A 141985-nucleotide genomic window follows, 5' to 3' on the forward strand; every position below is an offset into this window, starting at 1 on the left:
GGGGAAACAGAGGATGAGGAAAAGGCTTAATGCCTTCTTTGCCTTGGTCTTTAATAGTCAAATCAGTTGTTCTCGGGTTCCCTGAGCTGGAAGACAGGGACAGGGAGCAGAATGAAGCCCCTGTAATCCAAGGGGAAATGGTTAGCGACCTGCTACACCACGTAGACACACACAAGTCTATGGGGCCAGATGGGATCCACCCAAGGGTACTGAGGGAGCTGTCGGAGGTGCTCACCAAGCCACTTTCCGTCATCTATCAGCAGTCCTGGCTGACTGGGGAGGTCCCAGTTGACTGGAGGTTAGCAAATGTGATGCCCATCTGCAAGAAGGGCCAGAAGGAGGATCTGAGAAACTACAGGCCTGTAAGTCTGACCTCGGTGCTGGGGAAGGTTATGGAGCAGATCATCTTGAGTGCCATCACACGGCTTGTACGGGGCAACCAGGGGATCAGGCCCAGTCAGCATGGGTTTATGAAAGGCAGGTCCTGCTTGACCAACCTGATCTCCTTCTATGACAAGGTGACCCGCTTAGTGGATGAGGGGAAGGCTGTGGATGGTGTCTACCTGGGCTTTAGTAAGGCCTTTGACACCATTTCCTGCAGCATTCTCCTGGAGAAACTGGCTGCTCATGGCTTGGACGGGTGTATTCTTTGCTGGGTAAAAAACTGGCTGGCCGGCCGGGCCCAAAGAGTGGTGGTGAATGGAGTTAAATCCAGTTGGCGGCCGGTCACAAGTGGTGTTCCCCAGGGCTCAGTATTGGGGCCAGTCCCGTTTAATATCTTTATCAATGATCTGGATGAGGGGATCGAGTGCACCCTCAGTGAGTTTGCAGATGACACCAAATTGGGCAGGAGTGTTGATCTGCTGGAGGGTAGGAAGGCCCTACAGAGGGATCTGGACAGGCTGGATCATTGGGCTGAGGCCAACTGTATCAGGTTCAACAAGGCTCAGTGCTGGGTCCTGCACTTGGGTCACAACAACCCCAGGCAACGCTACAGGCTGGGGGAAGAGTGGCTGGAGAGCTGCTTGATGGAAAAGGACCTGGGGGTGTTGGTTGACAGCCGGCTGAATATGAGCCAGCCGTGTGCCCAGGTGGCCAAGAAGGCCAATGGCATCCTGGCTTGTATCAGGAATAGTGTGGCCAGCAGGACCAGGGAAGTGATCGTCCCCATCTACTTGGCACTGGTGATGCTGCACCTTGAATCCTGTGTTCGGTTTTGGGCCCCTCACTACAGGAAGGACATTGAGGTGCTGGAGCATGCCCAAAGAAGGGCAATGAAGCTGATGAAGGGTCTAGAGTCTTGTGAGGAGCGGCTGAGGGAGCTGGGGTTGTTTAGCCTGGAGAAGAGGAGGCTGAGGGGAGACCTTATTGCTCTCTACAACTGCCTGAAAGGAGGCTGTAGCGAGGTGGGGGTCGGTCTCTTCTCCCCAGTAACAAGCGATAGGACGAGAGGAAACGGCCTCAAGCTGCACCAGGGGAAGTTTAGGTTGGATATTAGGAAAAATTTCTTCACCGAAAGGGTAGTCAGGCCCTGGCACAGGCTGCCCAGGGCAGTGGTTGAGTCTCCATCCCTGGAGGTATTTAAAAGATGGGTAGATGTGGTGCTTAGGGACATGGTTTAGTGGTGGACTTGGCAGTGCTAGGTTAATGGTTGGACTCGATGATCTTAAAGGTCTTTTCCAACCTAAATGATTCTAAGAGAAGAACAGACTTAATCAGGGCTTTTAGAAAGCTGAGCACTGATGCGTCACAGGTGAAATAGTGACTTTGTAGCACTGTTTACCTCTCACCACACAAAATGGTGCGAAATGTCCCAAGGATGCACACAACTATAGGAAGAAAAATGTAAATGTGTTAGGAAACTTCCTTCATCTGTTTATTTCCACCTGAGATCTTCCTGAGTTAGGGAATTGCAAAACTACTTCTTTGTTGCCATACAGTGAAGGTCATTTTGCCCCATTAGAGGATAACAATATAGACTGCCTTCAAGAAAAAGCTCTTTGCAGTAATGTAATGTTTTCAAGCATTCAGCATAAGTTAGAAACTCCAATACTTGAAGCAGAGAACTGATCTGCTGATTTTGAGCAAGGGGGACATTTTTCTGTAGATGGTATAATTTCTTTTATTGCGTCTCATGACTGCTACTACATACAGCAATAAAGTACTGAAATGCAAAACAGTAGAATCATGATCTCTGGAAATGCCACTTTAAAAAAAAAAAAAAAAAAAAACAAACTTCCTTCTCTTTAAACCTCCCTATTCAAATATAAAAAAAGCCTAACGTGGCCTCAAATCCTGTGAGATCCATGCCTTACCACACAGGTAGAGCCATCATATATATTGTGTAATTAGGACCTAAGTAAAGCAGTCCTGATAATGTCGCTGGGGCAATTTACATACTTAAGGTTAAGTGGAAGTACTAGTGTTTACAGACCTCAGGCCACAAAGTCCTCCCATGCATGCCCCAACAGCAGCTCAGCTATTGTCCACTGAGATCTGGGACAGGCTTCAGTAAAAGGCTTAGGCACCTAAAAGTCAGGGGGGGATGCAACCAAGCACACTGGCACTGGATGCCAGATCTGAATACATGCCTGAAGCAAAAAACATTAATGGAGACAACTGTATGAGTCAAATGCAGTGTTTTGGTAATGCCCTTCAACTCCTAGAAAGGAATCTAAAGCCTGGAGAGAAGAGGTGCCCCTATACACTGGCAGTCATATGCTGTTCTACCCACATCTGGAGCAGGACCCTTTTCACCACCTGACCCAGGATGCTGTTGGGAGGACCTGCCAGCACCGAACAGCTGTACACCAACATGTCTGAACAGCTACAAACCACTCCTGCTGGCTCAGAGCACAGGTGGAGCCAGTGCTTGACTTTCTACCCCTTGCTGAGTACACGCACCATTACATGTTTAGATTGCACACAGAGCCAGAGCAGGGACAAAGAAGGGCACCTCAGAGTAGATACAAAGCCAAGAAAACCTCCATGTTAAGCTGCCTGAGGGGTGCATTAAGCACAGGTGGGCTACCGCAGCACCCCCTTGCAGCCTTGAAACAGCCACCTCTAAATACACAAGATGAAGGGTCAAGACCCTTCCCTGAGGTCTCTTACAACTGTTCCTTGCAAAGGCTGAGAAAGACATGCTATTTCCTATTTTATCACAGCCAACATTGGTGCTGCTTTCCACTACTTACCTTTTATACGGGGGCCTCATGGTTAAAGCATTTCCCTGCAAAGTGGGAGATCCAGGAGTCCTGCATCCTAAACAGGCATTGTAATGCCTCAACCCCTGCTGGGTTGTTACCTCCCCATGTAACGTTGACACTTGGACACTGGTTGTCGGGTGTGTGGTTATGTTTTGGAGCATGGATTGCTATGATCTGATCTCTTTCCCAGTGGATTTGTGAAAGCAGTTGTGAGCAGTCTGTCTCTATTTATTATAATGGAAATACAACCTTGTGTGCTACTGATTGCCTTCTCATTTGTCCCTAACTTCTGCCTTCACCTTTTTTGCTTTGACTGCAAATACTACTGCTATATTTCTTGCTTTTTATGTGTCATCTCTTTGCTACTTGTTTTTTGTTCTATGATTTTAGTATTTTCTCATTGAAAAATCTTGAATATGAGCATTAAAAACCAGTGCAAATCCCTCAGTACTTTTCTCCACATCCTGGTTTGTTTCGGTCTTGATTCTCACTGAAGAATTTTTCCTTGTTATCATAATCACTTCTAAATCTAGACCATGTGTATTTACTGAAATGTAAACATAATTGACAAACATTCATTATCTTGAAATTATGATCTACTTGCTAATTTGCACTGTACTGAATGCTAGTAAAATGCCCCCTTGGTTACACAGGTATATTTGCTTTGCAATAAAGCTTACTTGGAAGTGTTTCGTTTAAACAAAGTGATTTGGTTAGATTATGGGGCAGTTTTCAAAAGTATCTGACACCCCTAAGATTCATTTGATTCACTAACTCTTTCCATATGTTGCTTAAGACTTGGAAGAAGCAGCATCCTGTGAAACAGAAAACCTTATTTGTTGATCTGGAAGAAGAACATATAGACAATTCCACAGATGTCGATAGAGTTCCGCATGTTTACAACCAAGGCTCCTTCTGTAATAGCAGATGGGTGAGGACTTAGGCCAACAAGCAGACAAAATGCAGGACTAAAACCCATTTCTAGTTCTCTCTAGATGGATCCCCTATTTGGCAGCAAAAATTCAGGTCTGATATCTGTTTGCTGGCTCTATTTTATTGAAGTCAGTCAGACCAATGTGTTTGCTTGCTTGTTGGGTTGTGTGTGTGTGTGTGCGCGCGTATGCAGAAGGGAAGGAAGGTCTACACAAACATTCAAACTGGCTGAGGTACATCTCCATTTTCCAGTTCCTTTCAGCTTTGTGCACTAAGGTGAGTTCTGTCACTCATGTATTTGGTTACTTTCATTCCTGAAAACATTATGTTGGCTGCTCTGATATTGTTTGACACCTTCCTGGGAGATACATCACCAGTGCAATAGTTATGATCTTGTTTTGCTGTCACAACTGTACTACCATGACCAGTAGAAGTTACACACAATATATGAGATTCCCCCATCTTCTACAAGACATGCTCCAGGAAAGTTGCATAGAATGTCCTTACCTATGTCTGCAATAGCAAGTAGTGAGGAGTGGCTTGAGTGGACCTGGGAAGTGAAACAGCTGATGCTCAGATCCAGGGTCTACTCTGTACACGCTTGAAGGGAGAGTAACTAAGAACTGGCTCTAGCCCAGCCATCTGGACTAAATGCCCATTAGCAGTTGAGGCAAATTAGATGAGCTCCTGGAGGACATCTTTGGTTTCATTTCATCTGAAAGGAATCCAGTTGACAAGCTTCAAGACTATTGTGCAATACGAAACCAAGGTAGGGAAGATGGGATCAAGCATGAGACTCACTTCAAACATGCATTCTTCAGTTGGACTAAAGTGATAATGTTGCTGCAGCCCTTATACAGCTGAATACTATCAGTGAAGAGCTTTTGAAGTGCTATCTTCTGCACAGCTGCCCATCTTCCCCAGATAGGTACCCTGCAGAGTGAAACAGGGAAGACAGCAGAGGAGGCAGAGTCCAGCTTTCTCTATTCCTGATTTTCTACTGGTGCAAATTAGACCTTCATGCAGAAAAGCTACTGAGTATCAGTGAATAAGGACCTACCGCTCCCTCTGTATGCTTCAATAGACTGGAGCCAAAGTGAACAGAGAATCTCTCCCATCAAGATTTTATTCCCCAAGTGATTTTGATACAGTCACTCCCAGAAAAAAAAAATTGGAGAAAATAAGATCAAAATGCAGAGTAACAAATGCCCACCCATAGCTGTCTCAAACAACTCATGGAAAGTTGTTTAATCAGTATAACCAAGGAAAACAGCCTGGTGTACTTGAGAAGTTCACGCCTTCCTGTCCTGCATAGCCTGATTCAAAGCCCACAGAAGGGAGTGACAGCCCCATTTATTGTTTTGAAGGGGCTGTGGCAAATATGAACAATCCAGGAAGAATATTAGAGAACTTCTGAAGAGATTCAACTGGACCATGGGGATTTCCAAGATAATATCTTAGTAACTAATGAGGAAACAAACAACTGAGACATTAATTATTTCATAATCTTCAGGCTTCACCTCAGATGCTGAACTTAATATATGCACTGACCAGCAGTAATACTGTTTCATGTATTTTGCGACTGGGGACTGAATAAACCAAATTAAAGCTTAGCTCCTAGGACTGTGTTCATCTAATTCAATGTAAGTACATAAAGCTGCATCTCTCTGTCTGAACTACTGTAGAGGTACCCATCACCATCATAATCTAGGAGCTCTCAAAAAATTACAGTTACCCTCCTATCCCCTCCCTTCTTGTTGAAAAGAGACAAGTTTATGGCCACTATCCTTGTCAGAGCACAGCTGGGAGCAAATCTGAACAGAGATGGGTTCCATACTTAGTTCTTAAAGTCACACAGGGAATATTTGTGCTTTTTCTTTTACCACCTAAATCTATAGACCAATTTGCCTTCATTAATGGTTTTGTCCTCATGGATCCTCCATCAGTGAGTTGACAATTTCCTTCTTCCGCTGAAAGCAGCTTTCATGGGAAACTACAATTGCAGACAGAGAAACAATGTCTTGGGTAATGAAGATGATTATTTCTAATCAGGCTTTCTAAATAAGGAAAAAGACAGTGAGTGAGGTACATGTTCAATAGAAATCCTGTGCAGAGAAATACTGTTCTGGGAGATTTGGTGGTGGTTTTCTTGTCAAGCTGAATCATTTCCAAAATTGCGGTAAATGAGACTAAAGTTACAAATGCAGGGCCAGATACCGAATGTGCGGTGAGGGGCAGATGTTTTGGGTTTTTGCCAACAGGCCCATTGGACCTTCAAGGGCAGTTTGTAATCTGGCAAATCCCAGGGCTGCAGCCCAGTGTAAGATACAGAAGGGAGCATCTGTACATGGATGAGGCTGTAATTCACCCATTTTTCTAACATTTTTGTCCCCTGTCAGAGACAAAAAGTCCATGCTTTTGGAGTTTTCGTGTTTTTAATTTTGCAAAATTTTTGGTGGTACAAATCAAAACAGAACAGAGCAGTTTTCTACATTTGAATCCAGCCTTGCTTTGCATTTTTGAAGTGTTTCTACTTCATCCAGGAAGAAAAGTGTATACAAGTGAGATTTAAAAAGAAAAGAAAAAAGAAGAACTTTACTTATTTGATAACTCCACACATGCCAGAAGCAGCAATTTAAACTTCAAAACTTTGGTTGAGCGTCCATCCTTTGTTGGACATTTGTTCAAATGCATTCATAAGCTCTCAGGGTCTATGTTGTAACTGTTGGCTGAAAATAGTGTAACAATATACTGAGGTGTGTCTTTGGTACAATAAACAGGTTAATCTGGCTAAATCTTTTGTTAACATGGAAAGAGTTTAGGGCTGTAACATAATTTTTTATCGCTTTATTTAAACAGCTGTATACTGTTCAATAAATTATAAAGAATGCTTTTGTATTGAAGTTTAGTTTTAACATGTTAAATATCTTTTTTACAGTAAAAAAATCACCTTACATAACCTTAATGATTATTAATATACCTTAACAAATCTTTGACCACATGAAACTACAGCTCAGTTGTCTATTGCAACCACTCAAAGTAGTGGAAACTGAACTTAGTTTCCCATGTCTGTTCCACCTGAGCTAAAAGAAGGTGAATAATAAGGAGTAAATTTGCTAATTCATGTTGTATTTGTTGCCAGAATAGTAGACAACTGAGCATCTGCAAAAAAAAAAAAAAAATCCAAAAGGAGCTATGATTCAAAGTTAAATTGTTTGGATAACATCCAGTAGAAAGTAATCAGACATACAGAGGCTACAATATTTCAGAACACCTGCTAAACAAATAAATATAAATTATGATAATCCTTCTAGTTTTGAGCATTTACATCAATAAACAAATGTTTTCAGCCAGCTTTTTTTTCTGATGACATATTCATATGCCCAACTTTTTTTTTCCCTAAATCAAGGCTGTATAAGAGTTCATACAAAAGTAACAGCATAGTATTTATAAATACTTTCTGCAGGTTCATAGTTCTTCTTGTAGGTGTTGATTTTGGCCTTAACCCAAAACCCCAAAATGAGAGGTAAAAAGATTTAATTTTGAGGATGTTGAATCCATTGCTGACAGGGAATTCTACTTATGGCAAGTATTTAAAGTAAAACAAATACTGAGCTACAGATCTCAATTCCACCTGCTCTGACATTTATTCAAATTTAAAAGGGATTTTTCTGTGTTATGTGAAAAATTGGACATATCATTCTATTTAATTATTTCAAAAGGCAGCACTGAACTTCAGGGGCTAAAACTAACATTATAATTGTACACTGCCTCAGTTTTAATGCCATACAATCCATACTGAAAACACTAGAAAGCTTTACAGTTCACAGCTATTTCACCCATTTTTCATTTCCCTCCTCTGTTTTTATTCCCAACAATTGCCTCTACCACCATGCTAGGGTTGTAAGATTTGGAGGGAGGGGACAGGAGCTGAACATGGGGTTACAGTGTCTGACCCACCAGTTCTGGGTCTGTTCTGGGCCCTGGTATAAGAACACAAGATAAGATAACCAAGGAGCAGGCAAAGTAGGCTGCCTGAGACTAACTGCTAGCACAAAGGGACTGAAAGCCTAGAAATGGTTGGCAAATGAAATACATCATTATGAATTCTTTTAGCAATAGTGTAAAGTCACCTGTCTGGTACCTTTCCTTCAGAAAATTATTATCTTAAAAATGTGGTATGTTATTCACAGTGCTATGAACCCAAAGGTCACTGCTAACCAATTTGGAGTATAACACAACAGGAATTTAAAAAAAACAAAATCTGCAAGGGATTACTGCATTGGGTTTGCATGGCAAGGTTTTGGTAGCAGAGGGGCTACAGGGGTGGCCTCTGTGAGAAGAAGACAGAAGCTTCCCCCATGTCCGATAGAGCCAATGCCAGCCGGCTCCAAGACAGACCCACCATTGGCCAAGGCCGAGACCATCAGCGATGGTGGTAGTGCCTCTGTGACAACAGATTTAAGAAGGGAAGAAAAAAACCCAGAACTGCGCAACAGCAGCCGGAGCGAGGAGTGAGAATATGTGAGAGGAACAACTCTGCAGACGCCAAGGTCAGTGAAGAAGGAGGGGGAGGAGGTGCTCCAGGCACCGGAGCAGAGATTCCCCTGCAGCCCATGGTGAAGACCATGGTGAGGCAGGCTGTCCCCCTGCAGCCCATGGAGGCCCACGCTGGAGCAGATATCCACCTGCAGCCCGTGGAGGACCCCACATCGGAGCAGGTGGATGCGTCCAAGGAGGCTGTGACCCCGTGGAGAGCCTGCGCTGGAGCAGGCTCCTGGCAGGACCTGTGGCCCTGTGGAGAGAGGAGTCCAGGATGGAGCAGGTTTGCTGGCAGGACTTGTGACCCCGCGGGGGACCCAGGCTGGAGCAGTCTGTTCCTGAAGGACTGCACCCCATGGAAGGGACCCACGCTGGAGCAGTTCATGAAGGACTGCAGCCTGTGGGAAGGACTCACGATGGAGAAGTTTGTGGAGGACTGTCTCCTGTGGGAGGGACCCCACGCTGGAGCAGGGGCAGAGTGTGAGGAGTCCTCCCCCTGAAGAGGAAGGAGCAGCAGAGACAACGTGTGATGAACTGACCACAACCCCCATTCCCCGTCCCCCTGCGCCGCTCGGGGGGAGGAGGTAGAGAATTTGGGAGTAAAGTCAAGCCCAGGAAGAAGGGAGGGGTGGGGGGGAAAGTGTTTTAAGATTTATAGAATCATAGAACGTCCTGAGTTGGAAGGGACCCACAAGGATCATCGAGTCCAACTCCTGTCCCTGCATAGGACAACCCCAAAATTCACACCATATGTCTGAGGGCATTGTCCAAATGCTTCTTGAATGTTGTCAGGCTTGGCACCGTGACTGCCTCCTGGGGGAGCCTGTTCCAGTGCTCCACCACCCTCTGGGTGAAGAACCTTTTCCTAATGTCCAGCCTAAACCTCCCCCAGCAGATCTTCCTGCCGTTCCCTTGGGTCCTATCATTGGTCGTCAGGGAGAAGAGATCAGCGTCTGCCCCTCCTCCTTCCCTTGTGAGGAAGCTGTAGACCGCAACGAGGTCTCCCCTCAGTCCCCTCTTCTCCAGGCTGAACAGACCAAGTGACTTCAGCTGCTCCTCGTCCGGCTTCCCCTCTAAACCCTTCACCATCTTCGTGGCTCTCCTCTGGACACTCTCTAGTAGCTTTGTACCCTTTTTGTACTGTGGGGCCCAAAACTGCACACAGAGCTCAAGGTGAGGCCGCACCAGTGCAGAGTAGAGCGGGACAATCCCCTCCCTCGACCGGCTGGCCATACAGTGCTTGATGCACCCCAGGACACGGTTGGCCCTCCTGGCTGCCAGGGCACACTGTTGGCTCATGTTCAACTTGCCGTCGACCAGAACCCCCAGATCCCTCTCCGCGGGGCTGCTCTCCAGCCTCTCGTTCCCCAGTCTGTATGTACATCCAGGGTTGCCCTGTCCCAGGTGCAAAATCCGGCACTTGCCCTTGTTAAACTTCATACGGTTGGTGATTGCCCAGCTCTCTGATTTGTCCAGATCTCTCTGCAGGGCCTCTCTGCCCTTGAGAGTGTCAATGGCTCCTCCCAAGTGTCAACGGCTCCTCCCTCTTTATTTTCTCATTACCTTACTCTGATTTGATTGGTAATAAATTAAACTAGTTTCCCAAAGTTGAGCCTGTTTTGCCCGTGACAGTAATTGGTGAACGATCTCTCCCTGTCCGTATCTCGACCCATGAGCCTTTCACTATATTTTTCTCTCCCCCTGTCTAGCTGAGGAGGGGAGAGATAGAGCAGCTTTGGTGGGCTCCTGGCGTCTAGCCAGGGTCAACCCACCACAATTCCTTAGAAATACCTTTCTTTTTTTACTAGAGAACTGAACATAATCATGAACATAAATGCCTTTTTCTGGAAGAGTTCAGCGATTGGAATTATGTTTTTAATGTGCAAATCCTGACCAACTTCTAAAGCTTTTTCAACCAAAAAAAAAATTTCTACAGAACCTACAATTTGTTTTGCAACGTGCTTCCTTTCCTCCTTCTCTTCCTCACACGCCTCTCCTTACCCCTAGCTCCAATATTGGCTAGTTACATCCCTCCAAGAGGCAGGATGAGTTCAGGGCACAGAGAAGAGACAATACATGGTTATGCAGAGTGACCTGAGCGGGTTGCAGGAGATCGGGATTCTGTCTCATTTTTGTCACAGACGTGCAGTGACCTATGTCAAATCATGTTACACCTCTGTGCCTCAGTTTCCCAACTGTAACCAGGGTATAAGATGGTCCCCTTTGTATTACTCCTGTTTATTTGGAATCATAGAGTCTCCAGGCTATCTTTCACTATGTGCACGTGCAGAGCACCATGGCCTCTGTGTGCTATTGCGGCACAGCTTAAAAGAATGGCAATCCCATTAGGTTAGAGGAGAAAAGTGTCTCTGGCAGGTCTCTGGCTATACTCCCTCAGCACTATCATAAATTGGAGCTCACTTGATGTCTGGGACAATTCAGCTGTCACCACAAATCCCCAAGCAGTAACTATTAATCATTCACATTGCAAAGTGCTGAAAAAAGGGCTGCATTTTAAGGTACCAAACCAGCTGTACACATCACTACAAAAAGGCTTAAAAGAGAGGACATTTCTACTGTTCAAGGATGTAGAAGAGAGTTAGAATTGTTAATATTTACTTACATTAAATGCCTGCAAATGTGGTCAACCAGAGTTGAGAGTTCCCTGCAATTCCTCCAGGGTGTGGAGGCTCTCTGCTGAGTCAATGTGCCATCAGCGTGCCCCCCTCTGAAAGCAGGGATTCAGGGAGATCCCTGGTACACGGGCTAAAGCTGTTTTTGAAATTGTAAAGCATCTGCTGAGGTGAGCTTTACGCAAATAGAAATATGAGATTCAATATAGGAGTCACTGCCTGAAATCCTGAGACCTGTGCCATAGAAGAGATCAGACCACAAAATGTAACCGTATCTTCTGTGTGCTTGGTGTCTGTCAGCCTGTGACAGAGAAACTTACATGGAGGATGTCTGGGATATACCCTCACAGGCCATTGCAACAATTTACGAGGTGAAAAAGAGAATAAACTTCAAAATTTCCAGCTACTCTATTTTAACAAGTGAGTCCTAATTATAACTACATTATCCATGCAAGAAATCTTGAGACTTTACCAAAAGTGATCACAACGTGTGAATAAACTTGAAGACATTTACTAATTTGGGTTTTTTTCATAGTATTTTGTTGAAGAGTATAAAGTAAATATTGAACATAAATAGTCACTTGCTATCAGAGTTTGAACAGGTGCTAGGTGCAAGGCAGACTTTAAGACTGTTTCTGATACACCTATGAAATAGTTGTACCAAAACAAACTACAGCCTCTTTTGACCTCATTAGCTTTAGTTGTTTGTTAAGACTGTGCAATGCAAAATGTAAATAATGGCCACTGACCAGAAGTAAGTCAATGTTTAGAAAAGATGAAGAGTGTTGCTGCTGTCATATAAAACTGACTGCAAAATGTTTGTCTTCTCCCTGAAGTTAGACATAGGGGAAATTTTCTTCAGAAAAATATTCAGGAAAACAAGGGGAGAAAAGTCAGTGAAATTCCATTTCTCTGCAATCACTGAATAGAAGAGCCAAAACCAATAGGAGTACTTTACTACTGCTGCTACAGCACCATAGCTGCATTACAGTCTGCTCTCTACGTGATTACCAAGCATCCAAGCCACCTCGGCGCCTGCCTGCTGCCACCCAGGGTCTGTGGCAAACTGACAGGAGCACCAGCTGGATATTTCTTATGGATGTTAGCTTCATATGAATGGAAGTTGTAGGAACCCATGTGCTTCAAAAATGGTAGTCAGGCCAATTAAATGTCACCAAATGCATGCCTGTGTTTATGTACAAGTTGATATGAATACCAAAGCAAGGGCATTTTTATTACAAACACGTGGAGAGTAGCTCAGATTCGTGAACAGGCAATGTTTTCTCTTTATGACCCATTGAACAACCTTGGCAACCCCCACAGGAAAATGCCATGTCAACACTCAGTCTTCAGTATTGCCTTTAGACCAGGAAATGGGCAATATTGCTGATAAAAAAGACTTTCACAAGCTATAATTAGACCAAAAGCCCTATAGCTTTTCTAAATATATCCATCCAGGTCCCTTTTGCCCTTGCCATCCTGATCTGATCTGAATCTGAATTCTCTCAGTGCCAGGAGGCACACAAGGCGCGAACATCGTTCTTCCACTTCGATCGGTCTGCGGCTGCGTGCTCTGGAGTCCCAAGGGCCACAGCGCAGTCTTCCGTTGTTTTTTTCCTCAAGACACGACCGATCCAGTTCCATCTCCTCCTCCTCACTTCATTACTGATTTTCTCCATCTCCGAGTTGATGCTCGTCGTTTCTGCAACTTTTTATTTTTATTTTTTTTTCCGGGAGGAGGTAGTTGGCCTCCTGCCCAACCCCCATGACTTGGAGGGCCAGTGGTTTTTCTGTCAGGGTGGCCCTTCCCTTAGGCTGCGTTGGTTTGCGGCACCTTCTTCGATTTTATCCGGTGCTCCCTCCAGAGAGGGATCCCCTATCCACCACCCAGGGGACGCGCCTTCTAGCCGTGCAGCCCCAGCCGAAGGCTTGCCATCCTGAAGAGACCTAAAATTACTGACTTAATATGCAACTATTTACTAAAAGATAGTTCCTCTTTCTAGTATTTCTTTTTAATCAAGCTGTATCTTGAGGTCTGGTATCATTTTTTAATTAACACCTAAAGATTTTATCCAATGAAAAACCCAAGTGCCCAGAACAAAGCTTATGTGGAACTGAGGTGCTTATATTCAAAACATGATCACCAAACCCTTCCTCTGGCACCCTCCCAAAAAGGTATTTTTCTGTTTCACCTCAAAGTGTCCCAGTTGTCCACAGTTCTGCACCACCACACGTCCACAGCCACCCATCCCTGTGGTCTGGCACCTTGCTCCTGAAGAAGCGTGCCAGGCAGTGGAAACCAGCAGGGCAGGAAAAGGCAGAGGAAGCTTACTTACGAGCAGGAATAAGGCTCACGAAATGTCATTGCATCTACTTTATTTTAAAAACATCACTATGCATCCCACACATACCTTTTACATGTCATCACAAGGGTCAAAACACTTTTTAAAATTTTTTCCTAGTTAACCATGAAGTGTCCAAGGTAGGTAGGCTTCTGTTAGGGGCTTAGCCAGCTCCCTTCACCCATTCATTGCATGAACCACGCACCACCAGGAAGAGAAAATCACAGTGAGCATAAACCACAGATCAACATGTTCTTCAGTCAGTCATGCCTGCACATTCAGGAGCTCTGCCCTGTGCCTTATGGCACAGATCCTGCCCCATACAGTAAGCATAAAGCCAGTTCTGTTTGGACATAATGTTTCCTAGGCATATGTGAACCTTCTTTGGGCACAGATCCCCAGTGGTGGTGGACTTCCAGCTTCTTCAGGGATCAGCGTCTGATAGAACAACCATGAAGCATGAGTGTGCATCAAGGGGCCAAGCTTCATCCCCTGTTATCCCACCAACTCCTGCTTGATAGAAAGACAAAGAGTACTGGGAGCCCTTTTAAGTTACTGTTGATGAAAGCAGTCGTTGGGCTACTTTAATCTGTGCAAGAGATTTGTCCACTTTTTATGAAGTTCCTGTACAGAAGTGGATGGATAAGCATGAATTTAAAATACACCTTTATAGTTTAAAGGAGATGTTTATAATGCACCACTATAACTATATAACTATGTTCATAGCATAACACTATAACATACAGTGTTGCATAGCAAACACCTTTTGCCAGTTATGTGTCTGTGTGATGATGCTCCTGTGAGTCTCAGTGAGAAGCGGCTTGATCTGATTAGCCAATTTTCAGCCTGTCCAATTAACAGGGATGAAAATAAATAAATTTTAAAAAGACATCTATGATCATTTTCTATTACTTTTAGATCACAACTTAAAATTAATCAAGGATACTTTTAACATAGAAACACTATGAATAAGAGTAATCAGTGCAAACTTTTTAGCAGGTTAACTGCAAAAGTAAGTGAGTGGATAAACATTTATTTGTAATTCTGAAAAGACGTGAAATAGCAGCAAACACAACACTAGTGACAATCCAACAGGGTGATTACTTTATTGTTGCATCCTATGAGAACTCTACAGTTTTCATGTGACACTTTATTTCTGAGGAATTAATATGCTTATGAGCATTACAAAGTTGTACACACTATATATTTTGTGTTTAACTTCATAAAACACGTGGAGAGGAACTGTATATATCTATACAAGCTGCCTTATGTTATCAGTTTATTCCTTGCTGAATTCAGTGCGGCCTGGCAGGTTTTGTCTCTCCTGTCCACTGCAGAACCAGAGCTTTCACACAGCATTTCGGCCAAGGCAGCAAAGGTCTTCTCCTGAAATATGAATGGCTCTGGAATCATCCCAGGGTTGAGCCCTTGGCATCTCAGACAGGGCTTCAGCATCTCCCCTGCTAGAAAACATCAGTGCCACAGACATGAAGGACCACAGATGATACTGAAGGACCACCTTTGCAGTCTCCTAGGAGCCACATAACTACATGTCGTGCTGGTGATAAGAACTCCTTCCTAATACAGTCTCTGCTTGCCATAAGCACAACACTGTGCAGGGTTGCAGCTCCCCTAAGAAACTTGCCACTGATGATGACATGGTGCTGTCACCTTAACCATCACACAAGTGTGTTACAGTTGGATTGCTGTTAATGTGCATGGACCCATGCAAGAATACTGAGTATTGAAAAGTAGAAAAACTGATAACTTCACAGATATAAAATCTCTGTCCTGGGTAGAGCACAGTGCCTTCATTCACTTATGTGCCACAGAAAAAGAAACTTCAGGTACCATTTCACATGTGCTGTCAGTGGTTCAGCTTTCAAACCAGTGGGTGCAAGTGAAATGGATCCATTCGGAACACTTTAATGCCATTCACACTTCTCTCTGCTTGAGATAATATCACTGAATGTTAACAGCAGCACGTTTTATTCTAAAAGTTTCTGCTTGAGCACATCAAGCAAAGTAAACTTTGTGCAGATGCTCAGCTTTCTGCTATTTTTGCTCTAATGAAAGCAAATATGCATACCGGATGCAAAACACTGTGTTTACATTAAATCAGTACAAATAAATGGCAATTTTAAGCAGTATTTAATCATCACACTGAGTGCAAATATACACCTACAGTTGCACACATGAACGACATAAGTGCAATTTGTAAATATTGTATATTTAAAATTCCATGATTGCAAAGGTGTATTGTGTTTAAAGTACTTTGGATGGTGTGTCCTTTTTCACACAGGCCAACCATAGTCACTATTCTGTAAGTTACATTTTTCTGTTCAACTGAGTGAAGTCTCTGGATAAAACCGGGCAGATCTTCATTTAAAGGTATCTCTACATTCATTACATTCATTAGCAAACTACTGAGGGTGAGCTGCCGACTCGAAAACCACAGCTCTGTGTAAAGCCTGGCGACCACTGCAGCACCCGCCCGAGGCTCGCTGCCCTCGCTGTTTGCGGTGCGGACTCCTCTGCCGCGCTTGTCCCTTCTCTTCTCCAGCCTCCAGCAACGGGAAAAAAAACCAAACGCTAATACCCCTTTTCAAAGAGAAAAAGAGGAGCGTGCCGCCGGGCGGGGCTGCCCTGCCAGCCTCACGCTGCGGCAGGCATCGCTCCGCCTTGCCCGAGACACGCGTGGCCGGGTTCGCGGGAGCTCTCAGCGCGGCACCCAGCGGAAGCGGTACCCGCCGCCGGCGGTGCGGAGGGTGAAGGCGTTGCCCTGCGGGAAGGCCAGGGTGCGGATGCCGCCCGCCTACCCCAGGGCCGCCCGCAGGCTGCCGCCCCCCTCCAGCTCCCCGCCGCCCGGGCGCGGGGCGGCACGTCCAGTGTACAGCCCGCGGAAGGTGCCGAGCAAGCGCGGGGCCGGCCGCGGGCGCTTGGGCGTGGGGCTGTCCCCCGGGCTGTCCCCCAGGCTCCGCAGGGCGGCGCGGCACTTCTCCGACACCTCCCGCAGCCTCCTCCCATGGCTCCGGCCGCCCGCGCCTCCCCCAGCTCCCCGTGGCGGCGGCGGGAGAAGGAAGAGGGAGAGGAGGAAGAGGAGGAAGGCCCGCCCCGCGCCTTCCACGGGCTGTGCCGCACCGCGCGTCCCCGGGGGCCTGCGCCGCGCCCTTCCGCACCGCCCTGCCCCACACCACACCGTCCCGCACCACCCTGCCCCGAACCAAACCACGCTGTCCCGGCCTGCACTGCCTCACACCGCACCACCCCACCCCACACCGCCCTGCCCCAAACCAAACCATGCTGTCCTCCACTGCCCTGCTCCGTCCCACACTGCTTTACCCCACTCCACACTGCCCTAATCCACCCTGTCCCACACCACTCCACCCACACCACACACCTCCCTGCCCTGCCCCACACCACACCACCCTGTCCTGCACCACACCAACCCACACTGCACCACCCCATCCCACCCTACACCTCTTTACCCCTGCCCTGCATGGCCCTGTCCCACCCTGCACTCTGTCCCCCACTGCACTCCCACACTGCACTGTCCCCCAGCGTCGTGGTTTAACCCCAGCCAGCAACTAAGCACCACCCAGCCGCTTGCTCACTCCCCCCCGGTGGGATGGGGGAGAGAATCTGAAGGGTAAAAGTGAGAAAACTCGTGGGTTGAGATAAGAACAGTTTAATAGGCAAAGCAGAAGCTGTGCAGGCAAGCAAAGCAAAGCAAGGAATTCATTCACTCCTTCCCATCGTCAGGCAGGTGCTCAGCCATCCCCAGGAAAGCAGGGCTCCATCACGCGTAACGGTTACTTGGGAAGACAAACGCCATCACTCCAAACGTCCTCCCCTTCTTTCTTCTTCCCCCAGTTTATATACTGAGCATGATGCCATACGGTATGGCATAGCCCTTTGGCCAGTCTGGGTCAGCTGTCCTGGCTGTGCCCCCTCCCAGCTTCTTGTGCACCTGGCAGAGCAGGGGAAGCTGCAAAAAGTCCTTGACCAGTGTAAGCACTACTCAGCAAGAACCAAAACATCAGTGTGTTATCAACATTATTCTCATCCTAAATCCAAAACACAGCACTCTACCAGCTACTAGGAAGAAAATTAACTCTATCCCAGCTGAAACCAGGACACCCAGGGACCAGCTGGGCCATGGGGCTGCCAGGCCAGATAGGGCGGCAGCACTCATGTCAAGGACAGCAGCCAGCTGCCTGGCCTGGCTCACCAGCTCCTTCAGTTGCACGTTGCTCTCACAGCATCACCAGCTCTTCCTGCCTCTGTGTGAGGGTCTCCTGCAGCTGTGAAGGACAAGTGGGGACAGGGCGGTTGGGACAGCCCCATCACCCAGGGGCCGGAGGATGCTCACGCTGGGATTGTGTAACCACCTCAGTGAGATGTGAGGGTGAGAAACCCAGCACAGGCCCTTGAGGAGGGCTTGGGGGTCCCTACCTGGCTGTTTGCCTCCAGGGCATCTCCCAGTGCTTTCTGGTGCTGGTCCGCCAGATCCCTCCAGCACAGCTCGGGGGAAGGCAGGCATTGCGGTGGCATCTGCACCAGCACATTGCTCTCCAGCTGCAGGGTGCAGAGGCCAAAGGCCACCTCCTCACCAAGTGACAAATCAAAGTCGGCGCAGTCCAGTGGCAGTAGCATTAAGGTGGATGCATCTGGAGGGAAAAGCTGCAGGCGTTAGGGCAGAGGAGGTTTTCACATCTTCTCTTCCCCCCAACCCTAGTGCTCCATCCTGGTTCTGAGCATCTCCCCGAGCCGGTATGTCCCGACATGCTTTTACTCTACTGCAGCAGCTGTGCACCCTAAACCTGTTTGGATTTCGTTTCTATGACTGAACACAGCATGACTGCTGATGTGCACACACAGGCACATTTGGCTCAGATAAGGAAAAATATCTACTTGCCAGATAAAATCATCAACAGCATCTCTGAACTCCTGGAAATCAAACTCAGGTCCATCCTGGAAGCAGCGAAGGAAACGTGCCGGTGACCAAAGCCCAGGGCTCAGACCTGCCTGCACTGCCCACCACTGCCTCAAGTGCTCTGATGCCACTGCCCCGAGTGCTCTGACACCGACTGCTGCCTGTACCCCGCCACCTCCCCACAGCCCCAGCACCCTGGGGCACCTGTCCCCTGTCCTGCCCTTGCCACCCCCCACCTGGCACAGGCCCCAGGGAGGACAGGGTGGGGCACAGGCCCACGGGTCCTGGGTCACAGGTTGAGAAGCGTCTCATCATCCATGGGGATGCAGGCCCCCAGGCCCCTGAGCCAGCTCCTCAGGGAATGCCTGAAGCAGAGCGCTCTGCTGGCATCTGCCTGAACCCCCTCCTACCTGCCAGGTGCCCCACAGGGCTGTGGCTACTGCTGAAGAGCTGAGCCAAGGGACAGTGCTTAGCAAAAGCCCCCAGGCACCTTACAAACATGCTGACAAACATGTCTAACATCTAAGGTGAGATGAGACGCTGTCCTCCACCGTGCCCATTTCACAGGTGGGAAGCCCAAGGCCAGGCAGGCTGCCAATACCCATCAGCTTGAGGGAGCCACCCCCCCACCCCACCCCCGGTGTCCTGTGCTGAGGGCAGCCAAGTGAGCCACGAGGGGCCTGCCCCAGCCAGGGCGTTACCTGCTGTGGGGCGGCAGGGCCAGCCAGAGCAACAGGAAGGATGGGGGCACACACTGCCAAATCCTGCCAGTCAATGGTGGTGAGGGTTGGGGACAGCAAGAGACAGTGGTGAGGAGCCCGGGCAGGGATTGGCACGGGCAGGGGGGTCGCGGTGGTGGGAGCGCAGGCAGGGGGCATCCTCAAGGGGCACGGCAGGGGAGCATGGCAAGGGGGGGGGGGCATGGCGGGGGGAACGGTGGGGGTGTCACAGCCTGGGTGGGCAGGGCTCCCCACCGTGGACAGACTCACTGAGGGTGGGGCCGGCAGGGCGCCGCTGCAGCACGGGTGAGGTGGGGGCGCATGGGTGCTCAGTGCCACCGGGGGTTCCCTGCCGTCCCCTCACCAGGCTAGGCTGGGCCAGCTTCTTGGCGAGGCGGGTGAACAGGCCCTGGCCCTGATGGGGCAGATGCTGCCGAAGGCCCGGCAGCAGCCACTCTGCTCCATGCTGCCATGGTGCCCCCAACTCTGGTGGGCGCCCTCCACCCCTATGGAGAGAGGGCAGGTCAACGCCCCTTCTCTGTACCTAGGAAGCATGTGCCCTCCCACGAGGTCCTCACCCCCAGCACAGCAGCAGGCCACCATTGGTGCTAGGGGGCCTGGCACGCACCTCACTCTGCTGGGGAAGAGCAGCATGGAGCCCTGCAACAGGAGTTGGGGACACCGCTGCTACGGGGGATGGGGATGCGGGCTGCCACGAGGATGGTAGGGAAAGTCAAGTTCTGCTGTACAGGTTAGGAAGACCAAGCCACTGATAGGGGGTTGCAACCAGGACAGGTGAGGGGGTTGGGCAAAGCTGTTACTCATAATTGAGAAAACCCTCCAAACGAAAGACTAAAAGTCTAGTTTAGAGAGCTGACATTGCTTTATTCTGCGCAGGGTGCACGGTGGCAGTTCCACAAATCAAGCACGCACCGTCATACAAACTACAGCATTTATCAGGTTACATGATTAGTATAAACCTGCCCAAATTTACACTTACTGGTCAGTGATTAACATTTCATACACTATTGGTTAACTGTATTTAAATTAGCCTCGATGGCTATGTAAATTAGCACACATGCTCCTTTCAGGTGGGGGGGCAAGTCTTTTTGGTCCTGAATCAAGTTGGTGGTCGCAATCTCCCCTTGTCACATTTACCTTTCACCCAGTTACTGCAGTTCTATCAGACTTCATGCTTCTCTGGCCACTGTCCAGTCTTTGGCAACAAAATGTTCCCTTTTATCAGCTTGTTAGCTCTTCAAGGTTAGAGCTGTTAGTTTTCCACTGTTCGTTACTTAAACAAATACTTTCCTAATTCCTTTCCCAAGGCACAGGTGGTTCGTAGTTTTGCTCAGTGGAAAATTCCTGTTTCTGCAGGACATCAAAGCCACTGCTATTAGGATGGGAGAGCAGGTGCGGATGGTGCCCCAGGGCCCTGGGAAAGGCCAGGCCGCTACGACAGGGAACGCACGGTGGGGGGTGGCAAAGCCCCTGCTACTGGGGGAGGAGGGAAGCCAGGTGGCTTCTACAGGGGCCCGAGGGGAGGCCAGGCCACTGCTGTGGGCGGGGGGGGGGGGGGGGGGGGGGGGGAAGGGAGCGACAGGCCCCACTACGAGGATCTGTGGGGAAGCCAGATGCCCCTATAGGGTCTCAGGAGGAGGCCGGACGGCACTATAGGTGCCTGTGGGGAGGCCGGGCCTCGCTATAGCGGGGGTGGGGGGGCGGGAACGGCTCTCACCTGCGGCCGCCTCCGCGCGCACCTCGCCACAAGATGGCGACCGGCGCGAGGCGCGCGCAGGGAGGGGAAGAACGTGCGCACCGCCCTGGCACCACCCCCACCTGGCGTCACTCTGGCGCTTATAACGTCACAGCGGCATACCTGTGGTTTGGGCCCCGCCTCTGCCTGTATGGCTGCGCCGGCTCCGCGTGATGGGTCACGGCAGCTGTCGGTCCGCCCCGGGCCTTGGCGGGCCTGGGGAAGCTGGAGGAGGCAAGAGGCAGTGCGGCCGCTCCACAGGACAGTGCCCTCCCAGCATGTGCAGCCCTGCCCTGCTCTCCCTTGCACCAGCCGTACCAGGTGTCTCCACGTGCACCCACACAAGGACATGTGTGAGTGCATTTGCATGAAGAATTTGGTTCTCATGCTGTTGCTGAAGCAGTCTCAAACTACTCCCCATTACCCAACCGGGAGGAATATTAAGTCCCAGGGCCAGCAGAGCTTCCCAGACACCCAGAGGGCTTTCTGCAGGCTTGTAGCCCTACCGTTGTTTGCCCAGAGGTAAGCTCACCGACCAGGTGAGAGTATTGGCCCCACAGTGGGAGCACACAGATAGCCAAGCACCTCTGGACCTCCCTGCTAGGATCCTTCCCCATTCCTGCAGGGCTCCCAGGTCACACATGGCTGGTCTGTTTCTTAACAAGCAGAAGGGTTTGGGACCCTCCCAAAAGCATGGCTTCAAGATGACTTTTGTGCTAGGAGAAACTCCAGGCTCTAGCCTGACCAGGCAAGGTGCAGATAACACCCCTCTGAACAAGAAAGGACCAGCCACATGCTCTGGCTTGCAGCAGCCACTTAAGTAAGCAGTGGCAGGATGAAGGCAAGAGCTGCTCCCTCCTCCCAGGCACAGGGATGGGAGAACTGCCTGGGGGAAAAGCCTCATCAGGCCAGATTCCCCCAGGCCCAGGCAGTTCACATGAATGGAAAGAAACAGCAGGAAGAGCACATGCTGCAGCCCAGGGAAGGCTGTGGGACTGGAAGGGATTTACTTGCCCTTGGCCCAAGGCTGAAACCACTGTACCAGGAGCCACCAGCAATCTCCTGCAAGCTGCCATGAGGTCTCCACAGTTCACTGCTTGGGGAAAACCACACAGGGAGGGACAGCCAGTCTGTGCCATGGCTGCCCCCAGGGGAGGAAAAGACAACCCAGTTAGCATTTCAGGACTTTACTATGGTCCACAGTAAGAGCAGAAAGGTATTTTTAAACATGTTAAACCAAAACATATTTCATGGAAGTGCAAGATTTGCAAACAGTGGCACATTAAGGAGTAGTGTGGCTTCGATTCTGGGCTGACACAGTGCAGCCACAGAGCCAGGGTACCCCCAAGAGCCTGCAATGTCACTCACAGCATGCTCACGACGAGTGGGAAGATGCTGAGATGACAGGGTGCAAGCTGTGCTGCAGCCTCTCCTGAGAAACGCAAGGTCAACAGGGTCCACGGGGTTCTCTGCGCTCCAGGCTCCGCTATCACTCTACCTCAGGTTTTGCTTCCTTGGCCATTTCCAGCTGCATCAGTATTTCATTCCACTGGACAAACTGCTTGGAGAGAAGCAGGGTCTGGACATTGCTCTTAAGGAAAGAGATGTGGAAACTTCAGGGAAGAAACCAAGGTCAGAGCACAGCCTGAGACTGCCCTGGCAGCTCAACAGCACCGTTACAATCCCAATTCCTTGGGAGAGGAAGAGACCTGGAGCACCAGGCTGTAGAAAGCCTGCACGGACTCAAACCATATCCAGGCCTTGAGCCACTGCACAGCACCAAACACCAATGAGAGTCCAGGAAGCACTTCTGAACACTGCATAGCACTGCATTTCAAGGGCCTTTCTACAGAAAAGAGCAGAGCTCCCTACCCACTGCGGTTTTAGGATGTGTCTCAGCACTGGGATCCTAACGTGGCCAGGATTAGCCTCTGTTTGGCTCAGGCAGGTCACAGAGACCAGCAGTCACCTGATAGAGATGCCAACATCCAGCTGGCCAGCATGAGCTCTGCACCAGCACACAGGCTGCACTGCTCCTTCGTGCCGAGCTGCACTGTGAGTGGATCCAGCACAGAGGGTTGGCTCACAGGTGGCACCCTGCCCTTCCCATCTCAGAGAAACAGGTAGTTCTGGCCCTCATCTCTGCTCCCGAGAGGGGTATGACAGGGACACAGGTATCACCACACCAGAAAGGGCACTGGCCATTAAACCCAGGGCTGCGGATCGCCTGCTTCCAACAATATCTGATGGGGTGAGGCAGCCCAGGAGACAGGCAGACAGTTCAGTTGTGTCAGGCCCAAGGCTCAAAGGATACCATTTTGTTGTAGTCTTCAAGGAGCATCTTGACACTGTCAGTGAGATCTTGATGCTGTTCCTGCAAAGAGGGGAGCCTCAGTGAGTGAGCAATAAATAAGCTGAAGGACATCTGTCCTCCCAGACCCTGACAGCACAGGGGGAAACTCATCCAAGGCCAGTACTGAGATTAGAGCTCAGACCCTGACTGTGGCCATTCATTGCAGCTGGAAGGGTTTCAACAGTCAAGAGAAAGGTTACAGAGAAACACCCAAGCTCATGAAGCGCCAAAGTCATGGGCTTTGCACTACTGCCTGCCTCTCCTCAGCACCCATACTTTGCTTACTCCAGAATGGAAACTCGCAGCAAAATGCTGAAAGGGGGCATTAGGCACTGCCCAGGCGTGCTCAAATGGGGAAGAAAAGGGCAAAGAGATCAGGTGACAGTATCAACAGCCTTCCAGAGACTAGGACACTGGAGGAGCGCAACACTTTACCTCAGTGTCTCAGCGAGAGGGGGAATGCCAGCTGGTTAAACCCAATACTGCTTATTAAGTATCACTCAAACCTCTGTTTTGAGCAGGCTTATGGTAGGCAAAGCGCTTTTCCAGCTCAGACTCAGTTTTTAGAAATCCTGGCTAGTTCCCCCCCCCCCCCCCCCCCCCAAATTGCTTAAACCTCTTTAAAACTGCAGCATGAATATCCTGGACAAAATGAAAAAAAAAAAAACAAAACAAACCTGCTATAAATGAGCAATTCAAACAATTGCAAATACAGGGGTGTCAGTACAGCCACTAACAAGTGGTTCCTTCTCCCTGCTAGTCAAGACTGTCAAGAATATTCACACTACCTGCTGCTGTATGTGGATTTGAGAGAGTCGCTGTAGTTTGGCTGCATGGTCAGGAATCACTGAAAGCACAGAAATCCATTTTGTTTGTTTTACATCACATGGGATTAGTTACCAAAATAAAGACCATTCTTTCCCCACAAGCACATCACAGCAGAACTCCGCTTGCTGAATGCAAGTACCACATGCCACAAACACACCTTTTATACGATAAAAAAAAAAAATCCTAGCTACACTGTACATTAACTATCAAGTTTATTTGCTAACTGCATCTGAATGGCATGAGTTAGGGGATGCCTGCACTGAGGGCTACTCAAGAGCTACATCAGAGTAAACTACTTGAATGAACTTTATGGCAAGCAATTAAAAAGGCATCTCTGCCTACACCAGGAGCAGGGATGTTCTAGACATAAAACAGTTCATAAGAAGTAGGCAGGAGTGGCTCCACAGCCTGGTGGCTATACACAGTGCTCACTCTCTTTGCCAAGCCACAGGTCTCTAACCTGCTTCCTAACCTACTCTATCACCTCCTTGGCCTTTGGTGCAGGAGCCACATTTCCACCCCACCAGTGCTGGGTGACAGCTATGTCACTCAGCAGTGCTCTGCATGACGTTGCACACTTCCGACAGAGGTCAGGCATGGGACATTAGAGCAGCACAAGGGAGGAGCAGACATACCACTAAGTTTGCACCTACTTTACTCACACCAGGTTGTGTGCTTAGCTGTCCTCTCCTCAAGTCTGAGGCTCAAGAAGAAAAAAAAAAAAAAAAAAACAACAGGACAGGCAGCAGCTTGAGGGGTAGCATTTGCAGCTTAAGCTTGCAGAAGAACATGCATACCTTGGATACTGGCACTTTCCAAGATGGGCTGGAGGTTCTTCACCTGCTCCAGAAGGGCTGCTCGGGAAGGAATAACCTGCTCTTCTGATTGGGGAGGGACAAGAAGGAACATCAGTAAATACAAGACACTGCTTTGGCTTTTCACAAAGACCGGTGAGGTAACTTTGGATTAATGGGTACAAATTGTTTTTCTAAACCATTCACACTTAACACACCAGAGAACAGCTTGGCAAATATAAAGCATCTCATAGACAAAGCTAGAGCAAAGTCACAAAAACCTCCGACTGCAGACTCTAAAATCTCCAAGGGGCAAGTGTTCTTAAACAGGTCAACCATAGCCCACCCCCCAAGGGTGGCTTGTCCTGCTCCAAACTGATGATCAAAGAGCTGGGACTGATGCCACTATTCCAGCTTCCCTTTTTCAGCTGATCTAGCTATACAGAAAGGGGCTTTTTTATGATTTTATTTAGACTTTTGTGTTGTTCACCACTGGATTCTCATTCACAACAACTTAAGGCAGGAGAATCTTCAAGTTTCATTTGCTGAGTATACCAATACAAGGCTGAACCAAATTCTTTGGGGCAAAAGAGAATAAGGTTATAAGGTGTTTAATGTACATCCAAAGGTCTTCAATTTTTGTCACAGCTTAGAGATTATTAGAAATGGGGTGAGGAAAACTGTTCTAGCTCCAGTTTTTCCTTTTCAAGCTTTTATTAATTCAGGGTTAAACTGATCAATACTAGAAAGATCAGAACTGATAAAACTGCAGCATGGATGCGCACAAGGGAGCACTAAGGGTGACAGACATTCTTGTACAAACCATCTCTCCGAGAGCTCTAAAGAGGGTGCCTTGCCATATCTTTACAACTAAAGAAATCCATCCCAATCCAGCTTATGTAAAAGACAACTTCTGCAGTGCTAAAAAAACAAAACAAAAAACACAACACCAAACAACCTGTCTCCTCTCATTTCATGCCATACCTGCCAAGATGAACTGCAACTTCATGGCATCTGGAACAGCCATCCTATCAATGTACTGAGGGTCAAGGTATTTTATTACATCTTCAACTAGAGTGAAAAATAGGTTTGGAGATAATTAGTAGGAGAGGCGTTATCACCTTTACAGGTACAACTCCCACCCATGCTATACATCAGGTTACTTTGTAAACACTGCCCATTTAGGGTCTTCTACAGCACTCAAAAACAGGTGACTTTGGAACACTATAATCAAGAACTTACAAATGGCTCAAGCCAAGTAACTGCTTCATTACAGACACCTGCAACACTTGCTTTTTATTTGGCTAACAATACTAGAGGTGAGGGAAATCTACTTCTTCCTGCCCTTGAAACAAAACCAGGAAATAGCCCTCCATCCTTAAAGTTATCTACAAATACACAGTTTACATGTTTATACCAAACATGTTTATACCGCAGCCTTGGACCACAAAAACCCTCCCTACGCAGCCTGCTCCTTCTGTGATACCAGACAGCAAAGTTTGGCCAAAAGACAGCTTTGAAGGACAAAGCACCACTCCAGCCACGTGTGATTCCTATCGCTCCCACCACACACACAGGGGAGAGGTGCTCTAGCATGCCCGAGAAGTCCAAGCATGCAAGAAGCCATTTCAGGAGCTCGCACTCCAACGGCCCTTGAGGGCTGCATTTCAGGCAAAGCAAATCGCTGTGCCGATGTAGGCAGACATAAAGCAAATAACAGGTTGCAGCAGCCCATTTCCCACCCCCAACAGCTGAGTGGGAGAAGTGCAAGCAGAAAGACACCCCACTTGCTTACTTCTCTGCCAAACACGCAAAACAAGAACCCAAAATCAAAGGAGCTCATACAGGGAGCGTAGAAAGGATTTTTGTTTAGAGGAGCAAACACAGGGGTTTCAGGCTTCCCCACCCTCCCCTCGGTTCCCCCTGGGCTCCCTCTCCGAGGTCGCTCACTTTTCTTAAGCAGGATTTTGATCCTCTCCCTCTTGCCGGCAATATTGCTCAGAGCCACCTGCAGGGGCACAAAGGAAGGGGACGGGCCCATCAGACCCCGCCGAGCCGAGCCGAGGCACCTCGGGCCGGGCCCCCGGGGGGTCAGAGACGTCCCCCGAGCGCTGCGGGACCTCCCGGCACCTTGCGCAGCCCGCAGGCCCTGTCGCCGACACGCTGCTCCAGCTCCTCCAATCACCACTGCAACCACCGCAGCTCCACCACTCCCACCACCATCTTGCCGCCGGCCGGAAAGAGCCGCACGCCGCTTACCGCCCCGCCCCTCTCCGTTATCATGGCTAGGGGGCCCCGTTACTAGGGGCCGCCGTTGCCGTGGAGACGGAGCTCCCCGGGCCGGGAAGGGGTGATGGAGCCGGGAGGGTGGGAAGAGGGGGAGGCGGCTCCCGGGGAGGGGGGCGGGAAGTGCGAAGTCCCTGTCAGAGGCAAGGAGGGGAGGCTGCAGCTGGTCGATGGTGGTTTGCACTGCAGAGGGAAGCGTATGGGCTTCCCGCCACCCAGGCGGTCAATCGCTGCTTCATTCCAGCGTGGTCCTTCAGGAAAGAGGCGCTCGGGTGTATTAAAAGAAATAGCTATAGCAATCTTCGGGCCATGTGGATGCAGGGCCTTTGAAATCCAGGAAGCTGCTGCAGGCTTTCCCCCAAACCTCAGCCTGCCTGGGTTCACCTTTCTTATCAACCACTGCAGGTGATGCTCACTAAAAAGCGAGATGCTAATGAATGCAGCAGCCAACCCCAGCCCCACCGCTGCCTGCAATTGGCACTCACAGTTACAAGGATCCCTCAAAGGGATGAGATGAATTCTTGGTAGCAGCATCCACCACAGAGGAAAGTCCAGAGACTTTCCAAACTGTGGAGGGAGATGTTCAGGAGCCTCTAAAGCACCTTGCAATGTTCCCTGCACCCCGGGGCTCAGCCTGCCACTGCCCCATCATGCCCATGTAGCCTTAGCAGTGCCAGAGCTGCCCCAGGCTGGAGGGCAGTCTCTGTCCCTCTTGGGCTGTGAGCATGGGGCTGGGCACCATGTGAGCATGAGCATGAGCACCATGCCCCAGGCACCAGGGAACCCCCGGTAGGAGTCCCAAGTCAGGCTCTTAGGTCAAAACCATCTGCTAATAGCAAGTACTTCATTAGCATGGCATTGCCATGGCTGGCAATGTCAGCTACATGGCTTTGGGGACCCTCCCAGTGCCCCTTGCCGAGAGCAAAACCCACTGTACCCTGGAAAAGCATCATCCTTCTAGATATGTTCCTGCAGGGAGTTGTATGGGGCTGCCAGGCTGTAGGAGGGAGCTGTGGGGTGGCCCAGGGCCTCAGCAACCCCTATGGCCCCCCAAATCTCCCTGGAGGAGCTGTGCAGACCATTTGGGCAGGAGGAGCAGGCTGAGGCCCTGTGCGCTCTGCCTTTCTTCCCAGGGATCAATAGCTGGGCTGTGGGAGAGGCATCCTCAGAGGGGAAGAGCTGCGCTTTGTTCCACAAAGGTGACAATTAGAAACAGCCTCATTAGCAGAAGTGGCTTGGGGCTGCAGCAGGGGCTGGGGGCTGCGCACAGTGCTGCTCTGTGTTTAGAGGGTACTGGCTCTGCCATGGCCTGTGCCCAGAGTGGTGGGCGATGCCCATGAATATGCAAATCCCTGTGCTAGAGGGTCACAGATAACCCACCCCCTCAAGGTGAGAAATTCAAGCAGTCCTGGGACTCAGGCATTCGGGGGAAGCTTTAGGGTTGGAGGACATCCACCCTTTAGGGTCCCATCCAGCCCGCGAGCCTTGGAGCAGGGCTGAAGCCACAGCACTGGCTACCTGCAGCCCAGCATGGTGCACGGCGACTCTGCCCCCTGCTCCTTGGGGCTGAGAGGGGGCTCCCCTGAAACAGAAGGTTCTGTCCCCTTGGGTGCCAGGGATGTGCCCATTAGTGAGGGCATCTGTCCCCATGGGAGCCCCCTGTGCCTATGTACATGTGCATGTGTGAGTGATGGCATGTGTGTGCATTTGTGCTCACACACATATGTGCGAGTGTGGCTGTGTGTGAGCGTGCATGCATGAGTGTGAGTTTGCACGAGGGAGCACAAGTGATCTGTGTGTATGTGTGGCGACTTAGCTGCTTGCATGTATCCATGCTTTCCCATATGCACCTATATACACATCTGTGAGGACCCATCTGTGTGTCTGTGTCTCCCTTCCAGCTGGGTCATCCATGCCCTCTGTGGGTGCTGCCTGGGTGCCAGGCTGGCCCAGCACCTCTTGCATCTCATCTTGTGCAACCTCACAGCCCTATGACCATGGTCTTAGCAGCCCCACAGCCATGCCCCTTGCCCCATGCCTGGCACAGGCAGCCTAACGGGGTCCCCCACCCATGGCTGAGCTGCTGCTGGGCAGCTTGTGGGGCCAAGCAGCCCCACGGCCTGGCTGGATTTGGTGCCCAATCTGCTCCAGCCCATGCTTGAGGGTTTTGGTGGGTACAGGGCACCTGTTTGCACCCCAGAGCCCCCAGAAACTGGGGTGACCCTGTGCTGGAGGCAAAGGTGAGGCAGGCTGTGAAACCTCAGGCACTATAGCTGCTACCCCAGGGTGTCACAGGCTGTGAGGGTGTCCTGCACCCCCAAACTGTCCCCAGTCTGGACACTGGAGCTTGGTGGGTAGCACCATGTCATGCATACCACCCTCAACACCAGTTTGGTACAGCAGTTCATTTCCTTTAATAGATACAAAGTCACACGGCTGCAGTGAGAGTGCCAGGGGGAGCCCAGTGGCACCAAGCCCCGGCACCCCATGCTGAGGTAGAGGTGAGCTCACCTGCTTTGGCACCCAGGGATACGAGCAGGTGGGGGAGGTGCCCGCCCAGCCCCAGTGAGGTAGTTTGGAGTGCCTGGCACAGTGCCCTCTGTCTCCCTGCCCCCTGACTGGGGACCCCAGCATCCGAGTGGTCTTTGGTGGTGGGGGACACTGCTGGGCCTCCCTGCCCTGCCCCCACCAACAAGCTCCTCCCAGTGCACAAACCCCACCCCTTGGCATTAAGCCCCACCCCACCTAATAACCTGTCACATCTCACCCCCACCAGTCCCACCAGTTTCCCCAGTATCTGCCCCTACGGGGTGATCCCCCTGAGCTGGGGACCTGGGGGGCTGAGGTGCCCTCAACACAGGGTGGCTGGGGGGCACCCAGGACCCTGGGGGTGTCTCAGGGCGGGGGCAGTAAGCCCAGGCAGCACAGAAGAGCTGCATGGGGGGGTCTGCAGTGTATGGGGTCTGCAGTGTATAGGGACTACAGTCTATAGGGGCTGCACTATGTAGGGGCCACAGCATTTGCACTGAGGGTGTGCAAGGGGATGTATATGTGGGCACCAAGGGTGTGTATAGGGAATGCAGTGTGTGCATTGGGGGTATGTATAGGGAATGCAGTGTGTAGGGGATGCAGCATATGCACTGAGAGTGTGTATAGGGAACGCAGTGTGCATAGAGATGTGTATAGGGGAGGCAGTGTCTGAGATGCAATGTGTGCATTGAGAGTGTGGCAATGTGGAGGATGCAGTGTGTGCATCGAGGTGTGTACAGGGGCTGCAGTGTGTAGGGGATGCAGCATACAGGGCCTGGGGGTGCCCCAGGCAGCAGGGCAGGCAGGAGCTGAAAGGGGGGGTCACCTGGGGCAGCGCCTGGGAAGGACGGTGCATGTGTCAGAGGGCATGCACAGGGAAGGGGCCCCATGCACGGGGGTAAGGGACAAAAGGGGCCACATGGGTGCTCACAGCCTTGCACGGACACAGCTCAGTATTGCAGCAAGAGGCACCTTTGTGTCCCTCATCCCACCTTGGTGGCCCAGTTGGGTCCCACGGCTCAGCCCTCCAGGGACCCCCAGCTGCTTTGGGGGGGGGGGGGAATCTCCCCTACGGCGGAGCACTGGCAGGAGTGTGGCTGTGCGAGGGGTCTGGGAGCAGTGAGTTCAGGGCAGGCACGGGGTTTGGCCGGCTCTGGGTGCTCCTTTCACTGGGTGCTGGGGAGGTCAGGGGCTGGCGGGCAAAGAGGATGCCTGGGGAGCAAGAGCAAGGGGGTTAGGGCAAACCCAGGGTTGGGGGCTCTGCTCGCCTGGCCCTCAGCACCTAGGCTGGGGAGGGTGTGACCAGCACCCCTGGGGGCTCCAGCCCCCCCAGGCCACCCTCCCCATCACCCTCGGTGCCTCCTCCAGCCCAGCTGCTCTCACCCTCTGTGGGGCAGCCTGCAGGGTGGCCTGGGACCATTTGGCTGGCAGCCCCACGTGTTGATTAGCCCTGACCTTTCCAGCTTGTTAAATATTTACGCCCTGAAGGAAAAGCCATTGATTTTAATTGTGAGTGTCTCAGTGAGGCAGGCAGGGAGCTGGGGGACACAGGGTGAGCTGCTTAGCCAGGTAGGTGCATGCCAGCACCCTGAAGGAGCCTCTGCTCCAGCAAAGCACTGCAACACCTTCCCCTGCTCCCAACACCCCGCTCTGCACCCAGCCAACCCCTACACCCATCCAGAGACCCTCTGGGCACACCAGCATCGTGACCTCATATTCAAGCTCTGCCTGCAGGACCCTGTAGAGGGGGATGACCCCAGGTGCTTTTTTGCACCTCAGCCTGAGTTCATCTATCCATCCTCCACTTTGGCCCTCCTGGGGGCCAATTTCCAGCCTCGCCGACCCCCTCCTTCGCCTGCTCCCTCTCCCCAGGCTCTGCCACTTCATTACAATGGATTTTATAGTAAAGACATCAGATTGAAGGAAGGACTTGCTGGCTAGGCAGTGGCTATAAGTTATTGGATTTCCCATCCACAATTACACAGGCCAAGTGGCCCTTCTATTTACCTGTGTAGACAACTCCATTTATTTCTATTGACACGTTGATACTGCTAATGCTGTTGGTGGACAGGTTCAATGCGGTCTCCCGTCTGTCATCTGGGGAAAGGAAATACCAATATGAGCATTAAGAGAAACAGAAACAAGAACCTGCCCAAGAGAGAGAAGTGGGGCCTCGGCCTCTCTGGGCAACCCTGCTCCTCTCTGGCCACAGCAGCTCCCTCCTGGGGTGCTAAGGGATGGGGTGACCCAAGCTGGGGAGTTGCATCTCAGTACCTCGGTTGGAGATCTTGACGTTCATGGGGAACTGGGAGGCCATGGCCAGGAGGTTGTGCTGCAGCGCGTGTTGCATCAGCTGCTGCTGCTCCTCCACCGTCAGGGCCGCCTGGGGATTCCCCCACCTCCAGCTTCTCTCACAGCAGCTCCAGCACCGCTGCCTGCAAGGCAGCTGCCGCTTGGGCTGCTGTGAGGTGGTGGCTAGCCAGTCCCACTGGGATAGCAATGCTCCCCAGCACCGGTGCCACCAGCATGCTGTCCTCTGCAACAATTGGGAGATCTCAGTGGGTCCCCCCATCTTGCCATCCCCAGTCGGTGCCACCTCCATCCCAGTAGCAAGGGTGGGCCACCACCCCCAGCATCTAGGCTTGGTCCTTCTCCAAAGTCAGGAGAAATAAAGCTTTCTCAGTCCCAGAGAGGGACTAAATGTACAAAATTGTTCCTTTTTTTTCCCCAAGCAAAAAGGGCAAGAGCAGCTGGAGAACATCCCTGCTGCCAGAGTGGTGCCCATCCCTGGGGGAGACGCTCGCTGCAGGCCAGCCGTGGTCCTCACCCACCTTTCTTAATGGCGTGCACTTGGCCAAGCTGGCTGCAGCTATGCGTGGAGATGCTGAGAGCTGGCAAAGGCATTTTGGGGGAGCCCAGCAGGGTTGGGGTGCCAGCCAGCGAGTAGTTGAAGAGCGCCGTACCGAAAGTCTGCCTCCATCCCTCCCGCCGGTTGCTGTCGATGGCGGCTTGGAGCTCCCTGGGAGAGCTGAGTGCCTGCTTTGCACATTCGTACGGGTACAGGTACTTCATGTATCTGCACGGGGAGGGAGCCAGGATGAGACCCAGCATCATGTGCCTCCCAGCCAGCCCCGCGCTGAACGGGGACCGGGGTGGGGATGGCATCTGGGAAGGGGCAGAGCCCTCCATGCCCCTTTGGGGCACCCCATGCTGCACCCCGGTGGGGGCTCTGGGACATCTGAGCCAGCAGGTGCCCCAGGGTGGGTGCCCCTCACCCACCGCCACCGCCAGGCTCTCACTGTGTGCGGAGGGTGAAGGCAGCGCTGGTGATGGAGGTAGGTAGGTTGAGGCCCTTGGTGATCTCCCGCCAGATCTTCTTGTTGATGACTTCGGCCAGGCCACCCTTGTCTGTCACCAGCTGGTAGAGCGTGTACAGGTCCAGCACTTGCTTGGCCATGATGGGGATGCGGTTCACAGGTGTCCCTTCCAGCCACGTGCAGGAGAGAGAAAAGGGTGCAGAGTGAGTCCACAGGGACCCTCGCCCCCCGGGGACACAGCCCCCACCTTGTCCCCACTGCCACTGCAGGTACCAGCTGGCCCCCGAGAGGAAACCCGTCTCTCCATGCCCAGGTGAGCACCCATGGGCATGGGGGGTGCAGGCAGGACCCCAGAGTGCCTGGGAGAGTGGTGCTGTGCCTGTGAGCGGGGCAGACCCTGGCATGCTGGCACAGGGTTCCCATCGATGGAGCTATCGGTGGGGCAGGGGGCCAGGTACACTCTCAGCTGGGATGTGGAGGCTTGGCAGGCTGGGCAAAGGGCCTCCTCCAGAGCCTCTTAGAGAGGGTCTCCCTCTCCAACTCTTAGAGCTCCCTATAGAGAATCTCCCCCCAAAATCTCTCAGAGCATCCTAGAAGGACTCTCTCTGTTACCCCCTTTCAGAGCCCAATAAAGAGAGACCATGCCCTACAGTTTATAGAGGGACTCACCCTATAACCCTCTCTGAAGAGGGACTCCTCCCATAACCCTTCTGGAGGGACTCACCCTATAACCTCTCCATGGAGAGGTTCTCTCTCTTAAAAATCCCCCTCAGAGCCCCATAGAAAGGAACTCCTCCATGAGTCCCCAGAGAGACTCCCCACCTCACAGATCCCCCCAGCAGCCCCCCCAACTTCTTAAAGGCCTTTGGCACCTCCTCCCAAGAGACCTGACCCCAAATTCCCTTCAAGTGCCCCCAATAGAGATCCTGGCCCCCCAACATCACCACCCACACCAAGGCCATGGGGCAAGGGGACATGGGGTCATCAGGGCTCTGGGAGCCCAGCATGGACCAGCATGGTCCCCACAGCCACAGGGTCCTTTTACAACCCCCTCCCCACTTTCCCAGCACCCCCAAATAGCCCCACAGCCTTACTCTGCCCTACAGCACCTTGGAGTAATGGTCCAGGCAGCGGCTGGGGACTACAGCAGGGCAGAGGAGGGATAAGCATCCTGTCCTGTCCCATCCTGTATTTATTCTTCCTGCAGGGCAGAGGAGTGTGGATGGTATCAGAAAGTCATCCATTTGGCTGGGGGAGGCTGTCACAGCTGCACTTCGCCCCTCAAACAAAGCTGTCACTCACCGCTGTCCTCCAGCATCCCTAATTTATGGCCCTGATATTGGCTTGGCTTCTTTGCATAAGCCTGAAAAATGAGCTATTTTTATTCCTTTACTGACTTCATTTAACTTTTTTTTTGTGTGTGTGTGTCTGTGTTGTTTGCCCAGTCAGGAAGGGGGAGAAGAGTTTATCCTCCTGGGAAAAAGGCAGAGATATTGACTTAATATCTGCCAGCAGTCCCTCGCCAGCCCTGTCCAGGGGGCTGCCAGCACCGGTCCCATCACCTCGGGGGGGGACGGATTCAAGGGCTCCCCATCACCCTGGCAGCTGCCAACAAGTTTGCAGGGTCTCAGCCCCCGATCAATGGCCCACAGATGACTTTTCTCTTCCCCCCTCCCTGACCGTGGCAGCTAATGAAAGCGGCTCTCACCATTAAGCTCGGGGCCACAAGGGGTGGGCATACAGTGCCTGTCCTGCTGACGAAGGCACCTGTCTGCATCCCTGCAGAGTGATGGCCCCAGCCCAGGGTGAGCGGCACAAAAGCCTGGGGAGGGGATGAGGGGGCCCTGCAGACCCCCAGCAAGCAAATGCAAAAATAGTCCCCCTATGTCCCAGCTCGCCACTTTCAGGGGTGCCACAGAGGTTGGGGCATGGGGACAATGTGCCCCACTGCCTGCACCCCATGTCTGTCCTGGCAATGGCATCACCCCCATCTCATCCCTGCTCCCCCAGATCCCTTCCAGCGGTCACCCCCATGTGGCACTGGGGGCAGGGTGTCCCAGTGCCATGCCATGGGGTCCCCGATGTGCCCCCCAGTGGGGCTGTCCCCAACACGTTTTTCAGCCCCACTAGTTTTCCACCCCACTGACAAATGCCAGTGCCAAAACCGCCCTGACAGACAGCAGGGGGGACGTGGCCCCTTTCATTAGGGATCACCCCAGAGGCATCAATCCCCCCTGGCCTACTGACACCCTGGAGACACAGCCCAGGGGTCGCAGCCCCCTGCCCATGCACCCCTGGATGCCCCAGCAGCACCCACACTGGCTCATGGGTGCCACTTCTCAGCCAGCTCCCAATGGCCCCTGCCACCCCAAGGACCCCCTGGATGCTGTCCCTGTCCCACAGCCCCCTGTCCCCTTTCTCTTTGCTACCCATCTCCAAAATCCCCTGCTCCTCCAACAGGCATGCACACACACCCATGCACACACACCTGCCTGCCCTCCCCTGGGGGAGGCACGGGGCAGAGGGGATAGGAACAGGACAGCTGGAGACAGAGGGATGAGGAGCAGCATTGCAGGGAAGCATCAGACAGACCGACAGACTGACTCCCCACACCACCAGGCACTCGCTTAATTATCCCTAGCCCCAAAGGCAAGGGAGTTAATTAGCTCTGGGGAGAGATAATGAGGTTGTGGAGCAGCCCATGAATCCTGTAGCTGATGGATGCTGGGTGGGGCCAAGGCAGCACTGATGCTCCTGCCTGTTCCCCCCAGCCTGCCCCACAGCCTCTCACTGGGGCCAGGGGGACCGGGGGGGGGCACCTGTGGGGCAGTACCCAGCCCCCCACCTCCAGCCAGGCTCTGGCATGAGCCCCACGGCCACACCAGCCCCCTGTGGCACAGCCTCAGGCGACAGGGGTTTGTGGGGTCTCAACCTGACCTGAAAGCTAGTCACTGCTGCCCTGCAGGTGAGTGGGCACCCTCACCACCTTTTCCACAGGCATGGCTTAGGGGCAACTGCCCCTTTCTGCCCACCCTCATCCCGCACACAGACAGCCCTGCTGCTCCCACACACCCCTCCCCAGCCGCCTTCTGTTAATTAGCTCGGTATTAACCTCTGCCTAGGGTTTACTGGCTATCGAGCGGCGTGTTCATTAATCCACACACCAGTAAAAGGCTCTAATTAATACAGCCAGCCACATGCCCACGCTCGGCAACTTTTAATTGTCACAAGCCCAGCCGGGGAGGGCCAACGTTAAAGCATTTATTGAGTCCCTGGGAGCTGACTTGGCCCCCCATGCCGATAGCAAAGATTTCTGATGTGATGCGGCAGGGCCGGCTGGTGGGCCCTTAACCTCTGGGTGCCTGGCACTGCCCGGATAGCTGACCCCACTCCTGCGGCATCAAGGGCATTGCTAAGAGGATCCACTAATGGGCATCCCCACCAGGCACTGCTGATGGACAGCCCTAACAGGCATCGCTAGTGGGCACTGCTAAGGGCATCCCCACGAGGCATCACTAAAAGGCACTGCAAATGGGCACTGCTAATGGGCATCATTAATGGGCATCCCTGCTGGGTACTGCTAACTGGCATCACTAACAGGTTTTGCTAACAGTCCTCACAAAGGGGTATGCTAACGGGCATCCCCACCAGGCATTGCTAGTGGGCATTCCTGCTGGGCATCACTAATGGGCATAGCTAACAGGCATCAGCAGTGGGCATTGCCACCAGACCCATCTCAGGGGGCCCAGGGGAGCCCCTCCAGCCAGCAGGCACCCCATGGGGGGGTCTGCCTGGGGCATCGGGGGCAAATCTGCAGGGTGTGAGTTTGTGTGAGTGTGTGCATGTGTGCATGCACACTGACCCAAGTGTGCACATGTGTGCGGGATATGGTGTGCGCATTTGAAAGCACCCATAAGGACATAGAGGGGGGCCGCCCTGCAGGACCTGCCTGGGGGGCTCACAGAGACCTGCAGCAGTTCAGTGCCCAAGTGGCCCCACTGTCAGCCCCCCCAGGCAGCCAGGGCAAGGGTGCCAGCGGCGCCCACCCCAGCCACCCACCTTTACCTCTCTTCTGCATGAAGCTGAAGAGGTCATCCAGGAACTCCTTGCGTTTCGGGTCCTCATCCAGTTCATAGAGCTGGGGGTGGGAGAGAGAGGGGTTAGAGCTGCCGGCACACGTGGGCAGAGGGGGTCAATGCCTGCGCCAGGACCCGGCATCACCCCTGGCCTCACCTGCCCACTCAGCCAGCAATGAGAGGCTCTCCCTGCACCACGGACGGGACCCCCCATCACACCTTCTGTGCTGGCAGCGCTGGGCTCTCCCTGTGCCCGGGGGCTGGCGTGGGCTGCCCACGCACCACTGACTGTTTTGCAGCCTTGCTGCAGAAATGCTGCGTCTGTGCCTCAGTTTCCCTGCCCCTCGCCTTGCTAGGTGAAGGGACAATGGCGTTTCAGCCAGGAAGATGATGCCAATGTAGACAGAGCAGCAGCAAATCCCAGGCCCCTGGGTAGGTCCCCGGGACCAGGATGCTCAGCCCTGCTCTGGCTCAGCAGCCTCCTGGCACTGCCCAGTGCCGGTGTTCACCAGGTCCCAGCATGGGCTCAGCATCCTCAACCACAGGGATGCACATCCACCTGTGTGCGGGAGATGCTGGTCCCATCCCAGGGCAGGGTGAACTGGCAAGGCCACAGTGCTGGGTGCTGGTGAAGGAGCCGCATGCACTGGGGCTGCCCCATGCGACCGGGGTGATGGGGCTATTGATGACCTGATAAGCACAGTCTGAGCCGTGTCGCCATGAGACGGGGCCTAATCGATGACCGGGGACAGCTCAAGGCGCCTCCACAAAGGGACACGCTGCCAGATCCTCCTCCCTCGGCCGGGCATGGGGACCCCAAATCCACCTTCCTCGGCTGTGCGCAGGGACCAGGGTGTGAGCACAGCAGCGACACGTCCCTGCAAGGCACAAGGACTTCCCGCAGTGGGATACGGGTGCGTGCATGCAAAGCCAGATGTGCGTGCACTGTGTGCAAGTGCATGAGCACGAAACCACGTGTGCAGCGCCGTGTGTGCAGACATGGTGCACGTATGTCCCAGCAAGTCTGTGGGTGCACCAACGTGTGTGCAAGCCAGTGAGCATGCACATGGTTGCACAGATGCACACATATGGCTGTGTGGATACTTATGTGTGTTGGATGGACGCAGCTCCGGACACACGGACACAACCCCCAAAGCTGAGCTGAGGGATGGCACCGGGGAGGTGAGCACAGCCCCTACACTAGGGACACGAAGCGCCAGCTCCATGTGAAAGCTAGGGCTCACCTGATTCCAGCACAGCACCTGGGTGATCATGACAAATTGGAGCCTGCCAGATCGATGGCCCAGCAGTAAAAGTCAGAGTATATGAAGGAAAAATTAGCACCAATCGAATGCACTATAAACACCGATTCATCCCAGCCAGCCCAGCAAGAATTTAAAGCCATTGAAAAGAAACAAAACTCAGTAGTCCAGAATGGATTTCCAAAACATATACGAAGACATGCAAGCTGGAAAACAAAGCCAGGCACAAGAGTCGTTTAAAAACAATTGTGCTGGGAAAGGCCGTTAAAAACCAATAGAAAGGGTGCTCCACGCAGCACCTCCTTCACCGGGCAGATGAAGGGAGCTGGGCTGTGGGGATGTGTCAGGCTTGTGGGGACATGGGGATGTGGGGATGGGGAGACATGGGGACACACAGGGATGCAGGGATGCTCCGACAGACACCTCGCGGTGTGTCCTATCACCAGACAGACACATCTAACACAGTCCCTCATCTAACCCATGGGTGCCAGCTGCAGGTCCCTCATATAACACATGGGTGCTAACTGCCTGTCCCTAACCTAGTCCACGGGTGCTACTGGCCTGTCTCCCACCACACCCATGAGTGCTGACTATCCAGCTCCGAGCTGCTCCATGGTGCTCCCTGTCTCTTCTCCCTGCAGGTACCACCTACCCATCCCCTCCTTGCAGCAGGGTGCTCTTGATGTGCCCTGACCCCTGGGTGCCAGTGCTCTGTCCCTCCCCTCCACCACGGTGCTCCCTGCCCCGCTCTGCACCCCCTCCCTTTGCCTTCTGGCCAGTCCATGATGCAGAGAGGTCTGCATCTGCGACTTGTCTGCCTGCCCTTTCCCAGGAGTTCCTTTAGCCATCGATTATGGTAACTAGGTCAGGCTCTGAGCAGAGCTCCAGGGGGGGCTGCTTTGATTTCTGCCACAGGAAAGCTGTATGAGTGTCCTGGTTTCAGCTGGGATAGAGTTAATGTTCTTCCTAGTAGCTGGCATAGTGCTGTGTTTTGGATTTAGGATGAGAATAATGTTGATAACACACTGATGTTTTAGTTGTTGCTAAGCAGTGCTTACACTGGTCAAGGACTTTTCAGCTTCCCATGCTCTGCCCGGTGCACGAGAAGCTGGGAGGGGGCACAGCCAGGACAGCTGGCCCAGACTGGCCAAGGGGCTATGCCATACCATATGACATCATGCTCAGTATATAAACTGGGGGAGTTGGCCAGGGAGCAGTGATCGCTGCTCGGGGATGGGCTGGGCATCGGTCGGCGGATGGCGAGCAATTGTAGAGTGTATCACTTGCTTTGTATTTTATTATTGTATTATATTATTATTATTACTACTATTACTACTATTCTATTTCATTTTACTTCAATTATTAAACTGTTCTTATCTCAACCCACGAGTTTTCTGACTTTTACTCTTCCGATTCTCTTCCCCCATCCCACTGGGGTGGGGGCAGTGAGCGAGCGGCCGTGTGGTGCTTAGTTGCTGGCTGGGGTTAAACCACAACAGTCCTTTTTGGCGCCCAACGTAGGGCACAAAGGGTTTGAGATAATAACAGATTAACCAGAGTGTATTAAGGAATTTGTATCTGTTAACAGTTGCTGGTCACAATATTGATTCATCTGTTCTCGGTATTAGTCTACTTGATCTGCACCATGCTCTTGTTTTTGCTGTTAAAGATTGCTGTTGGGTTTTGCAGTTTGCTGTGCTCTGCAGTGATTGGTGACGTTTTGCCTGGGAGATTTGTTATTAAAACACTGACCTTGAGCATTATCTGGCATTTGGGTTCTGTAGTGAAGCCATTACTGTACTTCGGGTACCACCTCATGGAGACAATTAGCAATTATACCTCTTCCTCTGAGAGGTTTTTTATGGAGGGAATACAGAATGGCACCTTCGCTGCCACCTTCTATGATGTTTCCTCCTTCATTACAACAACTTTTCTGTATATCTTGAACATCCTTGGGTAGTTAAGATATATCTATTGCTAGTTCTTGGGGATATTGTTTTGTCTAAGGTTAATAAGCAATTTAAGAATATCATCCAGAGATCTGCCCCAAGGCTGGATAGTTATGAGTGGCAGGGTGTGTGGGAGAGCATGGGCAAACGCCTAGGACGGTGGGCCCCTCCAGTATTTTGGAACTTCACCCCTGAACAAGTGCAGAATCCTGAAAAATTAGTAGAACATTTGGAAAAAGTATGCTGTCACCCTGGCAATTCTAGGGAGACACAAATCACCGCAATGTGCTGGGGCCTGGCCCATGCCTACCGAGCCCTATTCAACACTATTCAGAACCCTCAAGGGGAAGAGAAGGTCTTTGGATCGGACGACAAAACGACAGGCGCTGTGGCTACGCCAGAGAACCAACCCGTGCCAGTATCAGTCGCCCCTATACAGAAGAAAAAATACACAAGAAAATCAGCTCGTTTAGTAAGGGCTGATGATGAACCAGGGCCATCAAGAGAACAGGAGGAGGAAGAGGCAGAACCCACAAATGAGATGGTAACCACCCGAGCCCTGTCCCTGAGTGAGCTGCAAGATATGTGAAAAGATTTTAGTTGTCGTCCAGGCGAGCACATCGTCACCTGGCTGCTCCGATGCTGGGATAATGGGGCCAGTAGCCTGGAATTAGAGGGTAGGGAAGCCAAGCAGCTGGGATCCCTTTCTAGGGAAGGGGGCATTGACAAAGCGATTGGAAAAGGGGCAAAAGCCCTCAGCCTCTAGAGGTGACTCCTGTCAGGAGATGAAGTCCAGATGAAGTCCAGTGCACACGACCCATGTGGCGGAAGTTTGTACAGAGTGCACCATCATCATACACAAACTCTTTGGCAATAATGACCTGGAAAGATGAAGAGGGACCAACGGTGGATGAAATGGCTGGCCAACTCCGACAATACGAAGAAAGTCTCTCTTCCTCCCTACGGGCCTGCATCTCGGCTGTGGAGAAACTGCCTGATGTGCTAGCTGAGAAATTATCCTGGGAGTTCCAGCGATTCAAAGAGGACATGTCCTACTCCTCACCTGTACGGACCAGTATCTCAGCCATCAGGAGTAAGCGTCCCTCTGCTCAAGAGAGAAGATATAGTGGATACACACCATGGGGCACCCTGTGGTTTTATCTGTGTGACCATGGAGAGGATATGAGGAAGTGGGATGGAAAATCTACCTCGACCCTAGAGGCATGGGTACGTGAGTTGCAAGGAAAAACAACTACAAAAGGTGGTTCTTCTGGGAAAATTGCTGCTCCAGTTTCCAGCGAGCAGTTCCCCAGACAGAGTAGAAGGGCTGATTTTGCTTCCGATCTTAATAAAGGGATTTTTGATTTGCATTTACAAGAAGCAAGTAACGAATGCTATGACCAGGACTAGAGGGGCCCTGCCTCCAGCCAGGTGGAGGAAAGGGACAACCGGGTGTACTGGACTGTGTGGATTCGATGGCCTGGCACATCAGCCCCACGGGAGTATAAGGCTCTAGTGGACACCGGTGCACAGTGTACCCTCATGCCATCAAGCTATGAAGGAGCAGAACCCATCCGTATTTCTGGAGTGACAGGGGGATCCCAACAGCTGACTGTGTTGCAGGCTGAAGTGAGCCTAACTGGGAAAGAGTGGCAAAAGCACCCCATTGTGAGTGGCCCAGAGGCCCCGTGCATCCTTGGCATAGACCACCTCAGGAGAGGGTATTTCAAGGACCCAAGAGGGTACCGGTGGGCTTTTGGTACAGCTGCCTTGGAGATGGAGGAAATTAAACAGCTGTCTACCCTGGTTGGTCTCTCAGAGGACCCGTCTATTGTGGGGTTGCTGAGGGCCGAAGAACAACAGGTGCCAATCGCTACCACAACAGTGCACCGGCGGCAATATCGCACCAACCGAGACTCCCTGATTCCCGTCCATAAGCTGATTCGTCGACTGCAGAGCCAAGGAGTGATCAGCAAGACTCCCTCACCTTTTAACAGTCCCATATGGCCAGTGCGAAAGTCTAATGGAGAGTGGAGACTAACAGTAGACTATTGCAGCCTGAACAAAGTCACGCCGCCACTGAGCGCTGCTGTGCCGGACATGCTAGAACTTCAATACGAATTGGAGTCAAAGGCAGCCAAGTGGTGTGCCACAATCGATATCGCTAATGCGTTTTTCTCAATCCCTTTGGCAGCAGAGTGCAGGCCACAGTTTGCTTTCACTTGGAGGGGCGTCCAGTACACCTGGAATCGACTGCCCCAGGGGCGGAAACACAGCCCCACCATTTGCCATGGACTGATCCAGGCTGCACTGGAACAGGGTGGGGCTCCGGAACACCTGCAATACATTGATGACGTCATCGTGTGGGGCAACACAGCAGAAGAGGTTTTTGAGAAAGGGAAGCAAATAGTCCAAATCCTTCTGGAGGCCGGCTTTGCCATAAAACCAAGTAAGGTCAAGGGACCTGCACAGGAGATCCAGTTCTTAGGAATAAAATGGCAAGATGGACGTCGTCAGATCCCAACGGATGTGATCAACAAAATAACAGCCGTGTCCCCACCAACCAGCAAAAAGGAAACACAAGCTTCCTTGGGCACTGTGGGTTCTTGGAGAATGCATATTCCAAATTACAGTCTGATGCTAAGCCCTCTCTATCAATGACCCGGAAGAAGAATGATTTCAAATGGGGCCCCGAGCAGCAGCAAGCCTTTGAACAAATTAAACGGGAGACAGTTCGTGCAGTAGCCCTTGGGCCACTCCGAGCAGGACAAGATGTAAAGAATGTGCTCTACACCGCAGCTGGGGAGAACGGCCCTACCTGGAGCCTCTGGCAGAAAGCACCAGGGGAGACTCGAGGTCGACCCTTAGGGTTTTGGAGTCGGGGATACAGAGGATCCGAGGCTGGCTATACTCCAACTGAAAAAGAGCTATTGGCAGCATATGAAGGGGTTTGAGCTGCTTCGGAAGTGGTTGGTACTGAAGCACAGCTCCTCCTGGCACCCCGACTGCTGGTGCTGGCCTGGATGTTCAAAGGGAGGGTCCCCTCTACACATCATGCAACTGATGCTACGTGGAGTAAGTGGGTTGCAATGAGCTCGGATATGAAACCCCAGTTGCCCAGGAATCTTGGAAGTGATCATGGACTGGCCAGAAGGCAAAGAGAGGACATTATTCTCATCCTAAATCCAAAACACAGCACTATGCCAGCTACTAGGAAGAACATTAACTCTATCCCAGCTGAAACCAGGACAATGAGCCAGGCTTTGCCTGCGTTTCCCTGCCTGTCCCTGCCTCCAGCAGGGCTCCCACCACTACTGCTCCATGTGAAGCCATTTCCATTCCTGTACAATCTCCTGGCTTGGGAAAGCAGGAGCAAACCCCCCAAAACTGGCAACTGCTGCCCATCCCATGGCAGGGTGAAGCCACCACCTTCCTGGGGGGTGAACACAGCAGGTGGGCTCCTGCACTCCAAGCTCAGCAGCACCTACACCTCTGCTGGGCCCCCAGGTGCTGCTCACCTTTCCGCTTCCACCAAGGCAGGCAGGATCCCACCCAGCGCATGCCGCCACTGCCTCCAGCCCCCAAAACTGGTGTGACCTCCAAGTGCCGGGATCTATTTTTCCACAATTTATTAACGTCTAACCTTTTATCTGCGGGGCACCGAGATGCAAAAACACATTACATCAAATGGGGAGCAAAGGTCGGCTTTTAAGCGGAGACAAGAGTAGAGCCGAGTAACAGGGGACACACCGGCAGGGCCCTTGGGTGCACTGGGGATGCACCAGGCATCCAGTGAGATTTGGGGATGCTCAGGCTGGAGAGGAGGTGGGTTTAGGGAATTCTTGCTGATGGGGGGTGGGCTGGGTCCCAGCAAACGCTGGCTATGGGATCTAGGCATAACAGCTTCACAAGGGTGGCACAGGGGTGGCATGGGTGGTGGTCTGCCACAGCTTCCAGGCATGGAGGGACCCCCAGACACCCCCAGCCCTGAGGAAGGAGCCAGCTCCATCCCCTACCCAGGGCTCCTGGCCCTGCCACTCACCCTCCTCCTCCTCCTGCAGGGTGGGCACCTTGGTCCCTTCCTCCCTTGCTTGGGGACACACAACCCCACATGAGTGTGCACAACCTTGCATGGGTACACACAACCTGATGTGATGAGTCAACGGCTCCATGTCTGGATGGAGATCAGTGACAAGTGGTGTCCCTCAGGGGTCCGTACTGGGGCCAGTGCTGTTTTATATCTTCATCAATGACATAGACAGCGGGATCGAGTGCACCCTCAGCAAGTTTGCAGATGACACCAAGCTGAGCGGTGCAGTTGACTCGCCTGAGGGACGGGATGCCATCCAGAGGGACCTGGACAAGCTGGAGAAATGGGCCTGTGTGACTCTCATGAGGTTCAACAAGGCCAAGTGCAAGGTCCTGCACCTGGGTCGGGGCAATCCCCAGTATCAATACAGGCTGGGGGATGAAGGGATTGAGAGCAGCCCTGAGGAGAAGGACTTGGGGGTACCTATAGATGAAAAGCTGGACATGAGCCGGCAATGTGCTCTCGCAGCCCAGAAAGCCAACCGTATCCTGGGCTGCATCAAAAGAAGCATGGCCAGCAGGTTGAGGGAGGGAGGGGATTCTGCCCCTCTGCTCTGGTGAGACTCCACCTGGAGTATTGCGTCCAGCTCTGGGGTCCTCAGTACAGGAAGGACATGGACCTGTTGGAGCAGGTCCAGAGGAGGGCCACAAAAATGATCAGAGGGATGGAACACCTCTCCTATGAGGACAGGCTGAAAGAGCTGGGGTTGTTCAGCCTGGAGAAGAAAAGGCTCCAGGGAGACCTTATTGCAGCTTTCCAGTACCTGAAGGGGGCCTGCAAGAAAGCTGGAGAGGGACTTTTTACAAGGGCACATAGTGATAGGACAAGGGGTGATGGCTACAAACTGAAAGAGGGTAGATTTAGATTGGATATAAGGAAGAAATTCTTCACCATGAGGGTGGTGAGGCACTGGCACAGGTTGCCCAGAGAAGTTGTGGATGCCCCCTCCCTGGAAATGTCCAAGGCCACGTTGGATGGCACTATGAGCAACCTGGTCTAGTGAAAGGTGTCCCTGCCCATGGCAGGGAGGTTGGAACCAGATGATCTTGAAGGTCCCTTCCAACCCAAACTGTTCTATGATTCTATGATTCTATGATTGATTAGCCGCGCTGCTATTCCATCTGGCCGCTGTTCACACAGGGATCTCGGGCAATGTTCATCCCCATGCCCCAGCCCCATCCAGGGTGCAGCTGCATGCCACAGGTGGCCAACCACCGATGGGCTGTTTTGGGCTCCTTGCGCCCCTCCAGAGCATCACTGCCACCTCCAAGCTGGGGATCGCTGGCTCCTTCCCCAGGGAGATGGTGCACAGCCAGGCACTCGGACACCAGGGTGTCCCCCCAGATGTCCTGATGGGATGGGGGAATGGGAAAGTTGTCGGTGCCTCAGTTTATCCCACAGGCTTGCAACCCCAGGGACTGGCCATTCTCAATGGATGCACAGCCCTGTGCACCCTGGGGTGCAGGGACCCCAAGAACGGCCACAGCCAGAGCCCCCCCACCGCTCCCCCCCACCGTGGGGCACACACAAAGGAACCGAGGGCTCGTGGGTCCCCCCCCATCCCCATGCCTGGAGCTGGGGGGCAGCTCACTCCCTGCTGGGGACAAACCACCCCCGACCTTGTGAGCCACTGCTTGCCTCTGCCGACAGCTGTTAATAAGTTAATGGTTACAGAATGGCTTTGCCTGGACACTGGATGCATTCGAAGGCACTGTCAGCTCACGGGGAGGAACTGCTCCCCTGAACCCACAGCCCCAATGGGTGCCAGGGGGCTCGCTCGCCCCGGTATCCTCAGCCTCAGCGGTCACCCCACCAGTGTGGCCGGACACCCCCAGCTGGAGCCTTCTCCCAGCGCTGCAGCTAACCCCCCAAACCTTTCATTGTGCTTAATATTTAACGGCGCTTTATAGAGCAGCAGGTTTAATTAGTGCTGATAACACGGTGGATCCGGCAGGTCATTAAAACTCCCCTCTCCCAGGAGAGCTGCCTGCTGCAAACATTAACCTGGCTTCGCGCAAGGTGAGGGACTGTTTGCTGGCAGCGCTGGCTTTGGGACGGCAGCCCCCTGCCTGCAGCCCAGCCCTGGGGTGAAGGGGGAGCTCGCAGGGTCCCCAGCCTCCTCCTCAACCTGTTTCGCAGGAGGGGAAACTGAGGCACAGGGTGCTGGCATGGCTCGCCCAAGGGTTGGAGCCACGTATCTGGAGGAAACGTGCTGTGTGGTGCCATCGTGGGCACCGTCTGTGGCCCCATCCCACCATCCTACATCCATCTGTCTGGGGGCTGTGGTGCAGGGGGTGGGTCCCAGCTCCCAGCGAGCACGCGTCCCCCACGCTCAGACCCTTGTTACTTGGCCATGGTTGAACAGGCAAGGAGTCAATGAGGGGATTTGTTTGGGTTAACCTCCCTGACCCGGCGGCGCTTGCCACACCGCCATCTCCTCCTCCATCCCTGTCTTTCCCTCCATCCCTCCCAGGGTGACTGGAACTGGGGGACCCCCCCCGGAGTCCCCCAAGGGACATGCATGCACACACCTGCTATACATGCATAAGTGTGCACATGGGGCATGTGCTTGCACATGTGGGGGTTTGCACATGCACACACCCACTATAGGGCTGGGTGAGTATGGAGGTGCACACCTGGTGGGGCTGTGCACATGCCTGGAATGTGCATTAGGTGCTCAGTGACTCCCCCCCCGTGCACCTCCAACCCCATCCTCTTCCTCTGGCAGCTTTGAAGCAACAATGGGGGAGGAAGGGCTGGTGGTCTCCCCTGCGCCAGGGATCCCAGCCCCCACCGCCAGAAGAGCTGCACACCTGAGCAGAAAGGGTGTCTGGGGCTGGTGCTCACTCCTGCCCCACCACTGGATACCGTATGTGGGCGACAGATGCAGGACAGAGCAGCTCCAAGCTGCAGCCCACAGCAGGAGAACATGGCCCCGCCAACATGGGCATCCCCAGTGGGTGCCCTGTGCCCCAGGGGATGGGTCCCCACAGCTCCCATGTACAGTGCCCAGCATGCTCACACTGTGCACGCTCACACACCCAGCGCACCCCCACCTGCACACTCACACAGCCCCCAGCTTTCTCTGCACATGCACACGCACACGTTGTGTGCACACTCACCTTGCGCACACTCACCCCCAGACACACTCTCCTTGGGCAAACACCCCACACACACATGCTCACACAGCCCCTATACATGCTCTCCCTCTGCACACACAGCCCCCTGTGCATGCTCATGCATCTCTTATACACTCTCCCTGTGCACACACTCACTCCCTGTGCACACTCACCCATACCCTTTATACTTTTCCTGTGCACACCCACACACCCCGTGCACACTCACACACCCCCTATACACTCTCCCTGTGCACACATACTCACCTGCTGTGTGTGCTCACCCATCCCCTACATGTTCCCTTTGTGCACACACCCCACCCATGCACGCTCACACATCCCCTATGCATGCCCCCTGTGTGCACACCCACCCCCCCACCCCGTGCATGCTCATGCATCCCCTATACCCTCTCCCTGGTGCATGCTCACCCATCCCCTACACATGCTGTTCCCTATGCACATTGACCCCCACGGACACCTGAGCTTGTTCCCACACCCCTGCGCAGCTGCAAACCCCCGTGGGTGCCCCGGCAGGGCAGGATCCCACCTCCCTGCCGCAGCCCTGCCCAGCCCACTGCCGGCACAGGGGATTTACCTCCATTATTAACCCAATCAGTGGATTAGCGGAGGCCCAAGCCAGTGAGGGGGTGCATCCCCCCCCTCACATCCGATTCTGGGGTGGCAGCCTGGGAGGGAGCCAGGGGCAGCCATGGGGTGGGGGCTCCTACCAGTGCTCCTCTCCTGCCTGCGGCACCTTTATTCTCACACCCTTGATTAGAGACCCCAATCCCAAGCCCTTGGGACCCCCCAGTTGGGAGATGGTGTTGCGGTGGCTGCCAAAGCTCTCAGCATCCCCTGGACTGCAGCGGGGCTGGGAAGGCCCCTGCGGGGCAGCAGCAGAGGCAGGGGGCTGGCACCCACCAGGACCGCTCAGCACTTTGGCTGGGGGCAAGGGGCGCAGGGGTGGTCATGGAGGGGGGCTCAGCCCCCAAACCCTGCCCCAAACACCCATGGGTCTATACAGCTCCATACGTGGAGACACTGGTCCATGCACATGCAGGAGTGCCCATACATGCTGGGACACTACACGTGTCCCTATACATACACACAGGTGTGTTCACACATGCATGGGCACAGCATACGTATGAGGGCAGACACATGGGCATATACACACCCCTACACTCGGGGGCACACACATATGGGTCCATACACACTTGGCCACATCCATACACATGTGGGCACTCATATAGGTCCATATACACACACAAGCACTCATACAGGTTCATACACACTTGGGCACTTATATGGATCCATGCACACACATAGGGTCTCCCAGGAATCCCTACACACATGAGCACTCATATGGGTCCACACACATACATCAGCACTCACACGGGTTCAGACACACACAGGCACACCCCTACACTTATATGGGCATTTATATGGATCCATACACTCATGTTGGTCCATACGTACACACACACACACGCCCAGAACACCCCCGTGTGCACTCCCATACCCCATCCGTACACCCCCCCCCGACATACCCCAGCAGCCCCCTGCTCCTGCCCTGTGCCCCTGCACTTCTGCTGGGCTGCTGGAGCTTCTGGAGCTGCTGGAGCTGCTGCTGCCGGGGATTAGTGCACTGACCCTTGCTGCCACTGCCTCCCTGCTGCAGGTGGTCCCGGCCCTGGGGCAGAGCTCTGCCCACAGGTTTGCCGGCGAGAAGCCTCTAGGGACAACCACCACGTCCATCTGTGTCCTCCCCCCCGCCGTGGTGTAACCCTGTAATTTAGCCCCAGGAGCCCTGCAGTTGTTGTTCCTGCACCTGGGTTAAAGATGTGCTGGAGGTGGGGGGCTAGGGCAGGGAGACCACCTCCCTCCCCCTGGGGTCCCCCTTCCAAGCTGCCTCTGTCCCCCTAACCCCACAGGAGAATCAATGGGGATGAAGGCAGGAGGGTGAGTGCCACACAGCCCCGCTGCCCCATTTTGGGATGACCCCGAGGCACGGTGAGGGGAACTGATGGTGTGGGACATCTGTGGCAGGGAGGGCTGCAACCATCTCAGAACACTTTCCTCCAGGCTTTGAGACACCAGCGCATCCGTTCATGGCCAGCGAGCCTCCCCCATAAATGCATGGAAAGGGCAGGTGGGTGCAAGAGGCAACTGCCAGCAGTGGGGACAGATGGGGCAGGAGCAGCACCACAACAGGAGAAATGGCCACGTCAGGGATGAACAAGGACGATGGCAAACAGCTGCTGGCAAAGCCAGCCATCCCCAAATTAACCACTGAGGCTACCAGACACCCAAGAGTGCCCGAAGGGCCGGCTGGGGCTGACGCCCCCCCAGCTGCTCCCGGGCACAGAGGTAGGAGCTCCAGGGGGGTCCTGATCTCCCCCAACTGCAACCAGATGGGTCTGAATGTGCTGGCAGGGCCCTAGCAGGGAGGGCATCCTCCTGACAGAGAACACTCTGTTGCTGGAGGGTTGGGCACAAAATCCAGGTGTTTGAGTTCCTCCTGCCTGGGGCCTTCCCACAGTGCCACCTCCAGGAAGAGCCAGGGGATGGAGAGGGAAGCCTCGTATCCTGGTGCTGCTCTTCCATCACTTGGAGGAAACCAGGGTGCCCATCCTCATGTGTGTGCATGGCTCCCTGAGGGCAAAAGCTGAATTCACAGGGCTGCGCTGGCTCCCGGCAATGCCAGGCTCTTCCCAGTGTCCTCCAAGTCAAACGCGTGACACAGCACTGCAGCATCGCAACTTGGTGGCATCCCCATCCCCAGGGAAGGGGGGCTTGTGGATAGCACATGGTCAGACCCCTCTCAGTGCCCCCCGTCCTGGGACCAGGGCTCCTTCGCGGCACTGGGTGCAGGAGACCTCCTGGACCTTTGCCCATGTCTCTACCCATGTGTCCTTATCAAGTGTACATAGATCGGTGCTGGGGGCTGATGCAAGAGGCAGGGGTGAGGGGGTCTCACAATCCCGTAACATCAGAGCGGCCCTCCCAGATCAGCGCAAAGGACCCGCCAGCCTCCCCGGTGCCTCGGGAAACGTATAAAACCAGGGCAAACATATGGGATATTGCCCCAAAATGCTCCCCTGGGTGAAGCAACATTTGCCTATTAACCCTCAATGGGTTTCTCCACTGCAACCTCATCCTCTGCTCCCATTTTTAGCACCACCGCGCTGCATGGAAAACCCCCTGAGGCTGGTCCTGCACCCACCTCCCACCCCATCCCCATCAGGGCCGCTCCTCACTGCGGAGAGCTGGGGAAGTGTCTCCCTGCCCACCCTCCACAAACCAGCCAGGATTTAGGGATCCAGGTTCACTTAGCTGTCCCCCCTGCCCAGGAGGATGACAGCAAGGACAGACCCTGAGACCCATCCCAGGTGATGCCAGCGGTGCCGTGTTGGGATGTGGAAGCTTTGAGCAGGGGGTCCCAGTGGGAGACATAGCCCTGGCTGCTGTGGGGTCTCTCCCCAGCTCCAGGACCCCCATGCCCACGCTGCCGGTGCCCCGGCAGCTTGTGAGCAGGCACACACTGCCCTCTGTGCCCCACAACATTGCAGTCCAGCCCCTGGGAAACCTCTGAAAGCCAGAGCACAGCCACTTTCCCTGCTCAGCCCCTGCCGAGAGCAGAGAAGCTGTTCCCCAGGCTGGATGAGGCATGGCTCTGCAGCCTGGGGAGGGACAGGAGGACACACATGTCCCTCCCAGGCAGGGTTATGTCCCCTCCCAGATGATCACAGGGGAGGGACAGGAGTGACAGCCACCCTGCAGACCCCAAGGCAAGCCTGCGCTGCAGCCTGCTCAAAACTGTCACCCCATACAGGGCGGCACCATGCAAAGGCAGGACAGGGATGGTCCCAATAACTCCTTTCCACTCTCCTAGTCCCATCCTGTAAAGCCACCCAGAGGCAATCGGTCCCCTTGTCCCTGTGCACCCGGGGGCACTGAACAAAAGGAACATCCTGCTGTCCCCTGGGCTGGCTGGGACATGCCACCTGGTGGGAAACCCACGTGTGGGTGTCTCTGGAGCAGGGACCCATCGCCTTTCCGAATAGGGTTGGAAAAAAAAGAGAGCAAGCAAACAAGGAGCCAGCTCTCTCCGGGAAGCTGCAGCAGGATTTATACCCCCGCCCCGACCTCCTCTGCTATCCATCTCCCCGGTATTCACACCGCGCTGCCGGCTTCTCTACTGCCCCGCACGTGGAGCGCTGACAGCCCCAGCCAGGGGCAGGGCACAAGGCTGAAGGATGAGGCTTTCTCTCCGTAAAGCCTTCCTAGGCCTGGGAGGGAGAAGCCACTTCCCACCTCCCGGCTGACCCCGAGAAACGGACAGTCAGCCTTTTTTTGCACAGCGGGGTGTAACGTAACACTTCCCCGATGAGCTATTTGGCCTACGCAGCTCACCCACCACGGCCCTCCCCGGGTTGCTTTCGAGGCAGTATCCAGCACTGGCAGCCTCCCCGGGCACGGCTGCGGGGCACACACTGCCTGCACCCTGCCTGCACCCGTACCTGCTGCCTCTCAGGTGGGTGCTCAGGGAGGCGAGCTCTGGCTCTTCCAAACAACCAGAAAGGGTAATCTCCAAACAGAAAGAGCACCATCGTGGCCCCACAGCACCTGAAAGTTGGGTCCTTGCTGCTGTCCCCATCCCCTCCTGCCAGAGCCACTGTGGATGAGTCCTGCTGTCCCCTGAGCAATGCCATCCTAAAAAGCTACACACCAGCTGCACAGGGACCAACTGCCTGCTCTGTCCCTTCGCCACATCCTCCCTGCCACCCACCCTGCCACCAGCGTCAACCCTCTCTCCCCCCACAATGAAGCCGAGCACATGGGGAGTGCAAACCTGACCTAGTGCTGTGCAATCCACACTCATGCATGGAGCAGCTGCATGTGAAACAGGGCTTCCACAACCCAGCAGGGACGGAATCCACGCACAGGGGCACGTTATTAAATATACAGAGGCCTTTCCTCCACCCTATATATGAGCTCCGGGAGCCCTGTCCCTCCACCAGATCTCCATGGCACATGGGGCCCCCTATGCCCATTGGGAGGGAGGTGATGGAGTTGACATGCTGCTTCCTCCAGCCAATGTAGGAAATCAATGAGCAGCATCAACCAGCCGTAATACGTGCTGGCCCTTGCAGAGACACAGGGGAGCTTGACTCCGTGGCCCACCAGCTCCTTGGGGTGACCGTGCACTGGAGCCCTTGCCCCTGTCCATCTCCACAAAACCTCTGCAGACAGGGGTCACCCCGTTTTACCCATCATGGAAAGCACCGGGGATGGAGTCTGCATGGGTCAGGGTAGGCACAGGGAGGTGTCTGGACACTGGGCACCCCGTCATGCTGTGAGGCCTGGGGACAGGCATAGGGGACACCAGGGAGATGGGGGACACGAGGCAGGGATGGGATGGGGCTTGGTGGCAGGGAGATGGGGAGCACACAAAGATGCCTGTTGGCAGTGAGGAGCATTCGGGGGTACCCATTTGGGGCAGGATGGGGCTCTGGGACAGGAGTGCTGGCTGGGGTACACTGACTGTGCTTGCCTGGGATGTGGTTTGGGGGCAGTGGAGGGGGAATGGGGGGGGTCCCATTTAGGGTGTCATGGAGACCGTCTGGGGGTACTGGGAATGTCTTCTTGGGGTGGGACTGGGATGGGGCTTGGGGCAGTGGGGTTGCCCATTTAGGGTGGGTCGCAGAAGGGGTTTGGGGGCAGTGAGGGGCATAAGCCATGACCATTTGGGGAGGGCTGGACCCCGAGTTTGGAGGCCGTGGGGGGACACCAGGGCTGCCCACCTGGGGCAGCTGGTGCTGGTGCTGGGGCAGCAGATGCCTCCTACCTGCTTGAACTGCTCCTCGTAGGTCCACTCATAGTGCGGGGGGGGAGGTGGGTCGCGGGGCTCCCCTTCTTCCTCCTCCTCCTCCTCTTCCTCGTCCTCCTCCCCGGGGAGGGCCGGGGGCCGGGCGGCGGCGGGGAGTGGCGGGCGGCGTCCCGGGGCCGGGGCCGGGCTCGGCCGGGAGCCATCGGGGAGTGCCGTCGGGTCCGCGGGCCAGGCGGGCCGCCTGCTGCCGCTGCAGGCTCTCCATCACCGCCGCCAAACGCAGCCCCCCGCGCCTCAGCGCCGCGCCGGAGGAGGAGGAGGAAGGAGGGGAGGAAACACCCCCCAGCCCACCCGTTCTCCCCTCCCCTCCCCTCCCGGGGGCTCTGCCCAAAAGTTGGCCGCGGAGCCGCTGCTGCATCGGGCGCGGCACCCGCTGCCGGAGTGGCTGCCTCCCCCGCCGGGACCATCCGGCACCCTGCCCTACCGGGGACCCGTCCCCCGGGACCTCATCCCCGCTCCTCCGGGGGACGCCCTCCCCGCTCCCACCGGGGACAGGTCCGACCGGGGACCCCCGTCCCTGTCTTGCGGGGAGCCTCCCTCCTCGGTCCCACGGGGACCGTGTCCTGCTAGGACTCACCGCCCCGCTCCCACCGGGGACCGCGTCTTACTGGGGACCCCCTCCCCGGTCCCACCGGAGACCTCCGCCCCGACGGTCCCAGCGGGGTCCCTGTCCTACCGGGGACCGCCCTCCTTGGTCCCACTGGGGACCGTCTCCTACCGCCCCCACCCCGGCCCCGCCGGAGATCCCCCCTCGGTCCCACCGGGCGCCCTGTCCTCCCGGGACCCTCCTCCCGTTCCCACCGGGGACCCTCATCCCGCTCCCTGTCTTACCCTGTCCGACGGGGAGTGCCCCCACCCCGCTCCCACCATGCACCCCCGGCCCTCATGCACCGGCCCTCACCAGGGCGGGTTTGGCCGCCAGGCTGGGATTTTCCACCATGTCGCCGGCTCCGAGCACCGCCCGGGGTTCGCCCCGCCGTCCCTGGGGGCACGGCCGGCTGCTTCGCCCGGTCCTGGCCCGCCGCTCACATGGCGCCGCGCCCGCCGATATTTCTTTTATTCCACAGCAGATGAGGGTGGGTGGGATTTTTCCTTCCTTCCTGCCTTCCTCCCTGCCTTCCTTCCTTCATTCATTTATTCCTTCCTGCCTGCCTGCCTTCTGGCCTTCCTGCCTTCCTGCCTTTTTTACTGCCTTCCTGCCTGCCTTCCTGCCTGCCTGCCTGCCTGCCTGCCTTCCTGCCTCCCTCCCTCCCTTCCTTTCTTCATTCCTTTCTTCATTCCTTTCTTCATGCCTGCCTTCCTCCCTCCCTCCCTCCCTTCCTTCCTTCCTTCCTTCCTTCCTTCCTTCCTTCCTTCCTTCCTTCCTTCCTTCCTTCCTTCCTTCCTTCCTTCCTCTCTCTTTCTTCCCTTTTTTTTTTTGTTTTTTATTTTGCAACAAGTGGCAGGCAGTTAGCAACACCCCTCCCCGCTCCCATTTGCTAGCGCACGTCGAGGGACACATCCGGGAAGGGCCGGCCTTGCGGTAGCCCTGGGGGATCGCCCCGGGACCTGCCCGCCGAGAGCCGGCCCCGGGCCGCCCTGCGCAGGGCGGCGGGAGGGGATGGGGCCGGGGGCGCAGGGGGCTGGGCGGGCCGCAGTGTGGGAGGGTGGGCAGGGCGTGCATGCATGCCGGTGCTGGGCGAGGGGAGCATATGGGATGTGTGTGCAAGGGGTCTTTGCAGTGGGTGCTGCACCCATTGCCCACATATACAGAGGGTCTGTGTATGTATAGATACCTGTGTGCACTGGGAGAAGGTAGTGCATTGCATGTGAGTGTGTGTGCGCACGCAGCGGGACTGTGCTTGCATGCCTACGTGTGCGCTCACTAGGCGAGCACCACATGCGTGCATTCAGGGTGTCTGAGCATGCATGCATTTGTGCACACCAGGAGAAGTGAGTGCATTGCATGTGTGTGTGCAGGGAAGCCTGTGCACACCCACCGGGAGCGTGCCCTGCATGTGTGTATGTGTGCACACTGCGTTTAAGGTGTGTGTACACCCTGGGGGAGTGGAGGATGTGCATAAATTGTGCAGAGCCATTTGCATGTACATGCATTCGTGCAGCTGTGTGCACCGTCGGAGGAGCTGAGTGTGTGTATGTGTACGCTGTTGGGGACAACAATAAGTGCTTATATGTGTACACTGGCAGCTGGGTGTGTGCGTTTTGTGTGCTCACCTGTAGGTGTGTACAGTCTGTGTACAGGCAGGTGTGTGCATGTGCGTGTGTTTGGGGAAGGTGAGTGTGTGTACCCATACTGTCAATCCGTGTGCGAGCACAAAGGGGCATTTCAGGCAAGCTGCAAGCACTGAGCCCTGACCTCCATCCGCAAAAGCCGTGGGGTCACTGCAGCACACCCCAAGCTGGGGCCTGAGACCTGCCCACAGGCTGGGGCCACCGAGGGGTCCTCCTGAGGGGTGCTGTGTGTGCCCAGCCCCCGCTTGGAGGGGTCAGACTGCAACATGGCCTGGACCCCCCAAACAGGCTCCCAGAGCCCTGGCCCCTGCCTGGCATGGGCAGGATGAGGCCACGCATCTCTGTCACTGGAGGGACTCAGTGCTACTGGCTTGCCCTGTGTCCCCACTTGCAGCAGGGTAAACTGAGGCACCGGGGTACCATCAAGCACGTCTCCGGACATTGGACAAGGGTGTGAGCCAGGGTGAGCACACAGCACCCTGGCCCTGCTGCTGCACCACAGCACCTCACTGCCCTGGGTGAGCCAGGGCCTGTGGCGAAGCACAGGGCTTCCCCCACCGGCAGCATCCCCACGCTGTCCCCACACTCCCCCTCCGCCTGCCTGCCTGCCAGTTTTTTTCTGAGCCCTCTTTTCTATGGAGGCAGTTTTAGCAGGAGGCAAAGGAGGCGCCTACTCTTCCTGGTCTTTTTTGGGCGGGGCAGCTGCAGGGCTTGCACAGGTCCCTGGGGGACAAGCAGCAACAGCATCCCGCAACACTGGGACACAAGGGACAGTGGCTTTGGCCCGCAGCTTGTCACCGAGACCTCATGCTGCTGCACTGGGTGTTGGTGGCATGGGGTGACAGGAGCTCTGGGTGTCTACCCAGCATGGCACGGTGTCCTTGCCAGGGAAGCTCTCCTGGAAAAATGAGCCCCTTTCCTGGGAGAGCAGGGCAGCTCCGGACCCTGCAGGGCCCCCGGGCACTGTTTATCTTTGCGCAGGAGATAAAGCAGCTGTCGGCCATCCCATTTCAGGGCTGGACAGCTGTGGCTCACCCTGGCCCATCCCATCCCGCTGCAGCAAGGGTAGGGACCCTCCGGCACTTGCCAGTCCCCCAAGCATCAGTTTGTCGGTGGCTGGCCGACAATCCTTCTGAGTTGCCCCTGGGAAGATATGACTCAGCCCCATTTCAGGGAGACCCACAGGGCCAACTGGCACCTGGGACTCATTCCACAGGTCCCCATTGCACAGGGCTCCAGCCTCCCCTCCTGGTGTAGGTGCATTGCAATCCAGGGTGCTGGCACCCTCTGCACTGGTCTGTGCTCCATCTCCTGCACCCCGGGAAAGGAGGGAGCTGGAGCTGAAGGCTGGGCTGGGTGGGATGAGTCAGACATGGTGATGGTGATGGGACTTCTCCATGGCCCAGCAGGAACCCAGGCATTTGGGGAAGCTCCCCTCCTCCAGGGCAGAGGGGTTGGGGTGCTGGGGTCAACATGGCACCCAGGGGTGGGAGATGTGGCCAGGCTGGCTAGTGGCAGCACCGAGGTCTGCATGGGGAGCAGCATGTCCCATCACCCTGGGCATGACCGCCAAGGGACCCAGCCCAGCTGGACCAGCATGACTCAGTTCCTCCCTAAAGCCTCCACGGTGACAGCAGCAGCTCTGAGGCTCTGCACATGTGTCATGAAGTGTGTCTGTGCTCAGGCTCTTCCCAGGGCAGCAAGCAGGGCCATGTCCCCTCCACCCTCCTGCTTGGCATCTTTGCACCGCCAGGGTCTGGTGACACTCCTAGCTGGAGAGAAAGAGAAATCCCCCAGACAAATGGCTATCGACAGCTGCGGTAGAGGCAGCACAGATAGATACTGGAGGTATAGACAGGCACAGCAGACAGCGGAGCAGGTTGAGAGAGACTCTGAGCAGAGAGATACCGCAGGAGGAATCAGGAGATAGATCCTGTGGGCTGATCGATACTCACTGCATGCGGAGGGACAACAAGATAGAGCAAGCTGCAGGGGGAAGGTGTTTGGTGGGCAATGATGTGCATTTGTCCTGGCAATGGCTCTGAGGAGCTGCTGCTCGTGGTCGCTTCAGCTGGGGCTGGGACAGAGCCAGACCCACGGTGCAGGTGCCTGTGGCTGAGTCTCCTTGTCCATCTCTGGCCACCCCGCAGGGCTTTGATGTCCTTTGAGGTGCCCTGGGGTCCCACCTGGTCTCTGGGTACCAAAGGCTGCAGATCTGTGTCCTGGTCACATCCTCTGGCCCTGCAGGGATGTCCCTGCCACCCGTGGGCATCTCGGAGGGTGCTGGGCGCCTGCGTGTGGGCAGCCAAAGGGGAGAGGGGCAGCTTGAGCGTGAGCCCTGGCCCTGGCGCAGGGGCCGTGCTGGAGCTGGGTGACTGTGGATGAGTTCCCACTCCATGTCTCAGTTTTTCCATGTGAACCAAATAATGGCAAGCCACAGGGAGCTGGGTCTGTCCAGCACGGACATGGGCATGGGTGGGTCTTGGAGAGGAGGAGTGAGGAGGAAAGGGCAGAGGCAGCAAAAGCCTGTGGGACATGCCATGTCCAGGACCCATCCCTTGTCTGCTGGATGCTGGGGACACTTACCTGCTCTGTAAGAGGCTGCAAACACCTGCCCCGAAGGGAAGGGCTGCTTTTTGGGATCCTTGCATGCCTGGCACTGTCCCTGCTCAGCGCTGGGATGGGGACAACCCCTCCCACCACAGCAAAGCAGCTGGGGCTCCTGTGTCTCAGCCCAGCTCCCTCCAGGTGGCACTTGGCCGAGTCACCCCATGCTGCCCAGTTTCTCTGCTGGGCACATCCCAGCATGGCCAGGGACAGTGAGAAAGGTACCCCCGGTGCAGCCCTTAGCCTGGATGGGGACGTGGCCAGGCTGGGGGGAATCCCCCTCCTGTAATGGAGTTATTGACACAGGCACTATGGAAAACACTGCTGAGATTGTTCACACTAATGTTATTTAGCAGCAATATTTCTGTAATAAAAGAAATCAATGGGCAAGAGAAAAGACCTGTCCAGAGCTTTGATTTTCTCATTTTGATGGCATACTTATTTACTCCCACCAGCATGTCCATCGGATTTTCATTACATGGCCTTCGCTGTAAGCGGAGTGGTATTGATACGAGCTGCTGAGTTAGCTAGCACCTTCCCACGCAGGCCAGCATGGGATTGCTTGTGTTCCTCGACAGGGCCCCACTAAATCCCAGGGAATGGGCACAGCATGCCCACACACATGTGTGGACACACACACATGCACACAACTCTCCTCCCTAAACACATGCACATACACAAATGTCCTACCCATATGTGCCCAAGCACTCACACATGTGCAATTGTTCTGACCGTATGGACAGATGCCCAATTGTTCTACCTATATACACGCATGTGCACACACATGCACACCCCCCCACCTGTCCTGCCTACACCCACCTGCAAACTGTTCTACCTATATGCAAGCACACACCTATGCATGCCCAACTGCCCTGCCAAGACACACACAAAACCATCCTGTTTGCACCTACACACACGTGCATGCAATCTGCCTGCCAGCATGCACACACACACACACATACACACACAGAGACTATAGATCCTATGATCCCTTCCTGTGCCCTTCTCACACTGGGAGGTGTGTGTGTCTGTGTGCATGCATCTGTGTAAACCTCTCAAGGACCACCAACACACTAGGCCTGGGTCCATCCACCCCCAGGGCCGCATGCCTAGCATTGGCACCATCCCCCAAAAGGTTCTCTGTGGAGGCAGGGCCCTGGCACCAGCCCAGGTTTTCAGTCCCCAGCAACTGCAGTGGAGAGAGGAGTAACTACCATCTCCTGCTGGTCCCTGGGGAGCTGAGATGGGCCTGATCCTGCCCAGCACCACAACCTCTGGCTCCCAGGACCTTGGGCAGGATGATGCCAGCTGCCCGGGGACACCCATCTGTCCCCAGCTGCCAGCAGGACCCCTGCTGAACCTGGAGCTGGCTGGATCCAGCACCCTTCCCCATGGCAGGGGCTCAGCATGCTCCACAGACTCTCCCGGGGATCCAAGCAGGTGGGATGAACGATTTTATTACTGACATCTCTTTTCGGGTGGCAAATTAAAAAGTAGCCCATGTGCTGGGCTGCCAGTCGGCAGGATGGGGACAGTCCAGGTTGTGGGAGGAGGGACATGCTACAGGCCTGGTGGCTGGGGACACACATGTTAGTTCAGCAGCAGCGCAGAGGCGAAAGCCCTCCACCAAGCAGTGAGCCTGCCTGGGTCTGGCCACGGGGCTGCAAGCGGGGTCTGCAGCCGGGCTCAGCTGGGGAACTGCGATGCTCCCTTGGTGGCCAGGACCCTGCACTGGGACCCGAGCACGGTGGCCATCCCCAGGGGGTCTTGCAGCCAGGGAAAGTGTTTCAAGGGGCAAGATCCCGTACTGAGCTAGTACAGAGGTTCAGGCACCCACAGACACTAGATATGTGAATAGACCAGAGGCCACACAGAACAGGCTCTCGGTTAAGGTGACAGATGGTATCTCTCTCCCTTGGGGGGGACTGCAGGGAGGAGAACTGCGGGGAAAGGGACCCTCTTTCAGCCCCAGCCATCCCCTGGGGCAGATGACACGCAGGGGACCAGGAGGGACCTCCAGCACAGAGGCTGGGCATCCCTTCACTGCTGGGAGTCCCAGCACAGATCCCGCCCTGTGCCAGGGGGACACTGTGTGCTGCCAACCCATGTCAGCAGGGATGGAGCCACGGGAGATGCTGCCAGGTGGACACAGCACTCTGCACTGCCCACAGACCTGGCAGCCCGCCAGGGAGACGGGGAACCTCTCGGCTAACCTTTACAGTGGGTGCTCTGGCCCAGCTCACCTCATGCACCCTACCCTGAGGGGCACGGTGCAGCCTGGCTCATGCCAGCATCCACCTCTTGATGTCTCAGGAGCTGCAGAAATTTCATGGAGCCCGGGGACAGCCAGCCCCAGCCCCTCTCCCGCTGCATGCCAGGGGCACACAGCAGTGTTTGTACCCCACAAGGTGACTCCAGTCCCAGGGGATGGAAAAACAGGACATGGCTCCACTCAAAAGGGGGGACAGGCAGGTAGTAAAGAGAACTGGTGGTCTGCATTGTGGTGACCGCCATGGTCCCTCTGTCCTGGCACCCAGCTGGCCCATGGGGAAGGACAGAGCAATTGGGGGGAGGCACAGGGGGTCTCCTGCTGCCTCTGCTAAAGCCTGGGCCTGGGGAGGAGGAGGAGGAAAGGGGAGGAAGGCTGGGAGGAGAGGACCCAGCTGTGCCTGGCAGGGTGCCTCGGTAAGCCAGGCTCAGCAGCCCAAGGTGCTGAAGAAGGCATTGACTTCCAGGAGCAGGCCCTTAGCGTAGACATTCAGGGTGTAAAAGAGGGTGACAAAGTCCTGAGTGCTGAAAAGGGTGTCAGCCAGGGTGAAGGCAAGCATGGAGGGGATGAAGCCCTGGCCATACTCCACCATCCAGGTGCCTGCGCTCCACTGCACCAATGTGGCCTCTCCTGCCTGGTGCACGATGGTGTCCCCTGCCAACACACGTGACCAGCACAGCTCCTAGCAGCTGCCCTGCATCGTTCCCAAAGAGATGGGTGGGACTGGGACCTGCAGGGCTGAGCACCCCAGTCTGCGCACCCCAACTCCTCCCCAGTCTTGCTCACTTTTCTCTTACTGGCACCCACAGAGATGCTGGGATGTGCCCCAGGGGACACAAACTGCCCCATCCTGAGCTCTTGGCTTCTGCCAGCTGGAAGGAAGAGGCTCTGTGACAGCAGAGGACCAGCCCACAGAGTGATCGTGTCCCAGGACGTGGACACAGCCTGCAGGGTACCGTGGCTGCTGCGCTTACCTGGACAGTAGATGTATTGGGTTTGCATGGCAAGGTTTTGGTAGTGGGGGGCTACAGGGGTGGCTTCTGTGAGAAGAAGACAGAAGCTTCCCCCATGTCCGATAGAGCCAATGCCAGCCGGCTCCAAGATGGACCTGCCGCAGGCCAAGGCTGAACCCATCAGCGATGGTGGTAGCAGCTCTGTGATAACATATTTAAGAAGGGGGGGAAAAAAACAAACCTGTGCAATTGCAGCTGGAGAGAGGAGTGAGAATATGTGAGAGGAACAACTCTGCAGACGCCAAGGTCAGTGAAGAAGGAGGAAGAGGAGGTGCCCCAGGCACCGGAGCAGAGATTCCCCTGCAGCCCATGGTGAAGACCATGGTGAGGCAGGCTGTCCCCCTGCAGCCCATGGAGGTCCATGGTGGAGCAGATATCCACCTGCAGCCCGTGGAGGAGCCCATGCCAGAGCAGGTAGATGTGCCTGAAGGAGGCTGTGACCCTGTGGGAAGCCCATGCTGGAGCAGGCTCCTGGCAGGACCTGTGGCCCTGTGGAGAGAGGAGTCCAGGATGGAGCAGGTTTGCTGGCAGGACTTGTGACCCCGCAGGGGACCCAGGCTGGAGCAGTCTGTTCCTGAAGGACTGCACCCCATGGAAGGGACCCACGCTGGAGCAGTTTGTGAAGAACTGCAGCCTGTGGGAAGGACTCACGATGGAGAAGTTTGTGGAGGACTGTCTCCTGTGGGAGGGACCCCATGCTGGAGCAGGGGCAGAGTGTGAGGAGTCCTCCCCCTGAGGAGGAAGGAGCGGCAGAGACAACGTGTGATGAACTGACCACAACCCCCATTCCCCGTCCCCCTGCACCGCTGAGGCGGGGGGAGGTAGAGAAAATCAGGAGTGAAATTGAGCCTGGGACGAAGGGAGGGGTGGGGGGAGGAAGGTGTTTTTAAGATTTGGTTTTATTTCTCATTATCCTACTCTGATTTGATTGGTAATAAATTCATTTCCCCAAGTCGAGCCTGTTTTGCCCGTGACAGTAATTGGTGAATGATCTCTCCATCCTTATCTCGACCCATGAGCCTTTCACTATATTTTCTCTCCCCTGTCCAGCTGAGGAGGGGGAGTGATAGAGCAGCTTGGTGGGCACCTGGCATCCAGCCAGGGTCAACCCACCACAGTAGATCTCACTTCTGGTGGTCCCCTCCTTCCACTGCCGGAAGGTCCCCGAGATGACGGTGTCGGAGATATCTGCCCAGTACTGACCTACAGGAGGACAAACATCACCGGCTCAGCGCATCCCTGTCAGGGACAGCTCAGGACCCCAGGTCTGAGCCACAGAGCAGCCCTCCGGGGGGAAGGATGCCAGCCCTGGGGCCTCAACACACCAAGGAGCGCGGCTGGGTCTGGTACTCAGGCTGCCTGCGTGACCGGCCACATCCCAACAGTCTGGGCTGCTCAGTGTCCTTAAGCTCCATCGTTTCCAGCATGTTTGGCATTTGCTCCCTGATGAAGCGCTGGGAGATGTGATGCCCGCCACCACCTGCCAGCAGGATGCGGAGAGTCCTGGCCATGTGGCATGGCATGGCACAGCACGGGCCGGGACCTGCAGGCACTGTGGAACACCGTGGGGGCTGGTCCCCACGCGGAGGGTGTTTTCTAGCATCATGCTTCCCATCCAGAAGTGGAGCAGTGGGCTCCCTGCCCCAGGCACGCCATGGCCAGGGCAGCTGAACCTGAACAAGTGGGGTGGAAAGAGATCAGAGAAACTCCCCACCCGCCAGCCCTGTCCCATGCTTACCCAAGTGGCCCCCAGTGTTGACAGCCATCCCAAAGAGCAGCACATACTCAGTGAGTGAGGCGTGCAGGAGGCACATAGAATCATAGAATGCTTTGGGATGGAAGGGACCTTTAAAGGTCACCTAGTCCAACCCCTCTGCCATGGGCAGGGACATCTACAACCAGATCAGGGTGCTCAGAGCCCCATCCAGCCTGGCCTTGAATGTTTCCAAGGATGGGGCATCTCCCACCTCTCTGGGCAACCCATGCCACTGTTCCACCACCCTCATTGTAAAAAATTTCTTCCTTATATCTAGTCTGAATCTACCCTCTTTTAGTTTAAAACCATTCCCCCTTGTCCTATCGTTACAGGCCTTGCTAAAAAGACTATCCCCGTCTTTCTTATAAGCCCCCTTTAAGTACTGAAAGGCTGCAATAAGGTCTCCCCGCAGCCTTCTCTTCTCCAGGCTGAACAACCCCAGCTGTTTCAGCCTGTCCTCATAGGAGAGGTGCTCCATCCCTCTGATCATTTGTGTGGCCCTCCTCTGGACCCTCTCCAACAGGTCCATGTCCTTCTTGTACCGAGGACCCCAGAGCTGGATGCAGTACTCCAGGTGGGGTCTCACCAGAGCAGAGTAGAGGGGCAGAATCCCCTCCCTCCCTCGACCTGCTGGCCGATTCTTTTGATGCAGCCCAGGATACGGTTGGCTTTCTGGGCTGCGAGAGCACATTGCCAGCTCATGTCCAGCTTTTCATCTATAGGTACCCCCAAGTCCTTCTCCTCAGGGCTGCTCTCAATCCCTTCATCCCCCAGCCTGTATTGATACTGGGGATTGCCCTGACCCAGGTGCAGGACCTTGCACTTGGCCTTGTTGAACCTCATGAGGTTCACACAGGCCCATTTCTCCAGCTTGTCCAGGTCCCTCTGGATGGCATCCCGTCCCTCAGGCGTGTCAACTGCACCGCTCAGCTTGGTGTCATCTGCAAACTTGCTGAGGGTGCACTCGATCCCGCTATGTCGTTGATGAAGATATTGAACAGCACTGGCCCCAGTACAGACCCCTGAGGGACACCACTTGTCACTGGTCTCCATCTGGACATCGAGCCATTGACCACTACCCTCTGGATGCGACCATCCAGCCAATTCCTTATCCACCGAACAGTCTGCCCATCAAATCCATATCCTTCCAATTTAGAGAGAAGGATATTGTGGGGGACCGTGTCAAAGGCCTTACAGAAGTCTGGATAGATGACATCCATAGCTCTTCCCTCATCCACTGATGCAGTCACTCCATCATAGAAGGCCACTAGGTTGGTCAGGCAGGACTTGCCCTTGGTGAAGCCGTGCTGGCTGTCTCGAATCCCCTCCCTCTCCTCCATGTGCCTTAGCATAGCTTCTAGGAGGATCTGTTCCATGATCTTTCCAGGTACAGAGGTGAGGCTGAGCCTCACCACCTCACATGGAGCCCATCCACCCACCTGCGTTCACAAACACCCACTGCAGGTCCTCGTCCGGCAGTATGTGGCCTGGGTGCTTCTTCCGTAGCTCCATGATGATCTTGGAGAAAGCCAACTCATGGTCCAGCCCTGCAGCACCTGGGGTCGCCATGAATCCCTGGCATGGAGCAAGCCCTGCCAGCTCCCCCCCTTGAATCCCCTACCCAGCCACAGGGTCCCAGCACGTCCTTTGAGGGGTCTCCCCAGGGGAGATGTCTCCTTTTTCCAGCCTTCTGTCCCTGTGGCCACAGACCCAGCCCCACTGCCTCCCCAGATGGTGATGAAGGATGTGCAGCACCAAGCGCTCCAGCCCTACAGCCCACCCCAGGTGCTGGGCTATATGGGGGACCCAAGCAATGTGACAGTGACCCTGCCCTGGTGACATGCAGCCCCTCCGCTGTGACCACATATCCTGCAACAGCCCTCCCCTCCAGCCCTAGCTGGGGGGTCAGTTCTGCCCTTGACCCACCTGGGGCTTGGTTCCTTGACCTGGCCCAGCCCCAGCACCAAGAGAGCCACCTTAACCCCAGGTTCAGCCCCAACAGGGCTGGGTGATGGTGCTGCCCCAGTCCCCATCCCTCCTTCATTCCAGTCCCATTCCCCTAACCCAGTCCTCCATTACTGATCCCTTCCTGATACCGGTCCTGCTGCCCCAGTCCCAGCCCCCGCCCCCTCCCTGACCCCAGTCCCATTCCCCCCGTGATCCCGGCCCCCCTGTACCGGAACCTCCTCGATCCTGTGTCCTGCTATGGGTCCCTTCCCCAGCCCAGGCCGCTGTCCCCCCTCCCTGTCCCCAGTTCTGCTTCCCGCTCCTCATCCCCATCCCTCCTCGGTCCCGTTCCCCCCGCAGGCCCTGGCCCCGTCCCCACGGGCGGCGCGTACCCGCGTGGTGCCGGGCGAGCTGGGCGATCTCGGCGGGCGTGAACTCGTACCGCTTGTAGGTCAGCCAGCCCCGCAGCCCCTGCAGCACCAGCACCCGCGCGCCCAGCGCCAGCCCGGCCCGCAGCGCCCGTCGCAGCGCCTGCCGCTCCGCCGCCCCCATAGTGCCCGCCGGCACCGGGACAGGGAGCAAGACCGCCCCCGCCGCAGCCACGCGATGCCTGGCCGCGGGCGGCCTTGCGCCAGCGGGGCGGGGCGGAGCGGCGGCGGAGGCGGCTGTAAGGGGCCGGTCCCGCAGGGAGATGCTGGTGCTGTCGCCGTGGCTTTCGGGAAGGCCGCGGCATGGAGCCGCCGGCGGGGGAGGAGAAAGTGGGAGGTGGCCGCTTCCGCGCCAGCGGTACGGCCGGGGCTCCCTCCCTCCGGACCCCCGGCATGAGCTCAGCCCAGCCGCGTCCCGGGAAGCGGGTGCTGCAGGGACCCTTCCTGCCGGGGGGGGTTGGCAGCGGAGGGACCCCCCCCCCCGGACTGGGACAGGGAGGAAGGGGTGAAGCTGGGGGGGGGGCGGGGCTGGGGGCATAAAATGAGGTGTAGACCCTCTTGCAGGGTTCATAGAATCATAGAATGCTTTGGGATGGAAGGGACCTTTAAAGGTCACCTAGTCCAACCCCCCTGCCATGGGCAGGGACATCTACAACCAGATCAGGTTGCTCAGAGCCCCATCCAGCCTGGCCTTGAATGTTTCCAAGGATGGGGCATCCACCACCTCTCTGGGCAACCCATTCCAGTGTTTCACCACCTTTAAGCATTGAAAGGCCGCAATAAGGTCTCCTCACAGCCTTCTCTTCTCCAGGCTGAACAGCCCCAGCTCTTTCAGCCTTTCCTCATAGCAGAGGTGTTCCAGCCTCTGATCATTTTTGTGGCCCTCCTCTGGACCCTCTCCAACAGGTCTATGTCCTTCTTGTACTGAGAACCCCAGAGCTGGACACAAGCTCAGGTTGCCCGAGGAGGGGGCATGGTGGGTGAGGGGTGCCTGGCCCATGGGGTCTGTCTCCCATGTCCCTCCCTCCCTGACACCCTGCTCCTCTCTCCCCACAGAGCACCAGCATGCTTGTTACAACCCACTGCAGGATGACTGGGTGCTGGTGTCAGCCCACCGGGTGAAGTGCCTTTGGCAGGGGCAGCTGGAGAAGCCGTCCCCGAGGATGTGCCCTGCTGGGACCCCAACAACCCCCTCTGCCCCTGGGCCACCTGGGCCAATGACGAGGTACTGCCAGGCATCCAGGCTTCCCCTTCCACCCTGTCGCCCCCGACTCCATCTGGGTGCCCCAGTATGAGGGCACCTTTGTCTTCCCAAATGACTTCCCCACGCCCCATGCTGCAGCCCAATGCTTCCAAGCCTGGTAACTTCTGGGGGGAGAGCAGGCTGCCGAGGACCCCCAGGCTCAGATCCTAGGGGGTGCTGTAGGGTGGGCTGGAGGGGCATGGGTGCTGCCCTGGTCCCCTGTCCCTCCCTGCTCTCTGTCCTTCCCCAGGTGACAGTGATCACCCCTTGTTTCAAGCAGCAGCAGCCCGGGGCATGTGGTGAGTACCTCCATGGCTCCAGGGGGTCTGGGCTGCGATGTCAGCCAGGACACATGGGATGAAGCAGGACTGAGCCCGCACCCCTCCTTGTGGTGCCTGTTCTGTGCATGCCTGCTCTGTTTTGGGGGATTTCAGGGGTCTCATCCCTGTTCAGCTTCCCCTGTCCCTCTGTGACCCAGCAAGGCCACAGGGGTCCCTGAGGATGCCCCGAAACCCCGGCCATGTGTGTCTCCTCTGCAGCAAGGTGATGTGCTTTCAACCCTGGTTGGACCTGACACTGCCCCTCATGTCTCTGGCGGAGATCTGGGCCATCATCAATGTGTGGGCAGAGCTGTTGGCCAAGCTGGGTGCCTCCTACCCCTGGGTGCAGGTCTGGGGCTGGCGGGGGCTGTCCTCTTCCTGCCCCGGGGGTCTTGGGCAGAGGTGAGAGGCTGCTCTGGCAGCACCCTCCCAGCCGCATGTGGGTCCCCCATCCCCACCTTGTGCCCCCTTTAGCCTTTCCAGGCAGCTGCAAGGCTCTGCTTTCCTGGTGCGCCGGGGACACCGTGGCAACCCGGGACTGGGACCTGCTGGCTGCACCTCTTCCTCTGCAGATCTTCGAGAACAAGGGAGTGATGATGGACTGCTCCAACCCACACCCCCACTGCCAGGTGGCTGTCCCACCCGTGACCTAGCTTAACTGTGAGTCCCTGTGGGCAACCTACAACAAACCCAGGTGGAAGATGTGAACAGGAATCACCCCCCGGTCCCAAAGCTTTCTGCAGCGAGGATCCCCCCCATACTTGTCCTGTCACCTCCCCTCCTGGGGACCATCCCTTGCGGCTGCCGCATGTCGGGCTCTCTGCCTGGTGGCAGCATGGACCTGCAGATGGGTAGCATGGCTGGAGCACCCCTGCAAATGGGGGTACCGGCACCCCATGTGGGGGTGGCATGGCTGGATCCTCCCAGCTTGGCAGGGTTTAGGTGTGGGGGGGGCTGTGGCATGAGCCCAGAGTGCCCAGGGGATGGTGAGGCACTGCAGAGGGATGTGTTGGGGTCTCTGGGCTGGGTGATGATGCAGGGTGGCATAGCAGGGGGCTTGGGTAGGTAACCCGGCCCTGTGCCCTGATGTCCCTCCCAGGTGTGCACCAGCAGCTTCCTCCTGAACAAGGTGCGCCTGGAGGACCAGACCCAGCGGCAGCATCTGAGCCAGCACAGCATGCCCATGCTGCTGGAGCGTGCTGAGCAGGAGGCTTGCCGGAAGGTGAGGATGCGGTTGTCATCTCTTTCCCGGGAGCTGGATGTGTGCTGGGGTGGGCCCCCCAGGCCCCAAAAGCAGGGCCCCCAGGAGCACCCACCTCCGGGGCATCGGGGCTGCGCGTGTTCCTATTGAGCACAGTGTCCCGCAGGAGTGGCTGGTGGTGGAGAATGTGGGCTGGCTAGTCATGGTGCTGTACTGGGCCACCTGGCCCTTCCAGATCCTGTTGCTGCCCGCTGCCACGTCTGCCACCTCCAGGACCTCTGCGAGGGCGAGAGGGACAGTGAGTGGCTCCGCACTCCGCCAGCCCCCGTCCCATGTCCTTTGGGCTCGGCCTTCATTAGGAGGCAGCTCTGCAGCAGCCTCGCTGGTGCCAGAGGGTCCATGTCCCCCCTGGGGTGCAGGGCTGCTGGGTTTGGCTTGGGGGGGACGGGCACCTCTGTTATGCCAGGGCGTGCATCCAGGCACAGGCTGTACCAGTGGGGGGACTGTCATCCTTTTTGGGGTGATGAACCATGTGGTGCCCCATATTTTTGGGGTGCCAGCTGATTAGGAATGGAAGCTCCTCCTGCTGTGTTGCTCAGGCTGTCTGCATGGATGGGGAGGGGACTGGCCAGTGCATCCCTCCTGCCTGTCACCGATGTCGACCCAGGGAGGGGTGCCGAGGCTGACCCCCTCCCCCAGCTGGGCATGCTGCCTGCCCTCAGTGGGGGCTGACCAGCTCAGGGTGCGACTTCCCAGCACTCCTCTGCAGGCCTGGCCTCCATCATGCAGAGGCTGCTCATCAAGTACAACCACCTCTTCGAAGTCTCCTTCCCCTATTCCGTGGGCTGGCATGGTGAGTGGCACGGCTGGGTGACCCTCAAGACCCTCTCATCTGCGTCCTCATCCCCTCCCTGGGGCTCACACAGCGGCTGCACCCCCAGCAGGAGCCCCCACAGGCCTCTACCTGGAGGAGGACTGCAGGCACTGGCAGCTCCACGCCTACTACTACCGCCCGCTGCTCTGTTCCGCCACCACCTGCAAGTTCATGGTGGGCTACAAGATGCAGGCGCAGCGGGACCTCACCTGGAGCAGGCGAGCACGGCTGGAGGGGGGTGGTGGGGAGCCGTGGGGACCCATGCTGGGCGGTCCCCAGGACTGGCCGCTGGCTGCCTCTCACACTGTGCCCTGAGGCATGCTACAAGCAAAGAGCCAAGGAGACCTCGTGATAGGGAGCAGTGGAGCCAGACCTCAGCTCTGCGTGAAGCCAGGGAGAGGAGTCACCTGAGGGTGGTGAGAGCTGAGGTCTGGGAACTTGTGTCACTTGTGAGCTCTTGGGTCTCCCAGCTTCTCCTGAGCCTTGTCGTGGCTGGTCCTGGCTTAGGGACTGGTTTTGCCTGTTCAGGTACCCCAGTCCTAATCCTGCTGCATCATCGTGCACTCTCTCCTTCCCCATCCCAAGCTGCATCTTCCTGCCTCTGCAGCATGTTCGTACCATCACTGAAGGGCTCACCCTCCTCCCAGTCCAGTCTTACTGGTGGGACTGGGAGTGCTGCCTGCCCCGTGGAGGGGCACAGCCCCTCTGGCCAATAAAACCTGGAAGCAAAGTGCCTCTGCCTGTGCCCTGGTGACTCTCGGCCCTGGGTGGGAGGTTTGGGGGCTCTGGTGGGGACCCCCAGCTCCTGGGGGGAGGATAACACTGGGGGCTGCGGGGGATGCGCTAGCAGCCCTATGCTGCTTGCTGCTGTCCTTGTCTGCCTTGCCTCTTCTTCCTCCCTGGGGGGAGCTCTGCGCCTGTCTCTGAGCGCTGCAGGCTTGGGGAGGAGCGGGAGGAGTTTCTGCCGCCCAAGGCTTAGCCAGCTCCTGGGAGAGGGCTGAGCCCTGGCACGCTCCCTGCATGGAGGCTGCTGGCAGGAATGCCCGGCCCTGGAGCTGCTCCTCTTCCTCCTCTTTGCCTGGGGCTGCTGGGCTGCAGCCCTCGTCCTGCCCGCCGCGGGTACTGGGGCTGCTGGGATGCAGCGAGGGACTGGTTCATCGCTAGCCCACAGGGGCTGCCAGGGGGTCCAGCTTGGCTCACTGTGCTGCTGCCCCCCTAGTACCCACCCCATGGCGCGGGGCAGCATCAGCCCCGTCCCTGGGCTGGGGGGATGCTGCAACCAGCTCTGTGCTCTTCCCCCACCGGCAGCCCCTTCCCCCAAGGAAGCCCCGGGGCAGTGCAGGGGTAGGTCCCAGATGATAGTGATGCTCCACAGCTGATGTGGGGGGATGCCCAGCGCCATCTGCCATCATGTCTTCACACAAATATTTTTTATTTGTCATTGAAGAGCCATTCTCATAACTCCTTAACGAGGCCCCTATCCTTGTCAAGTCTGTGAGTGGGCTCCTGGGGGCTAGAAGTATCTTGTGAGGAGGGAAATGCTCTCCTCCTACCTACAAGACCATAATTTGTGGGGAGGGCCATGTCCCCCCTGCCCCATCTGTGCATCACTCCCCCATCCCCACTCATGGGCAGGGGTGGGGGCTGGCCAGTGTGAGGCTCAGAACCGGGCTGGATGCAGCCATCCTGGGTGCTGGTCCTGATGTCGGTAAAGATTAACCTTGCTCATTTTACCCTAACAATACTATGGCATCATGAAACAGGATATATGTTTCAGAACAAAGAACCCTAAAGTGAATGATGGTTTGCTTCGCTAACGGTCCGTAAAGGACTGCTTAGTGTTGCCAAAGCTAAGTGAACTTAGGGGAGAGGTTGTTCCGGCAGGGGGAGATCGCGACCACCGACTCAAGGACCACCCGCTCAAGAAACCCACCCACCCAAAAGGTTAAGGAAGTAAAGGTCTCGAGAATCATAGTGAGCATGCGTAGTAACTTACATGGCAGGCGAAGAATTTTAACCAATCGTTTAACAAAGTGACAACGAATATGTATTAGATGATTGTATAAATAACTGTTAGTTTACACCAACGGTGTGCCGGTTTGTACCATGCACCCGTATTTGCGCATTTACGTAATAAAGGAAAATACCTCGACTCTGTGTGTGAATTGGGCGACACATACCGCATGTTTTTGGGACAACAGGGTGGCCAAAGTGAATTGGTGGGCTACCCTCTGGCTCCTAAGGAGCAGGATCTCTGCTAAAACTGGCTGCCTGACTTGATGGGAAGGATAAGGGAGAAATCTCTCTGCCAAGGGGTGAGGCCAGATGTTTTTCCTGCAGCTAAGAAAGTGCCAAGAAGGAAGCCTTGCCTTGTGAAATGTCCTTGGAGAGCTGCAGGGACATGGAAAAGTGTCTGCCAAGTGACCTCCTCACCTGACCCTGCTTTTCCAGAAACAAGCATCCTTTGTCACAGGAGGAAACTGCAGCCCAGGGCAATGATGTGGCATCAGTAGGTGGGGAAGGCTTGGAGCAGCATCCTGCATTCCTGGGCCTCAGCCACTTTCCCTCTGTGCAGATAGCTTGTGTACTCAATGTGTTACCTTACTCCCCTTTCATTAGCCTGAAATTATCATTTGTAAAAAAGGGTAAAGAAATCCAAATCTTCAAGAAGTCACTAAGGCTATTGTCTGAGGCTTGTTTTTTTAAAAAAAATCAAAGAAACAAATGTTTCTTTTTGATGTTAAAAGGGCTGCAGGGCTGGATCCTGCTCTTGCTTCCAGCACTGTGAATCCAGAGCGAAGCAGCGGTCCCCCGGGCAGGGAGAGGCTCTCCTCTGCACTGCAGGCAGAGTCTGGCCTCCCAAAGTTTTGGGAAAGGGGTTTTCCCCTTTTTTGTGACACCTTGCTATTAATGAGGTTAGTAACAGATGCATTTGCAGCCTGCCTGCTGTGGTGCTGCTCTGGGAATATTTCTCCTTCCTGATTGCTGTCTTGTCTACCTTAAAATGCGGCCTGCTGCTGCTTTGATAACTGGATTGAAAGGCTGTTTTAGTTTTTCACTGCAGCCTTCATACGTGCCTTTGGCTCAGCTTCTGATTAAATGGTGCTTTTCTAGCACCCTCCATAGTTGCCCCTCAAATTGACCCAGGGAGGCCCATGGCAGCTCATCTCATGGATTTCCTGGGGAAAACCATTTCCCAATGGGATCCCACAGTCCCACTCAACCTTAGCCCTTCTCTCAACATTGTCAGCTGTATATCAGCCTCCTGCAGCACCCTGTGTGCAGGTACTGGTTTGGAGGATGCTTTTCAGCAGCAGATGGGCCGTTGTCGCATGCCATGACCCTTCTTGCATTTCAACTGCAAAGGAGCTGGTGAGTAGCTATTATTTGCCCTGCCAATGACCTTGAAGCATGAGACCAAAAGCTTGTGTTCAGATGAAACCTCCTGCACACCCTTTATGGACATGGTCTGCTGTCAGGGTCCGATTCTGCCAGCTGTGATCTCTGGTCTGTGTTAAAGTTGGATTTGGCTCTTGGTAAACAAGCTGAGAAAGCTGGAGCTCGAGCAGTGGAGAAAGCTGGTTCCTTAGAACTGCAGTTTGTTACTGCTCTTCCAAAAACAGATCATTGCTCTAGAGATCATAATAGCTACTGGCATCTGCTCACAGGGTATCCAAGCTGAGACTAAGGAAGGAGCAACGCATAGGGCTGAATCTGAGCAGCAGATTAGCAATGGGGCTCGGCAAGGCCAGGAGCTGTGACATCTGGAGAGACGCCTGGTGGAGGCAACAGCTTCTCATTCCTGCCTCCCCAGGACTCTCTGCCCTGCGAAGGGGGAATGTATACCCCAGAAATGACCCAAGATGGTGCCCATCAGCAGCATTCTGTTTCTTTCAGAAGCAGCATTTCAGGGTGGCTGCTGGGTTTCTACCACCAAGTTTAACACCTAATCTGGGAAAGAAGAACCCTAATTTGGGAGGGATGTGCTGCCCTGGAAAGTGGGTGAGCACTGCACCTGGTTACACTGCAAATGATGTTCTCCACCCCTCTAGCACCACAGACATCCTGACAAAGCTCGAGCTGCTCCATGAGGATGCCAGGCACTTTTCGGTAAAGGTTTTGCACTCCCTGATCAATACCTGAAGCCTCCTGCTGCTCCACATTAGGGCTCAGGTACGGGGACCGTAGCTGATTACGTGCAGAAGAAAACTCTGGGCTGAATCAGAGACATCCAAGATGTCATACCCTCTTTACTCATCAAAATACAAAAGCAAGGATCTCATCTGGCTGCTTGGCTGTGCTGAAATAATAGCTCATTCAGAAGGTGGAATTTAAGCCTAAAAGTTAACATTTGTGGTGTGTATTTATAACAGGCAGGCACAGGGAACCTACCCATACTGCATTTAATTTCTTCACAAGCTCCTTTGATCCAGGCATTACTGTCCAGGCAAAACTGGCACAAATTTCATTGCAGACATCACCAGCTGTGCTGCTGAGAGCTGCCCAGCACTGGGACTGAGAGTAGCTGCATTATAATTCATTTTAATTGAATGGTTGGGCTAGCCACACTGGCCAGCAATACTGCTTCAGCTCGTCACCATGAGTGCGTTACCTCCAAAACCCAAAGGCTCACCTGCCTCACAGATGGGAGATGAAAAAATGGGGCACTTGCCAGGCACTTGCAGTAGGTCTCAGTTACAGTGCATTGGGTGATGCATGGGCTGATGCTGGGAGGGGGAGGGCACCTGGCTTGGCTGGAATGGACCCAGTGGGGTATTTATGAAGGCTGCTGGATGCCTGTGGAATGTGTTTGGTCGAATCCCTGCAGAGAAGGGGATGGATTCTGGGTTTCCAGGTTGTTATCACTCTGCCCTGGGGTGAGCAGGGGGACCATGAGCCCTGGGGAAATCAGGCATCCCCTTTCCTTTGAAGGGAGGGAGGTGACTGCTGGAGTCACCAGTCCTTCTCAAATCTCCTCCTGCAGCCCATTGGCCTTCAGGATACAGTTATTCTTGCAAAGCAAGGAGAAGCACTGCTGTTGGCTGGCCCGCGCTTGTTTTGAACACATCAGAGCCAAGCTGTACCAGAGATCCAGCTTGGAGAGGAGACAAACCCACTATCTGGGCTCCTCCAGTAGCCCATGCCTAGCACATGACTAGTGCATGCCTAGCAAAGCCTGCTCCTTTCCCCAAATAATATCGCAGCCTGCTGCGAACACTGGGCTTGCTGGAGCATGGTAAGTTCACCTGCTGACCTCTCCTTCTTGTACTAAGAGAGAGTAAAGAATATATTTATTTCCTCCATGTCTTCTCCATGCCTTTACAGACTGTTATTCTCCCTGGCCCTGCACAATCTCTTTTTCAGACAGCAAAGTCCCACCTGACTCAGTTGCTCCTGATGCAGAAGCTGTCCCAGATCTTGGGTTGTCTCCATTTGGTCTTTCTGAGCCAGGGAGCAGAACTGTGCACACTGTCCAAGGGGTGCAGATTTACACTACAGTATGGTGATGTTTCCTGTTTCGCTATCATTTCCTGACAACTGCTACCACTTCTGTGCTGCTCCCCATTACGCAGAGCAGCAGCACCCAGCTCATAAGCCCGGCAGTGCCCCGAACAGTTTATTTCCATTGTGTTCATCGACCCCTGTGTTTAATTTGTCATTTCATTGCCAAATCTTTTGACATCTTTTCAAAATCAGGTCCCTTTTTGATCACCCTAAACACATGATACTGGCAGAAGATGTCACCTCACTGTCTACCTCCTTCTCTGGCTCATTCATGAACAGATCGAGCATTGCGGGTCCTTGTGCTCCCTCCTTGCAGGGCTCTGATCCTCTGCTGAGAAACTGGCTTTCATCCTGGCCTCTTTGCCCATTTCTAACCAGGGAGAAAAATCTCCCTGCTCTTCTGCTGCCACCTCAGTTCTTTTAAGGGTCATTTTGTTGCTTGTCTTCAGGTTTGTTTTGAGATGAGCCATAAGAAAGATTCCAGGATGGGAACCTTTCCAAACCTGCTTGCAGTGTGTTTGGATAAAAACGGTCCTTTGCTTTGTCCTGCTGTGGGCTTGTCCTCATCTGATCATCTCCTGGTCCTGCAGACTCTGCTGCTCCTATGGCTGAATGAGGAACCATTAATTTTAATACCCATGGCAAATTAATCTTCACACTCTTTTGTGGCTGCCTTATTGTGTATTTACATTTAATCTGACAGAGGCTGTGCTCTTTTTTAATTCCTCAGTTGGACAAGCATTCAATGTGTGAAGACTGTCCCCTTTCCTCCCTCGCCCTGCTGTTTAACCTGGATGACCTTTCAAATGTATTTTTCTGCAAGGAGGAACGTGCCCATGTTGAACCTCTGAAAGGGCATCTTTAAACGGTCCCTGTGCCACCCACAGACGTTTCATCTCTTTGGCTCTTTGTCTTGTTTAGATTCTTTTTAATGAGCATCCTCGTTGCAATGTCATTATCCTTTCTCAAGTAAATGCTGACAGGGTGGACTTGGGACATGGTTTAGTGGTGGACTTGGCAGTGTTAGGTTAACGGTTGGACTCGATGATCTTAAGGGTCTTTTCCAACCTTAACGATTCTATGATTCTATGATTCTATGACTTCTGCCCTCCCTGCACATATGTGATGGTCACGTTACGTGTGGGTTTTCTTGGTGCTGTTGGCTTGGAGGACACAGCAAAGTGTTATGGCTCTTTCAAGGGCTCAGGGACCAACTGTTCTGTGCAAAACCCTCTCTAGTGCCAAAAATGTCATCTCAGCATCACACAGGGAAATGCTCTGTAAATGCTAATTTGGTTTCAAAGATCCCCTGGAGCCATGGTAGGAAAGGAGCCTGGAGGTGTCCTTCAAGCTGGAAAATGGCAGCAGTGTTGTCCTCACCACTTTCCACCCCTCCTCCTCCCCCAGGAGAGGTGTCTTGCTGAATAGTTCCTCAATACTGCAATTGCAACTCCGAGGGTATGTACAGAAGTGTGAAAAGCACTGGAAAAATACATCTGCTGCCTGGATGCTTCTGGTAGGCTATGGGAAACAGTTTGCAATTAGTACATGGGATGCACAATGAGATAATTAGCCACCAGTTAACAGGATGAATGTGACAACCACATTCCCTGCTTACTGATGTTTGGCTAATTTGCCATCAACATCTTTGTTAAGTGGTTATGAATTACACAGGAGGCACAACGAGCTGGAACTTGCTAACAAGGGCATAATGATGTGTGGCTTGCAGTTGTTTTGCTAGCCCCACATCTGAGCACAGCAAGGAACTAAGGAAGGGAGGCAAGCAGGCAATGCTCGGTCGGTGTCTGTCCAGGCTTTGAGACAGGCAGACGCAGATGTGTCCGTGTGACTGGGTCAGCACTGTGCTGGACTGAGCCAATTGTCCTGCTGGGAGATGGAGATAATTAGCTTGAGCCCAGCATGATGCTGATGGTACTTTTGGAAGATGCTGCCTAAGATATTTCAAGGGCACAGAGCTAAGCAACCTGTTAAATGCTCTTACAAATCTAACAAGATAACCAGTCACCTGAGAAGCTGAACAAACAGTTGAATTTCCACTTGGAGGTGAGCAACCTCTGCAAACATCGAGCTGTTCACTAGGAGACTTGGGGGCAGTGTGGGAAGAACCCCCAGGGGCCACAAAATGGGGACGGAAACTCTTGCAAAGCAGCTTGTCTTCAGCGATTTGTCTCTTTTCTTCCTGGCTCAAATGAGAAGCTGCAGAGACAACATGAAAATGAAATATAACTGGGAGGAATACCCTATTTCAGCTCTCCTGTGTCTCTTACTGCTCCCTCCGGTCCCTGCTGCTCATCTGCAGAAGTCCAAAGTAAAGTGTTATTGAGCTGCTGTATCTGATTGACTTTTTTTCATATTCCCCAAAGGGCCACAGTGACTGGAATGCTGCTTTGAACAAGAGAGGACATCATTAGCCAGTTGGCAGGACTGGTCCTCGTGAGATCCATGCAACACCTGGCCCGGGCTGCTGAATGACCAGGTAGCAAGGTCAGCTCTCTGCTGCCATGTGGGAAGTGATGCAGATATTTGGAGCAAGGATGGAGACTTAGATTAAACCTACCTTGATAACACACTCAAATAATAGTAATATCCCCCGCAATGTCTCTGTGCCCCAGTTCTCTTTTGCAGAGGATCTCTCTGCTGCCCCATTGCTGTGATTCCTCCGATGGGATTTGGTGGACTTCAGATGCACCCTTGGGATTAAACTGTGTTGGGAACCTTCCCATCCCTGGATTGAATGTCTGACTTGGGACCTACTGGGTTTTGACTTGGCTCTGAGCTGCTCACCTGCTGGCAAGCCCTGGGGGGCTACCAGCCTCCCTGGGGGGCAGAGAGAAACAACTGGTGGCTTTAAAGGGGGGTCTGAGCCCTCCAAGTCGCATAGAGAATTACTGAGTGAGTCTGGACTCAGAGACATCTTAATGGACATTGAATTGTCCTTCCTCTGCAGGCTACAGTGCAGGGACGTGGTGGACAGCCCCTGCCAGCTCTGTCACATAGTGGTGAAATGGGGAAGGCAACATGCCAAAGCCTTTAGGGATACCCCTCTCCTGAAAGCCCTGGGCTGTAGATGGCCACCGCACTGGCTGGGGGAGCTTGGCTGGGGACATAAGGTTGTGCTGGGGTCCAGGAGGTGAGGATGAAGATGCTGTTTCTCTCCACTGTCCCTCATTAGAGGCTGTTGTCTTGCAGCACTGCTGAGGAGGAGAGTTGACAGAGGAATCAGCCCTATTTTTCAGGGTGTGCTCTGCCACCTCTTCAAGCTGCTCAGCCTGACCCAGCGGGCTCTGTGCAGTGCAGCTCAGGAAGCGAGAGCACAATCCCTTCCCTGGCTGCGCTGCAGGCAGGAAGCACGAGGGCTCCTGAACTTTTGTGATGGGGAAGAAGCGTTGTGAGCTTTTGCAGCTGTTTGCAGAGTACAAGTCCGTCCAATGTTTTCGGGCTCTCTGTCATATTCAACAAGCCAGCTGAGCTGTGGTCTTCAGCCCCCTTCCTCTCTGGGGGACTCCAGCCATGTCTCTTTGGCTTTCAGATGGAGGGTGCTGCCCAGTGGTCCGTGTGCATCTGGGATGTCCAAATGGGGTGTGCATCTGCTCCCAAGCCAATGCTGCTCAAGCCTGGCACAGAGATGGTTCCACCGCTGGCTTCGGTGACAGCAGGCTGAGCTGCAAGCGGAGCTGGCTTGGGAGCAGATGTATTTGTTGTCCAGTTGGCCCCGCCAAAGGCAGGAGCAGAGACCTGGCTGTGCTACCTGTTTCCACCTCAGTGCAGTCTGCAGGGGAAAGCAAGCCCAAGCCAGCAAGGCAGTGAGAATGATGGACAAATTGAGATGAGGTGAGGTGGGCAAGGAGGCTGGTGGTGGGGCTAGAACAGAGCACGCAGGAGCTGGGCTGGTGGGATGCTGGGGTTGTGTTGTGATACAAAGATCGGTGTTCTCCGAACCCCCTTGCTTTCTAACTTTCCTCACCGAGGTGGGAAGCTAGGTGCGGCTGGGTAAGGAAACCGATGTAATGAAACTCAATAACAACAGAGTGTTATTAAGCAGGCATTTTATTGCAGTGCTGGGCAGCACTGGGGATTCTCCACCATGAGCGCTCCTCCAATTTGGTAGACTTTCAGAGATTATATTCACAGGATTTCTGAGAAATCATTTACATAAACATGAGATTTCCTGGAACTTATTAACATATGCAAATGTCCAATCCACATGCGCAGTCCTCTTCCTTGGTGGTCTTTGGGTGGTCATCAAGGTCTTCAGATGAAGGCTCGTAGTCTTCTTCACTGTGTTCGCTGACTGACCTTTACTTCAGTTCTGGGACCACGTCCTTCAAGGCTGCTGTTGTCATTCTCTTGCAACTTTATTATCTTCTGTGCATTTGTTCTCCCAAGGCCGAGTTGTCTGAGATGGGATTATCCTGGAGCCCCCTTATCTTACAACCATTCTAACTACTCCCTAAATCACAAAGGCCTTTCTTTTGCTTAGTTAAGTGACTAAGATATTTACAATATCCTCCTTGCCCCCAGGCTTTAATTCTTTCAGGAGGCATTTTGATGCAGTGGCTTTATCTATTTTGGCTTTAACCCTTTCAGTTGTTAGAGGGATGCGCACACCACCATGCGTGTGTACCTTGGTAGCATCTCTCTCAAGGTTCAGGCATGACAGAGGGAGTATCAGCAGGATGCTCCGCTGCCCTCTTGTGCACCACAGGCTGTGTGGGGAGTTGGGGCTGCTCCCTTCCTGTCCTGCTGCTGCATGTCAGGGATGGCCGTGCCACATGCTTTTGGCATGCACACGCTCAATCCCGACCTTATAGCGCGTAGCAAATATATGTGCCTTGGGGCCATGGTGGTCAAGGGTGTTTGCAGACCCACCTCCCTTCTGCTGTTACATGCTCAGGCTGGGAGAGGAGGCAGTGCTCCTGCGTTTTCAGTGATGAGGGTCCTGGAGAGACAGGCAGCAATTTTCTCATTTGAATCTGTGCTGAGTATAATTTTTCCTAATTCCTCACCTGTCATGTCAGAGGAGCTAGGACTGAGAGCTCCCTCTTACATATTGCTGCCTGATTACATGGTGTCAGAAGAGGCTTCCAAAAATTATTCCATGTAGGTAACAGTCTGGCAGGGGACCTGGCAGAGAGCCACACACAGGGGTTACAGCCTTTGCAGCTCTCCCAGAGGCGAGTGATGCTGAAGAGGCCAAGAGGTGGAGATCCTGCCCCTTAGAGTAGCCCGACACTCCCAGGAGTCAAAAATCAATTTTAGGAGGAACCGGATGGGAAAAGGCAAATCTCACCTGGAAATCCGAGTGTGGCTGTTGTCCTGGTAACACTGTCCCTTGTCAAGGCATGTTTCTGCCCCCTCTGTCCCCCCAGGCTGGGTAGGGATGTTTACGGAGCAGACTGGCATACTGATGGAGGTCTGTTAAGGGAGCAGCAACTTCCCGAGCATTCACACACCATTCAGGGAGTCGCACACACACCATCTGAGACTTCAACTGCTAGGACCAGAGTCCCTTTGCAGCGGGCAGCTCCATTGAGCCGACGTGCCCCTTTTCAACTCCTTGCTCACACACACACTCACCCTCGGGCCCTTTCTCTCCCCTCAGGCTTGACCCTAGGTTTCCCCGAAGCAGAGTCTCCAACATGATGTACGCCAGGTGAATTTATTGAGTGGTACAGCAGGGAAGAGCAGCTCGAGCTGGGTGCCTCTGGGGAGAGACCTTGAACAAAGAAATCCTTGGGCAATTATACCCTTGTAATCTAAAAGTTCCCCTCGTGAGACGGTTCGGTCCAACAGCAATATTTGGGTCTGGGGTCTTCTTGTTCCTTATTGGATCCTTTCCCAGTCTCCGGGCAGGACATTCCTTTTCTTATCTTGAATAGTTGCAGCTTCTGCTGATGGTTTCGGCTACCTTATCTTCCTGGTTTGCACCGGTTTCAGGGCCTTCCTTCATGTAGCTAGGTAGGAGTTCAGCATACGGTCAGCGTATCTAGGTGAAAGTTCACAGCTTGCAGTCTAAGGCTTCAACAGGTCTTTGGATCCTTAGCTAAAAAGTGACTTCTACAACAGGTCAGGCTGGAGAGCTGTTAACCACCTGCAACTCCGCAACAGGATTGTCCTAGGGATTGCAGCAGGTAACTGGAGGGCTAATCAGAGAGCAAACTGCTTGTGATATAATCAAATCAGGGAGAGGCTGCTGTGAGCATTGGAGGTGACATTGAAAATGTTTGCAAAACAAGGCATGTGCCCCCTGAAGGAAGGCAAGCAAGCTGCCAAAGAGTAACAGTAAGTCTGGCTAACAGAGCTCAGCTCAAAGGCATATGTTGTGGGTGGGGTTCAAGATATTTCTTCCAAAATTTTCTACCCTAATAAACACTTTCATGGGCTCTTTAGGAAAAGCAGGTTTGTGTTCCTTCATAAAGACATCTTTATCAACAGAGTGTCCTTCAGGGGCAGTAAGGGGGCACAGATTTGTTGAAAGACCATGCCAACGCTGGCTGTAGGAAGCAATGGCACAGCAGTACAAATTGAGTGAGGGTTGTCATGTACTGCTCTCCTGCCAAACACAATCCCACCCCATTGCATCTTCCATCACCAGTGCTCTTGTGACTGCATGGTGAGCCAACTAATGGCACTGATCTGGCTGAAAAAACATATTTTGTGGAGTGTGAGGCATGCCAGGTTCATTTCAGCCAGATCAGCTCCATGAATGGACTTGCTGTGCCATGATATGACTAGTGGTGTCTGTCCTGGTTTCAGCTGGGATAGAGTTAATTTTCTTCTTGGTAGCCGGTATGGGGCTGTGTTTTGGGTTTAGGATGAGAACAATGTCGATGATACACTGATGCTTTGGTTCTTGCTAAGTAGTGCTAAGCTGTTGCTGAACAGGTGCTAAGTGGCGCTCACACTGGTCAAGGACTTTTCAGCTTCCCCTGCTCTGCCGGGTGCACAAGAAGCTGGGAGGGGGCACAGCCAGGACAGCTGACCCAGACTGGCCACAGGGCTATTCCATACCGCATGGCGTCATGCCCAGTATATAAAGCTAGGGGAAGAAGAAGGAAAGGGGGGACATTGGGCGTGATGGCGTTTGTCTTCCCAAGTAACCGTTACGCTTGATAGAGCCCTGCTTTCCTGGGGATGGCTGAACACCTGCCTGCCCATGGGAAGTAGTGAATGAATTCCTTGTTTTGTTTGCGTGCACGGTTTTTGCTTTGCCTATTTAACTGTTCTAATTTATTTTACTTCAATTATTAAACTGTTCTTATCTCAACCCACGAGTTTTCTCCCTTTTACCCTTCTGATTCTCTCCCCCATCCCACTGGTGGGGAGTGAGCGAGCAGCTGTGTGGTGCTTAGTTGCTGGCTGGGGTTAAACCACGACAGTGTCCAAGCAGGGGGACAGGACTGTGGCTGGGCCTGGGCTGCTGCTCAGGGAATAGCTTCAGCACTTGGGTGGGCAGCAAAGCTAAACCCGAGACCTTCTGCTCCCCTGAATCACCTCATGAGCTCCCCCAGGGTCTCAGCTCTCTACCAGCAAGCTGTTATCTGCAGCAGCTCAAGCATTAGAGAGCCTGAACTGGTGAACCTGTGCTATTACACTTTCCCTGCATGAAGAGCTTGGCTCAAGCATCCGAGCTCTTGTGGGCTTGAATACCTCCCTTCCATCTTTTGTGCATGGGTCTTCCTGCCTGAACTCAAAGTAGAGGCTGGCTGTGGAGACCTTGGCATGAGCTGCTAGCTTGGGTCCACAGAGAGTTGAGGCACGCTCAGCAGAGGTCTCTGATCCATGTGCTGGCTATGTCCGCCCCCAGGCTGTGCCCAGGGCAGCTGCAGGACAGGACCTGACATGGGGAGTCCCAGGAGAAGGAGGTGGTCCAGATCACAGTGAGTGACAGCCGCTGGTGCCTATCCAGTTCCTGAAGTGAGGTGGTGCCTTCAGCATGGTGTTGAGGAACAGGTGCCCAATTCCAAAGGATGCATGGCCCTTTTCTTCTTGCCTGTGTGACGTTTGAGTGCTGCTGTAGCCGTTCATCTTTATGACCCTTTACTGACTATGGTCTAAGGACATGGTGCTGTCCGAATCGCAGCTGCGCTCTGGCTTGTCTCTTTGCACATGTCGTAATAGCTTTGCCTGAAGCGCTGCTGTCTGTCTCACGAGGGTTAGCAGCACTTGCTGCGCTTTGACACGGGAAATGCAGGGCTGTGCTTGAGCTGCCTGAAGCTGCCAAGGAGACTTAGCTGGTCTTGAAGCCAGCAGAGAGGGGTGTTTAATGATCCCCGATCCATGCTGGCCACAGAGGCCCCCTTCCATGTTCACAAGGACCAGAGGGAGTCAGATGATGGATGTGGTAGGAGAGCATGAATAGATAACACAACAGATCAGGAATAAATTAGCAATGGGCAGTGCTTCACTCGGCTCCCTCTAGTCCAACTCTCCTGCAGCGCAAACATGTTCCCCATCTGCATCTCTGAATTTGCTGTTTAATCTAGTTTCAAATGTCCCAGGCTTTCCTTGGGAAAAACTTCTTCACAGTCTCATAAATCTTCTTGTCAGGAAGTTTCTTTTCTTGCTATGGACCTGAAAATTTCTCTGCCTTAATTTCATGTTTCTTATCCTCCCTTCTCTGTGCTGAGCCATGCCCTGGATAGGTGCTGGAGCATGACAGGAGCAATGCTCTCAGCAGCGCCTCTCTCCTCTCATCCTGTTCTCTTATGGGGTTATTTCTCGCTTGGTGCTAGCTCCCTTCCTCTCACCTGGTCCTACCTGCTCGAGGCAACACAGCAAGAGCCCCGGGCTGCACTGGTGCTGGTAGGAGAAGCATAGGATGAACCTGATGGAGAGGCATAGGGGTTCGAGGGGCTCTCTGGAGCCTCCGAGCCCAGGATCAGCTCTCCTTAGTCCACCCTGCATCTAACCTCTTCCTAAAATCCCCCTCACTCCTCACCCCTCACCCCTGGCAGTCAAGAATGATCCTTCGCCCCCCCCTCCCCCCTTTGTCTGGTGTCCAGCCTAAATTTTCTTTGCTGCATTTTCAGTCCCTCCTGTTTTGCTTTGCCCAGCATGGCCATGGAGAAGAGTTCATTGCCTTGATCTTTGCTGCAGCTTTCCCTGCACATGAAGCCTGCTAGGTTCCTATCTACACCAGTGTTTGAGGTGACAAGAAACACTGAGTCTGAAAGTCCTTTAGGCTCTCCCTGGAAAGGGCTTCAGGCTGCTGCCTATGTACTGCAAATAGATGAGCCCAGTGGAGCACCTTGAAGGTTAATCTCGAGACTCTCAATGTGGCCAGGTTGGGTTGCAGATGTTGATGCCAGAGTGTATTTAGTCATTTCATAGTTTTGCTTATTTATCAGATCCTGTGATCATTAAATTGTGCATTGCCATTTGGCATGTGGCAGGTTTTAATTCCTATGGCTGGTTTATGCCCTCTGCAGGTATTAGCCTAAATGCATTTCCTGACAAGTGATGAATGCTACAAAAAGCCGTGACAACATATTTATTGTTCAGAGCATTCTGTAACCCCAGCTCACTAATGCATGCTCTTGCAGTGCCAGGAACTATTGTCTCCTCAGACTGTTTCATTAACTAAGATGTGAGGGTTTGGACTTTCCTTCCACACAGGACAGAGTAAATCTTGAGCGGTGTCAGCTCTGACAACAGCTCTAGCTCACTAAGTGTAGAACTGGTCTGTGCTTGGCAAGGGGACTTCTGAAGAATATTTAGGGATAGAGAAGCCCTTCAAGGACTTTCTAACAAATGTAGGGGCAAGCACAGACCTCCAAGGTGTATTTGGGATTGGAGGGTGTCTCTGCAATTGCCTCTTTTGCAGATATGTCTGAGCTGGCTTTGTACTAGGTCACTCAGTTATTGTGGAGCAGCTGTAGAGGTTGGGAGCACAGCATTTGGGTGCTGCTGCAGTATCTCCCTAACATGTACCAAGTTTGCTAGCAAAGTGCTGGCTTGAGGCTCCCTGCAATGTCTGCAGTGCAAAGCCACTTTGGTGCTGCAGGGAATGGGATGCATGTGCTGCTTGCAGGGCTGTGCTTGGAAAAATCTAGTAGGAAAAGTTCTGCTTTAGAAAGCTCTGTTTTTTTCTAGGGAAAAGCTTCTGCTAACCCTTGACGAGATGGAGGAGCATGGAGTTACCTCATGTTTCATGGAGATGTACATGGACTCTGATGGGTTCAGAAAGATAAGGGCTACCATAGCAAGAAGAGATGAGGAGTTAACAGTGTGGCCAAGCTTGTTAGAAAATGGTCAGGAAACAACTTCAGCCCAAAGATGAGTTATGGAGGCTCAAGGAATGACAGATCACCTGGGTGGTGGCAACAGGGCTGCTATGTGCTCCTTGCCTTCCCGTGTACACAGCAAAGCATGTTGTTGAAACTCTTTCCCTTGCTGCAGCTGCAAAGCACTGCTCCTGCCTGCTCTTCCCAAACCCAGCATGAACGAGTCTATATTCTTCAGGAACAAAGACCAGAAGCCTTGAAAATTTCCACATACTTGTGGGAGAGAGTAGGGGAGACAAATGCAGGATGTCCTGCCCCATCCAGGGTCCCACAAGAGCAGGGGCTTCAGGAGGTGAAATGACCTTGTAAGCAGATCGTGCCCAGAACTGTGGAGGCAGTACCACTGTCCTTGGTGATCTGCAAACCTCCTCTCCCATCCAAAATCTGGGAATTGTTTCATCCCTGGAGCAAGGCATGGCAGGCAGCTTCTCAGCATCTCCACACTGAAAGATCCTGTGGGTGAAGGCACCTTGCTTGGGGCCAGCTGCTAATGACTGCTGCTAATGTCTTTGAGCCCTCCCTTTGCTCTCTGCTGTGCTCCAGTGATGGGAGACAATCTTTCCACCCCAGAAGCAAAAGCCAATGATGCAAGTGGCTGCTACAATGGATAGACCTTCCCATTGTCTTCCACATTATTAGACTCCCTTCCCTGAGTCTGCATCTTGGGTCCAGCCATTCCACTGTGCTCCCCTGGGGCCATGCTGCAGCATCGGAAACCTCAGTCATCTTGCCTTCTCTGAGAGCAGCAGGGTGGGATGGCGTTGCCTGGGGGCTTATTGCAGTTCAGTGCCTTGCAGGGCAAAGCAGAGAGTTCATGCTATGTTACAGCAACTTTGCAGGGCCACCCCTGTGGGGCACCGGGGGATGGAGTAGATGGCACTGAAGCTGCCAAGCCCATGGCTGGGAGGGAAGAAGCGAGTGGTCATGAAGAGCTGGTGGGAGGGTAGCGTGGGATCATGTTAGCTCCTCGGTTACGGGAAATGCTGGCTGATTCAAACCTGCTGGCAGGGCTGTTGGCTGCTGGAAAAGCTGCTCTCTGCTCATGCTGGAGCAGAGCAACAGCCCACATGTTGCAAACATTTCCGGAAACCAGTTCCTCTCCCCTTCTCCTGCGGTTTGCATGGCCTGAACACCCATGGTAAGAATAGACAAGACTGTCAGTAGAGATAACTCTGGTCTCAGGGCAACGCTGGAGTGCTCCACAAGGCTACCTGGCCATGATCCCTATGGCCGGCACTGGCTGCAACTCTGCCTCTCCTCACCACCTGGGCACAGGTTACTTGGCAGTAACTGGGGGGCAGGATGCTGGCTCATCTGTGACCTCTCACCTGCACAGCCCCTGGTCTGGGGCTGGAAAGTGGAAATGAAACCCTGAGATCCTGAGGTAGAAAGCTGTGCCTTTGTCAAAAGACAAATGGGGCACCAATGCTCGCTCATGTCAATGCTCACAGCTGCTTGGCGTGACCATCTTTGGGGCTGGATTGACCACCAAGGTGGCAAATCCACCACCCCACCAAACTGGTGAAACTGGAAGAGTTTCTCCCCAGTCCTGTGCAATTCTTCCCCAAATGCCAGAGGCGTCAGGGAGTGCCCATTCAGCTGCCCACCACTTGGAGAGACATACCCTCTGGTTTGACTGTATGAACATCACTGCCTTTCCTCAGCCAAACGTCCCTGTGCCTGTTAGTAGCAGCCCTTTAGGTTTTAAAGCTCTCAGTTGTCTCCACCACTTGATCAGAAATGTTAATGAAGGGTGTCTTCAGGGGGCTGTGACAGGGCAGCAAGCTGGAGCCAGGGACCCCTTGGTGAGGGTATCTGGTACAAGTAGGTGCAAGAGACCTTCAGGAAGAGCAGGGTTAACCCTCCTGTCATTTCATGGGCTGGCAAATGCCTGGGCAACAGAGTAGGACAAGGACATTTTCACCTGGAATAGTACAGACGAAAGGACTCTCTTCACCTTCACCTTCCCTTGCTGGAGACTGGTGAAGAGAAAGAGTTATTTCATAGAAAGAAACTGGGTCTTACAGTAATAGAGAGAGATTACAGCTTAATGTGAGACGAAGAAAGAAGCTAAATGGGGTGCTGATGCAGTGAGGGGGGGGATCTTTATTGTTAAACAGAGTCTTGATGATGCATGGTGGTGTGCTTGTCTTTCAGTAACTTTATTCCACTATTGTAAATCTGTTTTTAGTGATCCCATCATTTCAGCCTTAACTTTTGTTTAGAGCTGGCCTGGCAGAGTCATCTGCCAGCCAGGAGAAACTCTTCCTTCCCTCTCCTCACACCAAACACTGGGAAATGCTCTGCTTCCCCAAATATTGCTCCCAGACACCTGGGGGACAGTGCTATTTCTAGCATAGAAACCCCACAGCCCATCTGGGGAAGAAGCACCTCCCAGGCATTGTGATGGGGAGGAAAAGTCTCTGACATCCAGCGGGAGAGCAGAAATCAGGTGGGGAGAAGTCCTGGTGCGAATGGAGATGCAATTAACACCAACTCAGTGTGTGCAGCTGGAGAGGGTCATCCCTTTCCCATAGGCTCTCCAAACAGTTGCAAAAGCATTCTTATCAGAGGAAAAAACCCAACCAAAAAAACTAGATACAGATTGTTTTGGAAATTGCCAGAGCAGGATGGCACCTGGCAGGTTTCCTCCTGCATCCCATTAGTGCCTGTGTCCCTTTGCTGTTCTTGTGAGGCCGGAGACAAACTTTGGGAGCTGCTCTCTGGCCAGCTGGGCTGCAGCACCCTGAGCTGAGCTTTATTTAACAGAAAGCGGCAGCTGTTCTGCTCAGCACAGCAATCTCAGACATCAATTGCTGATTGAGGCAAGAGCAATTTCTCAACAGGTAGAGGAAATAAGGCTCGCATTGGAACATAAAAGATAGTTTTAATTAAACTGGTATTTCTAAGCCTGCTGCTGGCTTTAGCCAAACGAAGGAGGCAACTGGAGTCAGTCAGAAAAGTCCCCCCCAAAAAAAGGCACTTTTTTACTTTGTAGACTACAAATGGAGCAGGGTAGATCTGAAATAAGGCTTTTCTTTTGTCTGGAGGAGCATTTGCCTCTTGGCCATGTGGGCTGGAGGCATCAGGTTGGGCATCACAGAAATGCAGCTGCCTGTGGGGTGTCGCAGAGGAGGAAGAGAGCAGAGCAGCACTGCACATAGCTCTGGGGGCTGCGTTTGCCCCCAGGACTGACTGCAGCCTGGGGTGGCTCGATGAGACCAAACCCCAGCACTACCCATCACCCTGTCTTTTGTCTGTGCACCATGGTCCTTCTCTCCCTTCTCTGGCTCACCCCTATCTCTGCAGTGACCTTTGCAGAAAGCTTGGTATCCAGATGAATTTCTATCTCGGCATTGTAAAAGTCTTGAAGTACTCTACACCCAGCTCTGAGGCTTTTTTGCCCAGCAGCTGCTTGTCAAGGCAATATCTCTCCTCAGCAGCAGCCAGGCCTCTTTTTGGGTAGCTTTAGCTAATTTAGTCCTGTAGCTCAGGAGCAAAACTAAGCCCCAAGCTCATCAAACCTGGTGAGGAGGTTATGGACCATACCCCAGCCTCAGTTCTCTGCTACATTTTCTAAATCTGTCATGATTTTGAAAGCCTCAGCTGGAGAAGTAAATCCCTTGAGCTTCTCCCTGTGTGCTCACCCAGCCCAGGCATGGCTTATGCTGGTCGCTGAATTCCTTCTCCAGAGCTGAAGCAACCAGCTCCCTGGGCAGAAGCAGCAATCCAGGCAAAAGCACGTTTTTAAGTGCATATCAGCTCTGTTTTTTCCCTGCTTAACAATGTAAAAATCAGAGCTCCCAAAAAGCTTGGCTGGCCCAGGAATCAAGTTGGATTTAGGCTTGGGCTTCACAAAACTGTCAGGCAGGGGACCACCAGAGCCAAATAAACTCAGACAGATCCAGTGTGATAGCATGAATGTCCCAGACAGGACCCTTGAGGTGGACCCAATGTACATACATGTTTTTCTATAGCCACAGGCCATCTCCCACCCATGCACCCAAGCAGGGCGAAGAACAGGAGTCTTCAGACAGGTTTGCTTAGGCACCGCTCTGTATCAAGTGCAGCCCCCTTTTTTTCCATCTGTTTTGCTGGGTTTTTTTGATGAGCCAAGGAGCTCGTTCTCCAGGAGCCCCATGCTGGCTGTGCCTGCACACAGGCTGGGTGATGTGACTAGGGTGCTGGACTGCATCTGGGAAAATGGTCTCCTACTGAGCCCTTTGGAGGTGATCAGGGGCTCCAGCACCTCACAGACCATGACTGTGAGCCAGGGGAAAGGCTGAGCCACAGCAGTGAGAGCACGGGATGTTTAGCAGCACTATCAGGCCATAGGGGTCAAAATAGAAACTTCCCCACTTGTTTTATGCAACTAGTTGATATTAAATCCTCACTTTCTTGCCTAAAATATAAACACAGTTGAGCAAAGACATAAAAATATGCCTGTATCCACAGACAGGGATACACTTACATGCCATATATGCTGCTTCAGCAAAACCAAAACTATTTACAGAACAGAATCAGTCCCAGCTCAGAAATTTTTGGGGGCAAAAGCAACAATGACTATTAAAGTGAAACTGTCTGCCAAGGTATTTTCAAACCAGAGCACTGCAGATGAATCCAAATGGGCCCATCTCAAAATTGGAGTAAATTTAGACAAACAAACAAATAAATTGAGAATAGCATGAAACTACTTGAAATGATCAAACTAATCTACATCAGTTGCCTTCCTTCTGCCCTGGAACTGTCAGCTTGTAAGAAGATAAAAGATCTCACATTTTTTATCTCAGTACAAGACAGGAAACATTCCTGAAATCTCAAATATTTCCATGAATCAGAACTTTTTAAAAATTTATTATTTATTTACAGCATCTTATGGGTATCTGTGGTGCTTCTGAAATATCTCCTGCCAAAGGGTGATCTAAAATAACTTCACCTGACTGAGCAGAGGAACCAAGATGTTTTTGTTGTGCATCAGTGAGGTTTGTCAGCTGTCTGGGTCCTGTCAGTGGCTGCAGCCAGCTGATTTAAACTGCATATGCAAATCTTAATTAATCAGCAATTAGCAATGGCAGCTTGTCAGATTGCAAAGCCTGGCACCGAAAGATGTAGACTCTGGCCACATACTTTCAGAGCGTCAGCCCTGAAGTAGGGCATTGTTAAAGCCTTTGTGACAGGGATGTGCTGCTAAGCCACAGGCTTTGGAAACATCCAGCTCAATTTCAAGGAGCGGAAAATTGATGGTAACGTGTTGGAGAGGGTCTGTCCCAAACTGCCCCACATGGGGGGAGAAGGGGAATGTGGGGTTGTGGATTGTTATCCCTCCTCACAGGCCAGGTCTGCATTGGTGGCTCTCAAGCCAGGTGTCCTCTGGGGTGGCCTGGGGACACTGGGCAGACATCCCAGCTTGCCATGATCAGGCCTGCCTCTCTGGAGGTCTTATTAGCCCAAATCAGAGCCCAGCTCCTGTCCGTGCCACTGCTGGGACTAGCTCGATCCATACCAGTGGAGGGATTTGGCTGAAGCCAAATTTCACTTCAGGTCATCCTGGCTGGAGCCCATGGATGTTCACATGGACAGGGTGTTGGGCAGCTGAGCCAGGGCTGCAGTGGTACAACGCATCGGTGGGTATAAACAGGGCAGGGCACATTTCCCACTGCAGCCTCTTCGCCCCACGGGAGGAAATGCTCTGAGCTGCTGCAGGCACTGCCCACATCCAGCTGTTCTGCAGCTGGTGCTGGTTTCACAGCTCCACCATTTCCAGCATCCCAGTATGTGTAGGAGGCGCTGGACAGAGGAGATGGGACAGCAGGGCAGCCAGGGCCTGGATACCCTTGGGAAAACCACATCTGCTGGAAGCCCCATCCAAGGTTTTCTCTCTAAGCTTGCAGCTCACGTCCCGCGTCCTGCTGCTGTCGTTAGCCAGCCTAGCCAGATCAAGTAATTTATTTCCCACACAGGCAGAAAAAACACATTTCAAACCAATTTGGTTTTGCGGCCTCTACACATTTTCCAACGCTTTCCAGCAGAGATGCAGATCTCTGGTGCACTAAAGCCCACTGACCATCAAAATGAGTCTAGGAGCAATGGTGAGAGCCAGCCAGCCTACATTAGAGACCCCCACAAGGATATTATTGTGCTGCTGTGATTTTAATATCCTTAGACAGGAGATAACCTATCTCCACAGATAAAAACAGAAACCCAACATGAAAAATGCAGCTAGACCAACTAGACACAGTTTACTCAGCTCTGGGAAGCTCTTAGTGGAAGTAAATGCACACAGGATTGAAATTTCAGTCTGCTCCAACTTCTTCCTGGGACCAGAGCTATGTGGAGAGAAAGAAAAAGATTTACTTCTTTCAGAAGAGGCTTAAATCTCTTTTTACATATCACTAGGTTCCTGGTGTGGCATGCTGACCAGGTCTATGCATTTCATCTCCTTTCATCTCATTACATTATACCTTTAATCACGTTAATGACAGTCCTAACATTTCAGGATGGCTCTGGATCAGTGGCTGAGCTCCGAGCATTTTACTGCAAAGGAAATGATGCCAGAAGTTAGACACCACTCTCGGGTGTCCTGGGGTCCCCTCTGCTCTGCACCAGCATGTTGGGAACATCTCTTGCAGAGATGGAGATGTGGCACCCACTGGAAATCTTCCCCTCAGCTCCCTCCTGCCACATTTTCCGCTCTGGCTCTGTGCATCAAGTGGGACCTCGCAGAAGGTTCCTTTGGGGGTTCACGCCTTGCACAAGACTTGCAAAAAAGATTGCAAAAATAAAGACAGCTTAATCCAGAGTGCGGGGAGGCAGAAGGGAGATGAGAAAGGCCTCCAGCCACATAAAAGGAAGCTGCAAAGAGGACTGGACCAGGCAGAGCTCACCTCCACTGGGCACAGGACAAAAACAATCACAGGCACTCAGCGGGTAAGGTTTAGGTAAGACATTAAAGGACATTTTCCAATGATACAGACAGCGTAGCACAGGAATCAATTGCCGGGAGGAAGTAGAAGCTCTCATCAGTTGTTTTAAAGAAGCAGTTTCTCCATGCCCAGCCGGGCAGCACTGGGCTCAGCTTGGGGCAGGAGCACAGGGTTGCTGGCTGCCCGTGATCACTCCCAGCATGATGACTCCTCCAGGACACTGAAAAAAGCTAGAAGTCAGAGCTCTGAAGTGAAACAGGTTGCCAATATGAGCTGAAACTCCAGAAAACTGCAACGGAGTCCAATGCCTGTGCCGCACAAGATGATGGAGAGGAGAGGCACATATCCTTGCAAATTCCCCATGTTGCCTTACTAACAGTTCACAGTGGCTGAACTCTCAAGTTTTGGCTCGCTGTCTGCCTCTGCCTCCCCTTTCTCCCCCTTAAACACTTTTATTGACGTGATGAATTGTTTGCCAGCTAAGCTATTATTTATCAGATTGTTTGTTATCCTCTTTATCAGCTGTGCTGTACAGGGGCTTGTTTATATGAGGCTGAAGGTATGTGAGAGACTGCAGAACTGGACCGTGCAGGAGAGGATGGCTAGAGGAGGGTGTCAGAGTACAAAAACTGCCTCTGGCAACTGAAGTGCATGGTTTCCTAACCAAGGGAGCTTGTAGTTAAGCACCGGTATGATCCTGTCAGCCCCAGTCAGTGAGTCAGTGGCTTGCTCAGATCTAGTATTCATTGCATGCTATACCTTATGATAAGAGGAGAATGTATTGTGGAGCTTTAATAAAGACTGTAGCTCATAACGCTGCTTACCAAAGTCTTTCATCTTCCCTCTAAATTAATTCATGCTAATTTCCTTGCCAGTTGGATACATCAATTTGGAGTCTCAAATAGAATCCTAGTTTGTTTGTGGAGTTTAGCATGTTGCAAAAATATACCCTCCTATCAGAAAAAATTGCAAAAAGGAAAAGATCCAAACAGGATCTCATGAACAGCCCATGAGGTGCTGTGCAGCATGGGTTGAAGAAACACAGCGTTGTGCCAGGTCCCCACGTCTGCCTCCCCTCTGTAGGATCAGGTGATCTACCAAGCACTAAGACCCCACTGGAAACCCCCTCCAGTAACAGGAACTTTCCACTCTGTGCTAATCTGCTTTTGCTTTTATCAACATGAAGATGGAAGACTATATACTCCTTTACCCGAAGTCACTCCTGAGTTTCATTATTAAAACAAGCTTTATCAGAAGATGCCATTTCTTTGAATTGGAATGTGGGGGGTGTGGAAGATCTCGGTTCAACAAGTTTTTGCCTAATCCAGCACAGGTCCTGGGGGGGTTGGGGAAACATTAAAATGGGGATTTCCTTCAGGCTGCACTCAGAAGTTTTGCTTCTCCCCACCACTACAGCAACTCAGTTCCTGCTGCAGCTTATGGGATATGAGGTCACAGCTGAGAGGGCTGAAAAGGACGCAGAGAGCCATCAGTCATCTCCCTCCCCAAATGGGCCTTTCTCCAGCCCTTCCTGACAGACATGTTGTTCTCAAAGATTCCCCAAAATAGCAAGTCTACTTGTCTCCAGACAGTCAGCAAACACTTAATTCTTGTCACTTTGATTTACTTGTATCTTCCTTGAAATCCCCTTCCTGCAGTTTAAATCTGTTTCTTCTTTCCTGTCCAATGGCTATGGATCATTCCCACCCTCTCTGCAGCCTCATGACTGTTCTCCTGCCTCTGTACAGTCTGTTCTTCCTCACAACCCCAGGCTTTCTGTTTCTCTCTACAGGTCATATTGGAGTGACACAGGTAGACGTTCAGACACAAACATGATGAGAGAAGCAGACACCCAAGAGATATGTGCACATGGGCTTGCACACCCACACATGTGTGCTTCCAAGCATGCACACATTGAGTTCAGCCTTTTTCTCTGTAAGCATCCTTTGCAAGCCACCAGCACTCACAGCACCTGCAGCAACACAGGTCTCTCAGCTGTCAGAGAAATAACCAGCTCTTCCAAAGCCCCAGGTGCCATGGGCTCTGCAGCCCTTGTGGAAATCTCCTGAGCATTCAAGAGGGGAAAAATTCAGTGAAAAGAGTTGTAAAAGTCTCCCTACTCCTTGCCTTCGTATGTGGCTAGCTGACTAGCAAAGAGATAGCAAAGAGTGTCCACGCAGCCTCAGGCATGATAATGCATAGGGTAGATTTCAGGGAATCGAAGCAAATTTTGCTAGAAATGTGGCATGCAAAGAGGTACTGCAAGTTCCAGCTGGTTCAAATTTTCTCTGTATTTATAAAAAATAAATCGATACTTTATTACCGAATCAAAGTAGCTACTCATGCATTTTCGCCTCCCCCTCCCTCCTCAAATTTAGTGTGGGTGTTTCAGATGCTAATATAGAGCTTGCAAGAGAACAAAAGAGCCTTTCTGTAAGACTTTTTAAAGACATCTTAGAGGACGCTTAATAAAGAGGCAGTGTGGGGTGGTGTCTGGGTCAAGGGCTCAACAATCAGGATACTTGGATTCCTTCCCAGCTCTGCCACAGCTCCAGAGCAAATGCTGCATTGCTCTGTGACTCAGTTTCCCCCTCTACAAAGTGAGATCCTAAGCCTACCCTTTCCTGTGCCTTGACAGGGCATGAAGTGCTATCAGAGAGCTAAAAATTGTCCCTGGTGCCATCACCACCCCTGCATATCCCATCCTACCAACCACTGTAGTATGTCCCCTGCAGCACTGACCACTGCAGCCCCAGCCCAAGGCTGAGCCCAGGCTCTCTGGGCAATTTGTGCTGTAAACAAAGTCCAACCTGCGCTCAAGGATTTGCAGCCGTTTTGGCCAGCAGTGCATGTAAAACCCAGGACTTCCTGGATGCAGCTTGGGGCAGGGATGGAGATGCAGAATTAGCTCCTCATGCAAGTGAGCTAACACTGCATCGCCTGCTTCCAAGGCCAGGTCTACCCCAGATTTTTAGCAAACTAGGTGGCAAAAAAGATTTCGGCTTTGCCAGCATTGCCAATGTGAAAAAATGAAACCATGAAAGTGCATGATGAACTCTGGTTTTGCTCACAGATTCCATTGGTGGCTGTGTGCCACTGATGGAGGAGTGGGGAGTCATGTTTTCTTTCCATGTGAGCAAATATGGTGGAGAGCAAAATTTTTTTAGTTTTGGCAGAATTTTCAGCAGACAGTTCCCCACCCTATTTGGAGTAGCTGCATAGTTTGGTGCAAAAATATCTTGACAAAATAGGAAATAAACTTTTTTTTTTAGAATAAATAATCATTTTGTCAAAAAAAGAAGTTTGCATAAAAGTAGACATAAACAGTGTGTTTCATCTAGCTTCACATGTAAAACCACCATGAGAGGAGACCCAGCATCAGGTGTTTTTATTGCCAGTTGTATTCGAAGCACCACTTTCACAGGAGCAGATGGTGGCATCAGCTTGGGACCCTGCATTGCCAGCCCTACGCACACAGCCCAGCACACACTCCCAACATGCACAGCTGCAGACACAGTCTGGGCCCAGCAAGTGGCATTCTGCAAAAGACATTTTGCGAATTTCAATTGGGATTTTATAAGGAAAAAAGGGGCTCACCCCTGCACAAGGGAAGGAAAACCTGCAACAACTCTGAAAGGAGTTCTGAGAAGAGCCACTTCTGAGGGCGGGATCACGTCCCTTTGCATGAGCAAGAGGGATCAGGAAATGCCTGCAACGCTCCCACTTTGGAGCAAAGTCCTGTTCTGTAAAACAGAGCACGGAAGGAAAGTGTCCTGCAACATCCCTCTCCAACCACATGCAGGCAAGCTTTCTTCATCACTCGTTTCTCCCTTTGGCATTGCTTGCTGATGTACCAGAGTATCTCTTTGTCTCATGCAATGATGGGTCTATGAGGACATACTCACCCCAGTGCCCTGCAGAGCGCTGCCACCAACCTGTACACGCAGCTATTCCAGCACAGCCACAATCACAGCCCAGTGCAGGACTGCGCTAATTGTAATGCACAATTAGGACAGAAACTACGGGCACCATCTGGGCAGGAGGGAGTTTCCCCCCTTTGGCACACTTGTCTGGATAAATTCTGATTTGTTTCTCTTGTCTTTGTATGACTTATTGGCTATAGGAGGACACACAGGGCAATAAAAGAGGAAAGACTTTTTTGAAGCACATGCCTTGCCATGATGCTCAGAGTTACACTGCTATCAGACTCCTGATCTGGAAGAAAACTCTTCCCAGGGTATATAGACAGGGCCCAGGTGGACTTTCTGGCCAGGTCCTAGCGAGGACAGGAGACTGTACCATCTCTTCATCCCCTGCCGCAGTACAGTGTTCAGTATGCTGGACACTCCACTGTGTGCAGAGGTACCTGAGTGTTACCCAGGAAATATGATGAAAAAGCAATTCACATAGCAGCCTGTGACATTGCTCTGACCATGTTTCAGGATCTGCAAGTAGGCCAAGAAGATACAGCCCTAAGACCATACAAGTTCTCCTCATGGGATGCAACAAGCTTAGGGGAAAGCTGGCTTTAATATTTATGAAACTATTAAGGTCCTCACGTAGCCACATATTTTCAGTCCTATCATCAAACATATGGGACAGGGACACGCTGTTATGATCATTATAAAGAGAGTAAACTTAAATTAATAAGGAACAAGCAGATTGGTGAAGCCATGCTAGAAACCTGTGCCTCAAATCGAGATGTACTCTGGTTGCTGGACCTCAGCAGGATCCATATCTTGAGTTTTCATGGCTCTGCATGGCAGACCAGAGGTGTGTCCACCAGCAGCCAGTGGGGAGGAGGGGACAGGGACAGGCAACAGGCACAGATAGACCCTTCCTTAAGAAGACAGGAAAAGACCAGAGTCTGTATATTTAGCAAAACACCCCTTAATAATTCCAAGTTTCTTTCTCCATCCTGTCAGCTCATGAAGCAAGTTGAACACTTTCAACACTCAGCTGAGCTTTGCATTTCATCTCATGTTGAATCTGCTGTCTGGAGCCATTTGTTTTGCTTTCATTTATTCCAAGTCCTGGCATAAGCCATGAAAGGTGACTTTTCCAGTAGGTGCCTGCGTGGCAGGGGAAGAGGAACTCAGTTGGTGGCTCAGCTTCATACTAACAAGGAGAAATTAAAACCTAATGCAACTTCATGCAACCAAATGCAGTGAAACAGGCCCTTGATCTAATCGGTGCTTTCTAAAGGAATGCCAATCTATTTTAAAATGCATTTCACTGTGACTTAATGAGGGCAATGGGGAAAAAAATCAATTGGTCGTGTAATTTGGAATTTCAATAATATAAACAATAAATGCTAATTAGGAACATTCTTACTAATGTCATAAAATTCTTGGACAGGTTGTAGTCACATAATTAAAGTTTGATGAAGCTGCTTGAAGAGTTGGAGGCCTGACAGTAGTTGCTGGGGCACGGACAGGGAGTGGCATGAAGGGAGTCTTTTCTGGAGTCAGCATCATTGCAGGGAGCTGATGGATTCTGGGAGGGATGGAAGCCCCGAGAAACAGGACTACCCTGAGGTAGCTCCAATCCTCCAGAGCTATACAAAGGCAAAGACATGCAGCTGAGCATCCCTTATTTGTACTAAGAGTGGTACCCAGAGTTTATTTCCCATCCTCGAGACTGTATGGCCACCAATAACACAGGATAGGAGTCTTCTCTCCTGCCATGCATCTAAAAATTACTGGTGTGAATGTGAGCTGTCACCCAGATTTGGGGTCCAGCAGCTCCTCCAGGTGCAGAGCCAACTCTTCAAAGTGTGGTGGGATGTCATCTCAAGAAGCCAACATCTCTGCTCTTGCTGTGTAAGATACATGAGCTCTAAGTAAGACGATTCACTTTTAATGTCAAATGGGAGGTAAGACTATCTAGCACTGCTAAGGAATAATTCATTTCCTTCTGAAATGCATGAGTAAACCACTTCAGATTAATAGATACCTCTGCACTAAAAACTGTGCACTCCTGTGGCAAAGCCCCCTGCTGTAGCAGAAGAGGGATTGGGCTGATTTTCTCTCAGCAGATTCCTTGCCTGGAGGCACAGAAGTTTCTACATGGAGCATCAGAGGGCATGCATCAGTCCGTGCAGAGCAAGATAAACACAACTGGAACACAATCCTCATGAAATAGGCTTAGACACTATCTGCAACAGTTGGACTCGATGATCTTAAGGGTCTTTTCCAACCTTAACGATTCTATGATTCTATGATTCTATGATTCTATGCAGTGTAGGTATCTTAAGGAAGGTGAGCAATTGTCCCACACTTCACAGCTCTGACTCTCTCTCATCTCATCATGGATTTTCCTAGCAACTGCTTTTCTCTAATGCAACTAGAAGAGTAAAAATCAACAAAAATTGAAAAAAAAAATTAGAGATACCAGTTGTCCTGGTTTCAGCTGGGATAGAGTTAGTTTTCTTCTTAGTAGCTGGTAGAGCGCTGTGTTTTTGATTTAGGATGAGAATAATGTTGATAACACACTGATGTTTTGGTTCTTGCTGAGCAGAGTTTACACTGGTCAAGGACTTTCCAGCGTCCCATGCTCTGCCCGGTGCACAAGAAGCTGGGAGGGAGCATAGCTAGGACAGCTGACCCAGGCTGGCCAAAGGGCTATGCCATACCGTATGGCGTCATGCTCAGTATAGAAACTGGGGGAAGAAGAAGGAAGGGGGGGACATTGGGCATGATGGCATTTGTCTTCCCAAGTAACCGTTACGCGTGATGGAGCCCTGCTTTCCTGGGGATGGCTGAACACCTGCCTGCCCATGGGAAGCAGTGAATGAATTCCTTGCTTTGCTTTGCTTGTGCGCGCGGCTTTTGCTTTACCTATTAAACTGTCTTATCTCAACCCACGAGTTTTCTCACTTTTACCCTTCCAATTCTCTCCCCCATCCCACCGGGGGGCAGTGAGCGAGCGGCTGTGTGGTGCTTAGTTGCTGGCTGGGGTTAAACCACGACACCAGTATTTATTGTTTCAAAATTTTAAGCAACAGAGATCCTCTTCCCACCCACTCCCCTACCTTTAATGTCCCCTTGAAAATGGTGGTTTTCCAAGTTCGGGGGCATTAACGTTACTTCTTCTTGTACTACCCCCCTCATACTATTACTCTTTCCGTCTTTCTATTTTTTTCTTCAGAGTGAAAGTAAAGGAGATGAGGAAACCGAAAAAATTTCAAGACTGACTAAACTGGGAATTACTTTATTAATGTGGCACTGCAAAGAAAAAAAATGTTGTAACAGCTTTTGGAAACTTCCAGGAAATAATGTGTTCTTGAAAAGTTTGAATTTTTCTTCTCCTCAAAATATTTTCTGTTCTCAGACAGGTCTCCCAGTACAATCAGCACTTCAGTTTCCCTCCTGCCAGAAGAGACATTTCTTTACTCATTCTCTAGTGCAAGCAGTAACTGGCTGATTCTCACACCTGCAGCCTGTGTGTGCGGGGCACCGCTGCAGCTGACTCCAGTGGGCTCAATCCATCTCCTCTGGGGCTGAAAGGGCATCTCTGACGGTAGGTGACCTGTTGCTCCAAAGTCAGGCTTCTCCCTTCTAACTTGCTGTTTGTGTAACGTATTTATTTAACCATGCATTTGGGTTTCCAGGACTCAGTTGCAAAAGAGCTACAGAGAGAGGTGGCAGCTCATTCTGGGTTAAATTTATCTTTTTGCTGTTGCCCCAGAAAGTGGGAGGGAGCTGCAATTTTTGCAGTGTGGCATTTCCATCAGGAGCCATTCCTGTCCTGAGCTGTCACTCCCTTTGATTAGTTCCCTCGTATTTCTCCCCTGCTATGGGAACAAAGCAAAGCTGATCACCTGTGAGCAGCAGGCACCCCTCTATGGAAAAATAAACAGGTGACATCAAGCTTTTACCCCTGCCCCCATCTCAGCTCCCTGCCTTCAGGACTGAGTTAAGGGACCAAAGTGTCCAGGAATTAGTACCATGTGCTCACGCCGCCTTCCCGGAGATTAGCCCCATATGGGGAGAGAGTGGTGTTCCCCTCCATTTGGGATGGGAGTTGATCTAAATGTATAGCAGGCATTCTTCGAATATATGTGACAGCCCAGGAGATATCCTTCAAAAGTCACCAAAACTGGCCCCTTCTCATTGATCTTTGAAATATACAGCCTGGCTTATTATGTTGTGAATATACTTTTAATACACAGCGTTGTAGTCTTAAAATATGTTCCTACCTGACTGTAGACTCTACATTTCTTGACAACCGGACTCTTTGGCTGTATTTTAAATGTACAGTGTATCGTCCCAGTCAGTTCACCATTAACCCTGTGAATTGCCCCACAAATTTAGGGTCGGACACTGCATGGGCTGTAGGACAAGGGCATTAAGCTGTGCAGCTCCCTGCCACAAGAAGACACTGAAAGCAGCAGCTCAGCAGGATCCAAAACCTGGTCAATGGCCTCTTGGTCTTGTCCAGAGTTATTTGGACATGTAATAAAACATCAACAGTTCTCAATCTTAGGGACAACACATTTTGGGAAGGTCTTTACACTTCATGCTTTAGGCATCAGTGGGAAAACTGTAGGGTTTATCTGCGAGCTGTAGTCTCATGTCTTCTTCCAAAATGTCTACTAATGGCCATATAATCCCAGATTGCCCTCCACTTTGAGTCAGTGTGATATATGGTCTCAAGGCTGGAGGGATCCATCTGACAGACCATGACCAATGCATCACTTAATCTTTTTTCCAGCCCAATTATTGAAGCCAGTCAAGATTGTTGAGAACAGGCAGATGGCAGATTTTTCTCCCAAATACTTTGAGATATTAATGGCATGATGCTGTATGAGATTTGATTTTTGGTAAGTAAGTAATAAATTATTTTTTAAAAGATGTTGCAGAAAACAGGCTGAGATCAAGCAATCGCTGCCATCTTTGGTTTAAATTCAAATAGCAGTAGGCAATAACAACAGGTCTACAATTAAGATTTCTGAGGACAAACATTATGACGTGAAGGGATCTCTGTGGGGTAGACAACTGCATTGACTAGGGCAATGCCTGGATCTAGTTACAATGAGTTGCAAACGCTATCTAGAATTTTCTTGCATAGAAAGCAGGAATCTCCAAGGGAAAGGCTCTGAAGTAGCAGGATGAATCCAGTCTCCAAATGGATGAAGGGAATACACAGGAGGTACATAAGAAATGGGAAAAAAGGCTAGATCAACAGAACAAGCTGCATTGCACAGGTCAGAAAGTAAGGCAGTAAGCTGAGCTCAAATTCCTATGATGTGCTTTAAAAATTCCAGAGGTGATGAGAAATTTGCTTTTCAGCTAAGATTCCTGGAGTTTTGCTGAAATTCTGCAAGAATTAGCTGCCACAGTCACCAAGACTGGAGGCAGACAGCACAACAAATAGGTGCTACAAATTAACATGGCTGTGATGGGATCAACCTCTCAACTTCCTGCCATCCTTCATTGTATGGATATATAATCCTATTGTCGCATTAACAGAGTCATTTTGCATGACATTTTCTTACTTCCTCTTAGTAAGGGGAAACTGGGGTAGAAGAAAGCACTGTGCAGCTGTTTGCATTTCTCTTGTATCCTGCTGCCCTTTGGAAATGAGTGAGCCCATGCAGTTGGCAATGTCTGGTGCTCAAACGCATGGACCAGTCTGCATGGGCAACATGGCACTGATTAAAAAAAATAGTTCTTTATTGAAAATGTGAGGTTCTTTCATTCACCTCAATATTTTGCAGGTCTTGCAGATGTTTTCTTCCAAGTTTGCCTGATTCCACCTATCCATCACAGTGGGTCAGGTACAACAGCAGCATGCTCAGGGAATGTGACGGGGGAGCCGTGGCATGGGGTTGCAGCAGGGAAAGACCCTTCCTCAAGGGCCACTTGACTAATCATTTAGCAACCACTTGCCTCTGCCATGGGCAGTCAGGAGAGGCCAAAGAGGAAGGTGGGAACCAGTCTCAGATTGTGAGATCTCAGAAATCTTGGAGTCTTGCCAAGCCATGCTTTCACACTTTTTAGCATAAAGGTGAAGTTGAGAAAGCATTTTTTTTGCAATGATACATGAGATTCTACCATATCATTTGACTCTCAGAGCTGGGAACTTTTTTAGAAGAAAACCAGCAAAAGCAAATGTATTCAGAATCCAAATCACAGAACCTGGTGAGACTGCGAGTAGAGATGCACCTTCCTCTCGCATTTGAGGGAGAGTTGCTTGTCACTCAACCACGCATTCCTGTCCTTAACCCAGTGACCAACCTAAATCAGCCCCAGGCTCAGCAGCAGATTCTGTACATGATGTTGTCTTGCAAGAACTAGATCTAAACTCTTCCCCCTCCCCCTAAAATTGCAGTATCTCTCAGCTAAGCATGTTCAGAGGTGATCCTTCAATTGCTGTTTTTCTTGTAGATGATTTCCCCAGCCCACCCTCAACAAAAGCTCAGCTTCTCAGGAAGGAAAATGCCAAGTAGGTTAGAAAAAGGGTTTTTCTAGTCTTGTTAGTTGCTAAGAAGAAAAACACATTTTAAAAAACCATAAAAGTGTAACTCTCCCCTACACACATTCCAATAAGCAAAGATAGCTAAAAGAATTTTCTTCAGTGAAAGAAAAATCATCATTTCTTGCCCTATACAATGTGAAAGCTTTAGTCTGAACAGAGCTTTTTTTTCAGAGAATTATGATCATGTGAAACCAAAGGGTTAGAAAGAAAAGCTCAATGTAACCCAAGCACTGGCTTTTGCTATTATGAAAGCTATAATGTATGAAACACTACAGATCTATGGGAAATATATTCCTTTCCATGAGAGGAATTGTCAGAGCCCAGTGTCTATGAACCAAGATTGATTACATAGAAACTGTTTTTTCAGTTGACTTTTTTTTTTTCAGAGATATTAATGAGGAAACAATTTCTTTTCCCTGCAGTTAAACTTGAGGTCATTCCCCAAGTCTGTTATCAGCCTAGACAGCCCATCTGAATATATCTAATACATGCATTTGAGACATGAACTATGGTATTTGGGGAATAGTGGTGAACCAAGATTTCAGCCCTATTTTAAACTACTGTAACTGAGTGAAAAAGTGTTTCCTAGACATTGACTTTATCAGTCTTTTGATAATCTCTGTGCACTACCTGAAGGATCACTATATGTCTGCACATGCGCTGTCTGTGTCTAAGGCAACTCTTTTAATTGTTCTTAAGAATCTCTACTCTCATTAATAAAGCAAGAAATCTCTAGCAGATCTGATTGGGAAGAAGGTCATGAGCATGAGTACAGGCACTTTTGCTGCAGCTGCCTGGTTTGCAGGCAGCCTGTACTCGCCATGTTGAGCTGAGCACCAGGACTTTCGTTGCAAAGGATATAAAGCATGCATGATGACTCCTCTAGACTGGCAGCAGATTTAGCTCCAATGGTTAAAGCAGATTTTTTTTCAGACGTCTCCTCAACCATAGTAGTAAAGGCAAAATACATTACTACTAGCTGAAATGAGCCTGAGTGGACATTATTGAAATGGTAGGCTGCAAACCATAGTAACTGAGGGGTGGGTACAAGTCATATCTAGCCATCCCTACTGCAGAAGGGATCATCAGGGCAGATGTGGGGGATTTGGGTAACTCTGAGACCAGCCACAAATTTAATAAACTTATATCCTAGAAAGGTTATTGAAAATCTCAGTTTATCATAGAATCATAGATCATTTAGGTTGGAAAAGACCTTTAAGATCATCACGTCCGACCATTAACCTAGCACTGCCAAGCCCACCACTAAACCATGTCCCTAAGCACCACATCTACATGGCTTTTAAATACCTCCAGGGATGGAGACTCAACCACTGCCCTGGGCAGCCTGTGCCAGTGCCTGACTGCCCTTTCAGTGAAGAAGTTTTTCCTGATATCCAATCTAAACCTCCCCTGGTGCAGCTTGAGGCCATTTCCTCTCATCCTATCACTTGTTACTTGGGAGAAGAGACTGACCCCCACCTCGCTACAACCTCCTTTCAGGGAGTTGTAGAGAGCAATAAGATCTCCCCTGAGCCTCCTCTTCTCCAGGCTAAACAGCCCCAGCTCCCTCAGCCGCTCCTCATAAAACTTGTGCTCCAGACCCTTCACTAGCTTCGTTGTCCTTCTTTGGACATGCTCTAGCACCTCACCAGCACCTTCTTGTAGTGAGGGGCCCAAAACTGAACTAGCTCTGATGCAAACAACTTGTGCACCCTTGGGCTGGTCATTTAATCTGCTTTTGGGACTTCAGCTCTGTCTGTAAGATGGATAGAATGATGCTCCCCTTGTTTGTCTCGTCTGAGTTGTCAGCTCATTAAGGTGAGAGCTGCATCTTTCTGGGTGCTGGCACAGAGCTGTGGGTGGCAGGGTGCCTGTCCCTGGAGGGGCTGCAGGCAGTGTGCCAGCGGTGGGGAAGAGCCACCTCCATCCCATGTGCCGGGACCCTGTGCTTCCTGCAAGGGGCATCTCCATTGGGAAGTGAAGCACTTGCTGCCAATCTGTCCTGAGCAGAGCTCACAGGGAAAATCCTTGAGGAAGCCATTTTCCGTTGGAAAATGAAGTCCCATCAGCATCCAAATGTTATACAAAATCATATTTCTCTGTTGGGGGGGGAGGGAAGGGCTGCAGTATGTCTTTTTGGTATTTTTCAGAAATGGTTAGGTTCTTCACTTCAAATTGACACACACCCCCCAAAAAAGGGTTGCAAACCCTTTTGTACAACACAGTGGGGTGGGTTTCTTTTCTTCTCTTTAATGGAGAATTTTTGGAATTTTGGGCTTTTGCCCTGATGGGGCTGGAACGGCGTTTCCAAATTCATGGCATCCTGAACCTGCCCCGGCCGTGCCCGACTATGCACCCCACGTGCATGCCGAGGCCGCGGGGGGCTGCCAGCGATGGAGCCCGGAGGAGCCGGGGCAGCTCCTCCCACCTGTCCCTGCGCAGGCGGCCGCACTCGCACTCACTGGGTGGGCTGCAGCGCATCCCCTTTTTGCTCTGCTTCAGTTTGTTTTCTGTTCTCTTCAGCTGTTTGCTGCCTGTAGCCGCTTTCTATGCGTGCGTGCATAGATTTGCACTGATTTTCTCTCCTTCTGGACTTTCTCATATTCCCCCTCCCGCAGGCAGCGTGTGCTGTCATGTGCAGGCTCCCGCCTGCAGGCAGTTTCCTCCTCCTTACTACCATTCACTCCCTCATCCCTTCTCTTCCTCCCTCCTGATAGAGCCAGTCTCTCACAGCCGACTCATTTCAGAGATGTTTTTTCACTGCCGAAACCAAGATTTTTCTCTCTCCCATCACACTTAGTTTGGAAGTGGGAGGGGGAAGAAGGTTTTGGGGTTGGTTGGGTCTTTTCGGCGTGCTAAAGAGGCAGGAGAGCAGAGCCGGCATTAGGCTACAAACTCCATTTGTTCTGGGAGTCTTTCTCCCCCCAGAAAGCTTCCTCTAGTGCTTAATTTTAAAACGAGTCGTTATTTTTTTTTTCAGCTTGCCTGGAGATTTCCAGGCACACTAGAACTTTTCCCTTTGGCTTTTCTTTCCTCTTTGCTTTCTTTTTGCTGAGGTTAAAAGCCCCAAGTTAGCAAGGTACTTAAACACATGCTGAAAATTAATGGCTTGTCTAAGTGCTTTGCTGACTTGGAGCCAAAGATATTTTCTCAAGTCCTTTAAATGCTTCAGAACCTGAAAGGGTTAAAAACCACAAGAGCAAGAAAGATGATGTAAATATCTTAGTCACTTAATTAGATCAGAAGACACCCTGGTGTGATTTAAGGATCTTGTGAATACCTTACGGTTTGATGTGATTTAGGGAGCAGCTAGAAGAACAGTTATGAGATAAGGGGAGGCTCCGGGATAATCTCGTTACAGACAACTCGGCCTTGGGAGAACAGATGCATGGAACCATGAAGATAGGAAGACACAGAAGAATGGCAACAACAGCCTTGAAGGACACCGTTTAGGTGATCCTAGGACTGAGTTTGCGCAGAAGCAAGGGTCAATCAGCGATCACAGTGAAGAAGACTACGAGCCTTCATCTGAAGACCCCCAAAGACCACCTGAAGACCACCACAGGAGACGACTGTGCATGCGGATCGGATATTTACATATGTTAATAAGTTCCAGGAAATCTCATGTTTATGTAAATGAATTCTCGGAAATCCTGTGAATATGTAGGATTTTATAGTATATAATCTCTGAAAGTCTACCAAATCGGTGGAGCACTCATGGTGGAGAATCCCCAGTGCTGCCCAGCGCTGCAATAAAGGATACCTGCTTAATAGTAACTTCGTTGCTATTGAGCTTCATTTCAGGGACTCTCTGAATACTCCGTTTCTCCCTTGGGGAGATTCGGACTGTGAGGAGAAGCATCCGTGAATTTTTGTATCAAACCTGAATTCAAAACATTTTACAGAAATTCCAGAACTCAAGTATCTCTTGTGCTAATAATAGTTGTAATTCAGTAGTGCCTTCGGATAACTGGAGCTCTCTTTCTCCTAGACGCGGTAAGCTTCTGTACAATCTTACTTTCAGAAAATATGCTTCCCTAAAATCTTCTGCTTCAAACCCAAGAGCTCTCCAGAGTGCTGTGCACGTTTATTTGTATTTCAGTCAATGAACATAAGTGGCCTTGTAGTTGCTGTTTTGCAATAAAACACTCGAAACTTTTAAGTGTTGAAATTTAGGAAATAATGGGCAATAAGTTCAAATCATACTTAATGAATGTCTACTCCTGAACTAACATTTGCTCATCATCCCCAACACAGGGGAAAAAAAAAAAACAAAACACCAACTTGAGGGCTCTCTGAAACAGCAGCATCAGTAACTGGAGGTTAGCAGATGTTCTCAAAGGCAGGCTGAGCCTGAAAGCAGAGCTGCTCTCTTCTTTTGAGAGATTAGTCAAAGGGATGGCAATAAAAGCGGTACGGAGAGGGAATGGCAGTGGGTAGATGAGCAGGAAAGGCTCTGTAGAGAAGGAGGCATTTCCAGAAACAGAGAGGCAGCCAGCATTGAATAGAAATTAAGGCTCGGTTGTTTCGGGCTTTGCATGATGAACCCAGGGGCCTCTGCCACCAGCCAGCCGGTGAGGGCCGCTTGGAAATGCTCAGCTGCTCTTGAAGAGCATCTTCTTCAGAGGTTTTGGAAAGGGTGCTGGACACCGGTGCTTCGAGGCACCGAAGGAGCAGGACCAGGCAGGAACTGGTTTAGTTCATGACCCTCCAAGGAACTGCATGCATCCTCCTCTGAAAGCACTCAGTGCTGCTGCCAGGAACCAGCTGAAAGCTCCCTGCTTACTGTCCTCATCTTAAGGCTTTCTTTTCAGAGGTGATATGATCACCGTGTGAGTTTCTGCATTGTGCTTTGCCAGGGATATGTGTGTGCATCTGCATGAAAAGGCATGCAAAGCCTCTGTCCATATGCCCCAAACCATCAGGTGCTTGCAGTCTCCTGCTGTCTTGTAGATGTGCTCTGTGGGGAGCTCAGAAACCATTTGGGGACCATGATCCTGCAGTCGTGTCATCCGTGGCCCAGATACACCTTCCAGCCCATAATCAGAGGCCTAGCCTCATTCTTCAGCCCCAAGCTGGAGTCTGCTTCCACACTTTCCTTGACATCCGGGAGCTCTGTCCTGGGGTCCTGTCCTGGTCTGCAACACTCCTTTAGCTACACTCAAGGATTTATCTTGATGTCCCTGGTAGAAGTAACGCTCTTTTCAGCGTGCCGTGGGTCTGATACGTTGTCATCTTTCACCCCGGAGGTGCTTGCACCCAGCAGATACTCTGTGTGACTGTTGGGCTGAGGCTCCGCAGCTGTGCTACAGCTCAGCATGTGCTGGTGATGGTTTCCAGACTTGGCTTTGCTTGAGGATCCTTCAGAGTGAAAGGCATGAAATGCAACTGTAATATCTTGTTGTTACCAAGGCAAATTCCAAGGCCTTGGCTTAATTGTTAATACAGCCCCTGATGGGCAGAGTAGATTGTTGCCTTTTTATTAACATTGCTTTGAAATCATCACTAGGCCCCAAAAGTGCAAGTGTTACTCGGAGAAGTGGGTGATGGTCAAAAAGAATCCCCAACCTTAGGAAAATGCTTCCTGTTTTATCAGCATCTATTCTTCCCGCCCTCTGTTTGCCATGCTGCGCTGGCAGCAGCTCAGTTCCTCTGTTATCCTGTAGCCAAGTGCACAAAAAAAAAGTCTTGGTGTTCGTGCAGGGGAAAGAAATCAGTTATGGGGTGTAGTGGGTTGACCCTGGCTGGATGCCAGGTGCCCACCAAAGCCATTCTATCACTCCCCTCCTCAGCTGGACAGGGGAGAGAAAATATAACAAAAAGCTCATGTGTCAACATAAGGGCAGGGAGAGATTATTCACCAATTACTGTCACGGGCAAAACAGACTCGACTCGGGGAAATTAATTTAATTTATTACCAATCAAATCACAGTAGGATAATGAGAAAATAAAAACTAAATCTTAAACCACCTTCCCCCCACCCCTCCCTTCTTCCTGGGCTCAACTTCACTCCCGAATTCTCTACCTCCTCCCCCCGACTGGCGCAGGGGGACAGGGAATGGGGGTTGTGGTCAGTTCATCACACGTTGTCTCTGCCGCTCCTTCCTCCTCAGGGGGAGGACTCCTCACACTCTGCCCCTGCTCCAGCGTGGGGTCCCTCCCACGGGAGACAGTCCTCCACAAACTTCTCCATCGTGAGTCCTTCCCATGGGCTGCAGTTCTTCAGGAACAGACTGCTACCACTGTCACTGATGGGCTCAGCCTTGGCCAGCGGTGGGTCCATCTTGGAGCCAGCTGTCACTGGCTCTATTGGACATAGGGGAAGCTTCTAGCAGCTTCTCACAGAAGCCACCCCTGTAGGCCCCCCACTACCAAAATCTTGCCATGCAAATCCAATACATGGGGTCTAACCTCTGGTGGATGTAGGGATGGAGGAAAAAGTATTGGTGTTTTTGTTGGGAGTTCACAGGCACAGGACATCACTGGGAATATTTCCTTTCCAGTGGCTGTTCCTGTTTCACTGCCTGCACCCCCGATTGCAGGCAGGGCCCATTGAGCTCTGGTGTGCTGGAGGACTTGTACTGATGGCAAGGTGACAAGCCAGGGGGACAGCCACAGGGTGCAAGTGCCACCAAAGGACTGTGATGCCCTTCGGTGCTGCCCTGTCCCCCTATGTCTCAGTGCTGCAGGTTGCACCCCTGCTTTGATTTCTAAATCTAGCCTTGGTGATGCCTTTGAGTCCTGGCCCTGTGTGCAGTGTGCCCTGTGCCTCCTCCTTGCTGGGGCTGGGTCATAAGGAGGAAGATGAACCTTCTGTACCTGTGGTTAAGAAAGCAGAGGAGTTTTTCCATCCTTAGGGCACAGAAGTTCATGTGTTAATTTGCAGCAGTCCCAGCTTCAAGCCCAGCTGCTGCTGATCCACCCAGGGGTATGAGCATTACATCAGTAAGTGACAAGCCACTGGCCTATGGCAAGCAAAACTCAAGCCAACAGAGAGACAGAAAGAGCCTGAGGGGCTGAATTTTAGAGCTATTAAATGCAAAAAAAAAAGTTAATTTAACATCGTGGCTGTGATTTTACACACCCAAGAGCCTGGAAATTGAGAGCTCTGCTTCTCACACAGGGATCATAACTTGGCACTGCACAGATTGTACAGTATGTAAAATTAGACCAGAGAAATAGTAAATATGCCTCAGGGACCAATACTGTCTTGGCAGAAGGAGGATGGACTGAGTGGGACTCAACGGGTTTTTTACGCCTGACTTCCATAATTCTGTGCTAATAAAAAATATTGCACAATGCCTGATGCTAATCCACACCCCTGAGTGGGGTGAAGTGGGAGACAGGTTGTTATGTGAACAAATAGCATTCGCCCCTGGTGTATTCATGCGGGGAAGGTTGTTATTTGAGGGTGGGCACGTGGGCATTGGCATATAGCAAGCAGGTTGCAGTCAGCGAGGTACAAGGCATGCCCTCCCCGAAGCTCTGTAAATACTAGCTCTGTAAATACTGGCGTCTTTGTGCTGTTGCTGGACCACAATGAGTTTTTCTTGTGTTTACGACTGTGATTTGGGCACCTAATTCCGAATGTTATTGATTTCCCCTTAAACGATATTGAAAAGCCTGATCTAAGCACTCTTTTGTGGCCTAAGTTATTTATTCTGTCTGCATGAAAAAGCAGGACCAGAAAACAAGCCTTTAATTCATCCGTGGTGCTAACACCAGTCACCTGGCAGTGAAGGGCAAAGGCTCTAGTGAGCCCAGCATGGAGGATCTCAGTAGGATTTTTCTGCCATGTGCTGGTTCCTGTTAGTGCCATTCATCACTCTCTGGTCCTCCAACACCTTCCCTGTCATGTCATACCACCCTGCTTGCTGGGGCAGAAGCAATGTAGACACAGGGGGTTGGAGGAGTTGCTGCTTCACCAGGCAACTGCTCTTCCTCAGGACAAATCATCTCAAGTTGACTTTGAAAGGAAGTCGAACAGACAAGGTCCAGTCCAGCCTTCCCTTTGCCTTAGGATGAAAATGGTGTCATAGCTCAGCTTTTCCCGGCAAGGAGAGCACTTGGAGTCCCCAGGACATGGGCATTTTTGGACAAGAAGAGCTAGGACATCCAATGGAAGGTCTTACCAAGACATCCTGCTGGAAACCAGATCAATACATGAGCTCAGGTCCCCTCCTGGGATGCAAGAGCAAAGTCTCCTGGGAAATAAAAAAAAAGCCAACATCACCAGCCCAACAGCATCCAGACCTCTCATCTCTGCTCCAGAGCAGCTGAGACAGAAAAGCAGAAGTAGGAGCAGAGGCACATCTCCTGGTCCTGCATATGGCAACACAAGATGATTGGTGCTAGAGGTATGTGACCATTGCAAATGGGTATACACCAGCATTAGCACCCTCCGGCAGAGCTCAGTCCTACCCTAAAGCCATGGGAAAGAGCAGCTTCTTTGGGATCTCCTACACATGCATGGCTGGAGAGACCGTTACAGATACAAAAATTCACGGATGCTTCTCCTCACAGTCCGAATCTCCCCAAGGGAGAAACGGAGTATTCAGAGAGTCCCTGAAATGAAACTCAATAGCAACGAAGTTACTATTAAGCAGGTATCCTTTATTGCAGCGCTGGGCAGCACTGGGGATTCTCCACCATGAGTGCTCCACCGATTTGGTAGACTTTCAGAGATTATATACTATAAAATCCTACATATTCACAGGATTTCTGAGAATTCATTTACATAAACATGAGATTTCCTGGAACTTATTAACATATGTAAATATCCGATCCGCATGTGCAGTCGTCTCCCGTGGTGGTCTTCAGGTGGTCTTTGGGGGTCTTCAGATGAAGGCTCGCAGTCTCCTTCACTGTGCTCGCTGATTGACCCTTGCTTCTGTGCAAACTCAGTCCTAGGATCACCTAAACGGTGTCCTTCAAGGCTGTTGTTATCATTCTTTTGTGACCTCCTATCTTCTGTGCATTTGTTCTCCCAAGGCCCAGTTGTCTGAGATGGGATTATCCCGGAGCCCCCTTATCTTACAGCCATTCTAACTACTCCCTAAATCACAAAGGCCTTTCTTTTGTTTAGTTAAGTGACTAAGATATTTACAATATCCTCCTTGCCCCTAGGCTTTAATCCTTTCAGGAGGCATGCAGTGTCTTTGTCTATCTTGGCTTTAACCCTTTCATTACTGAGGCAGGATGGACTTAGTTGCTGTTCCCAGGTTTTCTTATTCCCTGTGGCTGGAGATGAGTTGGTGTTAGGGCAGCACACTGCTGTACAGCCCCTGCTACTCCCAGCAAGAGCTGGGTGTGATGACATGCAGGGAAACGAGGCTGCCTCTGACTTGGAGCCCTCCTGGTTTGCAGCAAGGGGCACTGCCAGTATGATGCTCCAGGCTGATGTGGTTTGGCAGGTCCGAAGAGCTGCGAGAGAGGCTCCATCCCAACATGGGGCTGCCAAAAATGCACCAAGACCAGTATGAGACACGGACATAACCGTCCTGTTCAGGCACGCTCTGCCCTGGTGAGATCCCGCTCAGATGAGGGCTAAAGCTGTTGGTTCAGCCAGTCTGATGTCTGGTGTGATACAAGCAGAAAATGTCGCTGAAGTTACTCATCTGCTAAGGCAGCTTCCCCCATCCTGCTACCATGTCTCCCAGCCAGGGCTCAGCGTGGGACCGCAGCCCACAAGGCACAGGGAGCTGCCGCATCCCTTGGGGCTGAGCCAGTGCTGCAGCAAGGACTTGGCCCTCGCTTCTCCTGTGAGTTTGTGTTGCTTCTGCTTCCAGCAGTGGGTCTCTGTTCTGTGGTTTCCCACTGGGTTTAGCGCTGTGTTTTCTCCCCAGGAGGGTGCTTAATGCCCTTCCACTGCATAGCCTTGTTGGCCCCCATGCACAAGCCATGCAAGTGTCACCATCCCAACCGTGCCACCTGGAGCTGGGTCTCGGGGTCGGCATGCCAAACTGATAGCAGAGCAAGCATCACATCTCCCTGCTGCTGGAACATCGGGTCCAGGAGGGAGCCTGTCGTGTGGGTTATCATTTGTGACAATGGCATATTTGATTGCAAAAGTGTCCCTTCATCCCCAGAAAGTCCCCAGCAGATATTGCATTAAGTTTCATGGAAGGAGCATCAGCCTCTTCCAGCTGAGTGGCTAGAAGGGCCACGAAGGCCCTTTTCACCCCATGAGGGACATCCCCAGTTGGGTTTGGGGTATAGCTGCAGAGGAAGGTGCGCTCAGCTGCAGAGCGGTGGTGGGAGGTCAGGCTGCTGCAAAGCTGGAGGAGATCTTCCTTAGGGGCTTTGCTGCCCCTCATGGGAGGGTATTTTGTGGTTATGTCCAGGCCAAGAGAAGAGGTTTTCCTGCTCTGGAGCTTGCCCTGAGATGTCCATGTCAGAGGGGGAAAGTGCCTCCTTTCCAATGCCCCCTGAAGTAAACTGAGGCCTGCTTCCAGGCAATCGTGGAGTGATTGAGTACAAATCCTTTAGCACCCATCTGTTATCTCTTAATTAAAGTTTTTTGCTAATTATTTTTTTTTTGTCAAGAGAGCAAAGCTGCTGACTCCAGGGATTTACCAAAGAGCAAACAAACGCGGGATCTGCTTGCTGCATTTCTTCATTAATGGACAAAATTAACTTGGAACGATTCGTATCTTTGGCTACATTGATGACACTTAATTACACCTGTTTCCTTACAAAGATGTATCTAGTTTTAATAACTCGTGGAGGAACTGCCTCCTTAAGCATGAAATTCTGTCTCCTTGAAGGGAAGGTTTCTGCTGGCAACAAAAGCTGTGCGAAGACCAAGCGGCACTGGAAGGAATAGATGTGAGCAGATCAAGGATTGGGTGCGCTTTGGGAAGCTGGTGTCAGGAAACCCTGTCCAGTGCCAGAGGCTGTTTCATCTCAAGAAGGGCAGACCTCAGGGCTGTGAAGCTGCAGATGAGAGCAGAGCCACTGGCATCTTTTGGGCATGGTCGGCGACGCTCATGCCAGCCAGCACAGGTACTGGAGCAAGAGAGAAGCTGCAGGGTTGTGCCACCGCTCTATGAGACCCAGACCCAGGGCCTGGAGAAGGCCAGGAATGTCCCTCTCCATACAGGAAGGATGAGGGGAGATGGCCAGGCCACCTCATCCCTGGGCACCAACACATGAGACATCACTGCAAGTGTTGTCCCAAAAACTTGGGTCCGTTACCCGGTGTGCATCGCCCAATTCACACACAGAGTCGAGGTATTTTCCTTTATTACGTAAATGCGCAAATACGGGTGCGTGGTACAAACCGGCACACCGTTGGTGTAAACTAACAGTTATTTATACAATCATCTAATACATATTCGTTGTCACTTTGTTAAACGATTGGTTAAAATTCTTCGCCTGCCATGTAAGTTACTACGCATGCTCACTATGATTCTCGAGACCTTTACTTCCTTAACCTTTTGGGTGGGTGGGTTTCTTGAGCGGGTGGTCCTTGAGTCGGTGGTCGCGATCTCCCCCTGCCGGAATTACCTTTTCCCTAAGTTCACTTAGCTTTGGCAACACTAAGCAGTCCTTTACGGACCGTTAGCGAAGCAAACTATCACTTACTTTGGGGTTCTTTGTTCTGAAACATATATCCTGTTTCATGATGCCATAGTATTGTTAGGGTAAAATGAGCAAGGTTAATCTTTACCAACATCACAAGGAGACACGGCAGCCTGGGACAGAGCTGAGCAGAGGCGCTTGTGGCTCTTGCAGCAGTGGCCAGCCAAGGTGGGGATCAGTGCTCTCCACCTTCTCTCCCTGTGCTGGCTGGGCTCTTTCCCCTCACCCTGCCCACCCTCCAGGGCGTCCCGCTTGTCTCCTGTGGGCTTATTCATCTCATTTACTGTGGGAAGTTGCAGGATGTGAGATCTCCTTGGAAAGCTCTCTGCATACCCCTGGCACTGTGTAAATATTAAATGTATAATTTATGAATGCATACACACAGAGCTAATTAGCCACTGGGATGATTATTCATGGCTAGTTGCTTAGCTCTAGGAGGGAGGTACGAAGGCTAACGGGGTGATGTAAAGACCCCTCTGTTTGAAGACATGTATGCCTCTGTCCTGCTGCAGAAGTGCTTCATGTCCCATCAGGGGAAGGGGGGACATGTCCTTTCTTGCTGCCTCAATTTCCCCATCTGCAAAAGAGGGACAGAGCCAGAGGCTGTGCATCCTGCAGAGGAGAAGAGCACTTGTGTCCATCCCTAAAAATGCTGTGGTGCTGTTGGAGATATGGAGAAATAAGACAAAGGATGTTAAGGCAGAGGATGTTAATCAGCCTCTGTCAACAGTTAACAAGACCTGGCCTGAGAGAAGAAACAGGAGGACACCACAAAACAGTCTAGCAAGGAACTACCAAGATAAGCAGGAGAAAACAAGGCCGCTGATAAAGCCGAAGTGAGAATCACTTGAACCGTGAGTGAACTATCCTAATTAACACAGTAAAAACCACAGCTCCAGCAATGAAGCCCCCAGCCCAAGCAAAGACCCCTACCCACTGGGCATGCTCTGTAAGTTTAAAACACACTGTACCTTTAAGTGGAGACGAGGCTTGTGAGAACCAATAGAAGCAAGGATGAATAAGTGGAATTGTGAAAATACTGATAACAGCTACTCAGAATGTATAAAATGTCCCTGCATGTTAACCAAGGTGTGCTAGCTTTGTGGAGTTACCACCTAGCACCCATCTCTGCGCAGACATGAAATAAAGAAATATAACTCGACTCTATGTGTTATTCAGCTTTTTGCACACGAGGTAAAAGAACCCTGCTTTTTGGGACAACAGTGCCTTTCTCTTGCTCTCTCTGTGCTTATGCCAGCTGCAACCCCACAGTGCATTCGAGCAAATCCTCTCTGGAGGGAACAGTTGGCTCTGCCTGCAAATCGCTGTGATGATGAGGGAGGTTTTGGCCCCCATGAGTGTGTGCTGGAGATTGGCTCGTGACGGGCCCTGGCACAGAGCACCCCATTGAGGGGCTGCGGTGAGCGCTGGCACCGAGAATGCAAACCATCTTCTCTGCTTCTTCTGCTCACTGTTCAAAGGATGTAGCGCAGCCCCGGGCGAGGCTCTGTGCATGCTGCATAGGGCAGTGCCCAGCAGCATGCTTACCTTGGCAGCTGCCCACACTGGCAGGGTGGGAGCCTCGGCAGGCACAGAGGGAGAGCAGCCAGCAGAGTTGCTGGGGCCGCAGGAGGGTCCCAAGAGGAGTTTTGCTTCTTCCCAGTGTGCACGTGCCAGGGCAGCCCTCAGCTTTGCAGGATTTCCCTGTGGTGGTGTCCTCGCAGTCTTGATGCAGGTCAAGATTCATTAAGAAGGAAAATGATGATGATATTTCTGTTGAGGAGCTCCAGCTGAGCAGGATGGATTTGGGAAGCATCAAATCATAGAATCATAGAATATCAGGTTGGAAGGGACCTCAAGGATCATCTGGTCCAACCTTTCTAGGCAAGAGCACAATCTAGACGAGATGGCCCAGCACCCTGTCCAGCTGAGTCTTAAACGTGTCCAGTGTAGCGGAGTCAACCACTTCCCTGGGGAGATTATTCCAATGGTTGACTGTTCTCATTGTGAAAAATTTTCCTCTCATGTCCAATCGGAATCTCCCTGGGAGTAACTTGTACCCATTACCCCTTGTCCTCACCATGTGACTCCTTGTAAAAAGGGAGTCTCCATCTTCTTTGTAACTACCCTTTAAGTACTGGTACGTGGTGATGAGATCACCTCTAAGCCTCCTTTTCTCAAGGCTGAACAAGCCCAGCTCTCTCAGCCTATCCTCATACAGCAGGCTTCCCAGACCCTTGATCATCTTGGTGGCCCTTCTCTGGACCCCCTCCAGCCTGTCCACATCTTTTTTGTATAGCGGGGACCAGAACTGTACACAGTATTCCAGGTGTGGCCTGACAAGCGCCGAGTAGAGAGGGATAATGACTTCTTTATCTCTGCTGGCGATGCCCTTTTTGATGCAACCCAGCATCCTGTTGGCCTTCTTGGCCGCAGCAGCACACTGTTCGCTCATGTTGAGCTTCCTGCCCACCAGGACCCCCGGGTCCCTTTCCACGGAGCTGCTCTCCAGCCAGGTGGATCCCAGTCTGTGCTGCACTCCTGGATTATGTTTTCCCAGGTGCAGGACCGTACACTTGTCCTTGTTAAACTTCATAAGGTTCCTGTTAGCCCACTCTTCCAGCCTATCCAGATCTTCCTGCAGGGTGGCTCTCCCTTCCAGAGTGTCTACTTCCACACTCAGTTTCGTGTCATCTGCAGACTTCATCAGGCTACACTTGATCCCATTATCCAGATCACTTATGAAGATATTGAATAGTGTTGGGCCCAATATTGATCCCTGGGGGACCCCACTTGTTATGGGTTGCCAGTTTGAAAAAGAGCTATTTGCTACCACCCTTTGGGTGCGGCCTGCCAGCCAATTCCTCACCCACCGCACAGACCACTTGTCTAGGCTGTAATGCATCAATTTCTCCAGGAGGAGGCCGTGGGGGAACCATATCGAAAGGCTTGAAGAAGTCCAGGTAGACAACGTCCACTGCTCGCCCCATGTCAACCGAACAGGTCACTTTATTGTAGAAGGCCGCAAGATTTGTCAGGCACGATCTGCCCTTGGTGAAGCCGTGTTGGCTTTTCCCAATCACGTGCTTCATTTGACTCATGATGGCCCCCAGGAGGATCCGTTCCATAACTTTCCCGGGGACTGAAGTAAGACCGATGGGCCTATAATTACCCAGATCCTCCCTTGAGCCCTTCTTGTAGATAGGGGTAACATTCACCTTCCTCCAGTCCTCTGGGACATCCCACAATCTCCACGACTTCTCAAAGATTATGGAGAGTGGCCCCGCAATGACATCAGCCAGCTCTCTCAACACCCTCGGGTGGATGGCATCAGGGCCCATTGATTTGTAGGGGTCGAGCTCCTGTAATAATTCACATACTAACTCCTCCTTCACTGATGGTGGGTCTATGTTTGGATCAACCTGGATTTTCGTTCCCAACGCCTGGGACCCAACAGTGTTGGTAAAGACAGAGGTGAAGAAAGTGTTGAGAACCTCTGCCTTTTCAGCACTGTTGGTGACTGAGTCACCGCTACTGTTTAACAGTGGGCCTAGGTTTTCCTTCTGTTTCTGCTTGCAATTTACATACCTGAAGAACCCTTTCTTGTGATTTTTGACATCTCTGGCCAGTTCCAATTCAAGCTGAGCTTTTGCTTTTCTAACTGCATCTCTGCACACTCTGGCAATGCCCTTGTAGTTCTCAATGGATAATCTTCCACTTCTCCATCTCTGGTACACATCTCTCTTCGTTTTAAGCAGACCCAGGAGCTCATAGTTGAGCCAAGGGGGCCTCTTGCTCCACTTCCCTTTCTTTTATAGGGGATAAACTGTTTTTGTGCTTCCAAGAGAGCATTCCTGAAGAACTCCCAGCACTCGCTAGCTCCTTTATCCTCCATGGAAGCGTCCCATGGAATCCCTCCCAACTGAGCTCTGAGTGAGCAGAAGTTTGCTCTTCTAAAATCTAGAAACCCTGTCTTGGTGCTAACCTTCAGCATGCTCAGCAGGATCCCGAACTCCACGGTATTGTGATCACTGCAGCCAAGGTTGTTACTGACTGAGATATTACAAAGCAGGTTTTCTTGGTTTGTGAATAGCAGGTCCAGCGGTGCCTCATTCCTGGTTGGCACATCTAACATTTGTAAGAGGAAACAGTCCTCTACGCATTCCAGGAACTTGATGGATGATATGCGAGCTGCTGTATTGTTCTTCCAGCAAATGTCTGGGTAGTTGAAGTCACCCATGAGAACCAGATTCTGTTGACCAGAAGCTTGCCTTAGTGTCCCAAATATTGCTTCATCGGCTGTGTTGGAGGTCGGTAGCAGATGCCCACTGTAAGGTCCTGCTTGGAGATGACCGACCCCTCTGATTTTAACCCAGAGGCATTCGATAGAGCATTCACAATCACCATAGTTGACTTCAAAACATTTGAGGTTTTCCTTAATATAGAGTGTGACTCCTCTACCTCTTCTTCCCTGCCTGTCTTTGCGAAACAGCCTATAACCGTCCATCGCGATTCCTCAGTCATGTGAGTCGTCCCACCATGTCTCAGTTACTCCTATGATATCATAACCTCCTGACTGGGCACGGAGCTCCAGTTCCTCCTGTTTGTTTCCCAGACTATGTGCACTTGTATACATACACTTGAGGTGGTTGCTCCACATCTTGGGAGACAGCTAAGGAACATTTGTCGCCGCACTGGTTGGCCTGACTTACTCCCCAGTTGGATGTGGTGGCATGAGCATTTCTGTTTTGGACCCCACCCCCCCGAGTCCTTCAGTTTAAAGCCTGCCTCACCAAGTTAGCCAGCCTGTTGCTGAAGATTCCCTTGCCCCTTCTAGACAGGTGGATTCCGTCCCTCCCTAACATGTTATAGTCATCGAAGAACACCTCATTGTCGTAAAGGCCAAAACCCTCATGACGGCACCAGCCACGTAGCCAGGAGTTGATATGCATTATGCGCCTATTTCTGGCTAACCCCTTCCCTCAAACTGGCAAAATGGAAGAAAAGATAACTTGGGCACCAATGTTTTTCACTTACACCCTCAGGGCTTGAAAGTCTTCCTTGATTTTACCCAGGTTTCGGCTTTCGGTGTCATTCACACCTACATGAAATAGTAACAACAGATAGTAGTCCGTTCTCTTGATGAGTTCATAGAATCATAATTGTTTAGGTTGGAAAAGACCTTTAAGATCATCACGTCTAACCGTTAACCTAGCACTGCCAAGTCCACCACTAAACCATGTCCCTAAGCATCACATCTCCCCGTCTTTTAAATACCTCCAGGGATGGGGACTCAACCACTTCCCTGGGCAGCCTGTTCCAGCGCCTGACTGCCCTTTCAGTGAAGAAGTTTTTCCTGATATCCAACCTAAACCTCCCCTGGCGCAGCTTGAGGCCATTTCCTCTTGTCCTATCACTTGTTACTTGGGAGAAGAGACCGACCCTCACCTCGCTACAACCTCCTTTCAGGTTTAAGGACACATAACAAAACAGCAAATTTGAGAACCAAAAATCTGACCAATAATTTGACATATTTTTTTTTGTGTTCTTTTCCATGTGAAACAATACATTATTTGGATTTCCTCTTTACTCTTAGTTAATTTCTTTCCAAATGAAGAGATCGCCCTCCAAGTTTTTTCAAACCTTTTTCCACATCCTCCCTTTTCACTGAGGAAAGGATGATGACTGAAACTGGCAGCAAAATCTATAGTTAAGACTGCCTAACAGTTAAAATCTATAGTTAAAGTAAAATCAAAATCTATAAAGTAAAATCAAAATCTATAAAGTAAAATCAAAATCTATAAAGTTAAGACTGCCATTATAAAACCCTATTTTCAGGTGCTTACAAGTGTGCCAGACTTTCAGGGCTTAGGCTGAATTTTTCTATTCCAGATCTTTATTTCTTAATCTCAGCTGTTTCCAAGAAAGAGATTAGAATCATAGAATGTCCTGAGTTGAAAGGGACCCACAAGGATCATCGAGTCCAACTCCTGTCCCTGCATAGGACAACCCCAAAATTCACACCATATGTCTGAGGGCATTGTCCAAATGCTTCTTGAATGTTGTCAGGCTTGGCACCGTGACTGCCTCCCGGGGGAGGCTGTTCCAGTGCTCCACCACCCTCTGGGTGAAGAACCTTTTCCTAATGTCCAGCCTAAACCACCCCTGGCATATCTTCCTGCCGTTCCCTTGGGTCCTATCGTTGGTCGTCAGGGAGAAGAGATCAGTACCTGCACCCTCTCGGCCACGTCTCAAACCTTAGCTCCTGGAAGGCAGCATACCTCTCGTGACTCGCTGTCAGGTCAGCAGATGGGTGCCTCAGTACCCTTCAACAGAGAGTCACCCACTATGAGCACTTGTCGTTTCTTTTTACGGTGTCCACTGAGTGTTGCTGGTACAGTTTCCCCTTGCAGGGGGCTTTGCAGACCTTGCTCATGGGTGTCCCAGCTGTTAAGGCTTCATATCTGTTTCTGATTGTGATGGTGGAGGGTGCAGGTTGATGTGGAGTCCTGCTTTTGTGAGTCACCAGGGTCCAAGGTGCCTCATTCTCGGTGGTGTCCACCACAGGAACATGGCTCTGAAGCCACCTGCCTATCTCTGTCTCAGCTCCTCTAATACTGCACAGCCTTTTAACTGTTTCCTGCAGTTTGGCCACCCAATGTAACAGATCATTGACCTGTGTGCACCTTATGCAGGTACTTACCTTTTAATCAGGAGAAGGGTTTGGGCACTTGCTGCAACCTACCACCTGTACTGATGTTTCTACATCCGTCTGGGTGGATGCGTCAGATGTCTCAGGGGCTTTCTCTGTAGGAACAGTGGTTTTAGCTCTGAGGCGAGTGCCCACCATTTTGCCAGAAGCACTTTTGCCAGGCACTTCCCTAGGCTGTAGACCTACAAGAGGGTTGCAGAGCCCTGCCTGCGCGAACTGCCGCGCCGCGCCCTTCTGATGCACCACACCCTGTTTGCCCGTCCTGGTCGCTCACGCTCTCTAGGGTCCGTTTAAATCTCCTGCCGTTGCTCCTGGCAACGCCAATGCCGCGTCAGCCACACGTCAGCCTCACTCACGAGCTGCTGGCTCCTGACGGGTCCCTCTGCTCGCCCTCGGGTTTCCCGGGCTCCGAGAACCCTCTCGCCTGCCCCAATCTAGCGCTGAGCCACAGGACTTACCCTTGCCGCTACTGTGCCCCTCGCCGACTGAGTGCCGTTGATGGTTAAGCTGCGTTTTAAATCTCCCGCCGTTGCTCCTGGCAATGCCCATGCGTGTTGCATTTCAAAGACCCATTTTCAGGTAATATTTCACCATCATTCAATTGATATTGTGGCCACCATTGATTACAAAACTGTTTTAATTTATTCCTGGTCATGGGGTCCCCTCCAAATTTACTCCAATTATTTAGGATGCATCCTAAGGGAGAACAAAGAGGAGTCTCATTGGAAGCAGTGGAACCAAATTCGGTACTGAAAAACTTAAACCAATATGTTTCATACACACAAAATTCCAAATACAAAAAGAGATTTCATAGAATCACAGAATGCTTTGGGATGGAAGAGACCTTTAAAGGTCACCTAGTGCATCCCCCCTGCAATTGGCAGGGACATCTACAACTCGATCAGGTTGCTCAGAGCCCCGTCCAACCTGACCTTGAATGTTTCCAAGGATGGGGCATCTACCACCTCTCTGGGCAACCCATTCCAGTGTTTCACCACCCTCATCATAAAAGTTTCCTCCCTATGTAAGGATTTCCTCCCTATGTTACAAATACAATGTGTACAAACCAATGCTGCTCCTGCATATCTTTTCTGATGCGTCTTATGCAGAGCACAAAAAAACCAACTCCAACTGCTTCCTTAAGAGGTTTTGCCCTTTTCCCCTTTAAAATACCTCTTTAAATAGTGTTGCACTGTTGTGTCGCTTACCGCCCGACTACAGGAGAGGAGCCAATGGAGTCCCGGATCAACAGGTCACTGCGCGCTGGAGTCCAGTCGGACCGCTTCTCCCCGTCGGGTAGGGCAAGACAATCCAGGCAAGGCTGTCAGTGCTGTCCCATCTGGGTCGTCAGATGTCCATCTGGGACGGTTGGTGAGGGAACTGGGAGCACAGGTTATTTTTTCTTCCCTCCTTCCAGTTGCAGGTAGGAACATCGAGAGGAACAGATGGATCCAGTCCATTGATACATGGCTCCGTGGCTGCTGTCAACGTCACAATTTTGGGTTTTTCAACAATGGGCTGGCCTACACGGCACCAGGCTTGCTGGCATCTGACGGGATTCACCTTTCTCAAAGGGGGAAGAGGGTCTTTGCTCAGGAGCTTGCGGGGCTCATTGACAGGGCTTTAAACTAGATTTGAAGGGGGAGGGGGTCGATATCAGGTTTGCCTGTGATAAGGGGTGGGATGGCACGCCATGGTTAGAGGGACAGGGTACTAGCGGGGGATGGGATGCTAGCGGGGGCCCTCAGCCGGTTGGTCTGAGGCGTGCTGGAGACACCGCAGCACAGTCGAAGTCTTACGGGGATGAGCAGGGGACTCTTGAGGTAATAGGAGCCAACAGGGAAATATCGGTGAAATTCCTCAAGGGAACCAAGGGGTGTTCCTCCAAGAAGGTGACACGGACGACAGCCCAGCTGAAGTGCCTCTACACCAATGCACGCAGCATGGGCAACAAACAGGAGGAGATGGAAGCTACCGTGCTGCTAGAAAGTTATGACCTAGCTGCCATCACTGAAACTTGGTGGGACGAATCCCATGACTGGAGTTCAGCTATCGAAGGCTATAGGCTGTTCAGAAGGGACAGGAGAGGTAGGAGGGGCGGAGGCGTTGCCCTCTACATCAAGAAATGGATAGAATGTGAAGAAGTGTCCTTGAAGAATAGCCACAGGCAGGTTGAAAGCTTATGGGTAAGAATTAGAGACTGAGGCAACAAAGGGAACCTTGTGGTTGGGGTCTACTACAGGCCGCCTGATCAAGGGGAGACTATTGATGAAGCCTTTTTTCTCCAGCCACAGGAAGCTTCGTGCTCACAGGCTCTTGTCCTGCTGGGGGATTTCAACCGCCCCGACATCTGCTGGGAAAGTAACACGGCAGGCGGTAGGCAATCCAGGAGACTCCTGGAGTGCATGGAGGACAACTTCCTAAGCCAGGTAATAGATAGCCCTACCAGAGGGGATGCAGTACTGGACCTGGTGGTCACCAATGCAAGTGAGCTCATTGGTGATGTCAGGATTGGAGGCAGCCTCGGCTGCAATGATCACGCACTGGTAGAGTTCACAGTCCGGAGAGATAAGGGTCAGGTGAAGAGTATAGTCAGGACCCTGAATTTTAGGAAAGCAGACTTCCAGCTCTTCAAGGAGTTAATCAACAGGACCCCCTGGGAAATGGCCCTCAGGGACAAGGGAGCAGAGGAGAGCTGGCAGGTCTTCAAGGACGCTTTCCATAGGGCACAAGAGCTCTTGATCCCCAGGTGCAAGAAATCAGGCAAGGAAGGGAAGAGGCCGGCATGGCTGAGCCATGACCTGTGGGTCAAACTAAAGGGCAAGAAGAGAATGCACAGGCAGTGGAAGAAGGGACTGGTATCTTGGGAAGAGTACAGGGACACTGCCCGGTTGTGTAAGGATGGGATCAGGAAGGCCAAGGCTCGGCTGGAGCTGAACCTGGCGAGGGACGTAAAGAATAGGTACATTATATACTAATGGCTTCTATAGGTACGTCAACCAGAAAAGGAAGGTTAAGGAAAGTGTACCCCCTTCGATGAGCAGAAGTGGTGAGCTGGTAAACAACAGACGAGGAGAAGGCTGAGGTACTTGACTTCTTTGCCTCAGTCTTCACCGGCAACCTCTCTCCTCATACCTCCCGAGTCAATGAACCATTTGACGGGGATCAGGGGGGCAGAGGTCCTCCCACTGTAAGTGAAGATCAGGTTTGTGACCACCTGAGGAACCTGAACGTACATAAGTCTATGGGTCCCGATGAGATGCATCCCAGAGTCCTGAGGGAATTGGCTGATGTAGTTGCCAAGCCACTCTCCATGATATTTGAACAGTCATGGCAGTCAGGTGAAGTCCCTGGGGACTGGAAAAAGGGAAACATTGCACCCATTTTTAAAAAGGGTAAAAAGGAGGACCCTGGGAACTACCGACCTGTCAGCCTCACCTCTGTGCCTGGGAAGATCATGGAACAGATCCTCCTAGAAGCTATGCTAAGGCACATGGAGGAGAGGGAGGGGATTCGAGACAGCCAGCACGGCTTCACCAAGGGCAAGTCCTGCCTGACCAACCTAGTGGCCTTCTATGATGGAGTGACTGCATCAGTGGATGAGGGAAGAGCTATGGATGTCATCTATCCAGACTTCTGTAAGGCCTTTGACACGGTCCCCCACAATATCCTTCTCTCTAAATTGGAAGGATATGGATTTGATGGGCAGACTGTTCGGTGGATAAGGAATTGGCTGGATGGTCGCATCCAGAGGGTAGTGGTCAATGGCTCGATGTCCAGATGGAGACCAGTGACAAGTGGTGTCCCTCAGGGGTCCGTACTGGGGCCAGTGCTGTTTTATATCTTCATCAACGACATAGCAGGATCGAGTGCACCCTCAGCAAGTTTGCAGATGACACCAAGCTGAGTGGCGCAGTGACACGCCTGAGGGACGGGATGCCATCCAGAGGGACCTGGACAAGCTGGAGAAATGGGCCTGTGTGAACCTCATGAGGTTCAACAAGGCCAAGTGCAAGGTCCTGCACCTGGGTCAGGGCAATCCCCAGTATCAATACAGGCTGGGGGATGAAGGGATTGAGAGCAGCCCTGAGGAGAAGGACTTGGGGGTACCTATAGATGAAAAGCTGGACATGAGCCGGCAATGTGCTCTCGCAGCCCAGAAAGCCAACCGTATCCTGGGCTGCATCAAAAGCAGCGTGGCCAGCAGGTCGAGGGAGGGAGGGGATTCTGCCCCTCTACTCTGGTGAGACCCCACCTGGAGTATTGCGTCCAGCTCTGGGGTCCTCAGTACAGGAAGGACATGGACCTGTTGGAGCGGGGCCAGAGGAGGGCCACAAAAATGATCAGAGGGATGGAGCACCTCTCCTATGAGGACAGGCTGAAAGAGCTGGGGTTGTTCAGCCTGGAGAAGAGAAGGCTGCAGGGAGACCTTACTGCAGCCTTTCAGTACTTAAAGGGGGCCTGCAAGAAAGATGGGGACAGACTTTTTAGTAGGGCCTGTAACGATAGGACAAGGGGTAATGGTTTTAAACTAAAAGAGGGGAGATTCAGACTAGATATAAGGAAGAAATTTTTTACAATGAGGGTGGTGAAACACTGGAATGGGTTGCCCAGAGAGGTGGTAGATGCCCCATCCTTGGAAACATTCAAGGCCAGGCTGGATGGGGCTTTGAGCAACCTGATCTAGTTGAGAATGTCCCTGCCCATGGCAGGGGGATTGGACTAGACAACCTTTAAAGGTCCCTTCCATCCCAAAGCATTCTATGATTCTGTGATTCTGTGATTCAGAAACTTTTGTCCCAAAAGCAGGGTCATTAGCCTGGCTTGCAGACGCCAATTAACACAGAGCTGAGATATTTTATTCCCTTCATATTTGCACAAAGATGGGTGCTAGGTGGCAGTTCCACAAATCTAGCACACCTTTGTACAAAACTACAGCATATTTATCCTGCTACATGATTAGTATAAACCTGCCCAAATTTACACTTATTGGTTAGTGATTTCATACACTATTGGTTTACTGTATTTAAATTAGCCTCGCTTGCTATGCAAATTAGCACGCATGCTCCTTTCAAGTGTGTGGGGCGGGCAAGTCTTTCCGGTCCTGAATTGAGTCGGTGGTCGCGATCTCCCCTCGCCTCATTTACCTTTCACCCAGTTACTGCAGTTTTATCAGACTTCATGTTTATTTGGCCATCATCCAGCCTTTGGCACCAGGATGTTCCCTTTTATCAGTCTGTTAGCGCCTCTTCAAGGGTATAGCTGTTAGTTTTCCACGGTTTGTTAATAAAACAAATACTTTCATATCTTTTAGCTCCTTCTCCTTATTGCCAGATTCTCTTCACAGAGCACAGGTGGTTCATAGTTTTGCTCAGTGGAAAATCCCCACTTTCTGTGGGATATCACACGCAAGCGTGGCACAGAGCTGCAGACTCTCTTTACACCAGAGCTGTACTCGGCCTCAATCTCCTGGCTTTCAGAGAAAGCCCTTCATAGCAGATCCATATCAAAACAGTGCAGAACTACCTGCCCTCCATCTTCACACACTGTTTGGGACAGGAGAGCAGCTTTACTGGAAGAGAAGAAGCAACACTGAGCAGATTGGGACTGTTCAGACTGGAAAGTACTGACCCAGAAGGCTTGTATGAGTGCAACCATCAACCAGCCCTACAAGCGGTGAGATCCAGACCAGGAGGAATTCCTTCCCGGACTCAGCTGAAGGGGTTCTGGAAGCAGAGAGCGCAATGACCCTCCTGAAGTCCAGCCAGAGCTCTTGTAGAAAAGCACTACAGGGTCACATTTGCAGGAGTTAATGCCCTGCTGGAAGAAGTTGTTCTCTCCTTGCATTTGCCTGCATGCAGTATGGGAAAGGCTGCAGCCTCAAAACTGATGATGCAAATGAGGCAGAGCCCCTCTGGATAGCTGGGAGCTTCTGCTTGGCATGGACTTGTCCCAGCTGCTAGCACCGCCTGTGATGAATGGCCCCGGCGTGTTCTGGCACACCACAGCCCCCCAGCATTTACTTTAGACAGTTGCAGCACAAGGAAGACAAATGAGAACCAGAGAAACCCAACCTGCTGCTGGCCCCCTCTGTTTCCATTTACATGTCTGTTTTCTCCTCCAAGGCCGTGTATCTCCTTTGTTTAGGAGCATGTCTGGCTTCTGACCCTGTTCCAGTAGTTTTCTGCTCAAGCCCTTCTTCATTCTGCTAAAGCACCGAGCAGACACTTTAGGGTTCGCTTTGGTTAAAACTCCCTTGACTCAGATGCTTCAGACCTTGCACCAACCCAAAATCACAGCCTCCATTTTGTACTACCCAGGGGGTCAGGCAGTGCACATCTGCCAGCCAAACTCTCACAGCTGCCTCCCACTCAAAAAGCCTTGAAACCTCACAAGGGTGAGGATAAACCACCAGGTGGAAAGGTCTCCAGCTCTCTGAGCTCTCCAGAGAGAGAAAGGACCCCTTGAGGGCTTCCCCCTCCCCATGACACCCTGAGTCCTGCCCCTGCTCCAAGCCCGGGCTGAGCATCAGGATCCTGGCGATACACCCAGCCACTCCGCCGAAGTGTGTGGCACCATGGCAGTTCCCGGCAGCTCTGCAGGGAACCCAGCCCTGCAAGGAACCCAGCTCTGCAAGGACAGGTGGTCCAGGAAGTGTTTGGCAAGATGGGAACAGTGTGTCCTGCCAGCTAGTTCTCCAGCTTCAAACCAGCCTTTATTTATCTCAGAGCAAGGCTCCACAGCTGCTTTCAAAAGGCATTTGATGCTGAACTCTGGCTTCACATTTGCCCTGAAGAGCTCTTTTCTTTTCTCTCTTTGGGTTGCTTTCTTTTTTCTCAAGCCCAAACTCAAATTATGCTGGCAAAACAGAGCCAAGGCTGCCAAGGCCCTTGCCATTAGCACACTAGCAGGTGGCCCAGATGGTGACAGCAAAAACATTGTTTTTCACTGTTGATGACTCACACTCTACTATTAGTGTCTGCACAGCCTGCTCAGCTTCAAAGGGGGCTCATGGATGCAACACAAGATCTGCTTCCTTTGGCCTGAGTTGCCAACCTCTTCCCATGTTCCCAAGGCACTTTCATCGCATGGGCACTAGGTCAGTTCCTGGCTTTGCACCCGGGGACAAGGGTTTCTTGTGGCCATGGGCTGCCTCACGTCAAGCACCCAACAAATGAATGGGAACTTCAGAGTGTGACTCCATCCTCCCACCTCCACCTTCTAGAGAGGTTCCCAAGGTCATGGTCCCCATGACTTCATGCAGCCCTCAGAGGAATAGCATAAAGCAGAGGAAGCCCACCTTGCCCACTAGGAACCTGGTAGATCAGAATAATAGGGGAAAAAAAAGGATTAGGAAGGACTGCCCCAGGTCATCTAATCCATCCTATGTTGAGCCAGGGCCAGCACTACTTCAAGCTTTCCAACAGGCACTGGTCTAACTGTAAAAGTTTCCAGCAGTGGAGATGTAGCATTTCTTCAGCTGCCTCTTTTTGCTAAATGTAATTTCCCCCTAAAGTCTGACCCCAAGGTCCTCTGTGGTTTCTTGACCTATCAGAAGTAAACTCAGAGAGTACTTTTTTCACTTTCTCTTCGCAGCATCCCTCTGTGCACTTGGAGACCATCTTATCCATTCCTGGAAGCAGGGTAAACCCAAGATCCTTCAGCCTGTGCTTGGAGGCCAGGTCATCCAGACCTCTGACCAAACTCACTGCTGTCCTCGACAACCCTGCCAAGTGGGCGCACACCTTTCCAGAGCCCAGTTGTCCCATTGCCTGCTCTCCTCTGGGACCACCTCTCCCACCAAGACTGACTTAAATAACTCCTGCACTACAGGATCATTCACAAGTGATGCCCAAAATCCTCACTGAACAAAGCTCAGAGATAAATTAAAACAGTTGTCCCTGCAGGATGGAAGGGGACAGAACCTGGATGCAGTGGCAGCAAGCTGCAGGACATGTACCCCCTTGTCCTCATCCCAACAACCGCAATGCAGTCCTTGGCTCTTTGTGGTGCTTTTTTGCTTTAGTCTGCACTAACACAGTTTTAAACACCGGTTCTACAGCACACGAGCATGCCAGGAGATACAAATTTTTGCAACAAGCCACCTGCATTGGCTTTGCTAGCAGCAGGGCTAGTGAACAGTTTAGCTTGAAACCAGGCCAAGGTGGAGAGAGCTTCCCTCCTACCATCCCCTGTCATGCTGCAAAATATCTACTGCTCCTAGTATCTGTGTTGAGATATGGGGCAATGCAATGCAAACAGGGCAGAGCTTCCCTACCCCAAGTGAGAAATGCAGAGCTGAGTGCCAGCATCTCCAGGACCTGCTGCCCTGCCCAGGCCAACCAAATCCCACAGGCTCAGCAAAGAGCCATTGCACAGCACAGACACAGCCTTCGGAAACAGCAGGGATCAACCTGGGATTTCAGCCCAGGCAGGCAATGAAACCCTTGCAGGCTCCAACATCAGGAATTCCCTGGGGTAGCTGGCCTTGGCAGGGGCAGAGAAGGATGCTGGAGCATTGCGCAGTAGCTGGGAAATGAAACCAAGCACTGTGAGAAGAGGGTGAATCTGTAGCCGTAGCGTATCCAGGACACTTCTGCTTTTGTTCTTTGCAATACAGTGACTGTCATCCATCACTGTAAATGCTGACTGGTGCCTTTCCAAAAGCCATGTCAACTAAATAAAAGGTAGGAAACTACAAGTTGCAGGGTCTTTCAAGGAAAACACTTGATTTCTTCACCAAAGACCACCTCAGCGGCTCACAAGACTCACAATAATAAATGCTGGTTTTCTGGAGTATTGTACCCCCAGAGACAGTAGAAAGTCATGGCTTGATAATTTAAACAAGATTAAGGAATGTGCATGTAAACACAGCTGTGTGCTTGCAGTGTGGGGACAGTCAGCACACAGCCCAGCAGAGGTGGGGTTTTCCCAGCCAAAACATTTGCAAGAAAGAAAATCTTGCTTTCTGTGGGAAAGTGGAGAAGAGTGAGATGTGTTTGTGGAAGAGTGGGTGAACCTCCCAAGCCAAGCAGCCGTACCACACCTGGCACATCTGTAGTGACACAACACAGCTGTCAAATCTCTCTGGACAGGCACAGAAGAGCCACCACTCAGGTAAAGCCTGGGGCAGAGGGGTCCAAGGAAACTGGGCAGCAACCGGGCAGCATGGGGCCAAACAGAGAGAGGGAAAGGGAGACCCCAGGATTAGAGGTTTGCACTTGATAGAGCTAAACAAGGATCACAGGAAGAGCTTCCAAGTGTGCCTTGCTGCGAGCAATCTTCTGGCTCTTCCTTTCCACCCCAGATAAGGAAGGCTTTTGCACACTTATGGGTTTAATGCATCCCAGCCAGCCTCGGGCTGCACATCAATTTCCCAAATTCATGAGAAGCTCCAAAATCTTCTCTTCTTGCTGCTGCCCTTCCCTGGTTTTCGCCCCATGGTTGTCCCTCCCATCTACTCCCAAGTAGAGCTAAGGGAGCTCCCAGATCTTCATTAGTCCCCTCCAAGCCCCATCCCTGCAGTCTGAGACAGGTGGTGCCACCTCACCTCAATCTCCTACAGACCTGGCTCTGTTTTGCCATGCAGCCATGCTATTTTGCTAGGGACAGCTGCTCCAGAGCTGGAGGAGAGACAGCCAGCCAGGATCATGTACCTGCCCCAGCCCTGGCTTGGCCCAGGACAGCATCTCCTGTCCTTCACTCTGACAGAGCTGGGGCCTGGCTCACCACCCCCTTGAGAGCCATGAAAGACAAAGACCTGGCAGGGATTTGTGATGAACGGCTGCATTGTTCTGAGGAGGGCACGTGTACTGCTCCCAGAAGAGCTGGGACCCACAGGCTGTGCAGCCACCAAGCAGTCCCTCAAACCCTGATGGAAACAGATAAATCTGCTTCCAACATCCAAGAGATACCAGTACAAGCCCCTTCTCCCCCAGCTTCCCAGGGAACTGGGCCAGGGAACCATGCTCTTTGTCAGGGTAGTCTCTGGCCAAGGATGAACCTGATCTGCCTCAGGCTAAGTCCCTCCTGCAGCCCCTGCCCTGCACAGGGACCTGCACCAGCTGCAGCAGTTCAGCCCAGGTGGAGATCCATGCCTAGCATCCTCCCCCTCCCCAGCCGCGGCCCCTCACAGGTCACCGAGCAAGCAGCAGGAAGGCTTCTGCCAAAGCAAGCACCAGTTATCCTTTCCCACTCACACTGTTTGTCTTGGCCTCTCTTCCCATACCAGCCCTCCTCTTCCTCCTCCTCCTCAGGATTGTATTGCTGGGGCTGTCACTATAGCTAATGAGCTGGGACAGAGCTGGTACGAGGGCTCTGGGAAAGTCACGCCAAGGGACAGCTGAGACCAGGGCATTGCGTGTTCACAGATACCAGGGAGGAGGACGCTGGAGGAGGGAACACCTGAAAAAGAAACCCTGGCCACCAACCAAGGGAGCCAGCAGACCAGGGGAGGAAAAGGTCCAGGGCTAAGCTTGCATTCAACAGGTCTCAGCAAAAGCCATCAGGTGCCTGGGCATCCTCTGGCTTGGATAGCCCAGCCACTGCACCACCGTGGATGCCATCCCCCACAGGGGCTGGTGGCCATGTCCCTCCTGCCTTTGGGAATGGTCTCTGGGCCATCTTACTCCCAGCCTGTGCCCAGGCTTGCTGGCTGGCACCAAAACTGGGCTGGGGACAGCATAAATAATTTACCCATGTGAACAGTCACATTCGACACTGCGGTCTTTGGGGAGGAGAGCATGGTGCCCAGCTGTTGGCCATGCAAATCCCGCTTGAGCATGTTCAGCCCATGCTTCAGCCAAATGGAGCAGTTTTGTTCAAACATCGCATGGCCTGGGTGAAAGGGTAGTTCCCAAGGGGACATAAGTCCATTTTGGGGACAGCAAGACTGTAGTCCCAGTACACAGACCCAGGAAAGCCAGGGCTCAGGAGCAAAATGGCCAGGGACTCTCAGCTCATTGGCGATGAGCGGAAGGAGCTAGTGGGCTGCCCTCCATGACTTGTCCATGGACGTGCCCAGGAGCAGGCATCTTCACCTGCCTCCATTTCCCCAAAAGCTCTTTCTCCTCCCCTGCACCCCAGCTGCTAGCTAGCACTGAGCTGCCAGGGCAATCTGTGGACCCAGTCAGCCACACTATGCCTCAGTTTCCCTTCACCACAAGGACAAAGCTCCCACTCCCACAGCTCTTCAACCATCCCCCACGCTCTCATGGGAGCTGAGAGCTGGGGAGCTCCAGCCCGGCAGCTGTGCTGGTGGGACTGAAGTGGTTTGGGCCCGATGGTGCAATACTCACATGCTTCCTCCCACCCCATCTCTGCAATACAACACCCCGGGGACCTGCTCCGGCAGCCTGGCTGAGCAGCGCAGAGCAGGGCACCCACCTCGCCACGGTGCTGAGAGACTTCCAGGAGAGACCTGCAGTCCAGCTGCAGTAGAAAGTGTTCTTCACCCCTTTGAAAGCCCCTTTCCCCCCCCTTGCACCCCAGCACAGCCCCCTTGCCGCTGCGGCATAGCAGGCAGCACTGGCTGCACGCCTGCCAGCGAGGTGCTGCCTCATCCCCATGCTCCATGTTGGGCTTTGGGCTCAAACACGAGGCAGGCCAACCACCTGCTGGCTTTTCTTTTTATTTAACAAAAATCACAGCAAAATAAAAAAGAGAGAAAAGAAGAAACTTACACTCATAATTGTTGCATCGAACAGATCTAGCAGCAAATACCTGAGCACAGTGTGAATGCTGCTCGTGCGTCCCTGCCCAGGCAGAAGCACGGGGCAGGCTTTGAACACGGTGACAGGCTCAGGGACTGAGAAGGGGGGCAATGTCCCTGAGGAGAGCAGGGGCCGAGGGCAACATCACTGCCCGCTCTGCCACCGCCGTGGCCGACTGTTGCTGGCTGGGCCCGAGGAGCTTTGGGAAGGGGAAGCTGAGCATCAATAACTGGCCTATTTCTGAACCACTGCCCCCGGGGAGTCACTAACACCACGCTGGTGCCCATCAGCCATTTGCATCATGTGGGCAAGGTCATGGCCAAGCGGACACCAGCATTACACTGCAGCATCCACTGGTGCCATGGACACCAGCATTGGCATTACTGGCTCTATTTCCACCTGTGCAAGGAAGGGCAGGAGGGGAAACAGTGCAGGGAAGTCAGGGCTTGAGAGAGGAAGCGTATCAGCCATGCTCTGCCCCGAGGGCATCTAGGTTGTGCTCAGCGAGGGAGCAGCACAGTACACGGCCGGCGAGGTACATCTCCATGTCTCCCTTCCATCCCCACACTGTCCCATCCTGGCAGCCCTTCCCAAGGATGCAGAAAGGTCCAGGCTTGGGCCTGATGATGGAAAGCAAAGGGAACATACCAGTGCTGGAAGTCATGGCTGCTGTGCCGAAGGGAAGGCCGAGACCCCCCCCCCAAACTCATCTTGCAGAACAGTCCATCAACCAGCTTCCAGCCAGGCTGCAAAGGCGGCAGAGGTGAGACTCCAAGCACCCATCGGGCGGAGGCTCCAGTCCAGCAGCTGCCGGCTCAGCCTGTTGCAGGTTGCTTGGTGACACCGAAGACAGAGGGGAGAGAGCAGGCAGGGCTTTGCCCATCCCCATGCACTGGCACGAGTCCTGAGGATGGTCAGCCCTGCAGCTGGAGGTGGAAGCAGGTTGACTCCATGAGCTTCAGATTCACAGCTGGGAGACGTCCCTGCTCCAGGCACCAGGGCTGGCCACAGGCTACTTTGGAGCCTACTCGTCTTGGAGTTTGGCCCAGGGAAGTGAAAACGCAGCTGTGATGAGTGTGATCCTCAGGGCAGGAACCTCCCCAGGGTCTCTTCCCCATGGTCAGGGCAGTCACCAAGGGGCGACCTCCCCTGGCTGAGCTGTGGCAGTGAAGTGGGGACCTGGCAGGGCTTGCAAAGCACCCACCACACTCATCACAAGCCCTTCCTGTGAAGATGCACAAGTTGCAAATGACAAGCTTGCAGGGCAGAAGTGGGGAGGGGTTTGCTCCTGGTGCTGTTTGCTGTGGCACCCATCCAGCTCAGCTCAGGGTGGCACTGGGTGCAGTGGCTTTTCCAGCCTGGCAGAAGGTGGTGACTGGGTGCAACAGCCCCAGGGCCACATTTATTTGGGGTGGAAGAGGGATTGCAGAGGAGACAGACTGGTCCCAGTTGGAGGGAGGAGGGATGGAGACCGAGACAAAGTATCCATGCCTCAATAGAGCATGTCTCAGCTCTTCCCAGCAGCCCGGTCAGACTTGGAAAAGCCTGTTTGGTGGTGAATAAACCCACCCCCGGGCTGATCCCGTTCCTGGTAGCTGCGCTGAGCACAGGGCCAGCTCTTACCTTCCCGGAAGAGCTGGTGTCCAGTTTCTCTTGGAGGCGAACTACCCATGGGGCTGGAGGGGGGGCACAGAGGCGCTTGCCCTCTGTGGTTATGAACCTGCCAGGCCCATGGGGAAAAAAAAACAAGAAGAGATGAGCCGGACACCCCGGGGATGCTCCAGCACAGCCCGAGCTCTCACCCACTGCCTCCCTCACTGCCCTCTACCTCTACCTTGGGATGATTCTTTTCCCTGTCTTTTGTCCCAGGTTTTACCCTCCCAGCAGGTCTGCCCTGCTCTGATTGAGCCTCTGATCTCCAGGATCTCTTCCATATTCCTCCCTAATCCCTTGCTCCCAAACCCAGCTCAACCTCCCTCCTCCACACTGCTCTGCCTCCCTCCCTGCCTCCATACCTCTGCCATCGCTGACCTGGGGCTCTTGTCCCTCAGACATCACCAGCCTGGGGCTCTTACACGGCAGCTGGGATGTCGCAGCCATCCTGCACCAGCTGGAGCCAGTAATCCTGCACTATCCGCCGCTGGGTGGACCTCTCACTCGTCCACAAGCAGCAGTCAAGGATGCTGTTCCCACCGTGCACTGGAGGAGGAATGCACCACGCAGGCTGAAGTTGCTCTCCCCAGGTCGGCTGCACCTTCACCCAGCCTCCCTGGAGGGTGCGCAGGCTGCGGGACCACCCTGGCAGAGCGGGGCGGGATGGTGCCTGCCAGTGATGCCCTCGCACGCTTCCCTGACTGCACATGCAGGCACAAGCTCCAGGAGCCCTTTGCCTCCTTCCCACGGAAAACAAAGGAGGTGAGAAACAGCAGATAGGTGGAGGGCAACCCTTCTGCATGCCTGGGTCCCTCCTTCACCCCCAGGACCAGCGCCGGCCAGCAAGCGGGGCAGGACGGGGGTCTTCACCTGGCTTCAGGATGCTGTGATGCAAATGCTGAAAATGCCTGTTCCCGAGGGGTTGGGAATGACTTTGGCTGTATTTGATGAAGCCATCATTGTTTTTGCAGCTACCCCATCACCAGCCCACCCTGCACTGATCAGTCCTGTGACAGCTGAGGGACATAGCTGTCTGCACTTTGCTGCAGGGTAGAGGAGCTTGGTCACCCTCCAAGGCTGGCAGTGCCCAGGGATGCCTGTAACCCCAGGAAGCAAGGTGTGGTGCAGCACCACAAGGTGTTTGCACTCCCCAGCTCCTTGCAGCAGTGCAGAGGGCCTGGTGTCACCCGCCCAGACAACTGTGACCTGTGCAAAACCTTTCTGCAGTAAAGCTGGAAGCAGTGTGCAAACGCCCATGCATGCGGCACACATGGGGCTGCATCTGTGCATCTGTGTCTGTGCTCATGCGTGCCTTCCTGCACAGGTATCTGTGCCCGAGTGTAGGACAAACTCCAGCGCTCTTCCACAAGCCTTGCTTTTAGGGTAAATTTTAGGGTAAATTAGAGCACCTCTATGTGCATGTTTTTTAACCTGTCTTAGCCTAAGGCCCACCTAGCATTTGAAGGGGAAAAAAACCACCCGTGTGGTGTTTACATTTGCAGCCACGGAGAAACATTTCACATGCCAGCTCGCTCCTGACATCTGCTCGCGCTTTGCTGTTCGTAGTTGCAGACGTATTTGGTTGGGCCTCATTTCTAGGGGGTTTTTGCAATCATTTCACAATCTCCTGACACCATGACCAGCACAACAGAGTCCTGCAGAAAGTAGGGCCAGCCTCACAGCGTCTTGACATGGCATGTCCCCAGCAAACCCAGGGCTGCCTCTGGCGGCGGGCTGCCTCCCACAGCAGCCCTGTCTGACTCCCAGTGCAGGGGTGTCAGTTCCCAGGCCAGAGCACAGCCTCATTAATAACTTGGTTTAATGCTGTTTTCCCAAAGCAGCTGGGAGCACAGAGCCCAGCTGCTGCTTTGAGCAAGTGGTGCTTGTCTGGGGACGGCCAGAGTTGGAGGGACAGGCTCAGCCATGGGCAAAGGACACCGTGTACAAAAACGTTTTATGTCCCCGTGTTTGCTGGCATTTCAGGAACCCTCGGTGGGGACGGCTGAGCAAACAGGATGGCTTCGCATCACTGGGCAACACAGCAATACAGGAGCTGCAAGAGAGGGGACTCGCATGGTCCCCCTCTCCTGTGCCAGCAGCTCCCAGCCCCTGCACCCCCGGAACGCAGTGCCCAGGGGGGCTGCAAGAGCCAAGACCTGGGGGACAGTGTATGGGCAGGAGAGCAGCCCCTCCACTAAGGATGGAGACCCCCCATGCTGTCCTTCCTGCCCCACCAAAGTCCATAACAACAGCCAGAATGAATTTGGTTGTAAAGGATATATTTCATTGCCTCACATCCTGTCCAAAAGCTGGTCTGGCAGATGGCCGCGTGCTCCCATGTGGAGGAGAGGGCAACACAGAGCCAGCTCAGCACCCGTCCCATACTCTAAGCACCACATCTACCCATCTTTTAAATACCTCCAGGGATGGGGACTCAACCACTTCCCTGGGCAGCCTGTGCCAGGGCCTGCCTACCCTTTCAGTGAAGAAGTTTTTCCTAATATCCAATCTAAACCTCCCCTGGCGCAACTTGAGCCCATTTCCTCTCGTCCTATCGCTTGTTTCTTGTGAGAAGAGACCAACCCCCACCTCGCTACAGCCTCCTTTCAGGGAGTTGTAGAGAGCAATAAGGTCTCCCCTCAGCCTCCTCTTCTCCAGGCTAAACAGCCCCAGCTCCCTCAGCCGCTCCTCACCAGACTTGTGCTCCAGACCCTTCCCCAGCTTCGTTGCCCTTCTCTGGCCATGCTCCAGCACCTCCATGTCCTTCTTGTAGTGAGGGGCCCAAAACTGAACACAGGACTCGAGGTGCGGCCTCACCAGTGCCCAGTACAGGGGCACTGTCACCTCCCTGGTCCTGCTGGCCACACTGTTTCTGATACGAGCCAGGATGCCATTGGCCTTCTTGGCCACCTGGGCACATGGCTGGCTCATGTTCAGGCGGCTGTCGACCAACACCCCCAGGCCCTTTCCCACCAGGCAGCTCTCCAGCCACTCCTCCCCCAGCCTGTAGCGTTGCCTGGGGTTGTTGTGACCCAAGTGCAGGACTCGGCACTGAGCCTTGTTGAATCTCATGCAGTTGGCCCCGGCCCAATGATCCAGCCTGTCCAGATCCCTCTGTAGGGCCTTCCTACCCTCCAGCAGATCAACACTCCTGCCCAATTTGGTGTCATCTGCAAACTTACTGAGGGTGCACTTGATCCCCTCGTCCAGATCATTGATAAAGATATTAAACGGGACTGGCCCCAATACTGAGCCCTGGGGAACACCACTTGTGACCAGCCACCAACTGGATTTAACTCCATTCACCACAACTCTTTGGGCCTGGCCAGCCAGCCATTTTTTTACCCAGTGAAGCATATGCCCATCTAAGCCATGAGCAGCCAGTTTCTCCAGGAGAATGCTGCAGGAAATGGTGTCAAAGGCCTTACTAAAGCCCAGGTAGACAACATCCACAGCCTTCCCCTCATCCACTAAGCGGGTCACCTTGTCATAGAAGGAGACCAGGTTGGTCAAGCAGGACCTGCCTTTCATAAACCCATGCTGACTGGGCCTGATCCCCTGGTTGTCCCATACGTGCCACAGGTATGTGCCACTCTCACCCCACTGCTGTGCTGCCCCCTGCTCTCCCCTGCCTAGCTCTTCAGGCCTGACTTAGACCCACTGCTGCTTCTGCCACTTGGGTCTGCCACTGGGATATGGGGACTGTCCCTTCTTCTTGTTCTTCTTGTCCTTCTTGTCCTTCTTGTCCAGGTTCTGCATCAGCTTCTGGACAGCGGGGTCAGTGGGAGAGGCTCAGATTTTCTTGTTCCTCTTGATGGTAAACCTGGGGGTCCAGGCAGAAAGGTTTGCTGGGGGGTGGGCAGGGGGGAGGACATGGGGAGGGAGGGCTTGGCTGGAGCCAAACTGCTCCAGATGGCCCCGACCACAGCGGGGTACTCACACGACAGCACGCAGTAAACATCCCGACTTGGGTCCCTGGAGGCTGTAGGACTTCACCCAGCTGCTGGGGACGACTTTCTGGCTGTTCTTCAGGCAGCAGTCCGAGGCCGAGCTGCCAATGCCTGGGGGCAATGGGGGCATGTGGGATTTCAGACCCTCACCGAGCCAGGGCACCTTCCCAGCCCCAGGGGGAGCACAGCACAGCCAACTGACAGCACAGGGCTTGCTTGGTATCGTTCGCGGGAGAGATGCTGGGGCAGCCACGTGAGGGTGGGAGCTCCCAACCCCAGTGCCCTGTTATAGGTTGGACCCTGCTGCAGGGATATGTGACACCAATTTCACTGCCAGTGGAGGGGAAACTAAGGCAGAGACGGGCTCCTTGCAAAGGGACTGAACCTTGTTCTCCCACCTGTGCCATTCAACTCGGGGTGCTGCTGTCCCTCCAGCCACGTGCACACACACATGCTCCCTCCCTGCCTGCAAAAGCTAAGCAAGCACTGCAAGCCAACGCCACACACCAACCGGGCATGTACATACACACACACACACGCACATCCCCCCTACATATGACTGCACTGCAAACCCAACACCTGCAGCCATGCATGCATGCAAATGCACTGCAAACAATCCCTGTTCACTGCAACCATGCCACCTAGCACCCTGAGCAGACCCCACCGAGCACCCATCCCCTGCCACATCCCACCACAGGTGGGCAGGAGGGCTTCGTGCCCCTCACCTTGAGCCTGAGTGATGAGGAGGGTAGTGGCCAGCAGGAGCAGTGGCAGGAGGAGGCGCAGAGCCATGGTGGGTGCTGTGGGTGCTGAGCTGGGCAAAGCTGGGGAGCAGGACACACACTGCTGTCTTGTGCTGAGGCTGCTCATTTATCTCCAGATGCTTTGCTTTCATTTTCATCCAGCCTGGCAGGCAGCCCACCAGCTGGCCAAGAGCTGGGTGATGGAGAAGCGGGAGGGTGGGGGATTCCTGTAAGTCACAAGCCCCCCTTTATGGACACATCCTGTCTTGTTCCCAGCTGCCCGTCATAGCGCGGGGTGCCAGGTGGGGGGCATGCCAGAGACACAGCCCCTATCACAGCTAAATGAGTCTGTGGGCTTCTGTTTCCTACCAGGTCCCACAACCTGCTGCTACCTGCTCTCGGCAGGTCGGGTGTTGCTGCTTGTCTGTTCCCCAGGCAGGGACCCTGGCGGGTGGCCAAGCTATTAGAGGAACCAAGGAGTCAATCGGTTTTGCTCCCAAGCCAAGCCACCCACCCCACACAGGTGCGAAGGGGCTCTGGGTGACCCCCACATGCCAGCCCCCTGAGCCCCCATCTCTGTCTGGCTGCCTCGGGGACCTCCCCAGACAGCTGAACACATCTGTAGGGCTGGGATGTGCAGGGGCTGGACTGCAAATGGGGCTGGGGAAGATAGCACAGCCCACTGTGCATTGGTGCTGATACCAAATTGTGGGGAGCTGAGGATGAGCAGGGACCTTGACTGGCTGGAGGAACAGGCTGACGGGAACCTCCTGAGGTTCAACACAGACAAGATGCGAAGTCCCACGGGTGAGACGGCGTGACTCGGTGCAGCCAGACAGGCTGGGCATGGCTGGCAAGACAGGGGCTATGCAGAAATGGACCTGGGGTAGCTGAACAGGAGTCCTCAGGGCATCCCTGTGGTGGCAAAGGCCACCCAAAGAGATGACCACATGGCTGGACCAAGCATTGAGCAACCTAGTGTAATGCCGGTCCTGCTCTGAGCATGGGATGGTCAGAGACCTCCACATTTTCACATGAATGCCAGGCGATGGTCCAAGAGACCATCCAAGAGGATGGAGGTTTCACGACCGCTTTGGGCATCCTGTCCCAGTGCTTGAAATGTTCTCATGTGTGTCATGGTTTATCTGATCTGCACCATGCTCTTGTTTTTGCTGTACGTGTTAGACTGGTGTTGGTTTTTGCAGTTTGCTGTGCTCTGCAGTGATTAGTGATGTTTTGCCTGGGAGATTTGTTTTCAAAAAAGGTATATCCATTACAATCACCATCCCTGGTCCCTTTGGGCCAGGTTATAGGGATTAACATTGCAATGAACTCCTCCCCTTGCTCCTAGCCTGGCTAGCAACAGGGGGTTCCTGCTATAGTAATTCCCATAACACGCAACTCAAATCCCGGGTCACAACAATTTAAAGGTATTTCCATTACAGTCTCCACCCCTGGCCCCTTTGGACCAGACCATCGGGCTTAACACTGCAATGGACTCCTCCCCTTGCCCCTGCATCGTCTTGGACTTATCCACAGACTGCAGTCCCTTAGGGGTTTACCTGCTCCAAGTGGAGCCTTATCTATGAGCCACAGTCTCTCCAGGGGTATACCTGCTGTGGCATAAACTTATCCACAGCCACATCACTTAGAGGTGCACCTGCTCCAGTGTGGCCTTACCCATAGCCACAGTCCCTTCAGAAGTAAACTTGCTCCAACATGTCCTTAACAATGGCTGCAGTCCCACCAGGGGCGTACCTGCTCTGGCATGGGCTTATCCACGTCCACAGACGCTTCGGGGTGTCCTGCTCCCGTGTGGACTCATCCACAGGTCACAGTCCCTTCGACTCGAGCTCACACTGGAGTTCCAGCCTGTCCAGTAAAGCAGCACAGAAACAGCAGAGATGCCCTGGCCATCTGCCAGCCCAGGCACATCGCCATTGCTGTTATCAGAATGTTCCCAGGCACAGCACAGTAAGATGATAAGCAGTACAGCAAGCAGCAAAAGCAAAAAGCAGCCACTAACGAGCACTAGACTCTAATATACAGTAAGGCAAGCAAGCCCCATGGCAAGCACAGAAGCCTGCCAATTAATAGCTAAACAGCACTAACAGCTATAAATTCGATCTAGCACATTCCAATTAAATCTGTCATTATCTCAAACCCTTCGTGCCCCACGTTGGGCGCCAAAAAGGACTGTGGTGGTTTAACCCCAGCCAGCAACTAAGCACCACACAGCTGCTCACTCGCTCACTCCCCTCACAATGGGATGGGGGAGAGAATCGGAAGACTAAAAGTGAGAAAACTCGTGGGTTGAGATAAAGACAGTTTAGTAGGTAAAGCAAAAGCCACACATTCAAGCAAAGCAAAACAAGGAATTCATTCACTACTTCCCATCGGCAGGCAGGTGTTCAGCCATCCTCAGGAAAGCAGGGCTCCATCACGTGTAACGGTTACTTGGGAAGACAAACGCCATCACGCCCAATGTCCCCCCCTTCCTCCTTCTTCCCCCAGCTTATATACTGAGCATGATGTCATATGGTATGGAATAGCCCTTGGGCCAGTCTGGGTCAGCTGTCCTGGCTGTGCCCCCTCCCAGCTTCTTGTGCACCGGGCAGAGCATGGGAAGCTGGAAAGTCCTCGACCAGTGTAAGCACTGCTTAGCAACAACTAAAACATCAGTGTGTTATCAATCAACATTATTCTCATTCTAAATCCAAAACACAGCACTATGCCAGCTACTAGGAAGAAAATTAACTCTATCCCAGCTGAAACCAGGACAGTATGGAAAACATTTTCCCCACTATTTAATTGGAATTTCCCTTGATGCATCTTGTGCCACTGCTTCTTGTGCTGCCCCAGGGCCCCTCTGAGAAGAGCCGGTCCCCAGCATCTCTCCAGCCCCCCGGGCAGCCCCCGCCAGCAAGGAACCCCCCTTCGCCATCCCATCCCCAGCTTCACCGCCC

The 141985-nt window shown here is 52.6% G+C and overlaps 3 protein-coding genes and 2 pseudogenes across 6 annotated transcripts; 1 reads left to right on the forward strand and 4 right to left on the reverse strand.

Moving 5' to 3' along the window:
- Positions 1-22324: 22324 nt before the first annotated feature.
- LOC309601543 (dynactin subunit 3-like) lies at positions 22325-27262 on the reverse strand. 2 transcript variants are annotated; one of them, XM_082334594.1, is made up of 7 exons: positions 27176-27262; positions 26996-27053; positions 26030-26116; positions 25049-25132; positions 24212-24270; positions 23385-23444; positions 22325-22649 (listed from the first exon to the last, which is right to left on the reverse strand). In XM_082334594.1, the coding sequence occupies exons 3-7, from the start codon at positions 26070-26072 to the stop codon at positions 22560-22562; spliced, it is 336 nt and encodes a 111-aa protein (XP_082190720.1). In that variant the 5' UTR covers positions 26073-26116; positions 26996-27053; positions 27176-27262; the 3' UTR covers positions 22325-22559. The 2 variants fall into 2 exon arrangements, with proteins under 2 accessions (XP_082190720.1, XP_082190719.1); XM_082334593.1 differs by lacking the exon at positions 27176-27262 and having other exon boundaries at positions 26996-27113.
- A 3667-nt stretch (positions 27263-30929) lies between these two features.
- On the reverse strand, positions 30930-54500 carry LOC309601674 (AT-rich interactive domain-containing protein 3A-like; annotated as a pseudogene). Its single transcript has 8 exons — positions 54462-54500; positions 53519-53837; positions 37243-37315; positions 33160-33343; positions 32692-32936; positions 32135-32396; positions 31868-31957; positions 30930-31072 (listed from the first exon to the last, which is right to left on the reverse strand). The product of its transcript is annotated as an AT-rich interactive domain-containing protein 3A-like (transcript).
- Positions 54501-60748: 6248 nt separating this feature from the next.
- On the reverse strand, positions 60749-65936 carry LOC309601653 (sigma non-opioid intracellular receptor 1-like; the record flags this gene model as incomplete). The annotated part of the gene is made up of 5 exons (XM_082334811.1): positions 60749-61322; positions 62798-62884; positions 63420-63493; positions 64858-64984; positions 65777-65936. 5 exons carry the CDS (start codon positions 65934-65936, stop codon positions 61096-61098), a joined length of 675 nt encoding a protein of 224 aa, XP_082190937.1. The 3' UTR covers positions 60749-61095.
- A 179-nt stretch (positions 65937-66115) lies between these two features.
- On the forward strand, positions 66116-69765 carry LOC309601707 (galactose-1-phosphate uridylyltransferase-like; annotated as a pseudogene). The gene is made up of 10 exons: positions 66116-66170; positions 66869-67037; positions 67079-67173; positions 67306-67354; positions 67595-67724; positions 67948-68004; positions 68475-68597; positions 68743-68874; positions 69346-69429; positions 69521-69765. The product of its transcript is annotated as a galactose-1-phosphate uridylyltransferase-like (transcript).
- A 68212-nt stretch (positions 69766-137977) lies between these two features.
- Positions 137978-139068, reverse strand: LOC309601708 (C-C motif chemokine 21-like; the record flags this gene model as incomplete). Its single annotated transcript, XM_082334873.1, is given in 4 exon segments — positions 137978-138118; positions 138122-138149; positions 138267-138387; positions 139002-139068. Coding segments are annotated over 4 exon segments (357 nt in total).
- Positions 139069-141985: the final 2917 nt, after the last annotated feature.

The sequence above is a fragment of the Platalea leucorodia genome (genome assembly GCF_965183815.1).
Source record: "Platalea leucorodia genome assembly, chromosome: W".
In the NCBI taxonomy this organism is placed as follows: Eukaryota; Metazoa; Chordata; class Aves; order Pelecaniformes; family Threskiornithidae; genus Platalea; species Platalea leucorodia.

Excerpts from the sequence above, each read along its gene's own strand:
- LOC309601543 (XM_082334593.1), bottom strand. The coding sequence starts at position 27,086 with ATGGGCCCGTCCCCTTCCTTTGTGCCCCTGCAGGTGGCTCTGAGCAAT. Across the intron at positions 25,133-26,029 it reads GTTGCAGTTCATCTTGGCAG|AAGAGCAGGTTATTCCTTCC; the intron begins GTATGGCATGAA and ends CTCCCCAATCAG. Across the intron at positions 22,650-23,384 it reads TTGAAGACTACAACAAAATG|ACCCTGCTTCTCTCCAAGCA; the intron begins GTATCCTTTGAG and ends AGCAATGTCCAG.